General features: G+C 37.5%; 13 protein-coding genes across 31 annotated transcripts in view; 2 read left to right on the top strand and 11 right to left on the bottom strand.

Moving 5' to 3' along the window:
* LOC124219249 (carbohydrate sulfotransferase 5-like) overlaps positions 1-2416 on the bottom strand; it is a 4264-nt gene extending 1848 nt beyond the window's left edge. Inside the window, exons 1-3 of one of the 2 annotated variants that reach the window (XM_069136409.1) lie at positions 1592-2416; positions 339-475; positions 1-215 (exon numbers count right to left, since the gene is read on the bottom strand). The exon at positions 1-215 is cut by the window's left edge and continues 21 nt beyond it. In XM_069136409.1, coding sequence (XP_068992510.1) covers positions 1-215; positions 339-475; positions 1592-1762 — 523 coding nt within the window. In that variant the 5' untranslated portion in view covers positions 1763-2416. The remainder of the gene's footprint in view (positions 216-338; positions 476-1591) is intronic. The other variant, XM_046626561.2, reaches the window with a different exon arrangement.
* A 3153-nt stretch (positions 2417-5569) lies between these two features.
* LOC124219246 (carbohydrate sulfotransferase 5-like) lies at positions 5570-11303 on the bottom strand. Of its 2 annotated transcripts, XM_046626558.2 has the most exons (7): positions 10398-11303; positions 8989-9125; positions 8630-8865; positions 7187-7385; positions 6921-7100; positions 6335-6590; positions 5570-6247 (listed from the first exon to the last, which is right to left on the bottom strand). In XM_046626558.2, exons 1-7 carry the CDS (start codon positions 10539-10541, stop codon positions 5957-5959), a joined length of 1443 nt encoding a protein of 480 aa, XP_046482514.1. In that variant the 5' UTR covers positions 10542-11303; the 3' UTR covers positions 5570-5956. The 2 variants fall into 2 exon arrangements, with proteins under 2 accessions (XP_046482514.1, XP_046482515.1); XM_046626559.2 differs by having other exon boundaries at positions 6116-6590; positions 10398-11297.
* A 2447-nt stretch (positions 11304-13750) lies between these two features.
* Positions 13751-19880, bottom strand: LOC124219251 (carbohydrate sulfotransferase 5-like). 2 transcript variants are annotated; one of them, XM_069136461.1, is made up of 6 exons: positions 18651-19880; positions 17224-17360; positions 16865-17121; positions 15463-15661; positions 15197-15376; positions 13751-14862 (listed from the first exon to the last, which is right to left on the bottom strand). In XM_069136461.1, the coding sequence occupies exons 1-6, from the start codon at positions 18792-18794 to the stop codon at positions 14547-14549; spliced, it is 1233 nt and encodes a 410-aa protein (XP_068992562.1). In that variant the 5' UTR covers positions 18795-19880; the 3' UTR covers positions 13751-14546. The 2 variants fall into 2 exon arrangements, with proteins under 2 accessions (XP_068992562.1, XP_046482520.1); XM_046626564.2 differs by having other exon boundaries at positions 16865-17100.
* Positions 19881-20705: 825 nt separating this feature from the next.
* Positions 20706-25178, bottom strand: LOC124219250 (carbohydrate sulfotransferase 5-like). 3 transcript variants are annotated; one of them, XM_069136439.1, is made up of 7 exons: positions 25063-25178; positions 24284-24479; positions 23701-23861; positions 23335-23570; positions 22397-22595; positions 22132-22311; positions 20706-21798 (listed from the first exon to the last, which is right to left on the bottom strand). In XM_069136439.1, the coding sequence occupies exons 2-7, from the start codon at positions 24425-24427 to the stop codon at positions 21477-21479; spliced, it is 1242 nt and encodes a 413-aa protein (XP_068992540.1). In that variant the 5' UTR covers positions 24428-24479; positions 25063-25178; the 3' UTR covers positions 20706-21476. The 3 variants fall into 3 exon arrangements, with proteins under 3 accessions (XP_068992540.1, XP_068992541.1, XP_046482519.1); XM_069136440.1 differs by lacking the exon at positions 25063-25178 and adding an exon at positions 24787-25040; XM_046626563.2 differs by lacking the exon at positions 25063-25178 and having other exon boundaries at positions 24284-25040.
* An 865-nt stretch (positions 25179-26043) lies between these two features.
* On the bottom strand, positions 26044-33051 carry LOC124219248 (carbohydrate sulfotransferase 5-like). The gene is made up of 8 exons (XM_046626560.1): positions 31841-33051; positions 31123-31322; positions 30148-30195; positions 29840-29997; positions 29474-29709; positions 28008-28206; positions 27743-27922; positions 26044-27291 (listed from the first exon to the last, which is right to left on the bottom strand). The coding sequence occupies exons 2-8, from the start codon at positions 31261-31263 to the stop codon at positions 26973-26975; spliced, it is 1281 nt and encodes a 426-aa protein (XP_046482516.1). The 5' UTR covers positions 31264-31322; positions 31841-33051; the 3' UTR covers positions 26044-26972.
* A 615-nt stretch (positions 33052-33666) lies between these two features.
* LOC124218719 (cytochrome P450 4C1-like) lies at positions 33667-41988 on the bottom strand. The gene is made up of 12 exons (XM_046625450.2): positions 40227-41988; positions 39216-39322; positions 39052-39142; positions 38001-38186; positions 37851-37920; positions 37337-37463; positions 37154-37229; positions 36931-37043; positions 36040-36108; positions 35765-35942; positions 35438-35617; positions 33667-34629 (listed from the first exon to the last, which is right to left on the bottom strand). The coding sequence occupies exons 1-12, from the start codon at positions 40516-40518 to the stop codon at positions 34436-34438; spliced, it is 1683 nt and encodes a 560-aa protein (XP_046481406.1). The 5' UTR covers positions 40519-41988; the 3' UTR covers positions 33667-34435.
* Positions 41989-42791: 803 nt separating this feature from the next.
* On the bottom strand, positions 42792-54186 carry LOC124218720 (cytochrome P450 4C1-like). 4 transcript variants are annotated; one of them, XM_046625453.2, is made up of 12 exons: positions 53774-54186; positions 50417-50523; positions 50257-50347; positions 47355-47540; positions 47196-47265; positions 46712-46838; positions 46157-46226; positions 45950-46065; positions 43890-43958; positions 43610-43787; positions 43213-43465; positions 42792-43055 (listed from the first exon to the last, which is right to left on the bottom strand). In XM_046625453.2, exons 1-12 carry the CDS (start codon positions 53928-53930, stop codon positions 42902-42904), a joined length of 1578 nt encoding a protein of 525 aa, XP_046481409.1. In that variant the 5' UTR covers positions 53931-54186; the 3' UTR covers positions 42792-42901. The 4 variants fall into 4 exon arrangements, with proteins under 4 accessions (XP_046481409.1, XP_046481408.1, XP_046481410.1 ...); XM_046625452.2 differs by lacking the exon at positions 53774-54186 and adding an exon at positions 50793-51053; XM_046625454.2 differs by lacking the exon at positions 53774-54186 and adding an exon at positions 50793-51052 and having other exon boundaries at positions 43286-43465.
* A 7215-nt stretch (positions 54187-61401) lies between these two features.
* Positions 61402-78365, bottom strand: LOC124218717 (ATP-binding cassette sub-family C member 4-like). Its single transcript, XM_046625446.2, has 18 exons — positions 78036-78365; positions 77564-77691; positions 77041-77185; positions 74395-74505; positions 73629-74004; positions 72640-72771; positions 71100-71291; positions 70087-70395; positions 68425-68865; positions 66874-67179; positions 66466-66600; positions 65845-66361; positions 65475-65705; positions 64156-64392; positions 63808-64070; positions 62863-63308; positions 62369-62498; positions 61402-62266 (listed from the first exon to the last, which is right to left on the bottom strand). Exons 3-18 carry the CDS (start codon positions 77121-77123, stop codon positions 62093-62095), a joined length of 4083 nt encoding a protein of 1360 aa, XP_046481402.1. The 5' UTR covers positions 77124-77185; positions 77564-77691; positions 78036-78365; the 3' UTR covers positions 61402-62092.
* Positions 78366-80600: 2235 nt separating this feature from the next.
* LOC124218721 (uncharacterized) lies at positions 80601-82458 on the top strand. Its single transcript, XM_046625456.2, has 3 exons — positions 80601-80928; positions 81022-81159; positions 81303-82458. The coding sequence occupies exons 1-3, from the start codon at positions 80601-80603 to the stop codon at positions 81695-81697; spliced, it is 861 nt and encodes a 286-aa protein (XP_046481412.2). The 3' UTR covers positions 81698-82458.
* LOC124218716 (ATP-binding cassette sub-family C member 4-like) lies at positions 81990-103315 on the bottom strand. 9 transcript variants are annotated; one of them, XM_046625442.2, is made up of 18 exons: positions 103204-103315; positions 100381-100524; positions 99175-99285; positions 98425-98800; positions 97615-97746; positions 96624-96815; positions 95581-95889; positions 91336-91776; positions 89784-90089; positions 89376-89510; positions 88755-89271; positions 88385-88615; positions 85214-85450; positions 84866-85128; positions 83786-84231; positions 83247-83376; positions 82993-83149; positions 81991-82892 (listed from the first exon to the last, which is right to left on the bottom strand). In XM_046625442.2, exons 2-18 carry the CDS (start codon positions 100461-100463, stop codon positions 82864-82866), a joined length of 4095 nt encoding a protein of 1364 aa, XP_046481398.1. In that variant the 5' UTR covers positions 100464-100524; positions 103204-103315; the 3' UTR covers positions 81991-82863. The 9 variants fall into 9 exon arrangements, with proteins under 9 accessions (XP_068992124.1, XP_046481398.1, XP_046481392.1 ...); XM_046625436.2 differs by having other exon boundaries at positions 100381-100679; positions 103204-103293; XM_069136022.1 differs by lacking the exon at positions 103204-103315 and adding an exon at positions 101534-101736 and having other exon boundaries at positions 81991-82889; positions 100381-100679.
* A 5418-nt stretch (positions 103316-108733) lies between these two features.
* Positions 108734-114947, bottom strand: Oseg4 (intraflagellar transport protein Oseg4). The gene has a single exon (XM_046626663.2). The coding sequence runs from the start codon at positions 114679-114681 to the stop codon at positions 111139-111141; it is 3543 nt and encodes a 1180-aa protein (XP_046482619.1). The 5' UTR covers positions 114682-114947; the 3' UTR covers positions 108734-111138.
* Positions 114948-115643: 696 nt separating this feature from the next.
* RagC-D (Ras-related GTP binding C/D) lies at positions 115644-121422 on the top strand. Of its 2 annotated transcripts, none has more exons than XM_069136128.1 (8): positions 115644-115815; positions 116251-116399; positions 117391-117797; positions 118123-118259; positions 118503-118645; positions 118724-118872; positions 119133-119343; positions 121122-121422. In XM_069136128.1, the coding sequence occupies exons 2-8, from the start codon at positions 116386-116388 to the stop codon at positions 121150-121152; spliced, it is 1092 nt and encodes a 363-aa protein (XP_068992229.1). In that variant the 5' UTR covers positions 115644-115815; positions 116251-116385; the 3' UTR covers positions 121153-121422. The 2 variants fall into 2 exon arrangements, with proteins under 2 accessions (XP_068992229.1, XP_046482004.1); XM_046626048.2 differs by having other exon boundaries at positions 115644-116011; positions 121122-121421.
* A 337-nt stretch (positions 121423-121759) lies between these two features.
* Positions 121760-132221, bottom strand: Grip128 (gamma-tubulin complex component 5). Of its 2 annotated transcripts, XM_046626046.2 has the most exons (14): positions 131902-132221; positions 130396-130833; positions 129523-129785; positions 128907-129084; positions 128311-128527; positions 127359-127659; positions 126986-127182; positions 126448-126760; positions 125379-125598; positions 124903-125191; positions 124249-124449; positions 123531-123613; positions 122901-123060; positions 121760-122363 (listed from the first exon to the last, which is right to left on the bottom strand). In XM_046626046.2, exons 1-14 carry the CDS (start codon positions 131971-131973, stop codon positions 122317-122319), a joined length of 2979 nt encoding a protein of 992 aa, XP_046482002.1. In that variant the 5' UTR covers positions 131974-132221; the 3' UTR covers positions 121760-122316. The 2 variants fall into 2 exon arrangements, with proteins under 2 accessions (XP_046482002.1, XP_046482003.1); XM_046626047.2 differs by lacking the exon at positions 131902-132221 and having other exon boundaries at positions 130383-130481.
* Positions 132222-141901: the final 9680 nt, after the last annotated feature.

Genomic DNA, 141901 nt, shown 5'->3' with positions numbered 1-141901 from the left:
TGAGCAGATCCTTGGTCAATTTCAAAGCCTTTTCGGCTAACGGAGGACCGCGAATTTTAATTTCATCGAAAGCCAGCAGCGGCTCGAAGTGATAAAAGTCTGCCGGATGTGCGTTGAGAATATCGCCCAAAAATGTGCTTCCGCTTCGCCACGTTGTTACAATTATACTTCTGATCGGTGTTCCGTTATTTTCCATCACCAAATCCTCAAGTTTGCTGCAACGTAATATTACTTTTCTACAAATTAAAAATCTTGGGAAGGTTTGGAAGCTCTTGGATGACAGAGTGCAGCGTGTGAAAAATATGAAAACATTCAGTCGTTGAAAACAACTTCCTCACCTGGCACTGATATTATATTTTCCATTGGGATATTCGTAGCCCTGCATATCTTTTATAATCAATTCTCTCTGCATATTAAGGATTTTTTCGATATCCTTTGACTCAGAATCAGGTTGTTTCTTATCAGCTGTGGTATTCTGAAATAATAATGTGCGGCACTTGGAATAAATATAAGAATAAATGCTCACGGAAAGGCTGAAATCAAAACAATCAATTCGGAAGATACTATATTCTTGTACAGAGGTAATTTTTTTTTTCTAACAATAATACCCTACTTCTGCTTGTAATTAATTTCAACTTATTGAAATCAGTACATCAGTAACATCAGTATAATATTCAATATTAAATGAAAATGATCAATTTTTGAATGATCAAATTTACAACGATGATAATGATAATTGTTTTTGCTGTTTTCGCCGCCTAAAAGAAAGTAAATCAACAGAATCATTTTTTTAAAGTCAAAAGCACCCAACAACTATTTGAAATTGAAATGATTGAAAAATAATCACCATCTATTTTACGTCCACTTTTATTGAATCTGAAATATTTATCATTTTCACTTCAATGGAAGCTTTCATAACTCTGGCGAATGATTTATTTTAACGACACGATATTTAAACAGGTGATCGACGGGTACACGGAAATGAATAATTTATTTTGTCAAGTCCAACCGATCAGCAGTACTGCCGAAAACGTTAAAAAGGATTTAATCAATAATAAGTAAAATTTATACGATTTTGAGGAAAACCTTTTGGTTAACTAATTGATACGGTGCCAGGACATAGAATAACGTAATGATAAGATTTATCAATTCAAGATTATCAACTGTTTGAAAATAGTTGAAACAAGAAAAAACGCTACATTTATTTTCCACTGACATTTACTTTTTGGGGGAAAAACTAACATTCAGGAATTCAAGTACAGACAAGATCAGTGAAAAATTGTTTATAATTTCGTAGCATTAGATGGCTACTAATTTCTGTATTACTCTGGCTTATGTAATTGTTGTATATGTACATATGTATGTGTATAGACCTGTACATGTTAATTACAAAATATCTTATCGAGCGACCAATTGCTCTAAGATATAATCTGATTCGACAGTTTGATTCTCATATCAATTGGTAAACATATCAATACTTCCGGATAATCAAATTTTGTCGTTATACTTTATGTATCTGATCGACTGGTGTTTGATAACAAGAAAGCTTATACCTAATTAATTCGCAGTCAGGATTTCTGACCTAACTTACATTTTTCTTTGACTCGAGAAGGGCTGCCGACGGTTGCATTTCGTACATTGAAGGGTTGCCGTATTTCCCATCGAAGAATAAAAACACCGAGAAGAAACATCCCATTACCAACAAGCCGCAAAAGTTTGTTTTCTTCGACATTATCCAGTGGCTCAGTTCAACACCGGTCATACTTGTCGAAATTCTCAACACGTCGATTTTGAAAGTTGTTTTTTTTTATGATTATATTATTATACGGTGTAAAAAAGAAAATTGAATCGTTGGAAAAACGCGAGACACAGAAACTCGGAATTTCTGATCATTCGATCATTTAATATGTACCCTGATCATGTGTTTTTTTTCTTGTAACTATCCGTTCAATGAATTACATGAAGTATTGTGTACTCCGTTTAGAAATCTTTTATTTTCTTTTACAATGAGTTTCTTTCTCTTCGGAATCAAACACTTCGTGACATAATCAGGTTTATTTTTCATGAAATTGCACAGGGAGTCAAGTTTCACCGAACAAATTTTATACAATATGTAGCGCGAAAAAGTTTATATTAACTTCTTGAAAATACAGTGCACAATTTAATTTGACTGTAAATTGATCATGAATTAATAAAATTTGATGAAAACTAATATTTATAGTTTCCAACCACACCAAGTTGACAATATCAACTGATACTTTTGATCACGTCTAACTACTATTATTGTACGCTGAGGCAAAGAATTCAATCATAACGATGTTTCGAATCTTTACAGGTGGAGGGGACCATGTCAGTGTTCGTTCGACGCGGGGCTGCGACTCGCTGCTGCCGACCGTATCTGCACGCGCTTTTGAAACACTCATTTCCTCTGATTGCAGTGATCGGAAAAATATAAACATGCTGAAACGGAACCGTCGCGTCGGTACGAAACTTTACAAGAAAACCAGTTGCGTGTGACAAACGAAAATCAATCCGAATCACAATCGTCTTGTATTATTTTGAATCTGTATACGTCGATATTCAATTTTTTTTCTTGCTTCTTTTATTTCATAGTCACAAATGTAACTCGTTATAATTCTATGAAATTTGTACAACGTATGATTCGATTAGATTGTAAAAATTTAAATTCACGGCTGTGACAAAATTCAACACGTTTTGCACAATTCAATTTTTATCAATACATGTTTCTGATTAAAAACTAAAACGATTCGAATTGACGTGAATACGTGAATAGCGTTAGCATTTTTATCATTCAATATTAAAGATAATTGTTCCAAATCTGCTTTCGTTTCGACGGCTGAAATATAATTCTTTTGAATTAAATATTGACGACTTGATTATGAATACTTACAATATCTGTCAATCGATTGTTTCATTGTTACCATAAACGGTGAGTATTAGAATTTCGTCTCTTTCTTGATACACATCATGCGATACAGCAGAATTTGGAGTTCAAGAAAGTGAATTAACTCCAAGTCTGGGATATACTTGATAAGTATATGAATTAAACGGAAATCAATTATTGTTCCGTCATTTTAAAAGTTAACGCATTCAGTTTCTCATCCAAAACTGATTGCTCTGTCTTAAAGATTCTCGGCAGACATCTTGGAAAATTGTGAATAAAAATGACGAAAAATTGTAATTCTTCGCAGAACAATATAAGAAATGATAACTGAACAAATTATAGTCGGATGCTGATGAAATGCAATCGATCGAATCTACTAGATTTTTATCGATCCTGACGCGATCAAAATAAAACATCAAGATCCAAGCTCTTATTTATGGCTCCAAGAATTTCTATTTTTGTATTTGTAAATAGATTTTTTGCAGCATAGGAATACCATCAACAAAAAGCTTCGCATTTCTGGTAACCAATTATTTCAGTCAACTGCAAACCGATTCATATTCGAGCTCTTTGTCTGAACCAATTACTCACCTTCTGTTCTGACTGTTGGGGAACATGAACTGTTGGTTCTGTTTTACCCAGCGAATGGCCTTCATAATTCTCATTGAGAGTTGAATACAATGTAAAACGAAATACCAAATGCCTATCAAACCGTAGAAAATTGCACGGTTGTTCGTGTCAACGCACCGATGATAGGACAGACTGTAAACTGTACAAGAATTATCAGTGAGTCGTGTCGAGTTTTATTACTATTCGGAAGACTATTTATGCACGATGTTTCTAGCCGATAGTACGGGTTGCAAATAATCCTAACTACACGTCGTTTTTTTTTTTAGATGCGGGGATTGAAAAATCGTACAGTTCAGAAAATTTGAATGATCGAATAATTCTGATACGAAACACGAGGTGACATTTCCAAATTTTCAATTACTCGAAAATAAACCACCTTCCAAGATTTACTCTTCAGTACAACCGACAGCCAATATACATGGAAAAATATTCATCAGAGTATTTTATTGCATCTTATCTCGGACCTTATATTTTTTTTTCAAACGGACGTACTGTTCGTTCTCTGCCCTTGGCTGTTATCATTATACACGTAAACAGGTATTAAAGTTGCACTTTCCATTGCTCCATGACGTGTTATTGTCACATTCATATTACCAGTAATTAGTAATATTAGTTTTACAGACGTGAGTGAAATCCTTAGGAGGTGAACGTTGAGCTGAAGATGTCCGATGAAAGAGTGACAGCGATGGTAACATCGAAACTTCAACTGCGTCCGATTTTATGTCGGTGAGCAAGAAAGGAAAGGATAGATACCAGGGGGTTCATTGTGTAATTTCACTTTTCACATTTTCCAGCATCCAAGCATTCTGATTGGTTGACTAAACTTTGCAAACATTTGAGAATGCTTGAATGGTGGGAAATGTGAAAACTAAAATTACATAATTGACCCCCAGAAGTTGAACATTGAAGGGACGAAAGGAGTGAATCTTTTCTAAAAAAATTTAAAAAAAAAATATCAAGATCGAGAAAACCTACTCATGTACCCATGCTCTATTAATCTGATTGAAATCAGTTCAACAGTTTTGGAGATATGAAAAACCAAAGTTAGTGTAGAATGAAAAATCTTCTTCTTCTTTTACTCTTACTCACTCGAATTACGAATTACGAATTACTATTCGCCTCCACCCCTTGACAGAATGCAGTTTGGGATCTTGGTATCCGATAAACGGCAATACGCATCAAGTTTGAATTCAAAACAGGGGTTCATGCCATAAAAATCTCGCCTCCTACACCCAGAAAAATACTTAAGTCAAGGCAGCAAAATTGTTTCGTTGGCAATTTTTGGTCGTCGCAACGAAAAATATATTCCAGCATAACTCTTCATTTTGTTGACACAATGAATGGACACAGATTTGTTTTCTCAATCATACTATATCATTTTGTTATTTATATTTAGTGTTTTCAACAAAATGGCTTTTTCATCAAGTGCGAATGGAATTATTGTTGTACGGTCAGCCAAATGTTTTGACGGGTGACTACTATAACCTGCGCGCAAACATTGCGCACTCGTGAAAATTCAAATCCAACGTCCGCACCAAATTTTCTGTGTATCGGCAACCAAATGTTTTGGTTGTCAGTACTGTAACTTGCGCGTGAACGTTGCGCAGTGATACGAATTCATAAACCGTTACGGAGCACGCCGCATATTTAGTGTATTTGTCGCGTACGAGTTCAACGTCAAAGGTTCTCAAACACGCAGAACAAGAACGAGAAGTGCAAAAATGTTGACTATAACTTTGAATGAGGAAAATTCAGACGGACGATAAAACTAGTTTCATTTTACGAGAGTGGAGTGGAACCAATTCTTTGCGATTATAAAGGAATTCACACACAGGTTTTTTGTAATTCTGCGTAGTTCAGGGTCTACCAAATCTTGCGCAATATTGACAGAAATAACGGATAGCCAAAATTAGCAAGAGCAATATACCATCCACTCTATAATGCCGACCGAGAAAGTAAGGTGCAACAGTTCTTTATCAGATTCTGAGGGTTCAGGAACAACTTCTGAACACGTGGCATGAATGGATGTCATATGTTTTCCTGACTTATATCCTAATGCCAAAGATGGCCAACATGGGGATCGTGCGGTATACCCACGGAAATATGACTTCAAAAAATGCAGGCTAATGTCTAATCATCTCGAATTTAGGTTGAATCAGCAGTATCTTTTTTATTTGTTGCATCATTCAAACACATTGCAACTGTAAGGTAGCGTTTTCCAAAGTCTATTGGTTCGGATTTCCTACACCTGTGACAGGTCTTGTCGGATAAATAAATACCAGAAAGTGGTCGAGCAGTTTCCGAATTTGTCAGAGTGTAAAAAGAATGGTTTGCAATGCGTGTGATTATTGCAGGGATGATAAGTTTTTAATCTTCCGCGATATTCGAAAAGGGAAGTGCACGTATTCGTGAGTGTTTATTTTATCTACTTGGAAAAGCCCTCGAGAGTAAGATATTTGTGACGGCAATAAAAGTAAAATGAAAAATGTAGATGCGGAAGTTGAAGAACCTTCCGAATTTATATAAATACCATATCATGTAACCAATTGCAATAAGATAAGAGTTTACAAAACTGTTCAACACTTCGTTACGCAGTACTACAAGTTGTTGTAAGTAAAATGCGTTCATCACTATTTGAAATATATTTCCACTCGTGATCCCTGTGAATCCCATCTTATAGAAATTGGACGGCGTTGAAATTTTTGAAAATCTCTGCGGGTGAGTAAAAAAAATTCGTTACAATTTTAATACGTAGTTTGTAACAGGGTTGAATTCCTTTTGATGAGAAGCGTTCATTACCGGAACGTAACCCCAGTATTTCATTGCAGTGGTGCAGGATTCTTGTATTTCTTCTACTTCTTCAAATGTTAACTCCGTTCTCCAATGAAACGGAGCAGTTTTTGAATCTCGAAATGTACTCCATACTTCCTTATTGGTTTTTGTATGAGTATCGAGAAATTTTTTCGTTTCCGGATGAAAAAAGAGTCCGTAAAACTTGTAAAGTTCTTCGGCCTGTTTGTACGGATCCAGGGAAAGTTCTTCGTATCGTATCACCCTGTGAAATGTGATGTCATATCATGGTCAAACATATCCAGAGAACACAGCAAGAGCTTATTTATCACAGCTATGTTATCACTAAATATCAGGAGAACGATTTTAAGAATCGCGATTTTCCAAATCAAATACAAATTTTCGTGTCCGTTTAAGACATTCGATGTGCAACCATTAATGAGCAATGATTGATAGCTTATTCAGCTTCTTGTTTTGATACTCAAGGACGACAGTATTGCACCATATGCATCTACTGATACAGGCATGTTTTCGTACGGCTATCATTCTCTGTTTTTACAAAAAAAAAAGCATTGCGATAAAAATAACAGCATACTTGAATCGAGTTGGGTATTTCTTCAGCAGTTCAACAGCAACTTTGTAATCTGAGACAAGATCCGCGCACGTCAAAGCTGGATCGGAACAATCAGGACTTGGTGGACAAAAGGCACGATGTTTTCTCGACTGAAGAATCCCTCGAGGATCTCTCACCAACAGCACTATGCGTACGGCTAATCTGAAAAACGGCGACCACCACAAATTGAAGCGAAGGATGTCAGAGTTTGAATAAACTGCATAATATACCAGTGATAATCCACCAACTTTTCATCCGCGAGAAGCTCCTGTGCGATTCGTAACCTCATTCGTACAAGTTTCATCGATTGGAATGGAAAGAGCTTGCACATCGAGCTGAGAAATTTGTGGTCATAGCAGACCCCTTTGTGACGTTCACACTGCTTCCACAAATTCGTATTGTGATTAAAAACCCACGGATGTGGTTTTCCGTAGTCGATATATTCACCTGAAATATAATATCGAAGTCAACAATATGGATTGGATGCTGTCGGAGACTGGAGTAATCAGTGAGTAATTGTCAAGTGTTGTTACTGCAACCTTTTGCAGATAGTGTGTCAGATAAATTGAATAGCATCTCGTCAGGGTGCGTGTTCTGCAAACTCTACATGGTCTACCGGATAATCAATTCATTTGATGTCATACTACAACATTTTCAATAAGGATAGTTTATTTTCTAATGTCCTTGGATCGAATTGCGCGTCAAGACTTCGGAGAGCATTTTACATCCCTTGTCTTCATACTGGATCCAAGGACATAATTCTAGCATGAGTATTCTCTCCTTATCGATTGTCCAGGTCCATGTTATTTTATCAACCATAGAATCGCTGACTCCTAACAGGATTGATTAAATAACTTTCTCTCCAACGATCCTTTGTCCGAAGGACTCGGAACTCACTCTCTCAGCAATTACTATAACCATTTTCGTGAATTCGTAACGACCAAAATGTCTGTTTTCAAAAACAAACGCTTCGGATTGAACGTGCAAGTATTTTCACAGTCGGCATAACCTACGGATTGAGCATTCAGCTGTGTTAAGACTTTCCGTACGAAGTCTCTTGACACAGATGCAGTTGTTTGCTCAACAAGTTGAATACTACCGTGTCGACATTTCTTTACAGTTCGCGTAATTTCAAGGAGATCTCCAATTAAACAAAAATATTCTACGCAACATTGCCTTATTCATATATCATGTGAGGTATTGTAAATTTAGTGAAATTTTTAACTAGTTTAAATTCTTTTGTAACCGATTTGTAAAAAACCACATTTTTGACACTACGAAAAGATGAACATGGATCATGAATAATGATATACCGCTGATTTCATTTCGTTAATAAGTAACGAACATCCGATGTCAGGAATGAAGTGTAACATTTGCTCGCTAAACCGGTTGAATTTATTCCCTGGTCCATCTGTGAAAAGATATATTTCCCAGGAATTATCAATTACGATTTCTTTTTGCTTTCAAATTTCAGAAACACCACAATAAGCGATCGAGTTTTCCAGCAGATTATTACAGAACCGATTTCGCACGGACGCCGGTAGTCAAAATTGCTGTCCATTGATGCGATTCGCATGGTTCATCCCATAAGTAACTGCTCGTTGTGTAAAAGCAGTTGCGATACCAAAAATTGCTGTACAAATTATTGTAGGGTTCGGCGAATGTCGGTGTTTAACGTGAATTCAAATCACCTAGATCTTCGTATTCGCAGTTGAGCAAATCCTTGACCCACTTCAAAGCCTTCGAAGACAAGGGAGGACCTCGGACTCGAACGATGTCCAAAGGCAGCAGCGGTTCATAGTGATAATAATTTGCCGGATTTGCGTTAAGAATATCGCCGAAAAATGTGCTTCCGCTTCGCCACGTTGTTACAATTATACTTCTGATCGGTGTTCCTTTCTTTTCCATCACCAAATCCTCAAGTTTGCTGCAACGTAATATTACTTTTCTACAAATTAAAAATCTTGAGAAGATTTGGAAACTTTGGAATGACAGAATGCAGTGAGTGAAAAAAATGAAAAAATTCAGTCGTTAAAAACAACTTCCTTACCTGGCACTGATATTGTATTTTCCATTGGGATATTCATAGTTCTTCATGTCTTCGATGATTAATTCTCTCTGCATATTAAGGATTTTTTCGATATCCTTTGATGCAGAATCATGTTCTTTCTTATCAGCTGTTGTATTCTGAAATAATAATGTGCGGCGCTTGGAAAAAACATAAGAACAACTGTTCACGGTAAGTCTGAAAATAAAACAATCAGTTTGGAAGATACTGTATTCTTCTACAGCGGTATTGTCTTTCCAATAGCAATACGCTATTTCTGTTTATTGATTTTAACTTAACAAAATGACCTATTAAAAAAAAAAAAAAAAAAAACTTCACAACGATGCCGATAATAATGTTTGTTTTTGCCCTTTTTTTCTCATCTCCAAGGAAACAAGTCAACAGAACCATTTTATCAGATTCAAATGCATCCGAACAACGATAATTGTCAAACTGAGAGAATATCTTGAAAGTTAAAACTCGGTCACCGCCGACTCGGCATCACTCACGTTCTTCGTCTGTTTTTCGCAGGCTCGCCATAAAAAAAAAAAAAAAATAACAAATTCGCATTTCACGAACCGATGAACAAAAAGAAATCGAAAAATGTCCTGAAAGCTTATCACATTAGGTGTGATCACCCATAAAAATTTCGATGGAATCAAAAACTCAAATTATTATTCATGGACGATTTGAGTGATGCCGAGTCGGCGGTCACCGAGTGTTAACTTTCATGATATTCTCTCAGTATAATCACCATCTATTTTACGCCCATTTTTATTGAATCTAAATTATACATGATTTTCACTTCAACGGAAGGCTTCATAATTATGGCGAATGGTTTATTTTAGATATTTTCATTGCTGCTGAATACTTATTGGATATTTGAACAGGTGATCACTGAGCACGCGGGAACGAATAACTTATTCCGTGAACTTCAACTAGCAAGCAGTACTGCCGAAAACGTTGAAAATAATCTAATCAATAGAGAATAAAATTTATACGATTATGAGGAAAACCTTTCGTTTAACTAATTACTAGATACGTTGGTGATATAAAGAATAATGTAAAAATAAGATTCGTAAATTCAACACTATCAACTGTTTGGAAACAGTTGGAACAAGAAAAAATCCCACATTTATTTTCGTTCAACAGTTACTTTTTTGGGAGAAAAATTAACGCTCAGGAATTCAACAACAGACAATAATAATTCGTTAGCATTACATGGTTAATAATTACGAAATATTGCTTGCAAAATATCTTAAAGTTGATACTCGTAATAATTGATACATATACCCATACTTCCGGATTGTAAAATTCTGTGGGTGTATTTTATGTAACTGATAGAATGACGTTTGGTAACAAGAAAGCTGATACTTAATTAATTCGCGTTCAGGATTTCTGACCTAACTTACATTTTCCTTCGACTCGTGAAAAGCTGCCGACGGCTGCACTTCGTGCTTTGAGGGGCTGCCGTATTCCCCATTGAAGAACAAAAGCACCGAGAGTAAACATCCTGTTACCAACAAGCCGAAAAAGTTTCTTTTCTTTGACATCATCCTGTGGTTCAGTCCAACATCGGTCGTGCTTATCGAATTTCTCAACAAGTTGATTTCGGATGTTGTTTTTTTCTTTCTTGCGATTACGTTATACGGTGCGAAAAAGAAAATCGAACCGTTGGAAAAACACGTGACACGGAAGCTCCGAATTTCCGATCATTCGATCATTCAATATGTACCCTAATCACGTATTTTTTTTTTCTTGTAAATATCCCCGTATCGATTTATCTAAATCATTGTGTTTTGGATTTTGAATTTTTTTTCCCTCTTATGATGAGTTTTTTTTTCCTGTTCGGAATCAAACACTTCCAGACGCAATTGCGGTTTTTTTTTTTTTGGTCAGAAAATTGCACAGCGAGTCAAGTTTCGCGGGAACAAATTTTACACAACATGTAGCGCGAAAATCTTCACATCAACTCCGTGAGAATACAGTGCACAATTTAATTCGGTGGTGAATTGATTATCAGTGATAAATTTTGTTGGAAAATAATACTCGCGGTTCGCAACCGTGCTAAGTTGACAATATGACCTGATACTTTTGCTCACGCTTAACTACTATAATTGTACGCTGAGGCAAAGAAGTCACTCATAACGATAATTCGAATCTTTACAGGTGGAGGGGACCATGTCAGTGTTCGTTCGACGCGGGGCTGCGAGACGCTGCTTTAATCCGTATCTGCAAGCGCACTTGAAAGAATCATTTCCTCTAATTGCAGTAGCCAGAAAGAAATAAACGTACTGAAGCAGAACCGTCGGTACGAAACTTTTCAAGAAAACCAATTGCTTCAATTTTTTTTTCTAGCCTTTTCTTTTGCTTCCAAGTTACAAATGTAACCCGTTGTAATTCTATCAAATCTGTATAATGTATAATTTGATTAGATTGTACAAATTTAAATTCACGGCTGTGACAAAATTCAACACGTTTTGCACAATTCAATTTTCATCAATACATGTTTCTGTTTAAAAACTAAAACGATTCGAATTGACGTTAGTACGTGAATAGCGTTAGCATCTTTATCATTCAATATTGAAGGTAATTGTTCCAAATCTGGTTTCGTTTCGACGTTTGAAATGTAATTCTTTTGAATTAAATATTGACGACTTGATTATGAATACTTACAATATCTGTCAATCGATTGTTTCATTGTTACCATAAACGTTGAGTATTAGAATTTCGTCTCTTTCTTGATACACATCAAGCGATACAGCAGAATTTGGAGTTCAAGAAACTATATTAACTCCAAGTCTGGGATATACTTGATAAGTATATGAATTGAACGGAAATCAATTATTGTTCAGTCATTTTGGAAGTTGACGCATTCAGTCTCTCATCCAAAACTTATTGCTCTGTCTTAAAGATTCACGGCACGCATCTTGGAAAATTGTGAATAAAAATGTTACGAAAGTGCAAACAGTTTTCAAACTTGCCTAACGGTTATTGCGCGATGAATTGGGTTTGCAATATTCGGTCCACTATGTGCGATTATTGCAGGAACGACAAATTATGAATGTTTAGTACTTTGCATATTTTTTGCCAAGTGATGTTAAGCGTTTTGATCTTGCTTTGCAATTTCTCAACTCTTGGCGATGCGTCGAATTACATGAATTACAGGCACAGAGAGTCATTGTTTGATGTTTCGATGACACAAACAAACCATCGGCTGTATTCGAACATCGGAGTAACAAATTGACAAAACGTTCAGCCTACCGAACCGACCAATTCCCTCTGGATTTCATTGTTACGTAATGATGTTTGATATTTACGGTTCAGCTGCACAAAGTTTGGATCGATCGATGTTTCTGGTCGAGTACAATAACTATGACAGTTACGTGTCCATGCGAGGGCGAACATTGTTCATAATCGTGAGTCAGATTCGACAAGCAGAAGGGGGGGGATTGATTACAGCGAGATACTCTTGAAACAGGTGTCTGCGTCACGTTTTCATTGTCTATGTCAGATGGATAATGCAGATGGATTCGGGTTATATGTGATAGACGTCACCGTGATCAACGTTATCAGGGTTAGCATAACGAGAGCATGATGGGAGATTACGTTTGGGGTCTGATACGCAAAAGTTCATACGAAAGTAGAAGAAGTACGAAAAATATTAATTTGTAAACTTTGTCTATCAATTCTTTTACACTTGTGGTTTATTATTGCTTGTTGTTTTTGAATAAAAGTGATTTGAATGTGAAACTAAGTTTGTTTAATTTTTATTTACAATAAATGTTTGAGAAAATATTCAATTTTTCTTAAAATCCAAAGTATCGTTCTCGTTTCTACAAAAACAAAATTTTTCTATTAAAAATATTTTTTGATCTATCAGTTAGACAGAAGATATTCAAAATTGACATGCAGAACCCAGACTCAAAATTCGTGTTGACCGGTGTTATCATTCTTCACGTAAACAGGTATTAAATTTACACTTTTCATTTTTCGGTTGGATATCAGCGGAAACATAAATCAGAATAAGTTTCACCTTCGACGAAGTTACAACGACGTTTAAAGTACGTGTTCATGTTTTTAATGAACTTGGGGCGATCGGCGACGAATTTCACTGACAATGAGATATTATTTGATTCGAAAGTTCGATAGTGATAATTTTTATACATGTTTGTTTGTTGAAAAACCATTTATATACATACCCTTAGTTCCAGTTCACAAATTTTGTTGCTGTATTTGATATAACTGATCGAATTATGCTCAATAATGAGTTTTTTTTTTATAGCTACTGTGACGTGCATTTCCGGCGAGTCCGGAAAAAATGTTTCACGGCTTGGATTGGATCGGGAGATTCGAACTCGGGATCTTCCGCTTTGCGGACAACTGTTTGTACCACTGAGCTACTCTAACTCTGAGCTACTGCGACTAATTGTAAGTCAAAATGCCACGACACGGTACATAACTAATTAATTGATTGATTCGCGGTCAGATTTCTGACCGAACTTACGTTTTCCAAGGGCCGCTGAAGATTGCATTTCGTACATTGAAGGGCTCTTGTATTTCCCGTAGAGGGATAAAACACCGAGACAAACCTTCCTGGTTTCAACAAACCGAGCAAGCTTGTTTTCTTCAACCTTATCCAATGGCTCAGTCGAACATCGTTGTTTGTCTTTCTTATTATTGTTGTATTATACGGTGGAAGAAAGAAAATCGAATCGTTGGATTTCCGATCATTGGATCATTTGATATGTACCCAAATCACGTAATTTTATTATTTATTTCAACTATCTATACATACAATACGTTATATAAACGATTGTGTAGGTTGTGTAAGAAATTGTGCGGCGTTTGACATGAGATTTTTTTTTTTACGATGATTTTTTTCTTTTTGCAATTAAACATTTCGCGACGTAATGGTGGTTCGTTTTTCTTCTGTTTTTCTTTTAATGAAATTGCATAGTAAGTCAAGTTTCACGCGATCAAATTTCACGCAATATGAAAATGTTTAGATCAACTCCTCGAGAATGCAGTTCAAAATTTAACTCGATTGTAAATTGATTATCAATTGATGAGGTTCTTTTTTTAGAACAATATTCACAGTTCTTAACCGTGCCAAGTTTATAACATTGGTCTAAAACTCGGATTGCAATGCCAATAAATGGGTTTTCGGAACGAAACGAAGTAATCCAACTGTGGAAAATTAGAAGGGTAGAAGAAAAATATATACCGGGAGTCTTGGGTGAAAATGTAGACTCCGAGCCACGCGTAAACCGACATTTCATTTCTGTCGAATCTGTATACAGTATAATTTCCTATCTATTCACCCCTGTGAAGGTAATTTGATCAGGTTGTAAAAATTTAAATTCACAGCTGTGATGAAATTGAGTCTGTCTTGCTTGAGCCAATTTCCATTCATATTCGTTTTTGTTCAAATATCGAAACCATGCAAATCGATATAAATACGTGAATAGCTTTGGCGAATAGAAATGATATGCACTTGTACAATTCGTTGCGAATAATATACGTTCCTCAGCGTGCGGCGTATTCTTCCATTCTTACAATCATAACAAAAAGTCTGTCACAGGTTTGAATTCCGTCTGATGAGTGGCGTTCATTGCTGGAACGTAACCCCAGTATTTCATAGCAGTTACACAAGATTCTTGTATTTCTTCTACTTCCTCGAATTTCAATTCTGTTCTCCAATGAAACGGAGCTGCTGCTGAATCTCGAAAAGTACTCGACACTCCACCCTTGCTAGCTTTGGTATGAGTATCAAGAAATTTTTTCGTTTCCGGATGAAAAAAGAGTCCGTAAAACTTATAAAGTTCTTCGACATACTTGTACGGATCCAGGGAAAGATCTTCGTATCGTATCACTCTGCGAAACATAACGTTACTTTATCGCCAAACTCACCTATAGAACACAGCTAGAGACAAGTCATCGCAGTATAATTTCGCGAAATATCGAAAGAATGATAAAACGATTCGCAGTTTCGTCAATCATGTACAAATTTTGGCGTCCGTTTATGAGATTCGATGAGTATCAATTGGTGAGCGGTTATTGCAAGCTTGTTCAACGCCGTGTTTCGATACTCCAATACGATAGTATTACACTAGATGCATGTGTGGACTGAGACGTATTTTTGTACAGTTACCATTCTGCGTTTACAAAAAAAAAAAAAAAATCGTTGCAATACAAGGAAACAGCATACTTGAATCTAGTTGGGTATTTCTTCAGCAGTTCAACAGCAACTTTGTAATCTGAGACAAGATCCGCGCACGTCAAAGCTGGATCGGAACAATCAGGACTTGGTGGACAAAAGTCACGATGTTTTCTCGACTGAAGAATCCCTCGAGGATCTCTCACCAACAGCACCATCCGTACGGCTAATCTGAAAAACGGTGACCACCACAAATTGAAGCGAAGGATGTCAGAGTTTGAATGAACTGCATAATATACCAGTGATAATCCACCAACTTTTCATCCGCAAGAAGCTCCTGTGCGATTCGTAACCTCAGTCGTACAAGTTTCATCGATTGGAATGGAAAGAGCTTGCACATCGAGCTGAGAAATTTGTGGTCATAGCAGACCCCTTTGTGACGTCCACACTGCTTCCACAAATTCGTATTGTGATTAAAAACCCACGGATGTGGTTTTCCGTAGTCGATATATTCACCTGAAATATAATATCGAAGTCAACAATATGGATTGGATGCTGTCGGAGACTGGAGTAATCAGTGAGTAATTGTCAAGTGTTGTTACTGCAACCTTTTGCAGATAGTGTGTCAGATAAATTGAATAGCATCTCGTCAGGGTGATGCGTGTTCTGCAAACTCTACATGGTCTACCGGATAATCAATTCATTTGATATCATACTACAACATTTTCAATAAGGATAGTTTATTTTCTAATGTCCTTGGATTGAATTGCGCGTCAAGACTTCGGAGAGCATTTTACATCCCTTGTCTTCATACTGGATCCAAGGACATAATTCTAGCATGAGTATTCTCTCCTTATCGATTGTCCAGGTCCATGTTATTTTATCAACCATAGAATCGCTGACTCCTAACAGGATTGATTGAATAACTTTTCCTCCAACGATCCTTTGTTTCCGTGAATTCGTAACGACCAAAATGTTTGTTTTCAAAAACAAACGCTTCGTATTGAACGTGCAAGTATTTTCACAGTCGGCATAACCTACGGATTGAGCATTCAGCTGTGTTAAGACTTTCCGTACGAAGTCTCTTGACACAGATGCAGTTGTTTGCTCAACAAGTAAAATACTACCGTGTCGACATTTCTTTACAGTTCGCGTAATTTCAAGGAGATCTCCAATTAAACAAAAATATTCTACGCAACATTGCCTTATTCATATATCATGTGAGGTATTGTAAATTTAGTGAAATTTTTAACTAGTTTAAATTCTTTTGTAACCGATTTGTAAAAAACCACATTTTTGACACTACGAAAAGATGAACATGGATCATGAATGATGATATACCGCTGATTTCATTTCGCTATTAAGTAACGAACACCCGATGTCAAGAATAAAGTGTAACATTTGCTCGCTAAACCGGTTGAATTTATTCCCTGGTCCATCTGTGAAAAGATATATTTCCCAGGAATTATCAATCACGATTTCTTTTTGCTTTCAAATTTCAGAAACACTACAATAAGCGATCGAGTTTTCCAGCAGATTATTACAGAACCGATTTCGCACGGACGCCGGTAGTCAAAATTGCTGTCCATTGATGCGATTCGCATGGTTCACCCCATAAGTAACTGCTCGATGTGTAAAAGCAGTTGCGATACCAAAAATTGTCGTACAAATTATTGTAGGGTCCGGCGAATGTCGGTGCTTAACGTGAATTCAAATCACCTAGATCTTCGTATTCGCAGTTGAGCAAATCCTTGACCCACTTCAAAGCCTTCGAAGACAAGGGAGGACCTCGGACTTGAACGATGTCGAAAGCCAGCAGCGGTTCATAGTGGTAATAATTTGCCGGATTTGCGTTAAGAATATCGCCGAAAAATGTGCTTCCGCTTCGCCACGTTGTTACAATTATACTTCTGATCGGTGTTCCTTTCTTTTCCATCACCAAATCCTCAAGTTTGCTGCAACGTAATATTACTTTTCTACAAATTAAAAATCTTGAGAAGATTTGGAAACTTTGGAATGACAGAATGCAGTGAGTGAAAAAAATGAAAAAATTCAGTCGTTAAAAACAACTTCCTTACCTGGCACTGATATTGTATTTTCCATTGGGATATTCATAGTTCTTCATGTCTTTGATGATTAATTCTCTCTGCATATTAAGGATTTTTTCGATATCCTTTGATGCAGAATCATGTTCTTTCTTATCAGCTGTGGTATTCTGAAATAATAATGTGCGGCGCTTGGAAAAAACATAAGAACAACTGTTCACGGTAAGTCTGAAAATAAAACAATCAGTTTGGAAGATACTGTATTCTCCTACAGCGGCATTGTCTTTCCAATAGCAATACGCTATTTCTGTTTATTGATTCTAACTTAACAAAGTGACCTATTAAAAAAAAAAAAAAAAAAAACTTCACAACGATGCCAATAATAATGTTTGTTTTTGCCCTTTTTTTCTCATCTCCAAGGAAACAAGTCAACAGAACCATTTTATCAGATTCAAATGCATCCGAACAACGATAATTGACGTACTGAGAGAATATCTTGAAAGTTAAAACTCGGTCACCGCCGACTCGGCATCACTCACGTTCTTCGTCTGTTTTTCGCAGGCTGGCCATAAAAAAAAAAAAAAAAATAACAAATTCGCATTTCATGAACCGATGAACAAAAAGAAATCGAAAAATGTCCTGAAAGCTTATCACATTAGGTGTGATCACCCATAAAAATTTCGATGAAATCAAAAACTCAAATTATTATTCATGGACGATTTGAGTGATGCCGAGTCGGCGGTCACCGAGTGTTAACTTTCATGATATTCTCTTATTACAATCGCCATTTATTTTATGCCCATTTTTATTGAATCTAAATTATACGCGATTTTTACTTCAACGGAAGGCTTCATAATTATGGCGAATGGTTCATTTTAGATATTTTCATTGCTGCTGAATACCTATTGGATATTTGAACAGGTGATCACCGAGCACGCGGGAACGAATAACTTATTCCGTGAACTTCAACTAGCAAGCAGTACTGCCGAAAACGTTGAAAATAATCTAATCAATAGAGAATAAAATTTATACGATTATGAGGAAAACCTTTCGTTTAACTAATTACTAGATACGTCGGTGATATAAAGAATAATGTAAAAATAAGATTCATAAATTCAACACTATCAACTGTTTGGAAACAGTTGGAACAAGAAAAAATCCCACATTTATTTTCGTTCAACAGTTACTTTTTTGGGAGAAAAATTAACGCTCAGGAATTCAACAACAGACAAAATCAGTGAAAAATTGATCATAATTCGTTAGCATTACATGGTTAATAATTACGAAATATTGCTTGCAAAATATCTTAAAGTTGATACTCGTAATAATTGATACATATACCCATACTTCCGGATTGTAAAATTCTGTGGGTGTATTTTATGTAACTGATAGAATGACGTTTGGTAACAAGAAAGCTGATACTTAATTAATTCGCGTTTAGGATTTCTGACCTAACTTACATTTTCCTTCGACTCGTGAAAAGCTGCCGACGGCTGCACTTCGTGCTTTGAGGGGCTGCCGTATTCCCCATTGAAGAACAAAAGCACCGAGAGTAAACATCCTGTTACCAACAAGCCGAAAAAGTTTGTTTTCTTTGACATCATCCTGTGGTTCAGTCCAACATCGGTCGTGCTTATCGAATTTCTTAACAAGTTGATTTCGGATGTTGTTTTTTTCTTTCTTGCGATTACGTTATACGGTGTGAAAAAGAAAATCGAACCGTTGGAAAAACACGTGACACGGAAGCTCCGAATTTCCGATCATTCGATCATTTAATATCTACCCTAATCACGTATTTTTTTTTTCTTGTAAATATCCTCGTATCGATTTACCTAAACCATTGTGTTTTGGATTTTGAATTTTTTTTCCCTCTTATGATGAGTTTTTTTTTCCTGTTCGGAATCAAACACTTTCAGACGCAATTGCGGTTTTTTTTTTTGGTCAGAAAATTGCACAGCGAGTCAAGTTTCGCGGGAACAAATTTTACACAACATGTAGCGCGAAAATCTTCACATCAACTCCGTGAGAATACAGTGCACAATTTAATTCGGTGGTGAATTGATTATCAGTGATAAATTTTGTTGGAAAATAATACTCGCGGTTCGCAACCGTGCTAAGTCGACAATATGACCTGATACTTTTGCTTACGCCTAACTACTATAATTGTACGCTGAGGCAAAGAAGTCACTCATAACGATAATTCGAATCTTTACAGGTGGAGGGGACCATGTCAGTGTTCGTTCGACGCGGGGCTGCGAGACGCTGCTTTAATCCGTATCTGCAAGCGCACTTGAAAGAATCATTTCCTCTAATTGCAGTAGCCAGAAAGAAATAAACGTACTGAAGCGGAAGCGTCGGTACGAAACTTTTCAAGAAAACCAATTGCTTGAATTTTTTTTTCTAGCCTTTTCTTTTGCTTCCAAGTTACAAATGTAACCCGTTGTAATTCTATCAAATCTGTATAATGTATAATTTGATTAGATTGTACAAATTTAAATTCACGGCTGTGACAAAATTCAACACGTTTTGCACAATTCAATTTTTATCAATACATGTTTCTGTTTAAAAACTAAAACGATTCGAATTGACGTTTGTACGTGAATAGCGTTAGCATCTTTATCATTCAATATTGAAGGTAATTGTTCCAAATCTGTTTTCGTTTCGACGTTTCAAATGTAATTCTTTGAATTAAATATTGACGATTTTATTGTGAATACTTACAATATCTGTCAATCGATTGTTTCATTGTTACCATAAACGGTGAGTATTAGAATTTCGTCTCTTTCTTGATACACATCAAGCGATACAGCAGAATTTGGAGTTCAAGAAACTATATTAACTCCAAGTCTGGGATATACTTGATAAGTATACGAATTAAACGGAAATCAATTATTGTTCAGTCATTTTGGAAGTTGACGCATTCAGTTTCTCATCCAAAACTTATTGCTCTGTCTTAAAGATTCTCGGCAGACATCTTGGAAAATTGTGAATAAAAATGTCACGAAAGTGCAAACAGTTTTCAAACTTGCTTAACGGTTATTGCGCGATGAATTGGGTTTGCAATATTCGGTCCACTATGTGCGATTATAGCAGGAACGACAAATTATGAATGTTTAGTACTTTGCATATTTTTTGCCAAGTGATGTTAAGCGTTTTGATCTTGCTTTGCAATTTCTCAACTCTTGGCGATGCGTCGAATTACATGAATTACAGGCACAGAGAGTCATTGTTTGATGTTTCGATGACACAAACAAACCATCGGCTGTATTCGAACATCGGAGTAACAAATTGACAAAACGTTCAGCCTACCGAACCGACCAATTCCCTCTGGATTTCATTGTTACGTAATGATGTTTGATATTTACGGTTCAGCTGCACAAAGTTTGGATCGATCGATGTTTCTGGTCGAGTACAATAACTATGACAGTTACGTGTCCATGCGAGGGCGAACATTGTTCATAATCGTGAGTCAGATTTGACAAGCAGAGGGGGGGAAAATTGATTACAGCGAGATACTCTTGAAACAGGTGTCTGCGTCACGTTTTTATTGACTATGTCAGATGGATAATTCAGATGGATTCGGGATGAAAATATCGAACGACCGCACAATAGATCAACAATAAGCCTTGAAATATGGAGTTTCAAATGACCCAAAACATAATTCGAGGAATTTCACAATACGGAAAGCCGAAGTATAATTTTCAAATTTGGAAAATTCAATCTTTAGAAATTGACGAAAACATAGAACCGACATAATTTCGCTCTAATTCTTTCTACATGGGAAGTTCACGCGTTTTTTGCCCAAACGCGGTTTCATTATCTTAGAAAACACCACGAATAAATGAATACCTGAAAGCGTTCGAGCAGTTTCCAAACTTGCCAAAGAGTAAAGAAACAGGCTTGCAATGTATGTGATTATCGCGGAACGAGAAACTTTCAATTATCTATGAAATTCGAAAAGGTAAGTACATGTATCTGTGAGTATTGATTCTATTTGCTTGGAAAACCCCTCGAAAATAAGATATCTGTAACGTCGATGAATTTGGATGCGACAGACAGTTGTACAAGTTGAACGAATTTTTGAGTTCATATATTAATATCATGATGCCGTGTTACTTGAATTGCAATAAGATGAGAAATTACAAAACTGTTCATTGTATGATTGAATGCGTTTATCGCCGTTTGGAATATTTTTTCACTCGCGATCCCCGTCTTATAGAAATTTAACCGCGTCGACATTTTCAAAAGTCTTTTTTGCTAATCGCAATCATACAAAAAAAATTTAATTATAACTCTAGCACGTAGCTTGTGACAGGGTTGAATTCCTTCTGATGAGTAGCGTTCATTGCTGGAACGTAACCCCAGTATTTCATAGCAGTCGCGCAGGATTCTTGTATTTCTTCTACTTCTCCGAATTCCAATTCTGTTTTCCAATGAAACGGAGCTGCTGCTGAATCTCGAAAAGTACTCGACACTCCACCCATGCTGGCGTTGGTATGAGAATCGAGAAAGTCTCTCGTTTTCGGATGAAAAAAGAGTCCGTAAAACTTATAAAGTTCTTCGGCGTGCTTGTACGGATCCAGGGAAAGATCTTCGTATCGTATCACTCTGCGAAACATAACGTTACTTTATCGCCAAACTCACCTATAGAACACAGCTAGAGACAAATCATCGCAGTATATTTTCACGAAAGGTCAAAAGAATGATGAAACGATTCGCAGTTTCGTCAATCATGTACAAATTTTGGCGTCCGTTTATGAGATTCGATGAGTATCAATTGGTGAGCGGTTATTGCAAGCTTGTTCAACGCCGTGTTTCGATACTCCAATACGATAGTATTACACTAGATGCATGTGTGGACTGAGACGTATTTTTGTACAGTTACCATTCTGCGTTTACAAAAAAAAAAAAAAATCGTTGCAATACAAGGAAACAGCATACTTGAATCTAGTTGGGTATTTCTTCAGCAGTTCAACAGCAACTTTGTAATCTGAGACAAGATCCGCGCACGTCAAAGCTGGATCCGAACAATCAGGACTTGGTGGACAAAAGTCACGATGTTTTCTCGACTGAAGAATCCCGCGAGGATCTCTCACCAACAGCACCATCCGTACGGCTAATCTGAAAATGGTAATCACCGCAAATTGAAGCGAAGAATGTCAGACTGTGAATGAGCTACGTAATATACAAGTGATAATCGACCAACTTTTCATCCGCAAGAAGCTCCTGTGCGATTCGTAACCTTAGTCGTACAAGTTTCATCGATTGGAATGGGAATAGCCTGCACAATGAGCTGTGGAACTTGGGGTTATAACAGACGTCTCTGTGAGCTTCACACTGCTTCCATAAATACGGATTGTGAATGAAAGCCCACGGACGGTCTCTGCCATAGTTGACGTATTCATCTGAAATTTGGGATCGAAATTAACAATCACCACGGCGTTTTGCTAAAAATGTATACGTAATTTTGTCGGTTGCATACGGAATCGAGAGATTATAATACATTGTTGACTTATCATATCATATCCTAATCCGTAAGTGGGTTTTAATTCTCAGGGAGATTAATGTGTCAAATAAACACTGATCAGTGACATTAATGTTGTGGCTTCATTTATCGAAAGCTTATCAGTATTGATGATTGCTATCAAATAATTTCGAAGAAAAAGAACATTGTGTGAATGAAAATCGATCTAAACAGTTCCGAACAAAAAGAACCCTCATCTCATCGAACCATTACTTTTAAAAGTATAAATTTAATGCATGTGCCTCTCTGCCGTCTTTCCTTCTCCTACTGCTTTGGTAAAATAGTTTTTGTAAGAGTATTTCCACAAATTGAACTCATATTTTCCTTTATTTTGTAACCTGCCATCAACTTCCTCTAAACACTTTCGATTAATCGCGAATTCGTATAAAATCCTCAAATCTGTAGGACCGTTTAATTTTCATCAAATCCTCTCGAACGTCACAATGAATGATTGAGTCTTTCATCAAAATTTCATAGAACTGAAACCTTCGGTGTGATTCGCATGGTTTACGTCATAAAAAAACTACTAGACGTTCAAAAACGATCGTGAGACCCGAAAATGTCGTACAAATTATTGTAGATTTCTCCGGTTGTCGGTGTGTAACGTAATTCAGAATTACCCAAATCTTGATATTCGCAGTTGAGTAGATCCTTGACCCACTTCAAAGCCTTCGCAGCTAAGGGAGGACCTCGAACTTGAACGATATCGAAAGCCAGCAGCGGCTCATAATGATAATAATTTGCCGGATGCGCGTTGAGAATATCGCCCAAAAATGTGCTTCCGCTTCGCCACGTTGTCACGATCAAACTTCTGACCGGCCTTCCATTTTGTTCCATCACCAAATCCTCGAGCTTACTGCAAGGCGAGATGACTTCTTTATTACTTCGAGATCTCAGCTGCTGTAGCAGGATTTGGAAACTTGTAAATGACATAATTCACCAAGTGGAGAATGTAGAAAACGTTTGAATAAAAATAGGATTCTCACCTCGCACTTATGTTATATTTTCCATTGGGATATTGATAGTCCTCCATATCATTGCTGATCAATTCGGGCTGCTCACTCATGATTTGTTCTATCGTCTTCGATACCGGATCGATTCCTCTCTCCACTGTTGTGATCTGCGGTTTGTCCTCCCATCTTGGGGACTTGGAACATTTAAAACTAAAATACTAAAATGTCGGAACGGTTTTTAAATAAAATATCACCGTAAAATTCACGCGAGAAAATAAAAGAAGACTAACGTCTTACCACTTGCTGTTGATGCTAATGCGGGATGTTACAGTGGATTCGCGAATTGTTAAAAGTAGCATGTATGTCATTCATGTAGCATAATATAATTTTAATAGAACCAATCAGTGGTATTATAGGGTGATACTGATAGAGTGAAGTTAAAGAATCGACTAAATTTGTCACAACTTTGGAAAGATTGAAATAAGTAATCGAGATCCAAGCTTTGTATATAATTCCAGTATTTTCTATTTTCATATTTATAAAGAGATTTTTACAGCTTAGGAATAACAGAAATTCATATTTATATTCGAGCTTTTCGCCTGAACTAATTACTCACCTTCTGCTCTGACTGCTGAGGAATAGGAACTGTTGGTTCTGTTTTACGCACCGAATGGCCTTCGTAATTCACATTAAAAGTTGAATACAGTGTAAAAAAAATACCGACGCCTATCAGACCGTAGAAACTTGCACGTTTCGACATTTCGGTCTGCTGCTTTTCGTGCCGTTGCACGGAGAATGGGACAAACTGTAAACTGTACAAGAATTATCAGTGAGTCGTGTCGATTTTCATTACTTTTCAGAAGACTGATAAGGCACGATGTTTTTAACCGATAGAACAGGTTGCGCGAAAACTCATAACTGCTGGTTTATTTTTATAAACCGGTGATTAAAACATCGTACAGTTCAGAGAAATTGAATGATAGTCCGAATCGAAATATTTTGGCCCCGGTATAAGCCTCTAGAGTTCTACATTCGGGTAGGGAATAATTAAGATCTAGGGAGGACTATCATGCATTGAAAAGTGATTCTATGCTAGGCCTAAACTTGGCAGATATTTACATTTCTTCAACGCTTAGATTCAAAGATGGCGGTCCTCTGTATTTTCAACCGTAGAATGATGTAGTATAATAATTTGGACCGAAATTATCGCATACAGCACATATCGATGTAAATAATGCATCCGAGGTCAGTTGTATATAGTACTTTGATTACAACATGATAACGAATAACTTTACAACTACACGACGGGATATCAAATATTAGTCATAGTCAACAGTTTGAAATTATTTCACTGGGCACGAGAGTGACATTCCCCACATGATTTAAAATTCATACCTATTTCTGTAATTTGTGTTTAAAATCCACCGATTCCTTTGCTTAATACTCCGGAATTATTAGTAATGAGTATATCTCCGTATTCAAACCGAAACAACGTACGCGGCAGTCCGTATCGTTCTACTCATGGGTAGCTCGACCGGTCATCTTATACTAATCTGTGGGAGACTCAAACGCGGGAACAGATTGCGCCTCGGCGCCCCTAGCGGCAGACGCGCAAGTTACTCAGGATGAAGTCTGAATCCCGAAATCAAACTTGTTAATCTAACACTCCGCAATACATGAGGACCTCAATGCTGTAAGTAGGCTTTTACGTAAGACGATTAGGACACGTAGCACTAAAATACGTTATTGTAGGGTATCGAAGATCATGGGTATGTATAAATTTCAAGCAGGTAAGTCTCTCAAGGTTCTCAATAAGACTAATGGCTAAAAAAGATTTGATAAGACTTTACTTATTGTTGGTACGGTAGGCCAAAACTTTCGACTCGGAAGAACAGTTTGATTCGAAGCATTAGGTGAAATTTAAAAATTTTCAATTACTTTAAAAAAAATGACGTACTAAGTTTCATTGTTTAATACAAACGATTGTCAATATACATGAAATAACACTTATCAGAGTATTTTATTGCATTTTATCACGAATGATGTAATTTTTTACAACAGACAATATTCCAACTGACCAGGAATTGGCACGTGAACTGGAATTAAGAAAATCACAAGCATAATAATTGTGAATTGTTAACGGGATGCAAAAGTTACCGGCTTGCTAAATGTTCACTTTTCACTTTGTTGTTATTATTCAACTGAAAGAGTATATTCTTCTACGAGTCTAGCTACGACAGAAGATCACTCCTCGATTTAACGGTATGAAAAAAGTGGATTCTTGTCAAATCTCGGCGTTTTCACGTATACAAAAAACGCGATTCGAGTAAGGTGTTGAAAGAATTTTATAATTGTTTAATAATTAATTGTAGAGTCAACTGTGTAAAAATTTTATTTCGTGCTTTACCTTAATCGAAGACACCGACAACAACAAAAAACGATGCAGTTATTTTCCCCGAAAACGCTTCACGAACTTAATTCATTACAGACAGAATTATTGTTACACATGCACAAATTTCGATACCTAGTGTTAAATGTTTAGACGAAATCAAAAAAGTCGATGATCCATGCAGGCTTATTCAAATGTCACTGTGCTAAATGAGAATAAAATTATGAAACACTTGCATTCACAACTAGTAATTAATTTTTATCAACCTCCACGTGTCTTCGGACAAACTACTTTATAAAAATAGGTATTTTCGATTTACAGCTACACCGTGAAGTTTTCATCAAGCGAATATGAACTGATACTTCTGTATTATGGCCCGCAGAGCTTAGACTGAATAAAAATTTCAGTTTGCATAACGCGAGGTCTCCTCTTATCAATCATCATAAAAATAATAATAATGAAATTTCTACTGGTGGGGAGAATCAATGTCATTCTAAGACTGGACAAGTTAGGTATAAGCATGGTTTTTTCCATATTTTCAACCGTCCTTGAAAGCGCAAGTTTTCCATTAGACTTTTCAAACTGAATCATATACAATAATGTAAAATTATTTGGAATGTTCTGGGGAAAACCTTATTTAGCAAAAACGAGATCTGTAAAATCGAATATAGACCGATCATAGATCACAATAAATTTAGTTTCGAAACAAATTTTGTGGACATAAATAGACAACATTGAATAAATTATAAATTAAAATAAATTAATATTTGAGTTTGTTTTTATCTTACAATTAGATCCAATCGGTTTAAAACACTTTTTCATCGAAGATCCCTTCGAATGTCCGTTAGAAATTGGAGTCTGTCAATATTTTCGAAATCCCTTCTACTAAAAAAGGGGAAAAAAATAAAACGAGCTACTATTTCAACGCGTAGTTTGTAACAGGGTTGAATTCCTTCTGATGAGTAGCGTTCATTGCCGGAACATAACCCCAGTATTTCATTGCGGTGGTGCAGTATTCTTGTATTTCTTCTACTTCCGCGAATTCCAAATCCGTTCTCCAATGAAACGGAGCAATCGCTGAATTTCGGAATGTACTCGATACTCCACCCTTGCTGGCTTTGGTATGAGAATCGAGAAATTTTTTCGTTCTCGGGTGAAGGTTGAGTCCATAAAACTTGTAAAGTTCTTCAACGTGTTTGTACGGATCCAGGGAAAGATCTTCGTATCGTATCACCCTGCGAAATGTGATATCATTTATTGTCAGTAATGTCAATATTTAGTGTCAATTGAAACGATAAACTTTAGTTTGAATTTATTGACCAACTGACACCAGAAATCTTCCACAGAAATAGATGGATATCTCGCTTTCCAAAAACATTCTATGATCAAATCTACGCAGAGACAATTTATCACGGCTTGAAATTACAAATCATCAGGAGAACGATCTCGAAATTCATAATTTCAGAAATCAGGTACAAATTTTGGTGTCCGTTTAGAAAATTCGATCAGAAATTAGTAATGGCAAGCAATGATTCCAGCGAGCTTGTTTAGCTTCTTCTTTCGATACTCATGGATGGTAGTATTTTACTCGATGTATCTATTGAACGATACGTGTTTTTGTGCAGTTACTACTTCATATTTACAAAAAAAAGAACAAACGCGTTGCAATATAAGATAACAACATACTTGAATCTGGTTGGGTACTTTTTTAGTAGTTCAACAGCAACTTTGTAATCTGAGACAAGATCCGCGCACGTCAAAGCTGGATCGAAACAATCAGGACTCGAAGGACACCAGTCTCGATGTTTTCTCGACTGAAGAATCCCTCGAGGATCTCTGACCAACAGCACTATGCGTACGGCTAATCTGAAAATGGTAATCACCGGAAATTGAAGCGAAGGATGTCAGACTGTGAATGAACTACATAATATACAAGTGAAAATGCACCAACTTTTCATCCGCAAGAAGCTCCTGTGCGATTCGTAACCTTAGTCGTACAAGTTTCATCGATTGGAATGGAAAGAGCTTGCACATCGAGCTGAGAAATTTGTGGTCATAGCAGACCCCTTTGTGACGTTCACACTGCTTCCACAAATTCGTATTGTGATTAAAAACCCACGGATGTGGTTTTCCGTAGTCGATATATTCACCTGAAATATAATATCGAAGTCAACAATATGGATTGGATGCTGTCGGAGACTGGAGTAATCAGTGAGTAATTGTCAAGTGTTGTTACTGCAACCTTTTGCAGACAGTGTGTCAGATAAATTGCATAGCATCTCATCAGGGTAATGCGTGTTTTGCAAACTCTACATGGTCTACCGGATAATCAATTCATTTGATGTCATACTACAACATTTTCAATAAGGTCAGTTTATGTTCCAATGGCCTTGTATCGACTTGTACATCAAGACTTTGGAGAGCATTTTACATCCTTTGTCTTCGCAATTGATCCAAGGACGTAATTCTAGCATAAGTATTCTTTCCTTGACAATTGTCCAGGTCCATGTTATTCTACCAACCATAGAATCGCTGACGTCTAACAGGATTGATTATATAACTTTTCCTCCAACGGTCCTTTGTCCGAATGACTCGGAACTAACTCTCTTAGCACTTATGCTAACCTTTTCCACGAATTCGTGACGACCGAAATGTCTGTTTGCAAAATCAACACTTCGAATTGCTCGTGTAAGTATTTTCGCAGTTGGCATAACCTACGGATTGAGCATTCAGCTGTGTTAAGATTTTCCACGATGCTATCATTACGCAGAGCGTACGAAGTCTCTTGACACAGATGCAGTTGTTTGCTCAACAAGTAAAATACTAACGTGTCGACATTTCTGCACAGTTCTCGTAATTTCAACGAGATCTCCAATTAAACAAAAATATTCTACGCAACATTGCCTTATTTATGTATCATGTGAGGTATTGTAAATTTAGTGAAATTTTTAACTAGTTTGAATTCTTGTTACCGATTTGTAAAAAACCACATTTTTGACACTACGAAAAGATGAACATGGATCATGAATGATGATATACCGCTGATTTCATTTCGCTATTAAGTAACGAACACCCGATGTCAGGAATAAAGTGTAACATTTGCTCGCTAAACCGGTTGAATTTATTCCCTGGTCCATCTGTGAAAAGATATATTTCCCAGGGATTATCAATCGCGATTTCTTTGTGCTTTCAAATTTCAGAAACACTACAATAAGCGATCGAATTTTCCAGCAGATTATTACAGAACCGATTTCGCACGGACGCCGGTAGTCAAAATTGCTGTCCATCGATGCGATTCGCATGGTTCACCCCATAAATAACTGCTCGATGTGTAAAAGCAGTTGCGATACCAAAAATTGTCGTACAAATTATTGTAGGGTCCGGCGAATGTCGGTGCTTAACGTGAATTCAAATCACCTAGATCTTCGTATTCGCAGTTGAGCAAATCCTTGACCCACTTCAAAGCCTTCGAAGACAAGGGAGGACCTCGGACTTGAACGATGTCGAAAGCCAACAGCGGTTCATAGTGGTAATAATTTGCCGGATTTGCGTTAAGAATGTCGCCAAAAAATGTGCTTCCGCTTCGCCACGTTGTCACGATCAAACTTCTGACCGGTCTTCCATGTTTTTCCATCACTAAATCCTCGAGCTTACTGCAAGACGAGACGACTTCGTTATTGATTCAAGATCTCAGCTACTGTGGCTGAATTCGGAAACTCATGAATGTCCGAATTCAACAAGCAAAAATTGTAAGAAAAGTTCACATAAACACACTTTTCTTACCTGGCACTTATGTTATATTTTCCATCGGGATATTCGTAGCCCTTCATGTCTTTGCTGATCAATTTTCGTTGCGTACTAATGATTTGCTCCAGAATTTTTTCTGACGATGCCGGTTTAAGTTTTTTCTTAACACCTGCAGTATCTGGCAATAACAGTACCTGAATGAAATCATATTGTAAGGTTTCACACAATAATCTTAACTCACAGATCATTCGAGTCATCATCAAAAATCGAAGTCGAGAATAAATATTTGCATTACAGGAAAAGAGTTACTATTATCGTTAACTACGTTATAACTAATCTCTTACCTCGACTGGTTTCTGAATCTTCGCAAGCTTCGCTTTTGGTGCGATTTTCTAAAATACGTAAAGTATCATCATTTAATAAGTTTATCACCCATGCAATTGTTGTCACGAAACTTTGAGAGTGTAAACAAATGGCTGACTGCACAGTTGGAAGACCACGTAATGCCTGATGGTACTTTGATGACTTAATTAAAATCATTAAATATAGATGATTTGCGTTGTAACTGTCATGAATTTTGTGCCAAGTTCTATGTAAACAATGAACCACATTCATGTTAAAAAATTTTTGCAATGATCCAGTGATATATAACAGTACCAAATTGGTATGTTAGAATTTTGGCAAGTGTCCAAAACACTTCTTTTTTTTTTGTTTCTTGTTGAAAAACAAGAAATGCCAAAATTCATACACTGCAATCGGTAATTTGATATGATCGTAAGATACGACGTATATTTTGATAGCTATTAAGTTTCTTTATCAACTTCGATTACACAAGCCCTGATTAAATGGTAGAAACAATATTTCTAATCATGTGACTAACAGTTCAGAGATATGATTTTATTCTTTTAATTGATATCGGCTGATATCAATACTTCCGGACTGTTTAGTGTCTCGCTAGTCGCTATATTTCATAATTTTCATATAAGGCGATGACAGCGTTTGTTGGTCAACTGAGTTTAGGAGAAGAACAAAAACTGTTAAAAAAATATCCAGCAGTCTGATCATTCGCACCAATGACGGCGAACATTTATGAAACATCGTCCCTGGTGTGCATTAGAAATGATCCGGTCTTAATTCGAATCATCCAAACTGCGATATGAATGATTTGTGAAATGATTTTATCGTTACAGACCGTTCAAAATGGTGAAACTCTGCTGTTTTTAATTAATACGATTTTTATTCAATTACCCTTTTTTCTTGACCTGTGCGTCTCAATAATTATTAATTCACATTTGAGATTTCCGACTGATTGAACTCACCTTTTGCTTTGTATGTGGAACAGCAGCAGTTGGCTGTACTTGATACACTAAAGGGCTGCCGAATCTCTCGTCAAGCATCAAAAACAGCAGGAAAAAAGATCCGAGGCCGATCAGAACGTAGAAACTTCCTCGTTTCAACATTTCGCTCCGACGTCAAATTTCGCAGCGGATAATATCGAGAAATCTGTAATTGAGTAACACTGCCGGCGATGTCCGGAGAATCGTAAAATTGTTGAAATTTACACAGTTGAAATAAATCAAGGAATGACTGATTATCACGTGTGTAAAACGAAACAGCAATCGAAATAGCGCAAAAAACAAAAACTCACGGAAATTTCAGCTCGAAATTCTAGTTGTTGTTGCTATATAACTCTAAACTATTTTCATTATTTACCAATTGTTCCTGTAACCAGAAAGTCTGATATATGCTAATGTTTTTAATGATTATGGTCACTTGTAATATATTAGCTTCCAACTATTACGATAATTTGATGTTGGTGCTACAATAAATTACGGTAAAGGCATTATTTAACATCCAAAAAAAAAAAATGCAGTTAATTGGACAAACAGAATCAATGTCGAAATATTCAGAAAGTCAAATGTCGACATCTGTAATCAAACTGAATAGTTACTTGTACCACACGTTTTTTGTAATTCCAACAATATTTGACCCATCACCGAAAAGATATGCAATAATTTTCAATAATTTTGTAGTAACCATAAGATGTGAAATCTTTCTTCGTACAGGTGCAATTAATGGGGTTCACAAAATCCAAATTTCAGTGTACAATTTCACGGGAAACAGGATGTTTTTTTTTAAAGTATACATGTTGGAATGCAGCAAGCCGTAACAATAAGTGGCGTTTTAGCACTGCACAGAAATTATAACGACACGTAGGTTCGAATTTAGGGTTCAATTAACGCGAAAGAAAAATACTCAACACGCCTTTTCAACGTACTAAATACGCCTTCAGCAGGACTTGCGAAGCTTGCTAACTCTACGAAAATGTGCGTAAAGCTCCGCTTTGTCCGTAATAGTGAGTGAAATTCCAGCAGGTGGGGATTTAGTGGCCCTCTAAATTCCTGAGTGCTTTGATTTTATCGCCAGTCTTCGCATCTGGGACTCTTGAAACGTGCCGATAAGTAGATAGCCGCGTTACGTCCATGTTTACAATCATGTCAGGGGGAAATCGACTCGGGGAAAAAAAGCTCGTGGTTACGAACTGAATTTTCACGGTGTTTCCGAATCGCTGAAATACCAGAGAATTATCATGTACAAAATTATACCTATCTGCACTTGGAGTCACTCGGCATCGAGGTGGTCAAGAACCTTCCTGGCGTCGGGGAAAACCTTCGTAACCATGATTTTGAGAACTATTGGGCTGCTGCCACGGAGTATCTCGCTTTTCACACAGGGTGTCAAGCAAGCACCGGAATATCTCAGGTGGTGAGCATGTTTCCTTCGAACTTATTGACTTCCAAATCACTGGGCATCCATCTCTTTGGGACTGGGTACCTTGCGAAATGCGCGCCCGGTGAGATTGACGACATTGATAATTCGGGAAACGCATCGAGAGCATGGCGACTCGGCAGCGTAACATTTCGAGCAGAGTTTTGTCCTTGCGGATAACATTTGACCCTAATGGTTAAGTTCATCTGTTTTTGAGGCCTACCCTTATCATTTCTCTGGCTTTAATGGTCATACTTAACCGTTTTCCGAGACGAACTTTCAACTTTAAAGACAACCCTCGAGATTATTGGTTACATTCAAATGTTCTTTAAGATTAAGCCCTCAAGATTTCGTGTTTGACCCTCAACATTGGAGGTAAATTCGTATCTCTAACTTTGTTATTCTATTCCGTAAGGACGTATGTTGTAATCTTGTGTTCCAAGAAGATTTAGTCTGGCCTCAAACGATCCTTTTGACAGTCCTATCATATGGGGTAATTACTTAAGTGACCACAATGATGTTCATGGAGTCGTCACGGCCATCAAATATGCCATCAAGCTCCCCGAAGTTGAGGCCATGAAAGTCGACGACCTGACCTTGACGAATACACCCCTTGAGGCATGCTCGTTTGCCTAGCAGTTGATTCTAGGCACTTCGATTTCAAGTTTCGGTATGGCATCTTGCAATTCAGAAAGATAGATACAATATGGCGGACAAGAATGAAAAACTTGAGAATTTATGTTAGACATTGAGTCAAGAATCCAGGATCTAGAAAATATCCAGTAGCAAGTTATTGACGAGTTTATGCAATTCATCTAATTACTCTCCTTGACAACTTCCAAAATTTATACATTGACATATCTGGTCGTTTGTCGAGACGATCACGAATCTTTCCACCTAGTCAGTTATCTGCAAGTAGCACTGCAGCACCATTTATGATGATCGGAGAGCGAGCTGCCCACTTCATTAAGAAGTCCTGTTATCAAGAGTGGTCTGCAGTTGAGGAAAACAGGTTTAAATGGATAGGTATGGATGCTATGAAGCAACACTTAGGTAAATTATGGTTACGTACAGAGAAATCCCTATCTTTTGTTTATTTCAGCTATAGTTCCGCCATGCTTCCTTCTGTTAGTTTTATCTTACAATTAGGATTTTATCAAGTATTCTGGACTCTTCAGCAGCTTCTTTTTGAAGTAAGTGAACACACCTTAAAGTGTCGCGTTATATTTTAGTACCGTTGAAATCATTCATATGATATGACTTTTGTACATTGATAGATTACCGGGATTATCAACAGAGCAGCAATGTGAATTATGTCTTGACATTCATGTGATTATCAAAACACCTTTTTTGGTTTGAATGCTTCCATAAAGCTTATGATCGAATGTTGGAATCCAATTTTTAGCTATGCGACGGATATGTATGGTTTCTGTTACGAGTAAAACTCAGTATTCGTCATCGGTATGATATTTCGATTACTTAATTCTGACATTTGTTAACATCGTTTTGGTTTCGGAAATCGAAAAACTTTTCGTCCCAATATTAATTTTTTAGAGCTTGTTTTCCAGCTGTCGAGACTCCGGAGGAACTGAGAGAACACCTGAAAAACAAAATCAAATCCGCCGATTCGAAAACTCGACAACAAGATCGGGACGTGAGATTTAGTCACTTATCAGCTACGTCATGGTTTTATTTTTTATTTTTTATTGATGATCGAATATCAATCTCGACTGCTTTCACTGCTATTTCATAACAATAGAAAAAATGTATCATAGCTGGAAATAAACTGTCACGAAAGAAATATTTAATAGTTATGATTTTGAGTTATCTCATCAGTCGTAACGGAATACAGAATTCGAATTTTCAAAGGTCGACAAAACTTGGTGAGACTTGCGTCCGTTTCTCAATTCTTATTGTTATTGGTTCGGCAGGTCTCAGCAACATTTCCATTTTCAGTCGTATATTTTCAGCAGGTAAAATTCGATCCTTCTTCAATACATACTGTCGTAGAATCATCGCGAGAGATGTTTTCATCAACATCATGGCATATCTCGAACCTGGAATTGGAACAAACTTATTGGACCGCGTTAGTATTTGAGCGCTATTTATGAGTCATGGCACAAAACCATCATGCGCGCATACATTAGTATTCACGATGGATGGTCTGCGCGAGTTTTTCACTCAAAAAGTGCAAACATACGCTTACTTTTTATTACGTCTAATGCATATTATTCGATATATTGATTACCGTGCCTCAGTTTGTGTAGGAAAGGCTTGTTCATTGGTTTATAGTTTGTAAATTAGTTCTAAGATAATTTAGAGTTATTTGTAAATGTTTGATTGATAGAAAATAAGTTCAAGCTTGTTTAACAACGCTCTTTACACGGGATTGTTGCGAAAAGGGAAGAGAAGGCATTCGGTAAAAGATATTGGAGAAATTGAGACGTTTTGTGAATAATAAATAAAGTTATTTACGAATTTCATATCTCTGGTATCATCAAGTGCACTGGAAAAGTTTATTTGAATTCATTATTCAATTTAAGTCGTTCCACCTCTGTTGCAAAAGTTCATGGATCCGGTCCAGGATTTAACCAGCTAAAGATTTCTCAAATTCACAAAACTCAAAAGGAAACATCTTAAGATAAGATCAATTGTTAAGGTTTCTCGTAACGAATGAAATAAATAAATAACCGTAATAAAATAAAGTGGAAGATAGAAATTCGGGAGACAACACCTTCTCATCACAATTTAAGTTACTCATCACCCTTCGTAATTATTAACATCACATGAAACGATTAGCTTGAATCCGTAAGGACGATCAATGCATCGGTCGAAGACTATTCTCAATATTCCTATTTGGCTTACCTAAACAATTCCTCGGGCCTGTACCGAATGGTATATATGAGTACGGGTGCTGCTTCGCAAAATTTTCCGGGAGAAATCTGTCCGGATCAAACTTCAGAGGGTCAGACCAGTATTTTTCACTTCTATGTAGCCCTAGAATGTTGGGAGCGACGGAACTTCCTTTTGGTAAAACGCGATCACCTTTAACATTAGTAATTAATCGCTCAGTGAGTGACTTCGCATGCATGTTGGGTACTGTGATCCGATATGCTACAGAATTGAGACCAACTGTCTCCTGAACAGAAGTTCGAGGAAGTCTCACCAAGTGAATTTACAATGTCTACAAACCTATATCCAAGTCGTCAGTCACTTCTCGAAAGAGAAATGGCGAGCCTGGAAACATCCGCAGACTTTCTTTGATCACTCGTTCCAGGTAAGTCATCCTCGTCAGGTGTTTCGGAGTGACGAGTTGATCTCCGTTATCATTGTCTCCGTAAATTCCCCAAAGTTCCTCGTAAACTTTATCCTGCAACGATGTTGAAAGCGAGTTATTCACCAATGACAATGATTGTTCTCAGGAAATCTGAGCCACAGCCTGAGGTCAATTAGGATCATTTACGGACCTGCACAATTGGATGAGATGCCAGCATCAACATTGCGAAAGAAAGAGCATTGGCCGGCGCATCACTTCCCTGAATAAGAAAAGACTTGAAAGAACACAGAAGGAAAGTGGCCGCAACGTCCTTCGACGTTTTTCTTCACTCTAAGACATGTGATAATGCATTAAAAATACATGAAACAAGCAATTTTTAGTGCGTGTCGATTCCCCGAATGAGCGGTGAAAACCACCGCTAAAGTTGACTCCCAAAAACCGGTTTTTCAGGATGCTGTTAAACGAGAATAGAGGCGCGTGTGGAAAATGACAGAGAAATTAAATACGGGGTGTACAAGCATCCGATTTAATGTAACCTTTAGCGCGAACGATAACCGACTCGACATGACAGCAAATTTCCCTCTGCACTGTAAGCGCCAGACACATATCTACATCCGAGTGTACCATACGAGGAATTTAAACACATACAACACAGGATTTATCGATAATGATGAGGATGTTTTTGATAAAACCAATTGTAGGTACATGGTTCGTTATCAATATCCAATGGTAAACACACTTTCTCACTCTCAATAATGTAATCCCTTATTTTATTCGGGGGTAACCTTCAGGGGTGGTTCTTCCTCGTTTAACCGCCGAATCGGTGCATGTGAAAAAGAACGTTTTCAATATTTATCGATGTAGGTACTACAAAATATCACAGAATGAAAGTTATCCGTTCCCTCGCACATATCGTGTTTGGACTGCAGTGGTCATGAAGATCCATGACTGATATGGGATCTCAAATTGTTCGATAACCTGTACAAATAGTAAAAGTCGACCAATATCCAGGTTTTCGTTCCAAAAACTTCGTTCCTTGTGATTTACGGTGCTATACGCAATAATTTAAACGAATACGTACAGTCATCACTATACCATGGACTTCGCCACGAAGCTCTTCATCTGTAAGTTCTTCGTTGTCACTTGAAAGGTTCAACATACGATTTAAAAACGCGTTTTCTTCCGCTTGATTGGCTGTACACAAGCGGATAGATTTTTATCAGTGACCAGTAATGAAGAATAGTCAATTTACGTTCCACAGAATTTTGGGAACAATCTGTGCTAACGTTATATAAGGTACTCACATTTATCCTGTTCATGATCGGCTGATCCTACCCGACTGCGAAGTTCTTGGATCTGTTTTTTCTTGATCCGTATCACCTTAAGCAGAGTAAAGACCGTGATCAAAGTCAGCAGCTTCGTTTGTGTTTATTCTTGCGAACCATCATGTCGGTCATTGCATTTTGATGCTTCATATGCATACTCACGTTTTCAACAAACTCGTGCAAAAGTTGGATTTGCTTTCGCTGATCTCTGCCAAGTTTCGTACGGTAGAAAATAAAGTCTGGATGCAACCAGGGTCTCAGAACTCTTTTGCAAATACTATCCACCACCCTGCAAAATGTCAATTTAATCGCATGGGTTATGAGTCATTCGTTTAAGGAAAGATATACCATCACTGACCTTGAGCCCGGAACAACCGAAATAATAATAATATTACAGGTGAAAAGTGATGCATCTTGGACGCGATAAAACGATTCGTAGTCTAGGATGCTATAATAAAATATAATCGAAACATTTTTTCGATAACAATAAATGTTGTGCAAGAGATATTTCGACGGAAAGCTTGATGAGAAATTTCCAAAAGATTCGTTACAGACCAGTTTCAGTGGCGAAGACGTATTTTTTTCTAACAAAGCACATCTAATAACGGACTATTTTATATTAGAAACTATAACTTCATAAAAAAAAGTAAGCTTACCAAAATTTAGATCAACTCACTTTTCTACTGTCTTTGCGTAGTGGCAATTATCGCTTGTCTGTATTTCCAATTTCACACCCATAGTAGTTCCTATGGTGAAAATAAATGAAATAATAGTTTTGGAAAAAGAATTGAGTACGTCAAATACCGATTGTCCCTTGATAACAGACCACATAAGATGTCCAGCATACACGGTGCCAAATATTTCTGTACTCTGAATTCCGCTCCGTTCAAGTGGCGCTCCATTCGCTCGACCATAATTCCTGATTGTGAGGCAAATGAATCAACGAAGGAGTTTAGAACGATGGAATTAAAGGCCGGCTCGATCAGCTTCCGACGCGCGTGCCATTTCGATCCTGAAACGAAAATATGATTTTGCGATGCTCGTATGATAATTTTTCGTCGTCGAAGTCAGAGTCACGGAATTAATTAAGAGGGTGTTTGCTATGATTTCATTTCACGTTAGTGATAGGCTTTATTGTACATACATACTAGAAATACGAAGAAATAGTGGACATTTCGAGCAATCGTGAAGAACCTGCTGCTAACTAAATCTAGACTGACTTCACGATGTCAGATTCATAACAGTTGTAACTTTTTTTTGAATTGCCGGCTGTTTTGAAGTCTTAGAGTCCGGTAGCCAGTGAACTTTTTTGCAACTTATTTTCGCACGCCCTATCGTCGGTAGTTTCGGGTTAATTATTGACGTTTTGCAATTAAATATTGGAACTAAAATTTTGGAAAAAAAATTCTGATGCCTTTCATTTAGACAAAAGAAAAAAATCAGACAATTAGGATATCGTTACAAAGGGTGAAATCAAGGGTGCCTCCCGGACTCTTAAAGTTGTATGTAGAAAAAAACAAGATATGCAATTTTAAGGACCATACCGGAATCAAAAAACTTATTAGTAGTATATGTATATTACTGAATAGTCAATTTATTATCAACTAGTCTAACTTTATATTATATATGGATAGTATAGACGTAAAGTAATTGCTGAAATTTTTGCGTAAGTAAGCAGATAAATCGCGAGTCTCGATGTCGTCTTCCAGTATCGTGAAATCCTGAAGATTTTACTGGACGATAACGTTTTATTCCACGTTATTAGAAATCGAAATTAAGCCATTTCCAATTATTCTCACCCACCGTTGTATATGAATTGTGAGATAAAATCCTTGTGATACAACTGTATGAATTAAAGGCTAGCATCGATGTCTTACCAGTAGCTAAAAGTGTTCCTGAACCCAACCACGGCTGTGCGAAGTCAAGCAGACTGGCTCTATCAATGGTTTTGCGACTTAGAAATATTACCTGAAACGAAAAATCTCGAGATAATCAAAATGTTAAACGGGTTCGATTCGTATCATCGGAGGTTAACACTCACCTTCAATTGTTTAGGATCTCTTGTTACGAAAACTGGACGGTTCCCAATTGATAACTGATAACAATCAGGATACGTTTTATCCAATCGGAGGAACCTGTTCATAATAGCTGGAATCACGTGACATACGGAATTTATCATAAAATTGGCTGTTGGGAATTTACGTGCTTTGTGTCACCACCTCCACTCAGTCTTACAAATTATATACATTCCCATAGATATCCTCTTAGAAAATTCTACTCACACCATTAAAATTCCAGGTAAACCGTAATTTGGGACAAAGAAAAAAAAAACTCCCATAAAAATTGGCAAAATCCGTTGAAAGTTCACGAAAATCCTTTAGATTTTCACTCATTATCAATTGCTTCTATTCCCTAACTCTTCCACATTATTTATAGTAACCTTAAAGTCCCTTTTTGTCCTCTTAGTCTATCCAGCTCACATCACTCGCTATCGCCATTAGCCAGCTATGTTTGGTTCCCACTATTCGGAATTCCCGCAAGTTCCCTGCGTTCACATTCTTTGCGTCTAACTCGCCATTTCCATTTTTCATCGAGAAGACATGTATTTTTATTTGAATCGAGAATACTTTCAATCCATTACCAACAAGTTAACGTTCGTTCCATCCTTCAAACAACAGAGATCAACTTCACGTCCAACATTCAAACCATGAATTTCCATTCCGACTTAAAATTCCAAATCTCAACAAACCAACTCCTAAATCATTCTCTAATTATAAATTCCAGCACTAATATGAACCAACAATAAGATCTACATCCTCTAGACATTTACACTCGTTACCATTCCAACAAATCATTATACATTCCAATACATCTTCCTCGCGGCAATTCTTCATTCCATTCCCTGACTCGAGAGCAGCGACCGGATCGGACTCAAAGGTCACCTCAGCAAAATCTCAGCTGGATATAGAAACGTATTGACAGCCGCTCGCGAATACCTTCCCTCTATGCCGTAACAACTTGATAAGAATTGTGGGAACCCCGTAAAAATTACCTTCGGCACTCCCGATAAAGAGATACGCATTGCCGATAATGGGCAGCCGTGGCGGTCCCTCAAACCTTGAACAACGATTGCCAAACGATCGCCTTTTCGCAAGGTTTACTATAATTTTCGACACAGCGTAGAAAATGAGGCAGGCAATAACTACACTTTGGGTGACTAGTGTCAAACGCTCCATCGCGAATGCTGTTGTATCGTATATTTTTGATAACCAACCGTTAGAAGTCAGTCTCCACTTGGGACTGTGACGATATTCCGCAAACTCTGTTTTATACTCGTTGTGCATGATATTATACAATATACAACTTTTACTATGATGTAACTCGTAACATTGAATACGTTAATTTCGTAGATATTTTTTTTTTGGATTCTTTAATCAAGAGACTATTTACTTTGATAGTTTTATTAAACAAGTTTTTTCTATTGCGAAACCATGAAGGATCTTGATGATGACTTGTAATTATGACTTCAAAATGAAGACTTGCTAGGTAGTAATCCGAATTTTATATAACTGTATACCTGAACTAGACATCTTGTCAGTGTGAATAAAATATTAGAGTTCGGAATTTATACATAAGAATTACGTAATTTGTGGAACAAATAATCGGTAGGTGCGTTGTTTCCTTCGAAACATACATCAACATAATTTACGGATTAGCTCTTTCAAATTACGAATAGTAAAACTACTGTTCACGATGTGCCAAGTAAACCGGATCAATTTACAATGTGAATACAATTCGAACTTGTCAACCGATACTTGAGAACGTTTTTTTTCTTCTTATAATTAGAAGGTTGAAGCTTTCATTTCGCGTTCGAAAATCTGCAAAATCTTCATTCCTTGCTGAGATGAATTCTGATTATAATTGTTGGCCGAAGTGATCAGATCATCCGCCTGACGCTTATCAATTTTAGTTGAGTCCACGACATCATTTGCAACCGACTTTTTTGATAGTGAACTTTCTTGATTATGGCGTGAAAACAGAAATTTTTACCACGAATAAATGCTCCATATCACGTGAAAAGACTCTAGAATTGCTAAAATGTCAGAATCAAACTTCGAATCACAATTTAACACGGATATGAAACTTGTTAAGTATTAATTCTTTTCATCCTCCGAGCGACTTTTTCAAAACCCATTTTTCAAAAGAGCGAACCTCAGCAAGGTAAGAAGATTTTACGGATTTTCCATCGTGAAGGGAAAGACTTATTCATTTCGTTTCACGTAGAAAATTTTTTTTGAAAATCTGTTAAAGCGTTCGGATTTTATTCTCGTTTTAAATCGATCCGTTTTTCGGCCCGGCCTGTATACGATACTTTGTTGTTAATATAAGCTAATAACCAAACGTATTAGTAACATTAAACTTGATTAGGTTCACTTGCGTTCTACAAATCTTCAAGATCATAAAATTACCGATTAAACAGCATTTTTAATTATCAATACATAATCGAATTACGAACATCAAAGTGTCTAAAAGGATTTGATGCGCAAGGACGATGGGAACGGGCTGCTCAACACGAGCAGTATTCGTATAAAAACGGTGATAATTTGACAGTTTGGAGGTATTATACAAAAAACGAAAACCATATGATGAATATTTAATTGAGCAAAAGCAGCATCTCGTCGGACCGAAATCAGCCGTGTAACCGGTTGATCAAGTCAGTATATAACCATAAGAAATATCAAGTATTGTGTCGAATGACGCAATCACGTGTGTACAAAATCTATCGAAGGCCCGTGCAATACCAATTACTAATTCAATTTTTTTCCGGTCCAATAAGTAGCAGATGCCAATCCTTTGCTTGCGATCATGCAGTGGCGGCAAGGTTCGGTAGCACATTTATGGGAGTAAAAAATCACAGACATTATACATTGCTTATATTTCGCTTAGAAAGTTATATCAAGTTTCAATTATACTTTTATTGTAAATTAACAGACATGTACTTGGCAATGGTACGCGATTAAAATCTTTTTCGATAAAGGATACGGATATTTATTTGTGCACAGTCTTCTCATAAAATAAGTGTTTTTGTATAAAGTGATTGAATGCATACGTTTTTAATGAAAGAAGGTATTTTTGTGCGAAATAACCACAATTAATGTACTTCGCGAAAGGTTTTTGCGACAGAAGTGTTTTTTGGAGGGATAACATCGGGTGGGGTACAAGAATGCGAAAGACCAAAAAGCGACGGGACGAAATCCCAAAAGTCAAACTACCGACACGCGAAAATGTAGAAAGACCGTTGATACGAAGAGATGATTTGTAGAAAAATAAAAATAGAGAACGCAAAACTGTATAGATAAAGTTAAACCGACATCTTTCTTTTTCTGAAAATGGCCGAGATTACACAGGGCTAAATATTGAATTGCGAAAATATCTAAAAGACGAAGAGTCGACTTTCTAAATCTAAGACGCGTGTATTTGTTGAAAATCTACGAATCGAAATTTATCAATAGCGATTGACCAAAGACTCGAATGATCGAAATCCCGAAACCCGCTGAAGACGGAATGGCTAAAATGGCGAAAGGTTGGATGACGTCAGAAACACATGTAGAGAAAATTACGCTTAAGAGTAGTTATATTTTTTATCATTGAACGTAGTAGGTATGAAATTTCAATTTTCTACCGTAGAAAAGTTATAAAAACTTATTTACGACTCGTGTTCTTTTCTTAATTCTCAATGTGATCGGTTCCGCTGGTCTCAGCACCATTTCCATTTTCAGTCGGATATGTTCGGCAGGTACAACTTGATCTTTCGTCAAAACATATCGTCGAAGAATCGTCGCCACGGACGTTTTCATCATCATCATGGCATACCTCGATCCTGGAATTGGAACATCCAAATCTAACGACTTGTAGTATTTATTTATATCAACATACTTTGTCACTACCGACCAACTTGTGATAGCAGAACTGGCTTATAAATATGTGCGAGTGAAATTAGCTCTCCTCTTAACTCGTCATGTTTTGCAATTTGTTACCGATCAACTTCGATACGAAGAGATAATCCATACAGCAATTCAAGATCGTCCTCAACGTCGCTATTTGGCTTACCCAAACAACTCCTCGGGCCTGCGCCGAATGGTAGATACGAGTGAGGATATTGCTCGGTAATGTTTTCCGGTAGAAATCTGTCCGGATCAAACTTGAAAGGGTCAGACCAGTATTCTTCACTTCTGTGCAGCCTTAGAATGTTGGGAGCGACGGAACTTCCTTTTGGTAAAACGCGGTCACCTTGAACGTCAGTAATCGGTTCGATCAATGATTTTGCAAGCATAACGTGCTGCGACGCAATGTGCCAAGTAATGAAATCAGCTGGATCCTGATCGACTCAGCTCGAGAAAGACCGAATGGGTTAAGTTACGACAGCTTACAAACCTATATCCAAGTCGTCAGTCACTTCTCGAATGAGAAAGGGTGAGCCTGGGAACAGCCTCATGGTTTCTTTGATCACCTGCTCCAGGTAATTCATCCTCGACAAGTCGTCCGGAGTGACGAGTTGATCTTCGTTATCATCGTCGCCGTAAATTTCTCTAAGTTCCTCGTAAACTTTGTCCTACCAACATGTTGAAAACGAGTCATTCGCCATGTGACGATGATTGTATTCGTGAAAGCAGTAGAGTATAACCCATAGGAAATCGGAATATTATTCACACACCTGCAGATCCGGGTGAGATGCCAGCATCAACATCACGAAAGAAACGGTAATTGCTGGTGCGTCGCTTGCCTGAAATAGAATAGCAAATCAGAATGAGTTTGTCACCGCGTAACATCGCTTTTAACATTTCTTCCTCTGTTATTTTCCCATATTCTGTTGTGAAAGCTACTATTATCACGCCATATCAACGTTTATAGATCTACAACATCACCTCGGACCGGTTTTGGATGTGCATCTATTTTAACGTGTTCGGGTTGTTCTCGAAGCGATAGCTTGTGAGAACCCCACGTTAGTGTGGATGTCTTTCCCTAATTGTAAAGAATTAATTAACAAACAGGACTTCCCCGAAGAGGTTAAAATTAGGACCACTCTTGTCGAACTGAAAACAACCTGGCCTATTTCTAAGTTTCGCAAACTCGGGAATATCCTGAGCTGCCTTTGTCGAAGACAAAGATTTTCGATCGTTGCTACCTTTGAACAGAGCCGCCTTCCTGCTCAGACTTGGGTTAAAAAATCGAAGCTGATAACACCTGATTTGATTAATTACAACAGCTAAACTACGGACCAGGACGACTGTCGTGGCTGCCTGTCAGGCTATGGATCGCCAAATGTCGTTTTTGGACTCGGATTTCTCAGTGCCGTACAACTACTTGGGTTTTCCAGTTGCCTTCGGTTAATATATCTGATTGACTGCGAATTGAAAACAGATGCGTTGAATGTTGAACAAGTTTTCAATGAATCAAATCAAACATCAATTATAACGGTGTTGGAAGTTTTACAAAACTAAATTATAAAGTGAAGCAAAATAAAATAAAATAAAATAAACTTAAGGTAGTTGGATAGTAACAGTAACATGATCCGACGGATAATCGTGAGCACTGTATTCCTCGAATAATCAGAAAACAAATTTGGCAACGTCACGTGATTTTATTGTATTGTAGTCTGCTTGAGTCTTCGGTGTTTACTTCGCTATAACCTTTATTTTTTTGACTCAAATGTCAGATTAGGTACGACTCAAGGAAAAAAGCGAACAAAAAATATAACAAACATAATTGTTTTTGCAATACCATATGTAGACAACAGAAAATAAATAAATTGAATATCGCGCGTAATGTGCATACCTATTTGCGACGCAATGAGATTACCTGTTTGTTGGACTGGACTATAAATTAAAATTAATAAACCATAAACATGGACGTTAAAGTATAAGAACAAAATAAAATTTGATCAAGTGTTACATTCATTAATGTGAAGGTGATCTTGACCTCGTAGTTTGAATGCTGTGGAATAGGTCTTGTATTAACAACAAATATTTGATGTCAACGTTATGACACTCGGATTGGAGTCATCCTGAGGACAAATTTTCAATACATGTATCAAAAAACAAATTTGCACAAGTATCTTGCTGATGATGGCAAGAATGTATGATAGAAAAACTCACCTTAGCAAATTGAAATTTAGTCTCATCCATAATACGAACGGTGGCTTTACAACAGAACTTTAAAACAACAGAAACAGAGAAATCATCCATAATGACAGTGAACGATCCGTTAACGATGTGAATTAAATATTTCAGAAATTACTGTCCAACTGCCTCAAAGTGTACGGAATTTATCGATTCTGCTACCAAATCGTTATTCTAATTAAATACATTCTGCTTCACGACTCTAATGGTTGCAACAATTCTTCATCTTACAATTAGAAATCCCGTGTTATGGTTGATTCTACAAATCTTTGGAACTCTATCATTTGAATTTAAGGCGAATGAACGCCGCCACGTGAAAGGTGAGATTGTCGATCTCACGAAGCCGTGTTCGCGTGACCTTCGATTGCATGCGTCACTTTCCGCGTTGACTGAATTTGGCTCAAAATCAAGCTCTGGGAAAATGGGATCCGAAAGGTGATTCGGTTCTCTTTATAGTCCTTCACTCTATTGTCTACCGATTGTCCCATACGGAGAATAAATTGTTGAAATCGGACAGGTAGGTACAGATTCAAGGTATCCAGAGACTGGATCCATGGAATTCTCCATTTCACATCGACGTGTGAATAATACTCACCGGCAACACTATACTGTGCACCTCGTCCCGAATCTCATCGTCTGTGAGTGTTTTCTTGTCACGGGGTAGGTTCAAGAGATGATCCAAGAACACTTCGCCCCCGATCTTCGGCTCGTCTGTACGAATTGATACCGTTGACAGTGAGTGAATATAATAGTCAGTCAAGTTTCATATGATCCCTCAAATAAAACAGGTATTCGTACTAACCATATTCATTTGTGTTTAATTCCGGCTGGCAAGGACGATTTTGGAGCAGTTCTTTCTTCGTTCGTATCACCTGCAAAGTTAAAAGAGAAGACGTCAACAGCTGGCTTTCGATTATTCTTCGCGAAGTTGTAGGTGACGGTCAATTTCATAACTGATATGCAACCGGGACGATCTCTTGAAACTTGAAAATCAGCTATTCAATCTCATTGGTCGGCGAAATCTTCCCGCAGCGATATTCTTGTCTGCGATGCAGGCCGGCCAACGTACGCAAAATGTGTACGTTTGAATTTTCAAAGAGCATATAGACACTAAACTCCGACCGTTCTTTGAAGAATCAACTTTCCAACCCAATAACAAATGCTTCCCAATCCTTTCCGAGTCACTGCCTCAATTATTTGATATTCTAACCTCGAAAATACGTATCAATTACATCGCGGCCAGAAACAGTTTGACAGCTGAAACTCGAGTTGGTCAGCCTGCACGAACAGCCGATTAAACTCGCGCATGCGCAATCAATTTTCAAGATTGAAGAGATTGTCCCGGTACATTACTTACGTTTTCAACGAAGTCATGCATTATCTGGATTTCCTTTTGCTGCTCTTTGCCAAGTTGCGTTCGGTAGAAAATGAAACTTGGATGCAACCAGGGTCTCAAGGCCCTCGTACAAATGCTGGACGTCGTTCTGCGAAAAGGTTATTTCACTTGTGAAAACCGTTTGAGAAGAATTCTCTCCAAAGTTGAGTTCGAAATGACCGGAAACTCGATTTCATTAATAAAATAGAATGACTTTCATTAATCCGTAAGAACTTGTAATCAACGATACGAGAAATAAGAATACATACAATACTTTCATGCAATTTACTCATGTGCAAGATTTGGTGTCTCAACAAAGGTTTGTGGGCTAGAAAATTTTCGAAATGAATTCCTTGTGCACGAGTTGTCTTTTTTGTTTTTCAGCAAGCGACTGCAGAGAAATAATTTCAATGATGATTTTCTGGCGACTCGATGACAAAGTTCAACAAAATCACGATCGACTAACTTTTCTACCGCCTCTGCGTACTGACAATTTTCGTCCGTCTGTGCTTCCAATTTCACGCCCATCGTAGTTCCTGCGATAAAAACAAACATCGAAACTACTGGTAAAGAAAAGTATCGTGGCTCAATAAAAGCAGATATCAAATCCTCGTAGTTAACGGACCACATATCATGTTCAACGTGTACGGTGATAAGTACTTTTGTACTTCGAATTCGTCTCCGTTCACGTGGCGCTCCATTTGCCGGACCATCATCGCTGACTGTCTGGAAAATACTTCGATGAAAGACTTCAGGATCATGGGACTGAAGGTCGGCTGTATCAGCTTCCGATGTACTTGCCATTTCGCTGCTGTAACGTAAAGATCAACCGATTTTAAAATCGGAGTCACACTGTCGAGAAATTTTATCCCGCTCTATTTTTTTTCCTTCACTGATAAGTTATGCTGTTTCTTACACGCGAGCCAACTTGAGCGAGAAAATTTTGCAAACAACTTGTAATAAAAGAATATCGTTCTTTTTTTGTTTTTTTTTTTGTCTTTGCCAATTATCTCGCTTCCCGCCAGTCATACGTAAAAAAGTTTGCAACGAAAAATGTCCGTTGGAAAATTTTCTATTCGAAGGCTTTAATTAAGAGTGCTCTGCTTCCAACAATCCATTGGTCTTTTCAGACGGCACTACAAGATTTTGACGTCACCAGCAATACGTTGCAAATTGTATTTCTCAATTTTTTGTTTACCTTGCAGACCTTTGCCGTAGTTGGAGAATAATATGGAAAACCCGTCAAAAAAATCCAGAGCCTTGCTCTATAAATTACTCATTGTTAAACTAATGCGATTCGAAATTATGAGGAACTTCGAAATTCGCTTCGAAAAACCAAGTCTCTGGAAGATTGAAAATCGAAGGGTACGATCTTAGGATCGAATGAAACTATCGGACGAAGCTGAATATTTAATAAAATAAATAAAAATGAACACATTAGTTAGTTCATCGGAATTTTAGTAAAAAGCACCGCACATGCAAAATAATTGTTTCTTTCGGAAGATATGTTGATATTGAATAAAGGAAGAGCGTTCGAGTGAAAGAATGGCGAAACTCAATCCACAAATATAATTTGAAGCAGAAAAAAAAAAAATAAATAATAATTCGTGCGTGTATTTTGCTAACTAGAAAAGCAATAAGAAAATCAGTCAGCAAATCGAAGATGCGGTACGTATTGTAATAGATTTTTAACAGATACGAAAATAGAAAAGACGGTTAAAAAAGTAGAGAAAATGATTGAAAGAAATTGGAGAAAAAGAAGTCCCACTCTGAATCTTGCGTAAAAATGTTCATTTTGGAAATCGAGTGTTTTTTTTTTTTCTTGTTTCATGAAGAAAAATTGGGGTGTTTTTGAGATGGGCTTAAAAAATCATAGGGTGAAGACGAGTGATTAAAGAATTTTGAAAATATTTGAGGAAGCTTTTGAGAGGTCTTACTGAGGTAGGAAAAATCCACGGTAAAATTAAAATATATCAATATCAACAGTTCCGGAGATCATTCGAGTATTAGCTAACGTATTTTTTGCAAATTTTTTCATCCCACCTCTAATGATGAAGATTGCTAACGTTTCCTTGTTTTGTCCACTAATGTTTTTTAACGTCAGCTAACGTTTTTTGAAAAGTTTATTGGAAAATCGACTCATTACCTGGGAATGACGGAAATGCCACTTATCGTCACACCCTGATCAGTGTACTTCATTAAATGTTAATCCTTATTAATTAACAACAAGCGTTAACATGTTTAGTAAAAATTAATTCATTATTCATTGAGCATTGCGTTGTCTTTCTTCGGAAATGCATGCAATAAACATCATATTTGCCAAGATATTATTGTTGAGCAATTCATGCATTATTAACACCTCCGTTCAAGGATTTTTTTTTATTATTCTCAAGCAGGCCGCGTGTTGGCTTTGAATACGAACATCGAATTACCCATTTTAGCTAACGCTTGCCTGGAATGCCTTATACCGTAGAGTAACATTTGATAACGTTTCTCTGAATGGACTGACCTTCGCTTAGCGTTAGCTAATACATGAATGGCCCCTTACCGAGTTGGCATGGAATGCCCCAAACATATTTCAAAACTATTTCGAGTAGAATATAACATCACAGGAACTTTCGAAACGATTCAGAAATATATCAATCGTAACATAACATTCGAATATGTCGGCAATATTTCGGAAATATGTTATTCTGAGCGAAACAATTTAATTGTTTCAAAAATATTTCAAACATTTGTACGAATCAATGTTTGTATGTTTTTCGATACGTCTGAAATATTTCGGACATATTTGTTGAGATGCCACTAAAAATTTTTATCACTTTGGAAAACTTCGCTTAAAACCATATCTTTATGACAGATTATCCATTTAATATACTGTGATGATATTATTGAATTTTTTCGAATAACCAGTTATTTTATTATTGCCAAATTTCATTGCTGCTTCGGCAGATTTGACATCGGGAAAACTTGGATGATTTTACAAGCAGTAATGTAGCGGACATGCGACTGTAATGCGAAGATCTCCGTTCAAATTGCGACTGGAATATACCAATGCAAAGTACCACAGTGGACTTTGAATAAGCACTTTAGTCGAAGTTCGGGACCAAGTCAAGTTTACGGTAACCTCTAAAAATGCCACTGGTAAGTCATAAACGCGTATTTAAACCGCATATTAAACATACCACACGACACGAAATATGTCAGAAATGTTTCAGAAATGTTTCTGCAATGTGTCAAAAATTTGTCATGTCTGTGTTTAAATTTGAAATTCACGAAATATTTTCGACATGCAGACACGGACGTATTTCTGACATATTTTTGAAATGTTGCAATGAAATATAACATGTTTCAGATCAAACACTTTTGGAACATAAATAAAATATTTCGTGTCTTGCGGGTTAAACATGATTCGTTATGCACTAGCCCTTCTTTTCGCAACACTATTGCGGTGTAGTTGACGTGAAGTAATGTCAAATATTTACAATTCATGAGCGAAGGATTCTCGAGTAACGTCGACAACTTACCTTTAGCCAAAAGTATTCCCGAACCCAACCACGGCCGTGCAAAATCTAGCAGTCCTCCTCTATCAATGGTTTTCGCGCTGTTGAATATCACCTGAAACGGCAAGTAACTTTGAATGACAAAAATTTTAAATGGCTTCGATTTCTATCATCAGAGACAAACCTTCAATTGCTCAGGAACACTTGTTACGAAGATCGAACGAGTGCCAAGTGATAACTGATAATATCTCGGATACAATTTATCCAATTCGAGGAACTTATTCATGATAGCTGTAAACACATGAAACGCAAATTGATACGCATCCAGCCTTTCCGTATTCTTAGATTCGATATTCTCATTAAAGAAGAACCGTCAAGAATATTCTGTGTAATTATATATTATCGAATTAGATACTCCGAAAACGATAAGAATTCCAAAAAAATCCTGTACATTTTTCATAAGAATCCTTGTCAAAATTCCATATGTTTAATCGAAATCCTGCAACACCCCACGATATTTTCAAAACTATTGAAGATTCTGGAAACCCCGTAAAAATTACCTTCGGCACTCCCGATAAAGAGATACGCATTGCCGATAATGGGCAGCCGTGGCGGTCCCTCAAACTTTGAACAATGATTGCCAAACGGTCGCCTTTTCACAAGGTTTACTATAATTTTCGACACAGCGTAGAAAATGAGGCAGGCAATAACTACACTTTGGGTGACTAGTGTCAAACGCTCCATCGCGAATGCTGTTGTATCGTATATTTTTGATAACCAACCGTTCGAAGTCAGTCTCCACTTGGGACTGTGACGATATTCCGCAAACTCTGTTTTATACCTACTCGTTGTTGTATATGATATTTTTTTTTCTTTTTGTGTATTCTACCGTTTATTTATTACTTCTACGTGTTTCTTTTTCTTCGAAATTGAAAGTTCCACGTCGTCGTAAGGTAATTCTCTTTTAATTATATCAGCACAATTAGCCTTGCTTATCGTATAAGCCTCTTACATGTGACGATATTTTAAATTCAAAGTGCCCGCGAGGTTTTGCTTGACACAGCCATCTCGATCCAGGCGTCAGGCGGGAGAAACGGCTAAACATTTTGAACATTCTACGGGAAGACGCCAAGCCGACCAATCTTAAATTCCCCGCAGAAATCTTATACTCATTTTTAATACCAGTTTTTAATCCATTTCAACACATCGTCATTACCAGTCAGTCTCCGTAATTACAAGAACGTGTAATTCATCATTAAACAATAAAACCAAGACACGAAATCGAAGAAATGTTCAATTTCAAAACTTTCGCGCATTGCTGAGTCAGCACGAAGGAGGCTTCCAAAAAACCGTAGTCTGCAACTCCATCGGAAAATACTATCATCGAGACGATTATACGACGAAGCTGCGGTCAAATAACAAACAACGGGATGAGTGATTTTTAATTTGTTTATGAAATTTAAACTTTTTTATTATCATCCCAGACAATTTTAGAACCTGAAGTGTGTTAATTTCGGCGTATTTTATTTTAATTTGTCTGTGAATGTTTGAATGAGTGTGTAATTTTAATTCTTTTGACTATGGACCGGTTTTAAAGAGGTATTACATGTTATTTATATATTTAGTTATATTTAATCTCAATTTTATTTATATCTTATTTATATTCCCTTTATATTTTATTGATCTTTTATTTATTTTTCACTCACGTTTTATTTACATGTTCTTTATATTTCATTTATATTTTATTTACATTTAATTTATTCAATTGAGAGTCAATGTCATATTTGTTATCGTTCTCGTCATATTTTTTTGTAAGCCTGTCCATCGATTTCAAGTTTTTTCTTTTATTTTGACAAAAGGCTCAAATTCTTCATCGTCCCCTTATTTATATTATTTATATCCTATTTATACATGTTTTTGATCTCCCGTATCAATCATATCAGGCAAAAACAAAAATAAAACAAAAACAAGTATTTACATACATATTAATTTTTAATAACTAACTTGTATTACATAATTTTCTGGTCGTTACAGATGTTCCTTAAATATAATCGTTCTGAGGAGGGCCCCCGGACTGAAACGTTAACAAAAAAAACTGTTTTGTACCGACCTTCATATCCAAGAATAATATTTACTCGAAAACTACCGAGGTCAAAAAACCATTATTCATCTTTAGTATCTTCTACCTGCTGATTAGTCGTTTCTGATTGTATTCTGATTTACTGTTGGCCAAAGTAATCGGACCATTCACCTGACGCTTATCAGTTTCAGTTGATTCCGCAACATCATTTGCATCTGACTTTTTCGGTAGTGAACTTTCTTGATAATGGCACGAAAACGAAAATTTTCACCACAAATAAACATTCCATATCGTGTGAAGAGACGTTAAGAGAATTGCTACAATGTCAGAATCAAACTTGAAATCAAAATTTAACATGGAAACCAAGTCGAGCATTGTTAAATATTTTTTTTTCTCTCATCCTCCTAGCGACTTTTTCAAAACCCATTTTTCAAAAGATTGAACCTCAGCAAGGAATGAAGATTTTACGGATTTTCCAACGCGGAGCAAAAGACTTATTTATTTCATTTCACGAAAAAAAAAAAGTTTCTAAAACTCGACTAAGGCGTTCGGATTTTATTCTCGTTTTAAATCGATCCGTTTCTTGGCCCGACGTGTACGTGATACTTTGTTTTGGATATAAACTAATGATCAAACGTATCAGTAACATTGAAGTTGATTAGCTTCAGTTGCGTTCTACAAATCTTCAGGATCATAAAACTACCGATCGAATAGCATTTTCAATTAACAATACGTAATCGAATTACGATCATCAAAGTGTCTAAAAGTATTTGATGCGCAAGGATGATGGGAACGGGCTGCTCAGTACGAGCAGTATTTGTATAAACACGGTGATAATTTGACAGTTTGGAGGTATTACACAAAAACCGAAAACCATGATAAATATTTAATTGAGCAAAAGCAGCATCTCGTCGGACCGAAATCAGCCGTGTAACCGGTTGATCAAGTCAGTATATAACCATAAGAAATAACAAGTATTGTGTCGAATCACGCAATCACGTCTGTACAAAATCTAAAAAAGGCCCGCCCAGTACCAATTACTAATTCAATTATTTTCGGATTTTCGATTCCATTATGTAGAGGGTGTCAATCCTTCGCTTGCGATCATGCAGTGACGGCAAAGTTCGGTAGCACACTTATGGGCGTAAAAGTTCGAGGAACTTGTTCACAATAGCTATGAACATACGAAACGCAAGTTGGTACACCTCCAGCCTCTTCTTATTCTTATTGTTAGATTCGATATTCTCTTAAGAAAAAAAAAAAAAAAAAAAACCGTCAAGAATATCCCGTGTAATTATGTTATCGAATTTGGTGCCGAAAAATCTTGATAATAATTCCGAAAAGCCTTACAAATTTCTCATAAGAATCCCTGTCGGAATTCCAATTATTTAATTGAAATTCTGCAAAACCCCACGATGTTCTCAAAACTATTTAAGATTCCGGAAACCCTTTAAAAATTACCTTCGGTACTGCCGATGAAGAGATGTGCATTTCCAATGATGGGAAATCTTGGCGGTCCCTCAAATTTAGAACAACGCCTAGTTACGATTCTCGTAATCTCGTAGAATAAGAGATACATAATAACTCCGATTGCAATGAATCCTGCCAAATGATCCATCGTGTTCAAATTCCGAATCGCATTAATTGCGCCAGAATTAAGACGGTTGATAACTGCCGAAATAAAAATTCCCTTCTGATATTTTCTCAGTATTTACTTTATCGACGTCACTGTTACTTTTTCCCCTACCGCAAACTATAAAATAATGCAATGATCGTCGCGACTTTATCACCAACAACGAACACCCGACTTTCACCACAAATAATTTTGTTTAATCGTACCGATGCGTCGACCGCATAATCCGGTTGTACTCTTGGTCAGATTTTCTGGAGCGAATAAATAAACGTATCCCCGCTAGCATACTCCCAAATTACCCCACCGTGTGAAACGGACCAATGAGATCGATTGAGCTTGCTATAAGATAGTCGTAACTTGAGTGTTCATAAAATCAACACAGTTATAGGCTACGAATGTTTACCACCTAACAAAGTAACACGAAATATTAGTCTAAAAAATGAGCGCTCAGATCTTGACTTTACTTTTCAAATCGCCTAAAAATTTCTAAAAATCTAGTAGATTTGTTTGATTACTTTTTTCGATGGTTATATCAGGTTATTCAGAAGATAGAATATTTCCACTCATTTTTTCTATCGTTTTAGTATTGTCATGTATTTGATTCCACAACATTGTACTGGACGAAGAGAAATCTGGTTCAGTTACTTTGGTGCAAATAGCCTCCTTAATAAAATCAGTCGTCGTAGATCGAAATTTCAATGATTTTGCTAGGTTTTTAACCATGTTGAAACGATTTGAAATGAACTGAAGTGGTATCCCTGACCACAAGTCGTTGAACCCAATCATCTTGGTGTTTATTTCGTCCAGAATTATTTTCCCGTCCAGTCCGTCTTCGATCAAACGAAACAGCGCGGAAATCAGCGAAGATTTTCCAGCTCTAGTTCTTCCCACAACTTCAACCTTCCAGCCGGGTCGAATGTTCAAGTTCAGATCCTGCGGTTGGACGAAGGAAAAAACGCCGTTATGAAAACTGCCAACTCTGTGTAAAAACTATTGGTATTGGTGTGATTAGACGTTTTTAGAATCTAGTTTGTAAGAAAAAAACTATTATAAGATTAAACTTCGTTCAAATCGAGGAGTTAATTAATCACTCTGAAGTCTGGTATTCATGGATGTTTGAAACCCCAGAAAATATGTCCAATTTCAGTAAAGAAATTTTATTTGATCCTATCAAATTTTACATAAACTCTGTATACCTTACAAAGTTCTCTAAAAATCTCATGAAATTACGTTTCCTTTCTTTAGACTCTGAAAACAAGAATTGAAAAATGCCTTTCACTAAAGCAAACTTTTCCACGTATCATCGCACATCAACTAGGGTGAGAATATAGAGTCGTGATCGATGAGTCGACGCTTCAATATTCGGTCGAGGGAGAAATGAATTCTATAACTTTAAAGATCCCGCCAAGATGACTTGAAAGCAATTTTCGACGTTGAGTTTAAACTTCAATCACAGCGATAACTTGCTTAATTTTTCATCAACCGAACATTCAATTCCAACTGTTTTGGCTGAGGATCGTTACGGGTACTTCGGTCAGAATCAAAGCTGGACGTACCTATGAAGAAATGAAAGATATTAACGAATCATAAATTCACCTTGACCACTCATGTTTCACCGTCAGCGTACTTCATGGTAACATTGTCGAAGGCTAGAGAGCCCTTCGAAGGCTGGGAAGGCGAAAGCGGATCATCAGACCCAAATGGTCCCTGCTTGGGTAGATTTGTGTACCGCAGTAACGGTTCGACCGAGGTCATTTCCGCTATCGGAACGGTATATTGAGGCACTTGAACTGAACCAACTCGGTCAAAATCAACGATTGGGACATGGCGAGTCCCACCGAGCCGTCGTTGATGTTTCCTGTAAGTCACGGCAATCCGGTTCCGCTATGATCTGGTATTTACAATCGAACGACCGGTCCGCGTTGGCGGTCACTCACCATCGTACGTTAGTGTAATCCAGAAGCAAATGTAACCGATGAAGGAACACGAGAAAAAGTCAAGGACTTATGTTTAACTCTGCTTCTTGAATGGACATGCGAGAAGACGAGACTTTTCGTTGAAATGATCGGTTAAGTTCATGCAAATTGCTATCGTCGAGTGCACTGCTAGTCGCTTACTCACACCTTCGAGTCGCTTCAGATTCTGCGCATTTCCGAGGTAGTAAATATTGACGAAATACAACGTTCGAGGACCAACTACGAGGACCGTCGGAGGTATCATCCAGTTGTCGACAATACTGTGACGATGTGTATATTTTGATAGACGAAAGTAAAAACCGAAGTTCGGACGGATCAGCGGATCAGCGGATCAGCAGATCGGCAAATTAGTAAGCCTACGACTTTAGAAGGAGAGAGTTGTGTATGCAGGTGTCAGGAAATCATAAAGTGTCTGAAATTAACTCAAATCCTGATCAGGTAACAAATTCAATAAATAACGACGAAGTGAAACAATAAAGAAAGTCACACCATTCTAAAATTATAAATACGACACATCAAACACTTTCCCTTCAAATTCTTCGAATAATTGTTCCGCTCGATTTTATCTATGTACACTTTTACCGTCCGCTTTTATGTTATTGTTACTATTTTGTTTTATTCTTACTCGACTATTGTCTCTTATATCTTTTAACTTATGCACCTGTGCCGTCCCCTTATACTTTTTAAACTACCAAACCAAGTTTGTTGGGTTGCGACGTGCAGGGACTATAAATTGGGTATTCTGTACTATTAAATTATAATTGACTTTTTAAACCAAAATGAACCAAATAAATGCATAATTTTCTCTTTGATCGTCAACAACTATTTCTCGTAATTGTCTATTTATTTCCCTTTCTTTTACATTTGACTTATAATCAATAAGTTAAAATTCATCGCAATACCTATCATTATTTACTTTAGCCAACAGTTGATCAGAATTCAATCAGAAACGACCAACCACCAGGTAGATAAGACTAACATTTTCCAGAATTTTCGAGACGGCGTTGCGACCAACTTTTTTAATATTGGTGAATTAGAACCGTTTTTCTTCGTTTTCAAGAGCGCGTATCTCAGCAAGGAATAAAGATTTTGGGGATTTTCAAACCCTGAACGAAGGTTTTAACGTTATAATTTCAAGGGGGGGGGAAGAGAGTCTCGAATATCGGTCAACGAGGAATCGTATTCATATTATAAATTAATCCAATTTTCTTGACACATCGTGAACGGTGGTGTTACATTTGAAAAAAAAGAACGTTTCGAACTATGTGTAATTTGAAAGAGCTAATCTGAAAATTATATTGATGTATGTTTGAGAAAGAGAATGCAACTACCGATTATTTATTCCAAAAAGTATATAATTCCTATGTGTAATTTCCGAACTCTACTGGTTTTTCGCATTAATAAGATATCTGGTTTACGCAGTTATATAGAATAAGGTTTACTGCCTAGCAAGCCTTCATTCTAAAGGCGTAATTCTGAGTGATCATTAACATTATTCATGTACTCGGAGTAAAAAAAGTTTGTTCTACATAACTATGAATAATTAATAATCTCTTGATTAGCGAATCCAAAAAAAAAAAAAAACATCTCGTAGGAAATTTACATATTCAACGTTAGAAGTCACGTTATAGGGAGAGTTGTAAATTATCGACAGGTTTTTTAGTATGAACATCGTGACCTGGGGCACGTCCATGATCGCTTTCCGGAGTATCTCATTCAGTGAAATAACTCTACCTGCGTCGATGTGTAAAAAGCATGAATTCGTCCAAAATCATACTGGTCAGAAGATCGTAGCATTGTTTGCAAAGAAGCATTTGAACTGATCAATGCGACAAAGTGCTCGTGACATTTGAACTAAAACGGCGTTGGTATAAATTATAAAAAACCTACGAAAACGAGACCGAATTCATTACTAAAACACGAGTCTCAATTTCACTGTCCAATTCAAGTGTCAAAAATCGAGACTCGCCAAATTGATTCGTATTGCAGAGCCTTGTTGTGCGTATATCTCAGCAGTGAATGAAGATTTTTCAGATTTTCAAACGCGATATCAAAGATTCATTCTTCTAGTTTCAAGTCAGATAAAGTTTTTGGAAATCGATCAACGTGTCCGGATTTTATTCACGTTTCAATCGATCTCGTTTTTTCTTTCGCCCACCCTGTATATGAATACTTGAGAATCTTTTTGTCAGGTCTATAATTGAATGTCTTCAACTTCGCGTTCCGTTATTCTATTCGCTCTATGGAATACGATTAACCGTATTTTTTGAATGTGTTATACATTTCGGGAAATGCGTGTGTTTTAGTTTCGGTCTTATAAATAATTCAAGTCGTCGTTTTTTTCGACATCCGCATTTTTGTCCTTCGGCCCTTCGAACAATTTTTCAAGGATTGGCGTCCCTGTAACTCGCTTTTCCTAAATTCAATGTCTTGGAACGTTACTTTTTATTAAATTTCACATGTTTATTTCCTCTCTGTATATTTTGTCCTACATCTCTTAAACTTTTGTTTTAGTCGATAAAGAATTTTTTTTTTTTTCATTTCATTGCATCGTTAATTAGATGAAAACTGGCTGTTCTTACCGTGAGAAAAAAAAACGTTACTATTACAAATCGGTTACATACAATAAAAAAAAAAAGGCAGCCCGTGATTTCACTAATGTGTGAGCAATCAACTCCAGCATTTAGTTATCCGCAATTTCAGAGGATAAAAAACGATACTCTCATTCCGATACTAAACTCTCGGCGAGCGGACTTTAATCGCCGTTAAACTGCCAACGGACATTTAAATTTTTTATTTGATTTATGACGCAGATGAACATAATTATAATACGCGTATGAGCAAAAAGCTTCTCTTGTATTATTGTGGTTGTGTGTATTTGGTAATAGTTGTGTGTATCAAATCTTCCAAACGTATACGATATTTAGTGAAATATATAATATATAATAGGTCGTATAAAATATACGATACTCAGAGTTTCATTTGGGAAATCCTTACAAGAAAAGATATAAAAAATGCTTTGGTTTCATAGGTGAATAAACTGAGCGATGGAAAGTACCGTATAAATAAGAATTGGATGTAATTTTATATTTTTATTACACGTAATTCTTGCCAAAGCTCGATACTAATTTTAGTCATTCAAGTCCATTACAGATTTTAATACGAAGACTTACGTATACTGTAATTCTTTTAATGTAAGATTCCAATGCTTTTACGAGTCATTCTAAAAAGATTAGATATCATCTCGTCAGTCTCATAGTCACTATACAAATTTTTGAAACAGTACCTCGATTAAAAATTCCCTGAATTTTTATATTTTATGTCAATTTTGCATACGCAATAAAATAAAAATATTTATACCAAAGGTCTTTCCGTGTTGGCGTGGAATTATATGAATTATCATGACCCCTATTGCCACTGTAGTGACTAGACTAATCGATTGCCACATTACGTATCCTACCAACGACGTCTGTGATTATAACACAAACACATTTTTGAAGCACATTTCGGTCAAGGATTCATCAAAAGTTGGAAAAAGAGGAAAACCCCGGTCAAAAAATTTCTGGGAATGTTACTTGCGTTAACAACAGTAAAAATTAATAACATACCTATTGCGTGGTGGAAACGATTCTGAGCGAATTTGAAATTTTTGTTTCGTTAATGGAATTTGTTCAAATGTATTCCTATTATGTAGTACGGATAGTGATTCATTAGCGTTATTCACTATTATTAGCGCTAGTAATATAACTGGTCATTTTTAAGCGCTCTTTCCTCGATTTTTAAACTTTCGATTCAAATGATCCGGCCGATTTATCCTTGAGAAGATTTAGCCCACAGATCGGAACATTATTGTTATCAGTATTGTTGTACGATTTTCAAGTCGACATTTTTCAAATTTTTTGCCCTGTGGGAAGCAGGGAGAAATTCGGGTAATGAACTTCTGGAAAATTCATCCCTGAACAAAGAGCCTAATATATTCAGGTTTCGATTTGCAAAATTTTTCTCGTTAAACACATACTTTTACATTGCCGCTGGATGCATTCACAGATTTATCATATCGTCAAATTCACGGGTACTAAAACGGTGTATATTTACCTGCACAGGTATTTGTTGTTATTGAAAATATAAACTGGTTAAAAGTAGCCGAAAAAAATTAACTCTAAGGTCTTGAAAAATGTTCAAACAGAAAAGGGAATTTTTACTTACCTATCAACTTTCGCATTATGGCAAAGATTGAAATGGTACCATTGTATTTTATCCTTGCCTTAGAAATTAATTTTTTGATAAAACGAGTGAATTTTTGTGAAATACACTTTTGGGCTTAATTGCCTAAACTTCTCAAAATGTGTCGGATGATAATTACAGGTGTCATTAATTTCAGTCAAATGGATGAAGCTACCAAGCCCGCGGGAATAATCTTCCACTTTATTCCCTTGTGACGTAATGTACCTATTTTATTGCAAGCATTCCAAGCCTTCCGATTGGTCGGTTAAACTTTGCAAGCCAATCAGAATATTTGAATGCTGGGAAATCTGAAAAGTGAAATTACATAATCTCGAACTTATCATGATCTAAGGAAATAAGGTGTGTCAAAACTGAAAATGGATTTTCACTCGCAATCAGTCTGCGCACATCCGTGATGACGTTATAGAATTCACGTAAATAGGTTGCTTGTTTATTTATGTATATTCTGTTTGCTGAAAATGCCAGTTTGTCCAGTCAAAAGTAGCAAAAACAATAATATAAACACTGAAGGATAAAATATCAAGCCTCTGTGACGTCACCTTGAATATGTTTTCTGTTTGTTTACATTATGGTTATGCTAACCTTATTCTTGAACAACACGACTCATTGCCATGCACGACTGTAATGTTATTATGAAAATTTTGTTTGTTACCGAGGTTAGATGTTGTACGTCATTGACGACTACTGTAGGACTCACTAAATTTTTCTGGTTTTCTTTCGTTTCGATTTTGAACTACATCTCTCTGTATTATAATTGATTATCATGTAAAATGTTGATGTTCCTAATATAGAATAAATTTCGGATAATTATTTTTATTGTAGGTAATTGTAAGATTTGTTTAAACCTAATTTTTTTTCAAAAGTACATTTTTTTAGGCAGAGAAGCTTTGCCACTATTTGTATGCGTTGCTTGGATTTTCTTTTCTGTTTTTTCTTAAGTCAATAATGTGCCAGAGTTGAGTCGAAAATAAAGTCCTATATGCAACACAGGAATAAAAGTCGGTTATTCCCTTGTTGAATATTTTTTAAAGCGTAAGCTTTTCACCTGAAAATTACGAACTCTCATTATATTTATGTGTATTAAAAACATTGACATAGTTGCTGATATGCTCGATTAATCCTTCAAAACATGATTGAATCGTTATTGAAGTAAGACATTACAGGATGTGAAAAATCTTATATTCGGAAATCATACGGGACTCGCTTCACGAGTCTAGTTACATTTTTATTATTATTTATTTCATATTTCTGTTACAAAAATGTTGTTTCATCGTAAACAAATCCGCTGATGAGATGATGCGATTTCATAAATTTTACGCACATGACTCGTTTCGCATAAATTTGTATATAAATTCTATGTACATGTGAAAAAATTTTGGCATAGAGACCGCGGAGGAGTATAACTGGTAAATTCTGAAGTATGTATCACCTTCGATGTAACGAATAAATACTATTTTACAAAGAACCTTTGCATACGAATATTCACTTTTCAAAGATGCATTAAAATCGTCTAACCAATTTCAGATTGTTATGCTTAGCAGACGTAATTGCACCCGATCATTAAATTTTCGAGGAAAAATTGTTCAATTCAATCTAGATCTTAAAATCTAATTACCTATGTCCAGGGTTATAACTGCAAGTAGATATATGATTATGAATGATTACATCTTACTGTTGATTATTCATAATTTAATCTTATTGGATGTCAATAGTTTTTATATTATTTTTTTTTAATGTTTAATATAGAAATCTAAGATTCTTATATGTATCGATGTGCCATTCGACATTACGAAAAATTGTTGAGAGTTATCGGATTGAAATTGCGCATAAGTACAGCAATAGTGGAATTTGTTATTGTGAAACTTCAAACAACCAACTTGATCGTACAATAAATGAAGGACGCAAAATTATTGAAAAGGGATCTTCTCATTCTATTTTTTCACCATCATTTGTTACATCGCTCGCGATGTCCGAAGTTTCAGGAAATGCGCTTTCAGAAATCTTCGCCAGTTCTTCCGCCATCGTTTTTCCGGTTTGTTGAACCATTTGCAAAAAGTAACCATCGCGATTCTTCAACAGCAAATGCGGATGGTCGAACTCCTGTTTATAACATCGTAAAGAATGAGTACCTACCGTTTTATCATCGATGCTCTACTTGTACAATCGATTCTTGCAACAACTAACTAAAAATTATATACTCACCACGATGCGGCCGCCATCCATGACCAGAACTCGATCACTGTCCATTATCGTGTTCAACCGATGAGCCACTGTCAACACGGTGCAATCAACGAACCTTCGTCTGATGGTTCTTTGTATCAAGGCATCGGTGCTGTGGAATTAAAACAAATCGAATTGACTAATTGAAAGCAAATTTCTCTATTCAGTTTCATAAAACACCTGATTTGTCTGGTCTGCTGCATTCGAAAAAATATCGCTGCATTGAATTTAGACGCACACTTGTATACACGATAATCTCAACAACTCCATAACCGATTTTCATACAATTTTTTAATAAGTTTCCGCATCGTGTCTGCAGTGTCATTAGAGGTATAAACCAAAGTCAGCTCACCCAGAAGCCGAGAAAAAAGAAATGGAAGTAATTTTCATCGACACGAATACGATGAATGGAGGGCGTTTTTTTCAGTCAATTCATAAACGGACAGTACAATCGATGTTATGATGAATTTACTGACTTGGGATCAACATTGGCAGTAGCTTCGTCGAGCACGAGCAGCCGATTATTCCTGAGGATGGCTCTGGCCAAGCAGATCAGCTGGCGTTGTCCAACGCTGAAATTGGCTCCGCCTCCGGCGAGGGAAAAGTCGAGGGAAGATATGACGCCGCCAAGTTCCACTTCCCGAATACTGTTCCACAGCTCTGCGTCCGAATACTGTTCGAACGGGTCCAAATTGTACCGCAGACTCGCGGAAAACAGAATTGGCTCCTGGGGAATGATCGAGATCCGTGACCGCAAGTCGTTCAACCCAATGGTCTTGGTGCTTATTCCGTCCAGAAAAATTTCCCCATCTAGTCCGTCTCCAACCAAACGAAACAGCGCGGAAATCAGCGAGGATTTTCCAGCTCCGGTTCTTCCCACAACTCCCACTTTCCAGCCGGGTCGAATGTTCAAGTTCAGACCCTGCGGTTGATCGAAAGAGAAATGCGGCCATGAAAACTGTCAACTCTGTAAAAACTCATGGTGCATCTGCGGTTGTATTGTTTTAAAGTCTAACCTGAGAGAAAAAAGTATCACGAGACAAACATGAGAAACGTAGAGAAGAACAGGTCGTTCAAATCGAGGCATTGATTACACTTGAACTTCGGTGTACACCTGAGTTCAAAATTTCATGAAATCCTAGTTATGGGCTACCATGGAGTCCTTTGACTTTTGTGAACCAATTTTACGGAACCATATGAAATCTCATAAATTCCTGTAAATCTCATAGGATTCCGCACAATCATAAGATCAAGGTGATGACACGTTTTGAATTTCTTGAAATTTCGTAACGGATATGAAAATCCTCGCAAGAACTTAGGTCAAATGTACACACTTATAATTTGTTGAAGTCTTTGATCCCTGGGTATATTAATGGGGACTATAAATTCAGAGCACCAGTAAATAAATATGTTGCACTCACCTTCAATGCCGGAGGCTTGTCGATTGAATACGTCATAGAAACATTCTTGAAGACAAGAGAGCCCATCGAAGGCCAATTCGATGGAGGAGAGTTGTCGAAATCGAATGGTCCCTCCTTGGGTAGATTGGTGTACTGTAGCAGTCGTTCAACCGAAGTCATCTGTGAAATTACGATAGTAATGTTCCTCATGCCCTCTTGAACCATAGCATTCAAGATAAGTGATTGTGAGATAGCAAGTCCAGCAAGCCCTCCGGAAGTGTTTTCTGTAAATCGTAGCAATGAGGTTCCAGATTTTATCGCTGTACTTATCTGCAGTATAAAATAATTAAAATGGAACATTATACTGACCATCATCCATCAAAACCAACGAGAAGCAAACGCAAGCGATAAACAGCCACGAAATTAAATCAAGGGCAAAACCGAAGGCAGTTGATGTGGCAATAGTCAGATACCAAGCGGTAGTGTGCGTGTCTTGATGACGGTCGAACTCTTTTCGCAGCAAGTTTTCGACCAAGGGTCCGCTGCTTCGTATTGTTACCAGTCCATCAAGGGTTGAACTGACGAGCGAAAAAACGGGGCTCTTCGCTGAAATGGTCAACCGCACAACATTTCACAGTACTCTTAAAATTTCAAAGCATGAAGGCTTTTAAATCTGATTCATTAGTGATTGGTCGAAAGAAGTGCGCCGAAGGAAGCAGCATGTTGCGAAAACTGATCACCATGAAATGAAAATATTTTTTTTTTCTGTATTACCATAAGTTTGGAAGATTTTGAAAAATCCATGATAGTGGTTTACTTTTTGAACGTCAGGAACCTCGTTTTATAGGGCCGATCATAAAACACGTAACACTGTTAGGGGGGTGGGGAGGCCTGTGCAATCATCACGCGTTGTCACATGGGGGAGAGGAAGAGTCGAGAAAAAGTCACGAGACACAAGCGTGATTCTCTAAATCAACATCACTAACCCTTAGCTGGCTTCGTCGAGTACGAAACGTGACACCCTTGCTCACGCTCTTTTTAAACTAATGAGATTGGAGAAAGAAATGTTTGAAAAAATATAAAGAAAAAACAACTTGTTTTTCCGATGTATTTGGAGTTTCAATATTTTTCCAGACTTAGTGTTGATTTCTTCAAAATAACCTGTATTATGTTTTGAAAAACAGTTGTAAGATACGCTGATAATTTTTGAAAATTGAAACAACCAGTAATTGACTCGCGATATGCATTTTAGTGGTTGTGGTATGAGACGTCCCAGTATGCCATTTATGTTATGCTGGGGAAGTGTGCCAGCTGAGGGTTAACAGAATTCGACGATTTCGTCCTTATACGTATGTAATGCTATTTTGATGACAAAATCATTCATCGGTGTGGTATTTTCACGAGAAAATTGCCCTAGAAAACAGGCGAACGTTATAATATAAGTGATTAGCGTACCTCTGTTCTTGGGATGACCGAGTGGTTTTACTTCGGAATGAGCATACGCTGACCTACGTATGTGGTGCCCACTAATTAGTTATGTGAAATGTGGTTGCTGATGTTCAAATAGTAAACACCAACTATCAATTTTGTGACACCTTCAAAATTTAGGGCACTCAAGGAAAACAATGATATCTGCATCACATGAAAGTCAGTTTTTGCCGCATAATGGTTCCTCAAATATCACTTACTGATGCCCTCTAATCTCTTTAGACCCTGCGCAGTTTTAATGTAGTAAATCATCATGGGATAGAAAACACCCCCTACAACGATTGCCGGAATGATCATCCAGTTGATGACAATGAATACCATTACTAGCGATCCAATCACTGTAGTGAAAATCATAATCATCTCCATTATTGCCTTTGGTAGTATCTCATCCATCGCACCTACGTCCTTTGAAAATCGGTTCAGGATTCTACCTGAATAAAAATTTCTTAAATGTATTAACGCAAGACCCTATACCAAAAACTATCATTAAGAGTCAGAGTAGTTGCTCTACCTGAAACTGGTGGAAGGAATTTATTTCCACAAACATGCTATCTGATATTGAAAACCTACCAGATGGATTAGTGTTGAAGAACCTCATTGTTGCTTCCAAAATGTTCGAGAACATGGCATTGTGTATATTGCGACTTGCGTTCATGCTGATCCTGACGAACAGTATGTTGCTCAGTACGACGATGATAGTGCATCCGGCGATGCAAGCGGTATAGACCCAAATTCCCACATTTTGTCGCAGCAATCCGCGTTCATCGACCCACTGCGATACGGAATTATTGTAATCCATGTCACCAACGACGGATTTGTTAGATTGCAACGTGGATTTGAGAGTTTCCTGGTTAGTCCAATACGTCATCCAATAGTCACATGCACTGGCCGCCACTTGTCCGGCTACGAAGGCCAGAACGACGATCGCCAGTGAGCACAGATTTCCACCAGCAAAAAAATAGCCCCGGTATACTTCGCTTGATATTGATCCCGTTGCCATTTCCTCATTGTCTATGTTTTCCAATTCCTGCATACTCTCGGTGTGTTTTAGTTGCTGTTCATCGTTACCTGGAACTACGTCCTTTGTCTGAAAACACAATTGATTTTTCAATTAATTCCAGATGTTCTCTAAAATTTTCATGTCAATACCAATATTTGCGAAGTTGAAATTCGTCATGCGTACAAAAGTACCTCAAATTCTGTCGCGTCTGCGTCCACTTTTTCCGTGGACTCGGCATCGTCGGATTTTTCACAATTCTCGAAAATCAAATTCCGGAAGTTTGAGGCACTCAACTCCTGGAACGTTCCTTGGCATTCAACGGTACCCTGAAATAGGCAGCAAGTGTAATTCAGATGCCGCATGTAGGTAATAATTAATACGGACAGGGTTATGTATTCTGTTACGAAATGTAAGTTCGACCCGGAGACTCTAAGAATTCATGGTCACTTCACGACGAACTTGGAAAAGAACATATGATTTTGTAGTTGGGAATCCAGAAAACGTCTAGTGTCTGTGACAATTCGACGACTTGATTTCAAGTGACTCGATGATGAATTCCTTGATCATATTGCAGATTATAAAGCATTTCTCGAGCTTACGCGATTAACGAAAATAACAGTGTCGACTTGTTCGAGATATTGAAGCTGATGAGTAACTATGATCCGTGTTTTCGACTTTAGGAAACCATTGATGCACTTCTCGAAAAGGTGACGACCAACTCGAGAATCCACAGCGCTGAGAGGATCGTCGAGTAAGTAAAGATCGGCGTCCCTGTAAACGGCTCTTGCCAAGTTCACTCGAGCCCTCTGACCTCCTGACAAAGAAGCTCCCCTCTCGCCGACAAGACTCAGATCCCCTTGTGACAGTTGGTCAAAATCTTTGAGCAGGGCGCAGGCTTCGGTCACCTGTATATGGAAGTTGTTTATCCTGATTAACAGAATCATTCAAACGGATTGGAAATTTCAAGTTTCGGCTTAATTCAGTTGCACAAAGGTCTTCGAGTAGAATTTTCAAAGATGAGGAAATTTTTAGGTTTTCGATAGGATGGTATATGATTCTGATTTCATGGACAGTTGGAAGTAAATGAAGAAAAAAATCTAAGATTTTGAAATTTACATTTACAGCGGTGTGGTTAAGTGACTTTTTGGTTTGAAAAACTGACTAGAAGTAAACAAAAGTACCTTTTCTGTCTCAAAAGGCGAATGAAATCTAGATTCATCTACAAACACTGGTAATTGATGGACGTTCTCAGTCTTGAAAGTGGGTGAAAGCTAGTTTTTCAGTTAAAAATTTAAATCAAATCAATATTTTCCAAAAGAAAATCAGTCGAAATGATGCTTGCCGTTACAGGGTAAGAAGCAAGAAGTGCTTTTAATTTGCGCAAAATCGAAATAGTAAAATCTTCGGGCAAAGAAGTAAACAATTGCAAGTTCTTTCACTGATAAATCCTGAAAATTACCGAAAAGCGCCTTTACTTCTTTGTTCGTCTTTCACGTCAAAAATTAAATGGAAAACTTCGTTAAAATTCTAGAAAAAAATAAATCCAAATTATGATATCTCGAGTACGAATCAACGAATTTTAATGATCTCGGTTTCGATCAACGCGGCTTTTTTCGCTAAAAACTATTTTGATTTTCTGTATTTTCCTGTTTCCTGAATTTTTCGAAAACCAAATTGAAAATACAATTTTCCAACACTTTGCGAACGTATCAATGAATTTTGATAATTCTGGTTTCAATCAAGTCGTCACTTCTAAACAGTGAAACGATCAGATTCTAAGGCTGATAAGCCCGGTGGTTTTCAATGTTTTTGCTAAACAAAATGAAAAATATATTCCTATCATGTGTCTCGAGAACGGATCAACGGATTTTCACGATTTTGGTCTCAATAAACGCGGGCCTTCTAAGCTGAGAGCGGATGAGATTTTGGATTCGATCGCTTCAGTAAACTCCAAGTCATTGAATGTTAAGCTTACAGAAAAAAAACTGTCACATAATGTATTCTGATCTCAAAACGTGCATTCAAGCGTCAAGTTCGCTAGCTGTCCAATTAGTGTCAGCCAGATAAGCAGCTTGTTATTCGGTTACATTCCGCAGAATTCCGTATTTCTAAAATTCCTTCGAATTGCATAATAATAACAGAAAACGCACCTCTTGGTACCGCTTCTTCTCGTACGGCAGACCGAACAGAATGTTGTCGCGTATTGAAGCGGAGAAAAGCCAGGACTCTTGACTGGCGTAAGAGACGCGAATATCCCGACTGGTTATTTCGGCTTCACTTTCTTTCCCAGTGAAAAACGACAGCTTCCCAGCGCCAACCGCCAGCTCTCCCAGAATCAGATGCAGCAGTGACGACTTGCCCGATCCAACCGGTCCGACAAGCGCGCACGAACATCGGTTTTTCACTTCCAGAGAAACCTCGGACAGCGTTGGAGGAAGGTTGCCGAAAATCCAATTCGCCGCGACCGTGTCCATCCGTATTCCAACTCCGTTTTCAAGTATTTCTAATCTATCCACATTGCCAGGCTCGTTTCCGGTGCAGGCGATTCGAGCTTTTTCCACGCATTTAACTTCGTCCAGAAGTAAGAACTCCTGTTCAATCAAGATCATCGGTTTTGCAGTTGTAAATTAGTCAAGTCTACGCAAAATAAGATTGGTTTTTGAATTTGAAAAACTAAATCGTGTTTATTTTCACAATCAGGCTGTCACATGAACGACTATAAGATTCATGTAGTACGATTTTAGTTCCACGATAAAAATAAGAACGAACAAATATTTTCGAAAATTCGGGGAAGCTGTTCGGAATCTTAATTCAGCTGTATGAAAATTATTGCCTAAACGCAGTTTTACGGTTTTTGGTTAAATTTTGAGATGATATATTCACAACGGGTTGCGATTAGTATATCTACAGTATTATTCAACCGCGAGTACTGGTTAAAAAACAAGTCCTGATTCTCAAGGTTGTTCTCAATCATTCATGTCTGAGATGTTACAGTTTTCACCCATATTATCGGGAACTTTGTCGATCATTTTCATACGAAAAATGCATTTCAGGAGTAATTTTTTGTGACGGCTTAGTAGAGAGCCGTGGTAAGAGTCAGTTGGTCACCCGCCGGTCCAGGAATAAGACGTATAAGCTTGGGAACGCAACATTGTCTGATTTAATGTATATCGTCGTGTATCCCTTCGAACGAGCATATTTTACGTTTACGATAAAAGCGACGAACCCTGTGAGGGAAGCATCAAGTATAAAGGAACCCGGGGCCGACTCAACAATGTAAAACGACAAATAAAGAAAGAAACATAAGTTCCTGAGTATTTATTTTATAGTAACAAATGGATCTGTTATATTTTGATTTTTTTTCATTTCTGAAATCCAACTATCGCTGTACTGATATCTCAATCTTTGAATATGGCTGGAAAATGTTGTTGTATTTTCGTAGAATTTTGCAAACTGTTTTGGATTTAAAAACATGGGCGGTCCTAAAATGACAATATCTCATTATCACACACGGATGTTTGAAGATATATGGAAAAAATAAAAGCATTGTCATTCGACCAGTACTTCTGCAAGAAATAATTTGGACTAAATGAAAAATTTCCGATCTTGATCAATACTTTATGGAATGCCCGATTTGTATATCGTGGTGAAACCAGATTTCATAAAATTTGTCTGGTGAGCTTATGAAGCCGATATCTTTGTCCTCGGAATCAAGGTTTAATGGATTCGCTTGTCTCGCAAAATGCGAATAGATATACGAAAGCCTAAACAGATCTCCCTGGTCGATGTAATACGATTATAGAATTACTGACTGTTAATCTGTCCAAGGACACAGCGGCTTCACCGGCAAGGATGAGCGCCAGGGGAAAGTAAACTCCGCATGATATTCTCAGCGCGTTTATCAGACCAACGCTAACGAAAGCCGTTTCCGCTGTAATCGTATTTCCGTTGAAAACAAAACTTATCAGCGTCAAGTAGAGGGTGATTCTTCCCGACAGCATTATTATGCTCCAATTAAATCCTCTCAAATACGAAGCGTAGCTTATAAATTTCAGCTCCAAATCTCTGACTTTTGATACCATTTTGATGAACGGTTTTTCCCAGGAATACATTTTTACCACCTGCAACGTAATTAAAAAAATTCCAACTTAGTTGGTTATACCTTCAGGATGAAAAATAATTTTACTTATTATTGCACTAGACTTGTATTTTGCTTGAAATGAAATACATGCACCGAACGCTGAAATACAACTTAAATTACACGCAGGTTTCAGGAATATTACCAGACATTTCATGTGAATAATTGTGATAACCGACATCAGATGGATTTCAAAAATTCCGGTGAGTTTTAGAATTTTACCGGCTTTATACTTACACAAATATGAAATTAATTCGGGAGATTTAGTCTGCTTTCGATTCGTGAGTCTAGGATCCCAACCGATTTCAATAAATTTCAGTGACTTTACATACATTCCAATATTTTTACTGGATTCAAAAATATTCCACAGGATTTCGATACCTATCGATAAGCCGTCAAATTTCGGAAAAAAAATGTGACCATAAATAAGGAACAAAAATATTACAGCTTGCCGGACCGCAGGAAATCGTTATATTAATTTTGAATTTCGAGTGAAGTACACGAGCCCCGTTTGTTTTTTCTTTATTTCTTAGGCAAGACAGTTACTTATTTAAAAAAGCAAATTGAAAATTTCGACAAATGAAACTTGTTGTGCATTGTATTCCACTTCGAGTATGATATGAAAGTTGAATCTTTTGGTCAAAGAATCAAAAATTGCCAATAATACGGGTCTGCCTGTAAGATCACCTGTATTCCAGAAATCAATTCGGTCATCTGTTGCACCCTCTCGTCTGTTTTCCTAGCAATTTTAGCCCTCAACTTTCCACCGACGTGACTGAAATACCCTTGCAGAAGCAGCGTCTGGGTCACCATGGCTCCGATTCCTATCAACGCGGCGACGCCAATTGATAGCCACATCACGTATCCAGTTATCGCCAGCTAAAGTTCACAAAAACAATAAAACGTCGAAAGCGTTTTACACAAAGTTTCAAAATGAATATACGTTTCAATTTTATTGCCAAGCATTTGCGAATCACCGAGAAGAAACGGTGAAACTCAGCAAACTGATCGTTCAACTGCGCATGCGTGAGCCTTATCATATTTTATTGCAGGCTGATCAATTCAAACATGAGCTGTCAAACTCGGCTTGCAGAGGTTATGCAGAAGATGCGAATTTTTTTCAAGTCAAGCAGATCTGAACAAACAGTTTGTGTAGCAATTCAGAGAGGCTTTGCAAACCTTTGTCGTTCACTGAATGACGACTAAGGACCGATGAAAGTCATCGTAACAATGTAATTTCAACTCGTTTGAGGTCTCATAATCTGTTTCAAGTAAGTTGGCTCCCCTACCTTGCAGACACAAAAATTCCCGCAGCACCCTTTCACCGAATAATACATCTTTCTGTACAAACAAGATATACTTAGTTTACTTAGTTTTATTATTTTACGCATACGCAGCCTGATGAGTTGAACAATTTTCTCTCAGTATACAAAAACCTTGAACATATGTCGAGGTTTCGACGCAGGACTTACCAGTATATTCTGAAATCATTTTTCTTCATCTATTTGTGAGGCGTTGTCCACCAACTCAGCCACTTTTGATTTTTTATCCTCTCGGATCTGTTCCATAATTGGTTGAATAGTAGAAATACTCAGAGGTATTCCCTGTGAATTTTTCTCCGTTTTTGTTACGTACTCAAAGAATAAGTTATGTTTATTTAAGTTATGTGTATTTAAGTAAAATTAAAAAATCTGGAAAAATTCACCGTCATTACCTTTAAGTAGTATTAATATACCTACAACCAATTATGAAGCAGATCCGAGAGGATAAAAAAAAATGCGGGTCAGTCGATGGAGAAACGATTCTTACATGAGGTTATCATCTTTTCAACCATAATTTTAAGGAAGTGATATATTTAATCACTTGTGTCTTGAGTGAACATATACTTATATTTTACCTGAAAAATTGTAACACTTCAAACACGATTGTACGTATCTTCGGCTCGGACTTTATTGAGCTGTTGCAATTTCTTTATGAGCGTGTATTATAATGTGTACTATATATAATAGTATACTATAATCTACTCAAAAATTATAACCATTCTCATTTGTTACCGTTTTTCTGATTTTATCGTCAGATCTTTGACCGGCGTTATTTAATAACTGCTAAACACAACGGGATTATTCATTTCGTGGGATGAAGAAAATTTGGAACTTGGGAATTGTAAAGATTCCGGAAAAAATCACAACCTACCCGAATAAAATAGCGTATCATTTTGCAGTATTACCTGTATTGGCATGATCCAAAAATGATGAAGGAATGTAAAAATGCTGTCAAATCGAGCCACGTCGTTGCTTATTAAATTTGCAACTTTGCCAGCTGCAGTGTTGTGGACCGCATTTTGATCAAGACTTAAAACCTGAAAATGCAAGGATTCAAATGCGGTTGATACTTATAACACCTTACTTCTCGCCTGCGTGCAGTCTTGTCTATCCAGTACTCCTTAAATTTTGCAAAACAATCTGAGATATTTCACTCTTTATAAACGTGTGAAAAAGAACAAAATTTCATTGAATTGTGTATCTATTGGCAGATTGACATTTCATCTGATTCGAACACAAATTTTATATTTCGAAAGCGTCTTTTCTGTAAACAACTCAGATTTGATTCTCATGATTCAATGGGTCGTAATCAGAGTTGATTGTAGCTGCGGTGCATTTTTTCCAAATTTTTCAAATGCACCAGCGCCGAAAATTTGTGCGTTTTTCTGGATTTTCAAGAAACAGCTTAAACCATCACATTTCTAGCTTCTTTTAAGGAGGAATGCCGATAGAATTTCGATAATATCGAGTTTTTCGATTTTCAAATGATTGAAAAAGATGTGATCAAAAATCCCTTACAACAGAATTGAGATTATGCCAGTGTGCGACCTAAAAAAAGACCTCAATCTTCCGCGATGAAAGCGAGGATGAAAGTGTATACCCAAGGAACTTTTTACGCGCTGAAAACTTGCTGCAAAAAGTTGCTTGCGCGTACAATTCCATAGCAGAAGATAAAAATTTTCTTTAGGACGCGTACTACCATAATTTCAATTTTGTTATCAAACCCTCACCGGAGTCCCCCGTTAACATTTTTCGGTACCCTGGGATTCGTCTTGTTTTGTCATATCGCCAGGCAATACAAGCTCGATATTTTCCCAAGTAATGTCCAAGACTCTTTGTAATCGTGTATCAGGATTTTCGTCATATTTTCCAATCGATTCACGCAACTGATTACCTTTCTGTAAATCAGAGAACAGCAGGCAACCCTGACGCGCATCCCGATTTGCTGTGTGCGGAGATCAGTGTGGTGCATGATGAGTATGCCGACGAATATCACGAGGACCAAAAGTCCGGCGTAAATGAGAGCCATGCTTCGTGTGATGCCACTTTCGACCCGATCGAAGTACTCGATGATCCACCCCTGGAGAACCGGTTCAACAACGTACAGAACCACGCAGAGGAAGAAAACGAACAGCCCTTGAACCATGTAAGGCAGCCAGAACATCCGCGTTAGCGCCCATCCAAGGCTCGGTTGCCTCGTTCGCTTCTTTTCGCCATCTTTATTCAGGATCCTCGTCGCTTCAGATTTAGCCAATTCCTTGATCCACTCTCTGATTCCATAAATAAACAGACTTACATTCATTTCCAGGAAAGCAGACAGCTGTAAACTCGATGAATTTGAGCCCGATTATCATCACCCTAAATAACTAAATAACACCCTAGATTTGGTAAAATATCGTGGAACCACAAATGTTCCGAATTATGTGCGATATCACTGATAATAATAATCGTATTAATAGCTGTTCGGAATATTCAAAATTAGAAAACTATTTGAGGCAATAGAAGTTTCAGGCGAATATTGTCAGCGAGATTTTTTTTTATTTTAAACGTACTCAAAGTATTTATTACTACACACTCTGCTGTAAGAGAGTGGTCCTATGATATAGAAACAGCTATCTTGCGTTGAACTTTTCAGTATAATTTTTCGGATACAGAATTACCTTTCCAGATGATCGCCGAGTTGTTCAGATTCATCGGATTTCAAGGGATCGTACAAATCTGTTATCTGTAAATCATGCTTTGCCCCCTTCCAGAAAATTGGCAGTGTCCATCTGTATGCAAATATGTTCAACATGTGACGATGATTGTACTTTAGCCGGCAAAATTCGTGATTTACGTTCTTGTTGTGAATCATGTAACGAATGTTTCGACTCAAATTGCGACACAAGAAAGCAATATCCTACAATAAGGTAACAAAATGTCTACGTGTCAATTATATCGTCACATTGAATTATCTATAAACACCCGGGGTGGTCCCCGTCAACTCGAACAGATCCTGACACCGATTTATTGTGGTATTTCACTCATTGTAAGAAATTTTCGTGTGTTGTGAAAGTTTCTTTGTTCGTTTTCGTTTTGGAGATACAGAATATTCACTTTTCGGTATTCAAATTTCTCAATGGATCGTATTTCAAAATTGAAGGATTGCACGCGTTACGTCCTTCAGAACTCGGATTCTTTACCCAGACTCTTACAGTTACTTTGCACCCTGCATCCTCGTCATATCGCCACCTCACTGTCTCGGTTTCCATACCGCATCAGCAGAATCCTCCCTTTACACCCAAACTGCAACTAGCCAGTGCCCTTCATCCTTCCCCTCATATATTCACACTCTCAAGTCATCTTCCGTTCCCCCAACACGTGAATTCACCTCTCCTCCCTTCTTCGTTCTCCGCATCACCACTTGTTTTGCAATAAATGAATTATATACTCGAACATTAGACTCTTCAATGTAAGATCCTCTAATTTCCTCTTCGCTCTTGTACGTTTGCCTAGTCGACGGATTACGAACCCGAAATAGACCGTAATAACTCCACGGCTAGGTGTGAATGCGATCATCGATAGCCGCTCGTCGTGATCACAATTATGGTGTAAGTATATGTCGGGTGGGGTCTTATCACGTCACTTTGCTACCGCGCGTCTCCGTTTAGAGTACATCTCATGTACTTACACCATGATCACAATCAGGCACCCCGCAACATACGGCAGAAATACATACTACAAAAATGATCGCTGTTTATTCCATCTCTGTAATTCAATTTTCACAATTTTTTGGACTTACGGAATATATTGCTATGTATAAAATACTGTTTCACAATAGACCCCCCCCCCCCCCCCCGCCCCTTTTGAATTTTTCACAGTTTTACATGAAATCCTATGAATCAAGCCGAAATTCTTAATACTTTGACCGAAATGGCTTGTGCCTTTATTACTGAGAACTTGGAGAAATATTGCCGTGCATGGTACACAGGAGTAGCAGAATGTCCATATAATATCACTTGTGCTGTAAAAAGCTGTAACAACAATAGAGAAAAGAAGAACAAAATTGAAACTCGGGAACAAGCTAGTATGGCGGAACCTTTTATTTATTGGTTTTCAATATATGGTGGACTTGGTGTTCAACGGATGCAAAATACTTTTTTACGCATGCTTCACCGTCTATCATCCGTATGAAGCAGTGTAGTTTTTGCGTCTAAGAAGCAAACCACCGTATCACATTCAGAGAATTGTTGGCACGAACGCGGTTCGATGAGATCATCTTTGATAATTGTAAACTTTTTACTTTTGGTTGGAATGATTGAAAATGAGTGTTAGGATCCGTAGAGTTTTCGATACAGTTACTAAAATTCATAAAAGAATGCATTTATAAAAAAATAGAAAATCCTTATCCGTTCTTAAAACTCTGTAACTTCTAAACAAAGGCTCAAACTATCTTGAACAAAGTATTAAAAGTTTCCGCTTCAGTCGTAAAAACTCATGTAAAAAAACGAAAACTCAAATAGGGGGGTTTTTGATATAACGAGATTTTCTATTTATTTGATTATGACTATCTATTCCGTAACCCCCAAAAAAAAATGTTTCACTTATTCGCATAGGAAAGATAAAAAGCAGTCCTTTCTGTGGTGTATATTTTTGCCACAGAATCCTTCAATTTCGAAATACAATCGTTTGAAAAGTTTGAATACGAAGACGTCGAAATTCGTTACCTCGAAAACGAGAGCTGAAAGAATATCAATGATAATTGACAAATATTTCATACAGTGAGTAAGCAAGCACAATAAATCTTTGGTTAAATCTGTGAAGTAAGGGCCCAATCGAGATAACGTGGATTACTCCTCACGGCCGCCTTTATGTGCCGATAAATATTTCTAAAATGTCGATAAAAACAGCGTCCACGACTTAATCTGTGAGTATTCGAACATTGAGAAACCGTTGAGTTTCAAATCGTAGCTGATCGCGTACTCGAAATATTTCGAAATTAAATATTTTACCATTTTGAACCGTATATAATATATATAATATGGTACATGATATTTCTCCAATTTGGTCCGCAAAGAATTCGACATTATGCGTCATGTTTACTTTGAGTGTTAATCATCTCCTCGAAAAAAAAAAAACATTTTCCATTATTTTTATACCTAATTTTGCAAGATAAGCGAAATTTTTGCTGTAGTTATAATGCGAAGAATTTTTTCGATTCCAAATGAAGATCATTTTTTGGAGCTGGAGCAACTAATGTCATTTTTTGTAATTTTTTGGGGATGATTTATGACATTGATGACAATGGAATAATCATCATACTTTACCCGAAAAACAGTGCGCTCAAAAAATTGGACGATTCTTCAACATTTTTCCGGCGCCTGCATTCTTTTCGATCCCCGACGTCCATAATAACTTTTTTTCTTTTATGTATAACAATAGTTTCCTGTTGTATTTACTATTCCTTTCAACCTGATAAGTGAAAAAAAATTAAAGTCAATATTGTTTTGGCAACAATTTTTTTTTTCCTCACCGCCTTTTCTAATTCGTAAATTACTAATTTTGAGTACTTCTTGTTTTGCCTATCCGGAATTTGTAGCGATTCGTTACTCTCTAAAAAAAGAATGTAATTCAAAAATGTAAAAAGAAATTCAAGAAAACTGAACTGTAATGCAAAATTCTTGAATATAATTGGTAAGGAAATGTTGAGAAAAGTGGTAGAATATGTGATCTGAAATTGTTTAAAATATGTTAACAGCATCCGTAAAAAATTCTAGATAAAAAATAAACCATTCAAAGTTCCAATCCCTCATCCAAATTCGCTAACCGATCACCAAAAAATATACGTACTTGCGAAAATTCATCACTTTCAATACACACGTGGTAATTTACTGTTTTTAGCACTATTGATTTCACATATTTCCTTTCATATTATATCCAATTCAACCCACTCGCACGTAACGACGACGTAACGTCTTCTGTAATTAGAACGATCAATTGGCCGCAGACTGTGAGATCAGGTGTTCCGAGTTTGAAAAGAATATCAAATATATTGAGGTCAACTTTAGCAAATGCCGTGAAAGTCATCATGCTCAACGTCTAATGGGCATACTAATATTAAACTATTATCAGTCTTGTAGATGCGTACATCTATTGCAATATATAATTTGTGCGAGACAATGCAAGTATTGGCGAGTTAGCGCTTGATGCGTGAAAAAAATATCGACGATACGGAATAAAGGAAATGAAAAATTACCCGTAAAATGCGGAAATTCTATGAAATTGAATTTATTCATCATATGCGTCTGCAGAATTCACTTACTTTTTTTTCAACATTTTCAAACATTTTTTTTTAATCACTACACGCCTAATATAGATTTTTTTTAATCACAGTGTCCGCCACAATTCTTTAACTGGATGTGGTAAAATATTGCAATCGAATACTCGATTTTTTAGTATCCAAAATTTCTTTCAAATTGTTCGAGCTACTCTTCCTGATATGTTGAGCACGCTCGTCAATTTATTATCTGCAGAAAGGCAGATATGGATTCGAAAAGTCTACGCGCCGAGAAATAATTTATTTTTCCACACACACTGGGAAATTATGCATGTATTGCAGAGAATCTTGGAATAATGCTTAACGATGGTTTCAAAAAATTAGCGTCACTAAATTACTATTATATATACTATAAAAAGCGTTTCATCGCTGCTGAAGTTGCGGTGGTCCGAGTTTAGATGAGGCTGCCAAGTATAAAAAGTCCAATCGTGATTGTTTGTAAGTGATGATTATGTTGACTGACATCTTTTTGTTCATCCATATGTGCTATTTAATTATTACCAAGGAGGAACGATACGCAGTGAAATTAGCCTTTGCACTACAAAGTACACTTTAGTCAATGAAACAGATGAATTTTCAACCAAAGATATGTCATTCCTATAGCGTCTCAGGCGTTGGTAATTGCGAAACATGTGGCAGAATAAGGAAGAAGAACGAGTGTACCAGTCGGAGAAATTAGTTAAAATGACTCGACGTATTGTTTGGTAACGAGACCGTAACTACATATAGATACCACTGTTTGTGACTAGAACACCAAGTAAACTGATGTAATTGTCACGTTGTAATTTTGAGGGAAATCGTATTCATTGTAGCATTGTAGCCGAAGTTGTGGAAGATTTCCGATAATTCAACAACAATGTTCTTGTGAAAGATCAACGTTAAAAATCTGATGGAGTTGTCTGATTCTCATTCTGAGGTACATACTGTACTGTATTTGAGGATTTAAATTATTAAAGAAGTAATAATTTATCCATATTGTCTTTGTGGAGCATCAACATGAAGAATACTGATGGAATCAAGAAGTTCCAACTTCATGAGGACATGGGAGTTTAGAAAATCGATCAATACTTCCGAATAATCGTATAAAAATACAGGGTGTCCCAAAAGTTCCGAGATGGCTGAATCACTTGAAACCTTTGAGTCGTAAAAAAATGATGGATACTAAGGTCGTAGGGGTTCAAGTGCTAAGATATTGATCCCACCAGCATAATCCTCTGAATATATCATTTTTCAGCAGTTAAGGCATCTTTGAGGCAAAAAAAACCTATGTTTTGAAATTTCTACTGTGTGCCCTGCTCGATTTCGATGTTGACGTATATATCTCCAAAAATCGACCAGGGCGCCACCTATACTCGTAATGTCAGAAGTCCCGCCAAGCAGAAAGACCCAAGTATGATCCGCGAAAGCCCATGTCAATAAGAAGAATACTATGATTTAACTTCCAACGTTATGAGCAAATTCGAAAGATTTTGACAGTCAGAAGAATCGAAGTACAATCGGCGATGTGCCACCTCAATATTTACGAGCAGCTCTGATCGGCTGATTCATACAACTAACTAGGCCCTATTTATTGATGATGATATGATAATTTGTTTGCGGGACGATAGCGACGGAGTCGGTACCACGCGGCAAGTCAAGTGAAGCTCGGCGTTTCCAGCCGTGCTCCGGCAGTATTTTACCGAGCGCACTCATTTCTTTGCCGATCGGCGGAATGAATTTACGATATTGTATGAATCGGGTACATGGAATCGGGCGGGAAAAATTCTAGACGAATTCTGACACGTTACAATCTTATAGCTATAGTGGGGATAGACTGATGACGTAGCGTTAGGCCGTCGTAGATCCTTCTACATAGCGGTAGGTATGTTTCTTGACGGTTTTACATAATTTTCATCGTGATAACTCCATTATAACTAGAATATTCAGTGGATTGCGTTGAAATAATATTCTAGTATAATGTAAACTTTTGTTAGTGCCATATTATTCGAGTAAATGCCTCGTGACAACAGTGATTCCAGGTTAACCATACACATTTTTGAATATAATTAAAACGATTGGTTTTATGACAAAAATATCAATAAGATAATTTTCTACAAACTTGTTACGTCCCAGCCAAAAATTATGGCTGCACCCTCTCTGTATCGTAACCTACCGACGTGCAATTATCATAAGAGAGCACACATGCTCATACCATTACAACCCGCAGTTGATGAAACAACGAACGAAAATAACGAGGCTAATGTTCTGAGAGAAAAAATTCAAAATCTTGAGACTGAGAATGAAAAATTGCAACGGCAAATAACATTCGAGAAACGTCATGCAAGATCCACAATAAAACGTTTACAAAATCTCAACCGATATTTGAAATCGAAGAAGCATTTCGAAAAGGAATTAACCTCAAAAATAAAACAGGTTTTGTCCTCCGTGTTCACATGTAATCAGCTTAACGTTATGCTCGGTAAAAAAAAATAAAAACCAATCAATTGCACTACAGAAGAAATCTCAACTGACTTTACCCTGAGATATTTTAGTAAGCGATGCTACATTTATATGAGATCAATCTTGAATTATCCACTGCCTGGATTATCAACTTTACACATTGCCTGTAACGGCAGTCGGCGACAGGATGTATCCCTTGCGTCTCAACTTCTTTCTCACTCTACTGCTACTGCTTTGAAACATCATCATCCTGCAGTCGATAAGGCACTCGCAATGAATACTGGAGATTTTATTGAGTTAGTTAATTCATGGTTTGGCGTCATTAATTCATACAGACCTGTAGTACCAGTTTTTTCATCAAAAAGTGGATTTGGAATGAACCTGGAGGCGCAAACTGAAATACTCGACAGAATGCTTCAAGCCATTCACTTCATGCGCTGTATTGAAAACAAACCACTTCAAACGTTTCAAAAGGTTTAATGATGTCGATCAACTCATTAAAGGCTCTTCGAAAAGATTTAAAAGTGCGTAGTGTATTTATATATACTGACGCGCAAACTGAATCGAGATTACTTGGAAAATTTTTTCTCTCAGCTCAGAACTCGCGGTGCATTAGATGACCATCCTGCCCCAATGAATGCATTATTAAGAATACGCATGATAGTCCTGGGTGAGTGTTCTCTGATACCTGAAGTAAACAAAAAATGATCAGATAGATACCTTGCAACTCCTAGGATAAATAAATAAATATATAGACGAATAAAGAAATAAAAATTGAACTCATGTTTGTATGTCCGACATATTTTGTTACAGGAAAGAATCCAGGTATTGTACAGAGAAATACAAACACTGTCGATATTGCACATGACGAATACGTTGTGGCAAAAGTTCTTCAACGAGCTTCGATCAGCGTGCCTGAACCTAAATTGGAAATCGAAGTTTTCTTGGAAGTGATTTTGAGATCCTTGATGGTGTCGGTACATCATCACTTGCTTCTAGTAGCAGCAGCGACAATCACCACGGCTTTCGTAATAGAAATTACCTTGAAGGAGAAACAGCAGACGACGCAATCAATTACTTGGCTGGGTGGGTGGCAAGAAAATACCGCGATACCTATCCCAATCTTGGTGATTATTTTTACGTACGGATGGCAGACCACAATTATGCACTTCCAAACTGGACTCAGCGTCTCTCATATGGTGATCTGACAGTACCATCCGCTGAATGGGCTACAAATGCTCTAAGTTTTGAAAAATACTTCAAAAAACATCACGGTGAATCGGGAGATGCGGCATGTCTGCAAAAGGGAAAAGGAGTAGTGGCAAAACTAGTTAAAAGAGTCATGCGTCTGACAACCTTACCAGAACCTGTCGTGAAGCCTTTCATCGGACAGAGAACTTTTATCCGAATGAATTACCTAAGCTACAAGATCAAAGAAAAAAAACGTTAAAACGTAAATTCGTCGTTGCAAACCGTGAGAGTGAAATAAGAATGCGTATTCGTAATAAACAGCACAAGATTATTGAATAGATTGTGGAGTAAATGTTTTACTTGTTTTACATATTGCGGGATTGAAATCATAATGAATCCCAATATTTGTCGATCCTTTTACTCAATCCTTTCTTCCTAACTTTTATACAAATTGTCTTATACATGACTACATACACTAATGCATAATATCATGATAGATGCTGAAATAAATATTACATGATAAACTTTTTGCAGACTAAAATTTTATAAATTAATAAAGATATTCTCCGTTTTTATTGCAATAAAGAAAAGACCACAATATAATAAATAAGGATTGTATGTTAGGGTTTACGTAGTTTTAAGCTAGCTATAAGGATCGAGATCGCGAACAAGCTCTGTAAGGGCTTATGCGACCCGCGAAGATGCTAGGAGATGTGGTAATCTAAGATTGAAAATTAGATATAATACTGGTTTATAAATGTGATAAACTGATTGTAAACCTCTAGTACAAAAGCATCCACTAATAAATACATCAATAAACGTAATTTTCAAATGCTCAAATTTCAAAAATCTCGGTAATATATACATATATGGCTTCTTATCGTGTTTAATTTAACCTAAAATCATTCAAAGATATTGCTTCCGAAAATAATAGCCTCCAACAATATTTAATACGATTAAAACGGTATAAAAACGCAAAAATGAATGGCATTATACCCGTTATTTTGTTTGTACCACCGATTTAGGGTCTAGCGCTACGTCACAGACGGACCAACCAATCAGCGTGAACGGTCGTATCGATACATCCATATACAGTTTGGTATCCTTGTTATCAGGTGGCACAAAGTCACTGTTAGGGAAGATTCTGTATTGACTCTGTAGAAAGACTTCCCGCCGAGTCGTCTCAAATTTTTTCATCTGAAGGTAAGGCTACTAGGGAGTGAAATATGATATTACGGCACTTGAAACAAGCACCTTGATCGTAGAATAGATCAAAAACGCAAAATTATTTATAATTATTATATTTTTTTACCGTCGTTCGTTACATCGCTCGCGATTTCCGAAGTTGCAGGAAATGCACTTTCAGAAATCTTCGCCAGTTCTTCCGCCATCGTTTTTCCAGTTTGTTGAACCATTTGCGAAAAGTAACCATCGCGATCCTTCAACAGCAAATGCGGATGGTCGAACTCCTGTTATAACATCGTAAAGAATGAATACCGTTTTATCATCGATGCTCTACTTGTGCAATCGATTCTTGCAACAACTAACTGAAAATTATACACTCACCACGATGCGGCCGCCATCCATGACCAGAACTCGATCACTGTCCATTATCGTGTTCAACCGATGAGCCACTGTCAACACAGTGCTATCAACGAACCTTCGTCTGATGGTTCTTTGTATCAAGGCATCGGTGCTGTGGAATTAAAACAAATCGAATTGACTAATTGAAAGCAAATTTCTCTATTCAGTTTCATAAAACACCTGATTTGTCTGGTTCTTCTTGGAACAAAAGTATCAAGTTACTGATCTCTCCTGCTGCATTCGAAAAAATATCGCTGCATTAAATTTAGACGCACACTTGTATACACGATAATCTCAACAACTCCATAACCGATTTTCATACAATTTTTTAATAAGTTTCCGCATCGTGTCTGCAGTGTCATTAGAGGTATAAACCAAAGTCAGCTCACCCAGAAGCCGAGAAAAAAGAAATGGAAGTAATTTTCATCGACACGAATACGATGAATGGAGGGTATTTTTTTCAATTAATTCGTAAACGGACAATACAATTTCACAATCGATGTTATGATGAATTTACTGACTTGGGATCAACATTGGCAGTAGCTTCGTCGAGCACGAGCAGCCGATTATTCCTGAGGATGGCTCTGGCCAAGCAGATCAGCTGGCGTTGTCCAACGCTGAAATTGGCTCCGCCTCCGGCGACGGAAAAGTCGAGGGAAGATATGACGCCGCCAAGTTCCACTTCCCGAATACTGTTCCACAGCTCTGCGTCCGAATACTGTTCGAACGGGTCCAAATTGTACCGCAGACTCGCGGAAAACAGAATTGGCTCCTGGGGAATGATCGAGATCCGTGACCGCAAGTCGTTCAACCCAATGCTCTTGGTGCTTATTCCGTCCAGAAAAATTTCCCCATCTAGTCCGTCTCCAACCAAACGAAACAGCGCGGAAATCAGCGAGGATTTTCCAGCTCCGGTTCTTCCCACAACTCCCACTTTCCAGCCGGGTCGAATGTTCAAGTTCAGACCCTACGGTTGGACGAAAGAAAAACGCGGCTATGAAAACTGCCAACTCTGTGTAAAAATTCAGAGAATTTCAGCGGTCGTATTATTTTAGAGTCTGACCTGAGAGAAAAAAACTATCACAAGACAAACATGGGAAACGTAGAGAAAAACAGGTTGTTTAAATTGAAGCGTTCATCACACTTGAACTTTGGTGTGGACCTAAGTTTCAAATCTCATGAAATCCTAGTTATAGGCTACCATGAAGTCTTTTGAATTTTGTAAACCAATTTTACGAAGCCATATAAAGTCTCGTAAATTCCCATAAGGCCCCATGAGGTCCTGTAAATCTCATAAAATTCCGCAAAATCATAGGATCAAAGTGATGACACGTTTTGAATTTCTTGAAATTTCATAACGGATATCAAAATCCTCGGAAGTACTTAGGTCAAATGTACACTTGAGGATGTGCGCTCGGCCGACTATGGCGCTGTAAATGTCTCCGTGTTGCTAACAGAACTGTCTAATGTAAAAAATTAGCCGTCTCAGATTCATTATTTCCAAATGGACATACTGATAATTTCTCGAAGGCTTTGATCCCTCAGTATATCAATGGAGACTATAAATTGAGAGCACTAGCAAATAAATACGTTGCACACACCTTCAATGCCGGAGGCTTGTCGATTGAATATGTCATAGAGACATCCTTGAAGTCAAGAGAGCCCATCGATGGCCAATCCGATGGAGGAGAGTTGTCGAAAGCGAATGGTCCCTCCTTGGGTAGATTGGTGTACTGTAGCAGTCGTTCAACCGAAGTCATCTGAGAAATTACGATAGTTATGTACCTTAATCCCTCTTGAACAATACCAATCAAGATCATTGATTGTGAGATAGCAAGTCCAGCAAACCCTCCAGAGGTGTTTTCTGTAAATGGTGGCAATGAGGTTCCAAATTATATCGGTGTACTTATCTGCAGTGTAAAATAATTGCAATTTAACATTACACTGACCATCATCTATTAAAATCAACGAGAAGCAAACACAAGCGATAAAAAGCCATGACATCAAATCAAGCACAAAACCAAAGGCAGTCGCTGTGGCAATAGTCATGTACCAAGCGGTAGTGTGCGTGTCTTGATGACGGTCGAACTCTTTTCGCAACAATTCTTCGACCGAGGATCCACTGCTTCGTATTGTTACCAGTCCATCAAGGGTTGAACCAACGTGCGAGAAAACGGGGCTCTTCGCTAAAATGGTCAACCGCACAAGATTTCACAGTATACTCATAAAATTTCAAAGTATGAAGGCTTTCAAATCTGATTCATTAGTGTTTGGTCGAAAGAAGTACACTGAAGGAACCAACATATTGCGAAAACCGATTACTATGAAGTGTAAATATTTTTTTTCTGGAATACCACAAGTTCTAAAGATTCAAACAAATCCATGACTGTAGTTTACTTCTTGAACGTAAGGAACCTCGTTTTATGAGGCTGTTCATAAAACACGTAGTGCTGTTAGGAGGTCTGTCCAATCATCACGCGTTACGTCGTGGGCGGGGGAGAAGTGACTAGAGAAAAAGTCACGAGACGCAAGCGTAGTTTTCTCTAAATAAACCTCATTAACCTTTACCTGGCCTTGTGGGGCCCAAACGCGAGACCCTTGCTCATACTCATTTCAAACCAATAATAACAGACAAAGAAATGTTTGAAGAAATACAAAGAAAAAATAACTTGTTTCTCCAATTTCTTCAGTTCCAATATTTTTCCACGCTTAGTGTTGTTTTCTTCAAAATAACCTGTATTATGTTTTGAAAAAATTTGTAAGATACATTGATAATTTTTGCAAATCAAAACGACCAGTAGTTGACTTGCGATATTAATTTTAGTGGTTGTGGTATGAGACGTTCCAGTATGTCATTTATGTTATGCTGGAGAAGTGTGCCAGTGTGTGTTCGTCCTTATACGTATATAATGTCATTTTGATGGACATGTAATTGCTCATTATTCATATGTATAGTCACATTCAAAATTTTCATAGCACGTTCGCTCATCGGCAAAATTCAAATAGTCCAGATAAGAAGGGTCCTCATCCGTGTCACGTGATTTTCTAACACATCACAACCAACATATGGAACATCAAACATCCAGTGTCACAAAAACCATTACTTTTGTTTTAGATAGATTTAGAACCCCAAGAAAACAACAAAGAAATTTATCACATGAAACTACTCACGCACATCATCGTAGTGATCAAAGCACGCCGAGTCAAGAGGGGAATCCCACAATGCACAAATTGCCGAAAGAATGGACACACTAAAAATTACTGCAACAAGAGACCAAAATGCTTCGAGTGTGTGGCAAACCACCAGACCACAGAATGCACTAGAAAAAGAAACGACAGCAAAGTGAAATGCGTGAACTGCAACGGTAACCACTGTGCTAACTGCAGAGGGTGCATAGTGCACAAGCAGTTGAAGCAAAAAATTTATGTACCACCAAGAAAAATGAGCACGGCCACAAACAATACCGCACCGCCGTCAGAGATAGTTCAACCCTGAATCTTATATGCTGAATAGGTGAAGCAAGGAGAACTGCGTGAAAAATCTCGAAGCAATCTAGACCAACCGAATCACTCATCTGCTCCACAGCAGACAAACGACATGATCGAGTTGAAAAACATGACAAAGTCACTTATGGAGCAGGTGAGCACCTTGCTGAATCTGCTAACAACAGTCATCGCCAAGATAGCGTAATGGCTGTTGTCGTCAAACTCTCCACTTGGAATGCCAACGGTCTGTTCCAACATGCACAAGAATTGTAACTATCTCTACGGATCCATAAAATTGAGGTAATACTCATTTCGGAGACGCGCTTCACGAAAAAAAATACATGAAAATGCCTTGCTACTGCATCTATAGTACTAAACACCCGGACGGAACAGCACACAGAGAAACAGCTATTATTATCAGGTAAAGCATTAAAGATTTTGAACGAGATAGATACCAACAAAATCACCTACAAGCCACAACCGTAACTATCAAAGGCTATTTAGGGGGCATGACAATCTCTGCAGTATATTGTTCACCCAATTTCAATAACAAAAAACAACACTTCGAGCATTTATTCACCACGCTAGGAAACAGATTCATCGTAAGTGGTGACTACAATGACAAGCACCTTCAGTGGAGTTCAAGGATCGCAACAATAGAAGGGAAAGACTTATGACAGTAATGGCAAATAATCACCTGCAATGCTTGTAAGCCAGGCAACCTACGTACTGGCCGACCGACCCCAAGAAGATCCCTGACTTCATCGACTCTTCCATCATCAAAGGCATTAACACCAAACAGTGTGTAATCAGCACAACAGCGGACCTGTTGTCGTATCACTCACCAGTCCTCCTAACAGTATGCACAAAAATTGGTCACAAACAAAAACAACCGACATTCTGCAGCAAGTAAACTGACTGGGATGCGTTCGGAAAAAAATTGAACGAAACAATCCACATGAGAATTCCCCTCAAAACAGAAAAGGCTGTGAAAAATGCAGTAGAACAGTTCACGAATGCCCTCCAAACAGCGGGCTGGTATACAACCCCAGATCGAAACACGCTGCACATCCAAGAAAAATGCCTAATCATAATCAAACGAAAAATAGCAGATAAACGAAAAGTACGCAAGCAATAGCAGCAAACAAGACTAGCATCGCACAAAAATATATTACCAACGCAGCAAAGGATCTGAAACAACTGATTACCAATCAGAGAAATGATGCGATCCAGGAATTCCTTGGGAATCTGACTGCCACCAAAGCTAACGACTACTCGCTATGGAGAACCACCGAGAAATTGAAAAACCCGCAACGTATGGTCCCACCCGCGAATAATGGAAGAGGTAAATGTGTGAAGTGAAAAGGAAAAGGTTACGAGGTTCGCAACGCATCTCGAAGACTTATTCAAACCATTCGAATCAACGGTTACGCATAAAGAGAAATATACATAAAAAAATTGATAAGACTCAAATCATTTAGCCAGAGAGCAGCAACGGATTAAAATCCTGGGTCTGCAATGCAGCGAAGGAGTAACTTCCGCGTCTGCAAGCAAGTTTATTCAGGGAATAGTAACGGAGCTAACACCCGAGTCTGCAGTTTTCGCGATATACTGGTTCCTCAATTATCACTTACTGATGCCCTCTAGTCTCTTAAGACTCTGCGCAGTTTTGATGTAGAGAATTGTGATGAAATAGAATACACCCCCTGCAACGACTGTCGGAATGATCATCCAGTTGTTGACAATGAATACCATTACCAGCGATCCAGTCGCGACGTTAAAATTTTGAAACATCTCCATTAACGCGCTTGGTAGCATCTCATCCATAGCACCTACGTCCTTTGAAAATCGGTTCAGGATTCTACCTGAATAAAAATTTCTTGAATGTATTAACGCAAGACCCTATACCAAAAACTATCATTAAGAGTCAGAGTAGTTGCCCTACCTGAAACTGGTGAAAGGAATTTATTTCCACAAACATGCTATCTGATATTGAAAACCTACCAGATGGATTAGTGTTGAAGAACCTCATTGTTGCTTCCAAAATGTTCGAGAACATGGCATTGTGTATATTGCGACTTGCGTTCATGCTGATCCTGACGAACAGTATGTTGCTCAGTACGACGATGATGGTGCATCCGGCGATGCAAGCGGTATAGACCCAAATTCCCACATTTTGTCGCAGCAATCCGCGTTCATCGACCCACTGCGATACGGAATTATTGTAATCCATCTCACCAACGACGGATTTGTTAGATTGCAACGTCGATTTGAGAGTTTCCTGGTTGGTCCAATACGTCATCCAATAGTCACATCCACTGGCCGCCACTTGTCCGGCTACGAAGGCCAGAACGACGATCGCCAGTGTGCACAGATTTCCACCGGCAAAAAAATAGCCCCGGTATACTTCGCTTGATATTGATCCCGTCGCCATTTCCTCATCGTCTATGTTTTCCAATTCCTGCATACTCTCGGTGTGTTTTAGTTGCTGTTCATCGTTACCTGGAACTACGTCCTTTGTCTGAAAACACAATTGATTTTTCAATTAATTCCAGATGTTCTCGAAAATTTTCATGTCAATACCAATATTTGCGAAGTTGAAATTCGTCATGCGTACAAAAGTACCTCAAATTCTGTCGCGTCTGCGTCCACTTTTTCCGTGGACTCGGCATCGTCGGATTTTTCACAATTCTCGAAAATCATATTCCGGAAGTTTGAGGCACTCAACTCCTGCAACGTTCCTTGGCATTCAACGGTACCCTGAAATAGGCAGCAAGTGTAATTCAGATGCCACATGTGGGTAATAATTAATACGGACAGGGTTATGTATTCTGTTACGAAATGTAAGTTCGACCCGAAGACTCTAAGAATTCGTGGTCACTTCACGACGAACTTGGAAAAGAACATATGATTTTGTAGTTGGGAATCCAGAAAACGTCTAGTGTCTGTGACAATTCGACGACTTGATTTCAAGTGACTCGATGATGAATTCCTTGATCATATTGCAGATTATAAAGCATTTCTCGAGCTTACGCGATTAACGAAAATAACAGTGTCGACTTGTTCGAGATATTGAAGCTGATGAGTAACTATGATCCGTGTTTTCGACTTTAGGAAACCATTGATGCACTTCTCGAAAAGGTGACGACCAACTCGAGAATCCACAGCGCTGAGAGGATCGTCGAGTAAGTAAAGATCGGCGTCCCTGTAAACGGCTCTTGCCAAGTTTACTCGAGCCCTCTGACCTCCTGACAAAGAAGCTCCCCTCTCGCCGACAAGACTCAGATCCCCTTGTGACAGTTGGTCAAAATCTTTGAGCAGGGCGCAGGCTTCGGTCACCTGTATATGGAAGTTGTTTATCCTGATTAACAGAATCATTCAAACGGATTGGAAATTTCAAGTTTCAGCTTAATTCAGTTGCACAAAGGTCTTCGAGTAGAATTTTCAAAGATGAGGAAATTTTTAGGTTTTCGATAGGATGGTATATGATTCTGATTTCATGGACAGTTGGAAGTAAATGAAGAAAAAAATCTAAGATTTTGAAATTTACATTTACAGCGGTGTGGTTAAGTGACTTTTTGGTTTGAAAAACTGACTAGAAGTAAACAAAAGTACCTTTGCTGTCTCAAAAGGCGAATGAAATCTAGATTCATCTACAAACACTGGTAATTGATGGACGTTCTCAGTCTTGAAAGTGGGTGAAAGCTAGTTTTTCAGTTAAAAATTTAAATCAAATCAATATTTTCCAAAAGAAAATCAGTCGAAATGCTGCTTGCCGTTACAGGGTAAGAAGCAAGAAGTGCTTTTAATTTGCGCAAAATCGAGATGGTAAAATCTTCGGGCAAAGAAGTAAACAATTGCAAGTTCTTTCACTGATAAATCCTGAAAATTACCGAAAAGCGCCTTTACTTCTTTGTTCGTCTTTCACTTCAAAAATTAAATGGAAAACTTCGTTAAAATTCTAGAAAAAAATAAATCCAAATTATGATATCTCGAGTACGAATCAACGAATTTTAATGATCTCGGTTTCGATCAACGCGGCTTTTTTCGCTAAAAACTATTTTGATTTTCTGTATTTTCCTGTTTCCTGAATTTTTCGAAAACCAAATTGAAAATACAATTTTCCAACACTTTGCGAACGTATCAATGAATTTTGATAATTCTGGTTTCAATCAACTCGTCACTTCTGAACTGTGAAACGATCAGATTCTAAGGCTGATAAGCCCGGTGGTTTTCAATGTTTTTGCTAAACAAAATAAAAAAAATATTTCTATCATGATGTCTCGAGAACGGATCAACGGATTTTCATGATTTTGGTCTCAATAAACGCGGGCCTTCTAAGCTGAGAGCGGATGAGATTTTGGATTCGATCGCTTCAGTAAACTCCAAGTCATTGAATGTTAAGCTTACAGAAAAAAAACTGTCACATAATATATTCTGATCTCAAAACGTGCATTCAAGCGTCAAGTTCGCTAGCTGTCCAATTAGTGTCAGCCAGATAAGCAGCTTGTTATGCGGTTACATTCTGCAGAATTCCGTATTTCTAAAATTCCTTCGAATTGCATAATAATAACAGAAAACGCACCTCTTGGTACCGCTTCTTCTCGTACGGCAGACCGAACAGAATGTTGTCGCGTATTGAAGCGGAGAAAAGCCAGGACTCTTGACTGGCGTAAGAGACGCGAATATCCCGACTGGTTATTTCGGCTTCACTTTCTTTCCCAGTGAAAAACGACAGCTTCCCAGCGCCAACCGCCAGCTCTCCCAGAATCAGATGCAGCAGTGACGACTTGCCCGATCCAACCGGTCCGACAAGCGCGCACGAACATCGGTTTTTCACTTCCAGAGAAACCTCGGACAGCGTTGGAGGAAGGTTGCCGAAAATCCAATTCGCCGCGACCGTGTCCATCCGTATTCCAACTCCGTTTTCAAGTATTTCCAATCTATCCACATCACCGGGCCCGTTTTCGGTGCAGGCAAGTTGAGCTTTTTCCACGCATTTAACTTCGTCCAGAAGTAAGAACTCCTGTTCAATCAAGATCATCGGTTTTGCAGTTGTAAATTAGTCAAGTCTACGCAAAATAATATTGGTTTTTGAACTTCAAAAACTAAAGCACGTTTATTCTCACAATTAGACTGTTACGTGAACGACTACGAGATTTCTGAAGTTTGGTTCTACCTCCACGATTCAATGTATAACGAATGGATGTTTTAAAACAAAATTTAAAGAAACTTGTTGTAATCTCAGTTCAGCTGTATTGAAATAATTAGCTAAACGTAGTTTGATGGCTATTGGTTAAATTTAGAGATGACATTTCCACAATGGATTTCGATTATTATATCTGGTGTATTATTCCACAAAGTATCGATCAGGTTCGGAAATCGTTGTTTTCGATTAAATCTCAATTATTTTGCCCGCAAGTACTGGTCAAAAAACAAAGCCCCGATTGGCAAATATTTTTCCCGTCTCAGACATTTGCTATTGCGAGACCGCCCAATTTCTGTGATCTGAAAAAAATAAAAAAAATTCTAGAAAAATATCACTGCATTTTTGAGCCCTATTCAAAGACGGAGATTATCGCGGCAGTTTGATTGCAGAAATAACGAAAATTTAAAAACTTACTTTCTGATCGCATTTTTCATATGGAAATAATCAAGGAAGTTCCTAATAACATGGTTCGAAAAAATATATATTCACAGAGTTTAACTAGAAAAAAAAATGACTACCGAGGTCTTCGTTAGTTAGCGCACCGAACGTTATTGCTAAAGACAGCTTTTTAACGCGGCGGCTAACTATCTAACGAGGACCTCGGTAGTTACACTTTTTTCGAGTCAAGCTCCATGAACATATTTTTTCCAACCCATGTTACATGGAACTTTCTTGTTAATTTACATATGACAAATGCATTCCAGGAGTAATTTTTGAAATATTCGTTATTTTCGAAATCCAACTTTTGCTGTAATGACATATCTATTCTTGAATATGGCTCAAAAATGTTATCATATTTTTCTAGAATTATCTGAATTTTTTCGGCCTTCAAAAAATGGGGGGTCTCAAAATGACAATACTCATCCTCACACACGAGATTGAAAAAATTTGAAAAAATGAAAGCATTGTTTTATGATCAGTACTGTCGGCAACAGACAATCTGGCAATTTGATTTGTACTCCAAAATAAAATTGATTGTTTATTTTCTACGCAACCCACTTCCTGTTATTGAACATTAAGCTATCTAACTCAGTATAACCCTCCCTTTCATTGTATCATAGACCAAAGAATTGGGTTCGTAAGAGTCGTCGGTTTATGGTAAGGAATTTGTCCACCCGATGAACCCCGGTTATGTTACTCGAGCTTTGGCGAGTAAGTCGCACGCGTGAGAAAATTGAGAAAAATGGATGACAGAATACTGTTAGTTACAGTCCTCACAGCCGGGTACTACAAGTACCCAAATTTCCTCGAGTACTAGCTATAGGTTTCAACATTCACCCTTCTCGATAGACTCAAAACAATAATAGTGGGTTCGGGGTCGGTGTAAGGATCAATAACATGGCCACCAGATATGAAACTGTACCTCACGGTTTATTGGACAGGCTTTACATTCATTCAATCAGTAATTATTCAACGCTTGTGTCAACTTGGGAGACTTTCTAACAGTTATCCGTTCACCACGGGTCTCGTCGCGAGCAGAACCGGAGTAGGCCTCAGGACGACGTGTACAGGTACCATCTCACCCGAAATCATCGGTCAGTACCTGTACTGTTTTAACCGGGGGCTGCAAGCCATTGCCAGCTACCTGACACGGAAACCACCCCAGGGTAGCTTAGCTACCCCGACAAGGCCAGCCCACGCGGCTACACCAGTTTTGTGTGAACTTGTTACTTATTTTTAAGTGTTCGTGATCCGCGGACTGTAACAACCATGTTGGTTTCCCAACGTGTCAACCACCCCGGGTCAAAACCTCACCCATGAGGCCCCGGGAAGGCCAGCGCGAGAGTCCCCAACCGGCTCTACCCAGTTCTGCTCTCGCATCTAATTACTCGATCACAAGTATAATCGAAACACAATCCCAATGCCATTTAATAATCAAATCGATCATTATGAGCCTCGATTCGTCGAGTTGATAGCCCCATGTTCACACAGTTCACTGTATCACTCTCGCACACATAACGAGCTACTTTCAACGAGACTCACGTGTTATTCCTTCCGAGTTTCGACTAATACTGATCTGGTTTTGGATTCTTCTCCATATTCTCTTCTCGCTTGCTCTCGCGGGGATTTTGTGAACTTTAGACCGTATTGTCATGTTGACCGCTCGTTGTAGTGTGCGTGAGATCTGCGTACTTCGATTCAATACATTCTGTCCCTTTACAAATCTCTAGCTGATCTATAGCGGTCGTTTACCCCCTCGCCTTTCCATATCTCTCTGTTATTACGTATGGTTTGAAGTAATGCTCATCCAAACTGTAGTGTCATTGTGTACACTTCCTAATTTTTTACACAGTCTTTGGTTGAGATCGCGTTAAACATCGGATTATAACTTAATAATCACATGTGGCAATAGTGGTCTGTGTCAACGGCCAATTACGAAATTATAGGTCAAAAAGGATTAGTTTCAGCTGATTTCTATCTATGCATTGGCATACGTCGCCAACAGAATATGACGTTTTCTTCAACACCCACCAACCCGTGAGCTCAGTGCTGGCGTTAGAGGGACTGACACCCTGGGCAAGAATATTTTGGCGCCCACTTAAGGAAATCAAAATCGAGAGTTAATTTTTTTCTGAACCAATGTGAACGTGCCTCGCGTCCCACTCTCGAACATTTAGCTATCCCCACCATCCACCACGCGTTCCAGTTTCGTGGGGGGTGGGGGAAGTATCCCACCTCCACCAATCGCCCCCCAAAATCTGGCGCCCTGGGCCGTCACCCCATCGCGCCCCCCCCCCCCCTCCCCCCCCTAACGCCGGCACTGCGTGAGCTCGTTGGTACGGACGAGCGGCTTGGAAATACCAAGTGGATCAATAGTCCGCAGGAGACTACGAAGGATAAGTCTGCGAGGTGGTAAAGTGGCCTCGGCATCTTCGTGCGGAAAAGCCGGCCAGAGAGCCGTACACGTACACTTGGCGATAATGAATCTGAGACGGCTAGTTATGTTGGCAACACAGAGAAACCCACAGCGCCACAGTCGGCCGAGTGTGAATCAAACTCAATCTCAATAAACATAACATAAGCCATGAACGTCGAATCTAACCTTAGAATACGTGTCAATCCAACAAGTCATTATCCCCGCGGTCCCCAAGTGTACAACAAAAGGACGAGCCAGGCGTGGGGTCATGCGGTTGGGCGCCTTTGCAAGCGAAGCGCTACTGTACCGTACTCGTGCCTGGGGGTAGCAGGTCGCGACTATCCGTGCTGCGCATGCGCGGCGGCGAGTACGCGCGTCGAGCGAGGCTGCTCGGGCGGCGCTGAGCTAAACGTTCAGTCTGAACGCGAACCCCGAGTGAGGCAGCGAGTTAACCGAATTTCATCGCTACGAGATAGAAGTAACATCATCCATGCGTACGTCACAAAAACTTGTACAAAAAAAAAAATCGGATTAAATGGGAGATGTCAATGTCCCATCTTGATCACTACTTCGTGGAATACCCCATCTGTATATCGTGGTAAAACCAGATTTCATCAAATTTGCCGGGTGAGCTTATAAAGCTGATATCTTTGTCCTCGGAATCAAGGTTTAATGGATTCGCTTGTCTCGCAAAATGCGAATAGATATACGAAAGCCTAAACAGATCTCCCTGGTCGATGTAATACGATTATAGAATTACTGACTGTTAATCTGTCCAAGGACACAGCGGCTTCACCGGCAAGGATGAGCGCCAGGGGAAAGTAAACTGCGCATGATATTCTCAGCGCGTTTATCAGACCAACGCTAACGAAAGCCGTTTCCGCTGTGATCGTATTTCCGATGAGGACAAAACTTGTCAACGCGAAGTAGAGGGTGATTTTTCCCGACAGCAATATCATGCTAAAATTGAATCCTTTCAAATACGAAGCGTAGCTTATAACTTTCAGCTCCAAATCTCTGACTTTGGATACTATTTTGTTGAATGGTTTTTCCCAGGAATACATTTTTACCACCTGCAACGTAATTAAAAAAATTCCAACTTAGTTGGTTATACCTTTAGGATGAAAAATAATTTTACTTATTATTGCACTAGACTTGTATTTTGCTTGAAATGAAATACATGCACCGAACGCTGAAATACAACTTAAATTACACGCAGGTTTCAGGAATATTACGAGCCATTTCATGTGTATAATTACGATGACCGATATCAGACGATTTTCAAATATTCCGGTGAGTTTTAGAATTTTACGGGGTTTATACTTACAGAAATATCAAATTAATTCGGGAGATTTGGCCTGCTTTCGATTCGTGAGTCTAGGATCCCAACCGATTTCACTAAATTTCAGTGACTTTAGAGATCTCAAGAAGCGTTTCGAAAAATATATATACATTCCAATATTTTCACTGGATTCAAATATATTCCACAGGATTCCGATACCTATCGATAAGCCGTCAAATTTCGGAAAAAAAATGTGAACATAAAGAAGGAACAAAAATATTACAGCTTGCCGGACCGCAGGAAATCGTCATATTAATTTTGAATTTCGAGTAAAGTACACGAGCCCCGTTTGTTTTTTCTTCATTTCTTACACAAGACAGTTGCTTATTTAAAAAAGCAAATTGAAAATTTCGACAAATGAAACTTGCTGTGCATTGTATCCCACTTCAAGTATGATATGGAAGTTGAATCTTTTGGTCAGAGAATCAAAAATTGCCAATAATACGGATCTGCCTGTAAGATCACCTGTATTCCAGAAATCAATTCGGTCATCAGTTGCACCCTCTCGTCTGTTTTCCTGGCGATTTTAGCCCTCAACTTCCCACCGACATGGCTGAAATACCCTTGCAGAAGCAACGTCTGGGCCATCGTGGCTCCGATTGCTATAAACGTGGCGACGCCAATTGATAGCCACATCACGTATCCAGATATCGCCAGCTAAAGTTCACGAAAACATTGTAAACACTCTCTGTAAATTTTTTCTGCAAATTTACTTATTCGCTTTGGAAATGATTTTTCTTTCTAAATCCGTATGTCATGGAAGATTGCAGTGGGGCAAAAAAATTTTCAACGTAAATAAGTTATTTTTCCCCATGAACTATTTAATGCAATATATGTTATACTTTTTATGTAAAGAAATAATTTATTCATGTTGGATTTTGTTTGTTCGAATTTAATCTCACATGTCATACGGGCTTAAGAAAAAGATCATTTCCGAAACGCTAAGTTAAAAAATCTGAAAAAATCAAAGAGAGTACCCTTAAGTAGTACTACTATATAACCAATTAGGAAATAGATCCGAGAAGATAAAAAAAAATGTGGCTGAGTCGGTGGAGACGATCCTTATGTCAGGTCATCATTGATTGAACTCTAATTTCATTGAAGTGATATATTTCATCACTTGTGTTTTGAGTGAAGATACTGATATTTTACCTGAAAAATTGCAACCCTTCAAACACGATTGTACGTATTTTCGGCTCGGACTTTATTGGCTGTTGCAATTTGTTTATGAGCGTGTATTTACTATAATCCACTCAAAAATCTTAACCATTCTCATTTATTACCGTTGCTGTGGTTTTATCGACAGATCTTTCACTGGCAGTATTTGATAATTACTAAACACAACAGGATTATTCAATTCGTGGGATCAAGAAAATTTCAACTTTGGGAATTGTAGAGATTATGTCAAAAATCACAACCTACCCGAATGAAATAGTCTATTACTTAGTAATATTACCTGTATTGGCATGATCCAAAAATGATGAAGGAATATAAAAATGCTGTCAAATCGAGCCACGTCGTTGCTTATTAAATTTGCAACTTTGCCAGCTGCTGTGTTGTGGGCCGCATTTTGATCAAGACGTAAAACCTGAAAACGCAAGGATTTAAATGTACTTGGTACTTATAACGCCTTACTTCTCACTTGCATGTAGAATTGTTCATTTTGTAGTCAGTAAATTTGGTAAAACAATCTGAAATATTCAATTCTTCATAAACGTGCGCAAAAGGTCAAAAAACCAAAATTTCACTGAATTGTGTATTTATTGGCAGACTGATGTTTCGTTTGTTCCGAATACAAATTTTGTATTTCAAAAGAATTTTTTCTGCAAACCAATAAGATACGATTTGGTTCATTCAATGGATCGTAATCAGAGTTGATTACAGCAGCTGTATATTTTTTTGCAAATTTTGAAAATGCGTCAGATTCGAAAATTGGCGAATTTTTCTGGATTCTTTTGTAATTAGTTTACAATTTTCATCATGCTTTACATAATTCCAAATGGGAGATAAAATATTTTTGTACCGATTATCTAACAATACTATTAATTTTGCATCGCTGAGTGATGTTTTGGAAAAAAATCGCGATCCGGTAATTTCTCGCCCACGCTTAATGGAATGAAAAGAAGAAAATTATTTCTGTCAAATTTGCGTATTTTCAACAGAATTTTCGTTACAAATATGCGAAGACATTATACGTCTCAAGAATCTTTTTAATCATGTGTCAGAATTTTTTTATATTTTCCAATCGATTCACGCAACTGATTACCTTTCTGTAAATCAGAGAACAGCAGGCAACCCTGACGCGCATCCCGATTTGCTGTGTGCGGAGATCAGTGTGATGCATGATGAGGATGTCGAGGAATATCACGAGAACTAAAAGTCCGGCGTAAATGAGACCTTTGGTTCGTGAGATGCCGCATGCGACCTCATCGAAGTACTCGATGATCCACCCCTGGAGAATCGGTCCCGCGACGTGTAGAAACGCGAAGCGGAAGAAAATAAACAGCCCTAGAATCATGTAAGGCAGCCAGAAAACTCGCGTTAGCGCCCGTCCAAGGCTCGGCTGCCTCGCTCGCTTTTTTTCGCCATTTTTATTCAGGGTCCTCTTCGCCTCAGATTTAGCCAATTCCTTGATCCACTCTCTGATTTCATAAATAGACAGACATATTTTTTTTCAGGAAAGTAGACATCTTTCAGCTTCATGAATTTTAGCCCAATTATGATCGTCCTCAATGACTTTTGATAAAATATCAAGGAACCACAAATGTTCCAAATTATTTGCGATTTCGCTGATAGCAATACTCGTATCAATAACTGTTGGAAACATTTTAAATTTGGAAGCTATTTGAGGTAGTTGAAGAAATTTCAGGCGAATATTGTCGACGAGATTTTTTCAATTTTAAACGTACTCCATAATTTATTATTACACAATTGCTGAAAGATATAAGTCCGATGATATAAATCCAGCTGTTCTTGCGTTAAATTTTTTAGTGTAATATTTCGAACACGGAATTACCTTTCGAGATGATTGCCAAGTTGTTCAGATTCATCGGATTTCAAGGGATCGTACAAATCTGTGGTCTGTAAATCATGCTTTGCTCCCTTCCAGAAAATCTGTCGTGTCCATCTGTATGCAAATATGTTGAACAAGCAAAAATAAGCACAACTCGCAATACTTTCAGTCCATTTACATTTCAGCCGGTGAAACTCGTGATTTTCGTGTTTGTTGTAAATCATACAATAAATACTTCGACTCAAATTGCGACACAAGAAAACAAAATCCTACATTAAGGTCAAAAATTTTCTTCATGTTCATTATATCTTATCTATAATTAGGTCGTTGAATGAAAAATTTCGATAAATTCCATTAGGTCCGTTAGATAGAATGACGAAAAACAATTGACACGTATTTTTACTCTTTTCAATTAAATTTTTATCAATAAAGACATAGCTAGTCAAATTTGCGTGATGTCATAATGTTCTCTGTTATACGCACTCGTGTCGAAATACAGTGCTTTAATGCAGGGTGAATTTTTAGATTGAGAAGTCCATTGCTGCAGCTCTTCTGGCGTTATCATTGTTTTCTCAGTTTTGTGGAATTGAAGATTTTCGTGACCCAATAATCAAACAACTATCACATTCAGAGAGTTGTTGGTTTCAACGCATTTTGATAAGCGCATCATTAATATATTGTAACCTTTTTGCTTTGGATTAAAATGATTGAAAACGTATGTTAGAAACCGTAGATTTTTTAATACAGTTACTAAACTTCACCAGTCTGAAGAATTCATTCGTAAAAAATGGAAAATGTTTACCCGTTCTTAAAACTCTGTAACTTCTAAACAAAGGCTCAAACTATCTTTAACAAAGTATTAAAAGTTTCGGCTTCAGTCGCAAAATTTCATATAAAAAACGAAAATTTCAATAACGGGGTTTTTGGTATAACGAGATATTCTAGTTATTTTGTTTATGATTATCTATTCCATAATTCCGCCATTTTTTATTTTTCCATTGTTTTTATAATCAATTTCGGCGGACAAATGAAATTCTTACTGCAGTTATATTGCGAAAATATTTTTCGATTCTAAATCGAAATAATTTTTCGGAACTAGAGCAACTCGTGTCGTTTCTTGTCATTTTTTGGGGATTATTCATGACTGATGGAACGTCATTAGTGATGAAAATGGAATAATCATCGTAAATTATACGTGTAGTACTTTACCCAAAAAACAGTGCACTCAAAAAATTGGACGATTCTTCAATATTTTTCCGTCGCCTGCGTTCTTTTCGCTCCCTGACGTCCATAATATTTTTTTTCTCCTTACGTATAACACTAGCTTCCGATTGTACCAACTATTCCTTCCAGCTTGATACGTGAAAAAATTTCAAAATCAATATTATTTTGGCAACGATTTTTTTTCCATCCTCACTGGCATTTCTGATTCGTAAATCACTAATTTCGAGTACTTCTTGTTTTGCCCGTCCAGAATTTGTAGCGATTCGTTACTCTCTAAAACTGAACTGTAATGCAAATTTTTTAAATATAATTGGTACTGAAATGTTGAGAAAAGTGGTAGAATATGTAATCTGAAATTGTTCAAAATATGTTAATAGTATCCGTAAAAATTTCTAAGCAAATAATTAACCATTCAAAATTCAAATCACTCATCCAATTTCGCGAACCGATCAACAAAAAAAATATACGTAATCTCGAAAATTCATCACTTATGATATACACACCGTAACTTACTCTTCTCAGCACTATTGATTTCACATATTTCGTCCCATGTTACATGAAATTCAACCGACTTGCATGTAACGGCGACGTGACGTCTTTTATAATTGGAACGAACAATTGTCCGCAGACTGTGAGATCAAGTATTTCGAGTTTTACAAGAATATCCCATAAGTCAAGGACAACTTTGGCGAATACTGTGAAAGTCATCATGGTTGCCGTATAGTGGGAATAATAATAGTAAACTGTTTTGTAGATACGTGCAGAAAAAAAGAAGAAAACCATGTATGAAAAAGTCTGTTAATCAGCATAGGACCGACTTTATGATCAAGAAAACCTGGGGTGCGTTCGGAGCCCAGTCATGCGTTTGAGGGTAGAAAAATAGCGTCGTGAGTTCTAGGGTCAACATTTTCAAATATTTTATTTAGTCACAACATGCGTATTATAAATTTTTTTCAAACACGAAGTGACCGCCATAATTGTTTAACCGAATGTGGCTAAATATTGCAATCGACTACTCGATTTTTTATTATCTAAAATTTCGTTCGAATCCTTCGAACTGTTCTTCCTGAAATGTTGAGCACACTCGACAGTTTCTAATATGCAGAAAGGCAGATAAGGATTCGAAAAGTCTACTCACCGAGAAATAGTTTATTTTTTCACACACACTGGGAAATTATGCATGTATTGCAGAGAATCTTGAAATAATGCTTAACGATGGTTTCAAAAAATTAGCGTCACTGAATTACTATTATATATACTATAAAAAGCGTTTCATCGCTACTGAAGTTGCGGTGCTCCGAGTTTAGATGAGGCTGCCAAACAGAAAAATTCCAGTCGTGGTCGTTTGTAAGTGATGATTATGTTGACTGACATCTTTTTGTTCATCCATATGTGCTATTTAATTATTATCAAGGAGGAACGATACGCAGTGAAATTACACTTTGCACTACAAAGTACACTTTAGTCAATGAAACAGATGAATTTTCAACAAAAGATATGTCATTCCTATAGCGTCTCAGGCGTTGGTAATTGCGAAACATGTGGCAGAATAAGGAAGAAGAACGAGTGTACCAGTCGGAGAAATTAGTTAAAATGACTCGACGTATTGGTTGGTAACGAGACCGTAACTACATATAGATACCACTGTTTGTGACTAGAACACCAAGTAAACTGATGTAATTGTCACGTTGTAATTTTGAGGGAAATCGTATTCATTGTAGCATTGTAGCCGAAGTTGTGGAAGATTTCCGATAATTCAACAACAATGTTCTTGTGAAAGATCAACGTTAAAAATCTGATGGAGTTGTCTGATTCTCATTCTGAGGCACATACTGTACTGTATTTGAGGATTTAAATTATTAAAGAAGTAATAATTTATCCATATTGTCTTTGTGGAGCATCGAGAAGCCAACGAGAGGAGTCGGGCTCTTCTGGAGTCTTTGTCGACCAAAACAATAATCTTCCTCAATCCATAAAACGAAACTATCTTCCAATTAGTCAAGAGCAACGAGGTGTTTGACTGAACACTGTGCTTCCAGAACTTGGAAGGAAACATTAGGGGGTCAAGGATCTTGTGAAAACCCTCACTTTCCAATCATGCACAAATATACTTTTCGTAAGTTGAAATAGTCGAAGAATGAATGAGCAGAATGGTTCCGTTTAAGTGGTTTAAGGTGTTTTCCGTATAAGATTTTCAACTTGATATGACCGTGACTGGAACTCATAATTTTTGACCTTCGTCAAGGCCATCTTCACCGCTTACTGCTTCTCACTGATCTCTACAACTTTTATGAGTATCATCGTGCTCTGGTGAACGCATTTTCGAAAAATTCATTTCCTTAGTCTAAGCCTAGCGTTCAACTTTGATACGACCTTAAGATGTTAGAATTTTTCGTGCCCAATGTAATTTCCGAGCATAGAATTTTCCACGCTTTTCGTTTCTGGGGTCAAAAACAGGATGTTCCTTTTGATGAAATCTACTTGACCATGAAATGATCTTGAAAGTCATAATTAAAGTCAAACCTAAAGTCACGACTACCCTTCGTAGGAGCCTACGTAGGGCTGAAAGTAGGCGCTAAATTTCGACATCGGATGTCTATAGTTACGATGGACATGAATTGGTGCAACTCCGAATAGTACAAGCTCAGATCAACAGGTTGCGAGAATGCTTTCTTATTAGAAAATTCAAAATAATTGAACTTCGAGATTTATGAGCTCATTTTCAGTTTCAGATGATTATACTACTAATATCCATGTATTCACTTTGTGAGAATTACTATAAATCCCAGTTATATCAAATATACATACACGAAAAATAAACCGTGCTGATGTTCTTTTTTCAACGAAATAACTTTTGTCGTTTTCCCCGCTGAAGCACAAATCACACATCCGGGAATAGACGAGCATCAACTGATGCCAGGTGAACGAGTTCTGCTGTATGACATTCGACATGTCGCAATTGGCCCTGGGCTATAGGCAAAATAATACATCGCAAAGCTCCCCACCGAGGAACAAAGTTTCTGTAATGTTCATTAGTTATGGAGCGTGGCGTGAAGAATGAATGTAAGTGCAAGCGTGTATGACTATGAAAGTGAGAATATGAATGTGGAATGTACCAAGTGTTTAATAGGCTAAAAGCCTTGGAGGCAACGGTCATAACTGTAACGCCGGGGTGATACGGGGTTACATTCGGTCGAAACCTTTCACAAATCGATTTTCTTCTTCATATTATCATGGCTATATCTCTCAAGAATATTTTGACCAAAAGCTCATTTCGAATTTCCAAAAATTGAAAAATTTATCAGTACTCCAGTGAAACAACGCACTGGTGTGCGCTTCAATTGAATCGAGTTGAAGGCTAGAAAGATCAACCTGTTGGGAAGCTGCGGATGCAGCAAAAGGCCTTCTATACGCCTAAGGAATCGCTGGTTGAGAGTAAAAGAAATTTTCATTTCATCTGACATCGGATCAGCGTCAAAACCGAGGTTAAAACTTTAAAAGCGTAAATTATACACACGTTTATCTATATACTGTACTTTCCCATGTAGTGGACCTCCTGATTCAACACGGATGGATGGAGTAACTTCAAAATTTGCACACACGTTCGTTCCTCTTATGATTACGCACGATATGTCGATCGGATTTTTTGATTAAACTCGCCATTTTTTGATCACACCTAAATACGGAGAGATTTTTGCTGTGAAAAGCGACGATTTTTAACAAATCATCATATCTTTCGCATTTTTTTGGCATTTTCAAAAGCCCGAACAACAAACCATAACCATTTTCATCTACGTTAATATATACATTCTGATTTCTTGATTTCAGACACGGCGCTTCGCCGCTACAACGCCCACCTTTTGGTCCTGCGTAAGGTGTGGAGGTTCGGCAAAATGGTTGTAAATTTTGAACGCCTTTTTTTCAACCAAAGATTTAACTGTAGATACATGATAATAGTATATAATCATTGACCAAATAACAATTAAACCTACTCCTCACTTTACTTATAGCAAAATCTGAAGGATTCAGGAAATGAATACTATAACAATACATTCAACATTCTTGTTTGTAAGATGTTCCAATGTTTTTGAGCCAGTCAAAATATTTCACAAAAAGTTACGTTTGAGTTGAATGAAGATAATTTTGTATAAATATGGTACAACAGATGTTCCATAATAATTACATTTGCGCGTCATGTCTAACCTTTAATGTATTAAAATGTAATTTCTTCAACGTTTCTTAGACAATTCTCGAAAATCCCAATTTTCAATGTTTCAATTTTTTCATCCTAGTAAATCTCTTACACAGTTTAGAGTTGAAACTCTTTTATCTCAGTGAATAAAAAGTGGAAAACATCAAATTTCCTTCTAACATATTTCTTCTTCTAATCTAGTAAATTACACAATGATCACATAACCGTCCGATTTTTCCACTCACCAAAATGTTTGCCCAAGGCGGATTAGAAATTAGAAAAAAACACTATATTTTGAAAATATGTTAATTGCTGATAACTGCCAGTTACGTGATTACGGATAAAACAAAGTATATTGATCGAGAGAAGGAAATTTACTATCTTACGAAATTTATTCAGGACAATGCCTTATCCAGGACGAATTTCTTTTCACGACCAAATATTGGGTTGCCGCACAGCGACAAACTTATGTGACCACCAACCAATTACGACTGCCATAAAGTGAAAATGAGCTCTGCCCGATTTCTTAATTAATCCGAAAACACAACGGGCTAGTTCAGGAGCGTAGCTAAGACTCCAGCTGTGGTATAAAAATAACGAATCACCCCTGCCTGTTGGTGTATGGTTAAATATGGTTAAAGAAACGTCTTAAATGTAAAAAGAAGCCGACAAGTACCACGGTAACCTTATAATGAAAAACTTATCGTCGATTTTTGCCGTAAAGTCAGGAACAACGCCAAGCACGACTTCCTTGCCCGTACACATCGTGAAGTCGGACCTAACTTTTCGTTTAGTGATATCAAAACATCATCCCAAGAGTCTCGAATCCACTTAGCGGACACATTAAATTTCTGCATATCGCCGTCAATATATACGTTTCTTGCCCGGTTCAATAATTAAAGAAAGAGAAGTATGCATACGTGCCTACACTACTTTTATTCATTTAGAATCTCGAGGTTCGAATACCGACATTGTACGCATGAAATAAATGCTGACATCTTTTCTAGAAGGACATTTGTTTCGGTACTTGGCAGGATATAATTTTTCAAGTATTAGGTACGTAGGCTCAAATAAGGATTGCGATATTAATCATCGACACTGATGATACATTATTAAATCATGTCAAACTCTGACCACGTGCACTTCAATTCCACCTTAATGATGACCGCTAATTGCTTTCTGTAATGATAATGAAAGAACGACTCTGGCGGATTCCGTCCCAGTGAAATGGTACTGATGTGACACTGAGATTACACTTCGATTACAATTATGTTTCACCGTGCAGTTGAGAATTTTTCACACTGTATTGTCACTGTAATTACATAAAAAGCATACCAATGTTCCAGCGGAAAATCACTGAAATAAAAATTTACTACACAACATAGAAAGTATACTTTTATTTTTAATTACTCTTTATTGATAATTGAGAATAAAATTTTCTTAAAAAGCTGTGTCTTGAACCCGGGTCGCCAGTATGATAATTGCCAACCTTACCTGCCGCACCACGCTCTCTTGTTGGCCAGGTTACAAGTGTCAAACTCAAAGGTATATGTATGTTGTGCGGAAAGGGATCTTTCAAAAATTTTCGCCGAAGCAAAGGCTTTTTCAACAAAATGCGGTTAGCCAAGTACTTGGCAAAGGTTTCTTTCAATATACCTGACAATGAGATCCGTCAAACTCCTTTTTTAGTCAAATTCGTAAGTCTGGAACTCATAATTTGAAGATCGCCAATAGATGAAATGAGTGATTTATTGGTGATACCACAGTGGATTTTCCGAGTGTAATTTAGGTAAAATCGCTGTGGAAAAATTTTATAACTTCACCGAAGGCTTAAGTGAAATTTAAGTGTATTCCTGGAATGTCAATCTGGGATCACTGACTTTGGGATTCACTGAAAAACACTTCAATAACACGTAGGAACCGAATCTGCCAGGGGAGACAGGAAATATGGAAGTGGAGGGGGATAGAATCCTTCTCAGGGCGTTTGGAATAAATCATGGGCTGTCCAGTGACCTTAGGCTAACGATAAGTAAATGAACATAGACAATAAATCGGCGAGACACGGCAGACAATTGTATGTCACGGAAAACTAATATTTGTTTATTCATGCAGTTAACGGGATAGGAACGTATACATTTATTACTGCGAGTAATGGTGTTGGGTGTTTAGGAGTTGGCACAATTTTGAGTGTATCTTGAAAGAAATTTTGTAGAATAATGTCACTTCCGCTATCCGAAAGTCGTACACAAAGATAATCTGTAATCCCCCGCTGTCGTATAGGTATACGAGGATTCATAGAATCAAATTAGTTACCCAGGGAGCAGCAACGGATCAAAATCCTGAATCTGCAACGCAGCGAAAGGAGTAAAATCGCGAGTCTGCAGTTTTCGCGACATACTGGTTCCTCAACTATCACTTACCGATGCCGTCTGGTCTCCTTAGACTCTACCCAGTTTTGATGTAGTAAATTGTAATGAAATAGAAAATACCCCCTGCAACCATCACCGGAATGATCATCCAGTTGTTTACAATAAATACCATAGCGATCAAATCATGATGGTAAAAATCTGAAGCATCTTTATTAACGCCCTTGGTAGTATCTTATCCATCGCACTAACGTCATTCGAAAATAGCTTCAAGATTCTACCTGGATAAAAATTTCTTGAATGTATTAAGGGGGTGCCCTGGGCGATATCGACGTTGACGTAAATATCTTCAAATATCGAAGTACACGTATCTCAAACGCAAAAAAGAGATCAACAGGCTCATTCTATGCACAATTCTGAACAAAGTCACTCCGACACATTTTCTTTGGACGTAGAAATAAAGAAATGGCGTGATTCTACGAATTCACTGTTGGGGTTTCGTACAATACGTCATGAATTGCTGTGTTGAAAAAATCGCATTTTCAATCAGCGGCAATCATTTCATTCATACAGTTTATATCCCATACATCCACTTGTATCAATAAGTTATTTGACTATTCCTTCGACCTCTCTTCGTAAAATTGTTCGACGTTCGAAATTAATTAGTGCAGCTAATTCAAGCTTGCGAAACATCTCCAAATGTATCATCAAAGACATTTTATATAACGCGAGCATGTTTTACGCATGTTTTTGAACTAGTTTTGGGAACCCAAAATAGCCGTTTCTGCGACGGTAAAGTGCATCTGTGAATGCGCATGCGCGGAGTACAGAAAAAATTCACTTTCAGCTTCTAGAAATTCAAAGTGGTAATTTCTGTACTGCACGTACGTGCTGTCGCAAAGAAATCTGACATTGCGCGACCCTAACCTCAATTTCATGCTTCGTCAAAAAACGCGTGACATAGTCTTGTGATATAAAGAATCATGTGCAACAAGGAGGCGATGATCTTTTGCCTTGCGTATTTGAAATATTTCCCTTCGGCTCGTATGCGCGCTCATCTACGACTCATATTGAAAACTTACTCGAGAAGACCGAGTTTGCCTTCTTGTTACACAATATACTATTTCATTCGCAGATTGCGAAATTGCAACTAATCCGTTATTTCAATCTTATCTGTTCGTAGTTCGAAGCTGCGATTTGATATGACCCGTGTCCCATTTCAATTTCAGTCGTCATTTTCAATTTTGTATACTTATGCCTATAATTCTCAGAAAGTGAAAACTTTTGAGCCAAAGCATGAATTACCGATATCGCAAAATACCTTGAAACATTTTTGATTCTAAATTCACGCAAAGTTTTAGTAACAAGTTACGGAATTATTTTTCTTGGAAAACTAACGAAAAATTTTGCTCATTGCAGGGGATGGTACAGTTTTGTAGCTAGTTTTGTTTTCCATTTTACAGATACATGTTCTCATCACAATTGTTTTCTTATTGAGAACGTGTTTCTTAAACTTGTTTGCCTTGAAACAATAACAGTTTTGTGAATGAGCTCGCGACTCTTAACGGAAATCGCAGAGATAAATATGTACAAAAAAATTTTCGAAAGATCAACGTGATATCTTATTCTGGAGTAAAGTGCGATGTTGCAGAATTTTTTAACACGGGAATTGGAACTGAAGTCCAGCTAAAAATATTAGAATGATTATTATATACAATATATAACACATGATACAGGCAGCCAACATTTCCATTAGATAATCATGAAAAATGCATAATCGTTCATTTATTTTTAATCGTGTATACATGTAAAATGCATATACAATATATACACATATATGTATATATATACCTATATGTGTGAACATTAAATGTATAATAAACAATTTGTTAGTTAGTACTGATTGGACGGAACGAATTCTCTTTGTACTAAAACACTTTTTTTCCCTATACAATATGTTGTACATAATTTACTAACTACTTATATAGTACCTATTCAAAAAAAATGATAATAATTATAATCACTAACCATATTACAACACGATTCATTAACAGTTATTATAATACTAAAGTTTCAGGTTTTTTAAAGTCCAGATAACTGAAAAGAATTGTTCTATTGAAAAAAATTTCGAAGTCTCTACAATGAACGTATGAAAAGAAATTGAAACGAAAAGATTCATAGCTCCGAAATGAATTTTCGAAAACCGAAAATATTGAAGTATGTTTCAGTGATTTCAGATCACTGTGAAAAATACTTCGTTTTGTACAAAATTCAGATCTGTTCGTATTGCTCCTAACTACGTCAAAAAAAATTAATTGTCCGTCTCGATATATAATATAACTTATAAGAAGCCGAGACCCAAGAATCGGTTTTGCTACAAATGTACTGAGGAACAAATTTCAGATAATTTGTCACGTTAAGATAGCTTTTTTTGTTTTGTTACAAATTCACTTCATAATTCCAACATATAAGATTTGTAGTTAAGTTTTTAATCAGTCTTCTACTTGAAATGATTTCTTAACGAATAGCTGTTTCAAAAAAATGAATCCAACTCATTTGATTTACCCATTTCTAAGGCTTTTAGTACACATATGATTAAGTTAAGAGCATATTGAAAACCGTTGATATGCACAAGTCCCAATTTATCATTGCTTTGTAAATGAGCTAATAACTATGTCCGAGTGAATTGTAGGCCTCATTATTTTGATTAGATTCCGGAACTAATAAATTTCTGTTTCTCAAGTTATTCCAACTTAAAAGTTATAACGCTTTACTTTTAGCTAACTGTATATTCGGATATATCACAGAAAAATCAGATGTACAAGAATTGAATTCTAATGCAACGATGAGTTTTTCAGAAGAATTGATATCTGGCAACATAATTATCTGAAACGCATTTTACAACTAATATTTCTCAATGATCCGTTATCGTAACGTTATCAACTTCAACTTTGTATCGTCGAAGGGTATAAATCATCGGTACAACAGAATCAATTGAATCTCTCAAGAAAGCTATAATCAAAAAGTTGTTCTTCAATAATAACTCTTTCGGCCGATGTCAATGTGCACATTTTTATAAAGAAAGAAAATCTGTTTGAGTAATTTTGCGGAACAAAGTCCCCTGAATAAAGTGAGCTGTTTAACATAGAAGTAAAATCGAATGAATCTACATATTAGATTGTTTACAACTTTAAAGCGACTCGAAACGTACCAATGATATCCGAGCTTGGTTCACCTAAGCCCATTATTTTCTATCTTCATAGTTTTAAGCGAAGCCTCCAATGCAATTGCTAAGTCCTATCCTATCAAATCCTAAGTCGGGTATTTTTCAATAGAGCTAAATGCCCATTGGGCTACTTGTTTTGGACCTCAAAAACCACGAACAACCATCTCGAAACCGAAAAAATGTTTTTGGTGATACGTGTTCTGGTCTTTGATGGGTTCCATACTTTTCGCTCTAATTTTTATTTTTTTATTTTTCTGATCAAGATGTTGAACTGTCATATTGATTTTTTTAGGATGCCTAGCACCCATAAAAGAATTCACAAAATCGCTTCTACTTTTTCATGTCCCCAAATCTGAAAAAACAAATTAAAACTCATGTTCTGGAAATAGGATTCGGAAAAAATTTACCAATATTAGGTATTCTAGTTATGAATACTTGGTTTCATGGAAATAAAAAAGAAATTGAAGAGAAAGTGTAAAGTGTGGGTATTAATTTTGTCTTTCAGATTTGGGGCCATAATAAAATAAAAACGATCCTAGGCATTCTTCGTATGGATGCTAAGAATCCTAAAACAAGTCTATGTGACAGCCCGACATCTCTTACTCAAAATAAATAAGAGTAAGTAGTCTAGAACCTAACAAAGACCAAAACATGCGTTACCAGAAACATTTTTGCGGTTATTAAATGATTGTTCGTGGTTTTTAAGGGCCTAAATCAAATAGACTCATGCGCATGTAATTCTATTGAAGATTGCCGAACTTGGTAATTTCATCGGAAGCTCTCCTTAAAGATCTTTGCAGCATACGAATGAAATAACCCGACCAATACTCAATGTGCGACTATCTCGTTACAAATTTGGTGAAAATCATCAATTTTTGGCCAACAAACCTCCTCAATGGCAAGATTGAATATAAACCTAAGAGTACGCAATAAGTCGCGATCAAATAACGTACTACGCTCTACATATAAGTAATAACACTGTGACAAAGCGGGCAAGCGTTGACATTGATGATGTCGCGTTCAGTGGCGGCATGATGCCGGCACACGCTGCAGACCCAGGCATTGGCGAGATCCATCAGAGGTTTTCCAGATATAACGCAACCTGGAAATCTCGTCGCGCAGTTTGGACAAGCGACGCACCAGTCAGGAACGAGAGTCTCGCAATTGACGCACTCCGACTTGGCGTTCCGCGAGTCTTTTGGACTGTACTTAGTGAAAATGGCCAACGCGAGTTCCTCGTAATCCTCCCGCTTCGTGTGGCCGATCTTTTCCATAGCCTCGAGCCTTATGAAGGCCTTCGAACACGCGGCGAAGGCGCGATTAATGCAGCTCGAGAGCGCCAGGAGGCAGTAAATGTCTTCGGCGTCAATGACGTCCTCGTACTCTCTGAGCCGCAACGAGGTCTTCATTGCGGCGTCTGGCTGTCCGTCGTAAAGCTGCCTGTGGGCCAGGAGCAGAAAGTGGAAGGCTTCGGCGCCTCGCCAGGCCCTCTCAATGACCTTGGTGTCCTCGTTGCTCTCTGTGAGTCCCATGACAACGTTACTTCGGCCCGCCTTCGCCGCCGGTGCGCCTTTCAAGTGGTCTTCGACGAGGAGAGCGGCCAACACGTAGATCTTCTTCGTCCTCACTGGATTCGTTCTGAGCTTCGCCTGCTCTTCAGCAAGCGCGAATAGCAGCTTCGCCGCCTCCAGATGGTGGTTCGCCTTCCGGTACAGTTCCACAGCCTGTAGCATTTTTCCATTGCCCAGAAGATGGCTCGCATACTTGTTCAGCAGCTCACCTATCTGCGCCATCTTGTACGTCTTGGCCAACTCCACCGCCTGGTCCCAGTGGTTCAAACGCACACAGGTGTCCACGGCCAGCTTAACATCTCCGTACTTTACGTACGCCAGGACAGCCTGAGGGCACATTCCGACTGACGCGAGCATCTTGCCGACGGTTTTGAGCAGCGGACTTTTGTCCGGTAGCTGCTCTATCGTTCCAGCGAGTTGGTGGTACTCTTCGAGCTTGTAGTAGCACTGGATGAGCCTCTCCGTGTTGCTGCCCTTCTCGTAATACTCCCTTGCGCTGTCCCAGTTCTGTCTCTCGGCAAAGAAGTCGCCGATCTTGTTGAATGCGTGCTCCATCTGCTTGTCCGACCCACCGATTCCCATCTTCATTAACTGGATCACGCGGAAATAATCACCCAACTTCTGACGCAAAGTTATCGCTAAATCCCTGCGGTCCAAGTCCAGGTAAAGCTTCTCCGCGTTGTCATAGTCCCCCAGGAACGCGGCGACTTCCGCCTTCTTCAGCTGGTCATTGTGCACATTTCGTAGTCTTTTTATGAATTGAATTCCAAGGTAATCGGCGCAGCGTACCATCGCGTTCTCAGCCGTCTCGAGGTCCAAATACTTTAGCGCTGATTCGGCGAGAAGGCGCCAGAGTCTGGGGTGCGGATTGTCCTGAATGAAGCTGTTCGCCTCCTTGAGACCGACCTTGGAAAGTAGTTCCCTGGTGTCACGCAGCGACTTGACTTCCAAATCAACGATTAATTCGCGTCGCGTTTCTTCAGGCTTCTGCATTAGCTCGTCCAAGAGAACGCAGCGTATCTCCAGATCCTGGAAGCTGCATATGTACCCCGAGCAGGATATTGGCTCCTCGGGATCAAGTCCCCTTAAAACGTACATTCTGGTCTTCTCCATGATAGCAAGCAGCGAGGGGTTGTCCTGAGCCCAGCACATCGCCCAGACATCCTTGCGCTCGAACTTTCTAACGTCTTCCTCGTCACCGCTACCATTTTTAGCTGGCTCTAGATCCAGCATCGTTAGGATCCCGACTGTATCAATGATCGAAGCTCTCGTGGAGTTGGAATTCACGGCGAGCTTGCAGGGCTTCGAGGCAGTCGCGTATCGGTTTGTCAGCGTTACCTGGGGCAGCGAGTACCGCTGAATCATCCCCGATTCTCTTCCTAGAAGCAAAACTTTCTCCGTCGCAACCATACAGCAGATTGGGTCCAGAGTCGGCTTTGTGTTCAGCGGAGCTTCGAAGGCTCTGTCTCTGTCCAGATCTTGAATGACCTCCGTAACCCCCGTCGGAGTGTCGTCGATGTGATAAGTTCGATCTCTTCTGGTCCGCCCAGAATTCAACGCCGAGTTTCTGGGCATCCTGAAACTCCAGAGCGTAAAATTGTCCCGTGAAGCAACTATCACTACGTTTCCGGTCATTGCCACCCACAACGGCTCCGTATGCAGGTGCTTGACGTCGATCGGAGTAGCGATCGTATTGCAGACCAGAAGCGCGTAGGGCTCGCTCACCTGCCCGGAGTCGTTCTTCACGGCAAGTACGCAGTGCTCACCGAACGACGCGACCGATATCAAAGCCCTGACGTGTTTAGTGTACGTCAAATTTCCTTCGGCGTTCCAGAAGGTGACGCATATCCCGTCCCGGGTCAGCTTCTCGCTGGAAAATACCACCGTCCCCCCAAAGTAGGTCCACTTGTAGTCCGGTCTGATGTTCGCGAAGTAGATGTGCGAGTCGACCGAGAGCGCGAGTCTCAGCGAGCCGCCCTCCCAAGCGCAGGAGGTTACTTCTCTTCCTGGTACCTTCAGCATCCTGACTAGCTCCCCAAATGGCGTGTAAAATTGGACGAAATTCGACTCCCTGGTCTCCCCACCGACTAGCGTCGGCATCATTCCGGCGACGGCGAAGAGCGAGCCACAGTGGTTCCAACAGCACCAAGCGACGGTCATTCCAGTGTCAAGGAGTGCCGGTCGGTCGTCGTTCTCGCCTCGCATTAGCTGAATCTTCCCACTTTGGTAGCAGACGATCAGAGAGGGCGCGTCAGTCGCGACGAGGCCGTTTTTTCCGTCGTACCAGTCCAGCGCCACGACACTTTGCGGCTTGGTGACACTCAGCGGAACCATGTTAAGCTTCATCAGGAATATACCCTGGTTGTCGTAGAGGTGGACTTCACCGCTCTTCACGCTAAAGAGCAGCAGCTTTCCGTCAGGAGACCATTGGACTCCCGTCAAAAGCGTGTTTTTCAATTCCTTGCCCCAGATTCGATTGCCGTCGACGGATCCGACGATCACGGCTCCATCCTCGTAAACGATGCAGATCTTCTGACCGTCCGAGCTCCACGCCATTCCCTTCACCACCGACTTGTTGCGGTTATTTATCATCTCCTCGTACCACGAACCCTTGTACAGCATCCAGACTATTATTACGCCGTGCTGGTCACTCGACGTCAGCTTCTGGTGCTCCTCGTTCCATATCACGACCTGGACATGACCATTGTGGCCTTCAAGCGTCTGGTTCATGCTCAGATTGCTCGCTGCCGCCAAGCCCAAGTTCTTCGAGGTGGACGATGTCGGGCCTCCGGTGCTTGAATCTACCCTCAGGACCTTCAGGAGGCCATCTTCGCCACCCACGGCGATAAAGCCTTGTTGCTGGTTCCAGGCCATGCAGTTCAATCGGAAGTTGTTCGGTATGGCTATTTTCTTACTCAGGTATACGAACATTGTTGGTTGTGTTTGTTACGCGTTTCTTTTTTGTTTGATTTTTTTTTTTTAGTTATGAGCGTACAAGGGTTCGTTTACCTTTGGAGGTTAATTACTTCTCGGTACGATTAGTTTCTGAGTGACATCGTTAAGACACGGTCGTAATTACCCCGACTTTCACTTGAGACGGTTGAAAAAGTCCGTTTCTTCTAAACGTTTAACGTCCTCGGGCATAATATTGACTGCTGACGAAAACAAACTGACGTCGGCCGAGCTTGTTGACACTTTACCCAACTTCACGGCGCGTTTACAATGAACGATGAAATTATAACTCGGTCATAGATGAACAAATTGCTAGACGGGGGATTCAGTGAGTGGAGATATCAAGCTTACCGTCTTACCGACAAATCCTCCAAGTCATATTTTGCATTCTTTTCTTCACCGGAGTTATAAATTCTCTTCCAAATTTGAGAAATGATTTAAAATTCCGAATGATATCTAAATTTGAGTATGATGTTTAAATTTGAAAATGATTCAGCGAATCCCATTTTGTATTTTTGTTTCATCCCTTGTCCAAACTTTAGAGCACCGACCATAAATATTTATCAGGTTATTTAATGGAAATATTACATCCGGGTAATTTAAAAATAATCTAATCAGTCTATCTATCTGTATTTAAGTAATTCAAGTTTCATCCCTGTTTTGGCAACTGAGAATATGTAACACGCACATATTTTATCCGATTATCATTTGTCCATTAATAATATGATAAGTTGGCCAATTGTGATCAAAAATACAAATGAGGATCGGTAAACATGTACGTTGGATCGTATAAATGCAAGCGAATATTAAAATTAAAAAGGTATTTTGTCTCATGTGCTGCCACCGTGTTGACAATTCGAAGTTCGGTTACGTGATAATACATATCGCACTGACGACACAACCATGTATACATATATATATGTATTTTATGTATTATTTATCCACATTTCACACACAATATATCAGTGACTACGGTCACAGTATATCAGCGATTCGTGCGATTTGTAGAGTCCGTTGATTTAGTGCTTGTCACAAAAACTTGATATAAACTGACAACCTACAGCACCGAGGAGCGAGGACAGCAACCAGTGGGCAGTAACAAGTAGAGCGGTGGTAAAAGCGTTTACAGCCACTGCATGTATCTATTGTTGGATTCATAGTTGAGAAATCATATAAAATAAAGAGGGTGAAGAAGAAAAAACAAAAATTAAAACAGATAAGAACCCAAGCGATACTCGGGCACAATACAGTATAACTGGTCAAGATTAACTGCACACTCCTATTTCTCATTCTGGAATAACGAGATATGGTAAGTGTAGATACACGAATCTATGAAACGTACAAAATAACAAATGATAGTCTACTAAATAATTGTATTCACTTGATAAGTCGTCACAACTTTTGCCCAGAGGCCGAAATATGTAGCGTGGCTATATTTGTCGCTAAACGAATCAACATTCTTTGCTATCCCTCCCTATTCAACATGATAAAACAACTGGCTTAACGGCCCGAGTTCTGATTTTGATCCTCTTAATCTTCCATTCGTAGGACGATGACGATCAATATCAAACCGGCTATGACGTCGGATCCTTTCCGAAAGACTTTGGCTACACACCGTTCGACGGTGAAGGTGACGGACCGGTCGGTCCCTTGGCCGGTGATCAGAAGCCTAGAATATTGCTCATGGGATTAAGAAGGTGAGTTCCAGGTCCGAATAAGCTTTGCTGCACTTGTCGGACATATGCAGGCAGGGAAAATTCTGTCGCAAGATGACAGTGGTCAAGCATTATCGTCAGTCGAGTTTCAACGGAATTTAAAAGCTGGAATCAGAAATATCGAGTGAAATTGAAGTTCGGGCCATTCTTGTAACAATGTATTTTTGAAAAAACTCGGTGTTTCACAATTTTTGGATTACCCGAATTCGATAAATAATGATAAAGTGAGACATATACACATTTTAGAATAGTCAAGTACCTTAAAGTCATTCCAAGTTTACAAAGCAGTACTTGTTTCAATTTTTCATTATCTTAATAATACCAACTGAAGATTCGTTCTATCAAGTCCTAATTTGTGGGATGAAATACTCTGAGAGTCATACATCGTATCCAATAAAAATACAAATAACCAATTATCATTGCTGTATGCGCTGCTTTGTACTGTTTCTGAGACATCAGTCAAGGTTCTAACAAAGAAAGTTCAAAGTCAATATGCCATCAGTTGAAAGTTCTCACGTTGTCATGATTTCAAAGATAAGGAGAGTCAGTAACTTTGATTATTCTACTGATTTACCAAATTCTGTTATCAGGTTAAAGTTTGCAACGATACTGTAACGATGCATTTTTGTGAAAACACTATTTCGCAACTTTTGGATTGTCTAAAATCCAGTGGCAAATTCAACTCCTTCGAAGTTATGCTACAGTTGCAAAGCAGTTACTGTTCTATCAACATACCGTTACTTTGACGTTATCAACTGCAATTACATATGGTTTTATGAAATTACACTTTTTATGAATCATAGTCAGATTGAAGATTCAGAATGTTGATTTTTAGAGCTATTTTAAATTCAGTAGAGAAGAAAAAACAGATTTCTGATCAACTTATATTTCACGCAGTGCTTCATGATTTCGTGGCTGATTGCACTATTGAAAAATTCATTATCTCGTGAAAAATTAGTCTGCTTTCTTTCAGGAGCGGTAAATCGTCGATACAGAAGGTCGTTTTTCACAAAATGTCACCAAACGAGACGCTGTTTCTAGAAAGTACAAATAAGATAATCAAAGATGACATAAGCAACTCGAGTTTTGTCCAGTTCCAAATATGGGACTTTCCAGGGCAAATAGATTTCTTCGATCCAACTTTCGACAGCGACATGATATTCGGCGGTTGTGGAGCATTGGTATTTGTCATAGATGCTCAAGATGATTACATGGAGGCATTGAACAAATTGCACCTGACCGTAACGAAGGCTTACAAAGTTAATCAGGCCATAAAATTCGAAGTCTTTATACACAAGGTAGATGGCCTTTCAGATGATCACAAAATGGAAACGCAACGAGATATTCATACACGAGCTAATGATGACCTCGCCGATTCTGGTGAGTGGTTAAGATTGTTACATTTCAGAGTTTCCAGTTTACCTAAAAAACTGGAGAATCAGAGCTATCAGGGAAAATCAGCAACAATTAAGTTGAATAATTTGTTGTTAAGATATGGAGTCCCCCAAGATTCCGCCAATAAGTATACGATGAATGAAATATAATTTGTGATGATGGATTGAATTTTTTCGTTCAATACATTAAGTTTAGCAAACTGTAAAACTATAATTTTGAATGTGAAAAACCTGCAGACGTCAGGGTATTTTGAGATTAGTCGTTTGGATTATTAGTCAATTAGAATTTAATCCCATTTCTTTGCTTTCAGGATTCGACCAAATTCACCTGAGCTTTCATCTCACATCAATATATGACCACAGCATATTCGAAGCGTTCAGCAAAGTGGTTCAGAAACTGATACCGCAATTACCAACGCTTGAGAATCTCCTAAATATACTTATATCGGTAAATTTATCGATTTATCTACCGTATCTAAATCCAGAATACATCTCAGAAATTCCATAAAAATTGAATCGCCCTCAAAGCTGTTCGGAATATGAAAAACTTTTACTAAATATAACTTGGTATTAAAGTTTTACAGTGATTCAAAATTTTTTAGTCGCTTTCCGATCAATTACGCGAGTTTGGAAAAATTTGAGATTCTTTAGGAGCAATATTAATAATGAGGTTCGTTTCGATTATTTTTAGAACTCTGCAATTGAGAAGGCTTTTTTATTCGACGTTGTTTCCAAGATATACATAGCAACGGACAGTTCACCAGTCGATATGCAAAGTTACGAGCTTTGCTGTGATATGATAGACGTTGTGATCGACGTATCGTGTATCTACGGGTTGGTAGCAATCAATAAATTTCTTCTCACACTCAAAATTCTCTTGTGAAAACTATCCGAAAATTACGACAATTGCAGTTTAAGGGAAGATCACGAAGCTGCCGCTTTTGACAATCAAAGCTCAAGTTTAATCAAACTCAATAACGGTACAATTTTGTACCTGCGAGAAGTAAACAAATTCTTGGCACTGGTCTGCATTTTGCGCGAAAACAATTTTGACAGGCAAGGTAAGTAGAATTGATTAATAGACACGAATCTTTTTCACATTTTGCTTGTTTCAATATCTTTTGTAAACTTTTCCAACAGATTAGATCTTACCATTTTCAAAAAACTAAATTATTCACATACTTTTTATGAATATTTTTTACTTTATAAAAGATTTGAAACTCACTGAAAAGTGAAAAAAAAAATTGTGCAACATATTTTGGCCAGTTCTTTTCGAATTTGTACCCTCACCACATAATCACTGCCTGTATTTGCTTTTCAGGTGTGATCGACTACAACTTTTTATGTTTCCGAAAAGCTATACAGCAAGTTTTTGAACTTCGCAACAAAGCGCTCGCAGCAGCCAGCATGAACAATCATTCCACGTCCCCAGTAAGTGCCAATGAATCTGCCACCGATGTTCCTGTACCGCAAACAAACGCGATCGGACAAAATGGCACCATTGCCTTAACCCAGAGCGAACCGATTCCTCGGTAAGCAAGATTCAGCTAATAAGAAATCGAATTTGAGTGAAGCAAAAAACTGGAGAGACACGTTTTTGTCTTACCTCAATAAAGAAAAAGACCTTTGTCGTTTCCCTTACAAATATATACACGCTTATATGTATATATGTGCTGTGTAATATATAGAGTAGGTGATATTTTTAAATTGACCAAAAAAGTAATAAAATGAAAAGAAAACTAGATCGTTTTATCGCATAAGTAAGGTAAAAAATATATTCTCTTATTTATCCGTCGACGGGGATAAATGAACGATACTCATACCGATAGCTAAACATTCGCGATTTCTGATACGGGAACAACAAATTTAAGATTCAACTCTCATCTATTGCTGTAATGAAGAGAGAGAGAGAGAGAGAGAGAGAGATTTATCAGCAATGCATATTTATTCATAACGTGTAATGGAGTCAACGTAAAGGAACAAAAATCATGGTTTGAAATTGCAAGACAACAACTGTTTTTCGTTTCCTTCCGATGGATCAATTTTAATACCGACGCATGGTCACTTTTAATAAACAAGGCAGCAAAAAGTGAAAGAAACAGAACACTACAGGAACATGTTTTGTACCGAAAGCTGACAATGACCATATCAAAAAAATAGGATATCGCAAACACAGGAAATATATTGACTCATTTTCCCAAAGATATTCATAGCGCACGTAGCTTTGATAAAAGAAATTTCATTGGCTATGTTATTTAACATTGACGACGAATATATCTTTACACTTCAATCTCTATGTAAACGGTTGATTCATTCCTGTCTAGTGGCTGAAAACGTGCGAGCGTTTGACAAATACAGCTGGAGGTGAACTGATTATAACTATGTGCTTATCTATCTGCCTGTTAAAAAAAAAATCGCAAATGCACATTTCATGATCGATTTTTCATAGAGTAACATCATACGTTTTTTTATTGTATTTCAAAGATTTGTTAGAAAAGATAATTAATTTTTCTATACCAGTATTTTTCGATTCTTTAATTCGCCATCTCTTTACAAGTAAAAAAAAAATCTAGCGAGCCCCCAGGTTCATAATAAAACTATGTCAGTGGTTTCAAAGGATTTTTAAAATCAAAAGATTTCGCGCAAAACTTCGTTCCTGGTTATTACTTTTACCTGGCTTGCGATCATGACCCCCCGAGTAAGAGTTGACGACTCCCCTGGGGATCGGGACCCATACATTGAAAAACACTGTTCTAGGCGTTAAAGATTACCAAATTAGCCATTGTGTTTTATACTTCGAAAATTAAACAACACAGAGATTACAATTTGCATAATTTTATCCGTCTGGTAAACGAATATTTCAGTCTTTCGCCTTACAGGATCGAAAATATCCACACAGGGTGTTCCTTGTCTTTGTTCAGAATACTTTTTTTTTATAATATGTTAGAGTATTTAAGATTGTTGGTTAGACAAAAATGAATACTTTTTAATAATTTTATGAAACAATAAAGTCCATAAAAAGTAGCATTTTGTCGTCAACCAACCTCAATAATTGAGGCGGAGACACCCTGCAGTCTTATTCATCTTGCCTGAACTTCGCGGCGGCAACTAAATGAAAAGAAAAAATAAGAAGAAATATTACATGGCGTTCGGCAGTTTTGTCGGCAAACGGTCATATTTCTTCGGTGTGTAAAATAATTGTATAGAAATGTATATTGTTAAAATATATTTAAAAAGGAAGAAAAAAAAACAAATAAATTATAAACCAAACAATTTTTTTCAACGATTTGTCTTCTCTTCTCACATTCAGGCATATAGACACCTCACTCGCTCCGACCTAGAATTCTAAAACTCGTCCCTTCGCACCAATCTGACTCTTCCTCTCTTCCGATGCCTTTGATATACTCGTCCAGTTCATCGCAGAGCGAATCTGCGCTAGAGTTCAAGGCGTACAACTTGAGACGTTCCTCGTACCGATACCAGCGCAAGTAGGAAAACGTTTGTTCGTACTCCGTTGCTGCCTTGACTTGTTCGCTCAGTTGAACCGCTAGACTGGGTCAATTCGAAAAACAATTGTATACAGGTTTCGATAATAAAAAAAAAACTTTTCGAACATAGTTGAGAAGGGAAAATGTCTACCCCTGATTTTTCAATATTCGATTTTTCTCCCTGATAGCCATGAGTTTGGGCATTGGAACGGAAATTCCTGACGGAGGCAAACTTTGGTATGCGACTTCGGTCAGAAGATTTCTGCTCAACTCCGTCATTCGATCGTCTTGAAAGATTTCGCTACTGTTTTCGGAATCTTGGGAATCTTCGTCTTCCGCGCAGCTCGCAAATTGCGGCGTCAGTTTGTCTGGAATAGGATGGTTCGATGGGAATAAAAGGGGATTGGAAAGTAGGAAAAAAACATTTTTCAGGATCTGAAGTGCGGGTGTAATAAATAATAAAAGTTTTCGACATTTAAAACGTATTTTGTAATCACAGACGCAACTAATTCATCGTATTGTTACAATATAAACAATTTTTCGCTCGGTTTACATCTAGTGTACAAATTTTTCTATCTGACCATGGATATTCTCATATTTTCATATGAATACTTGCAGTCCGATTTTTAGGCATTATTCTTAAGCTTCAAATTTTATCAGTTAATAAGCTCTGTGAAAAGTTTACAGAAATTTCAAACTGATTCTCGAACATTTTTTCTCATATTTTTCTTGAACTCATAAATTTCATCCAGTAATTAAATTCACTCATTGAAAGAGAATATTGCAAAAAGTTGTTTTTCGTTATCACCCGAAATAATATTTTTACAAATTATATAAATTAATAATTAAGAACACAATGGAGACAAAAACGCTCCGTCGTTTTCAACAAAATTTGATCGCAATTGAGTGATTGCTTAAACTTGACGATTACGCTTATCGAGAATCTGATCAGTCGATTCATGGATTGCAAAATCTATGGACATTTGTAATTTGGTGCAGCTAGTTAGTAGGCTGGAGTTAGGCGCAGGGTATGCTGTAGTTAAAAGCGGAGCTGAGGCCGGTCACTGCAATCAATGCAACACAGAAAAAGAAACAAAAAATATTAGCACATGTTAAAGCAAAATCGTTAGTAAAAGCAGCATATCATTTGCATACCATGCGGTACTTATTTTCTCCGACAAGTCATTCAATTTTCGTAGTCAATATTCATACCTATCATATATATAACATTAACGTTCAAGTATTACCAATAAAATAGCACAGATTTTAAAATTAGATAAAAAAACAATTCAAATATTCTTATACTGCGAATAGATTTCAGTGCACGGATTATCCTCGTAAATTAGAAACAAACTTATCCTTATGTACCGAACAGTTTTGTTACTGCGAATAATTGAAAAAAAAGATATTGACAAAATTAAATTTTTTCATGGCTATAAGAGTTAGAAAAATTATAATGTTCTTCGGATTATAATAAATGTTCATGATGCAGATTTTAAATATGGATAAACATCACGTATTGACATCATAATGATTGGAAAATGTTGGTATATTTGACTGAAACATTTCTTGTAACGCTTGTAGTAAAATCAGACACTTACAATAGTCAGCATCCTTGTGCTGGACCGCATTGTGCAGCGCCAGCGCCAAGTAAGTGTGATATTTAATATAGCTGCTTTCCATCATGTCCAATTCTGCTGGAATAATGTTTTCGGCTCCGCGTTTCCACCGGTCCCGAACATAAATACACATTTCCAGCAGCTGCAAGTTTTGCAAAAGTAGAATAAATTTTTCATTGTCGGGACACAGTAATGAATTAACTAATCAATCGTCCATGATTAATGAACGTTTGAAGAAGAAAAAAGGTGAGCAAGCGGTAAAGGAATTAATTTTTCACTCGAATTAGGGCTGTGCGATTAATCGATTAATTGTTTTTCCAATCGATCAATCAATTGGTGGTTTCGATCAATCAGTTTTCTGATATTATCCATTAATTGATGATTCCGATTAATCGTTTAATCACAGAGCCCTCGTTCAAACTGTCGGATTTACAATTAAAATGATGCGCCCAAAAAAAGAAACACTGTTGATCTAAAAGTGACTAGATAAAAATGTTGATTTTAAAACTTTTTGTGCCATTATCAAATAATGAACACGAAGAATTGATTATTTCACTACTCGCTCTACTTGAGATTAGTGTCCACAAGGGCTAATAATATACGGTTACTCACGCTGTTTATAGTCGCAGTTAGATCTTCGAATTCTGCTGTTTGGAGACAGTGCTCGTGCACTTTCATCAGATACTCGGTGTGCACTAAAAAAAACATTATGTGAACAAAAAAAAATAAAAATTTACCAAGTACGGCATACAATTTTGTGTATCTTTGGTAACGAAAAACCTGCTGAGTGAAATTATGATGCATAATTTTAATCGGTTAATTTTTCTGGAAATTCGACCAGAAAGAGAAATAGAAATGGAAAAAGACTGAAAGCCAGACGAAAGTTATGAAAATAAGTTGCATACAACGCATTGTAATGGGAAATCGGATTTTTCAACATTTTGAGGATTTAATAGAATCATTCTGAGCTCATAACGGATTGAAATATGTACGTAGAAATTTTTTTAAAGTATCTACTCCAGAAGTTCTTAAGCATTAGAATATTTGAAGTATCAGGACTTTTTAATTAATTGCAATTAGTCAGGGTATCAATTTAGGTTTTTCAATAAATATTAAATATTTCTAAATATCTGCAATCACGCTAAATTATTGTTAGTAAATTTTAAGTTAAATATTGCAATGTCGAAAATATTTGAGTTCAGTTTCTATTTACGAATGAACGATTTCCTCAATTTTAATCATGATCTTCGATGTTTTCCTTGCGTTCTCAAATGATTTCAAATAAATTAGAATTTACAAAGAAAAAAAACAATGAAGGCGAATTACCAACCTCTGATAATAGTGTCCAAGTTATCGGCCTCGGAAAGAGCTTTTTCCAACATTGAACCGAGGCTCTGTAAAACCTGGCCAGACAAATAAGCGTGAATCGATCCTATAGCGTGAATTAACCAGAATCTTAGCGACTCTAATCGTCGTGCCTGGAAGTGTTGAACCCTGTCGTTCATCCCCGCTGATTTGGAGCCCTCGAGGTCTGAGGAAATGAAATTTAGTGAAAATGAAAATAATTTGCTAGAAAAAAAAAATAAAATTAAAACACTTCAAGCATATTTTATGGAATGTCCAGTCAAATGTTATTGAAACATTTCATAATAATAAATCCAAGTTTTCGATCAGAAGCTGCTATTATTAGATGAGAATCTTTAAGTGCAAATATAAAATCTAAAGAGCAAAAAATCGCAGAGGTTCTAAACCATACTTTACTAGTTTTCATAAATTGCTTGAAATATTTGACATACAATTTGGCTGAAATACTGAAAAACTTCTGAGTTTAAACTCAATTCTTTGTGCTACTATCAGGTTTTTTCCATAATACAATCATATTCTGTAGCATAATAAAAATTCTGGAATTTTTATAAATGTTTGAGAATGTTAGAAATGATATGAACCAACCAAAGTCCTTGAAAAAATTTAGATCATTCCTCACCACTAAATCTCAGGTGATCGAGAGTCCAAAGGGCCCATTTTAACTTAAGTTGGAACCTGAAAATGTCGTTGTACTTGACTAAGGCTTCTTTTGTCAAAACCATGCACATTGGCCAGCTTATGGCGTAGTGAAGCATTATTTTGTTCGCCGCTACAAGAACCTGATGAGTTCTAATCTCGCTGACGACTATCGACCAGCGAGAACTCGTCTCTGGCCATTCTTGAGACAGTATTTCTTCCAGTAGGTTTGTTAACGCATTTGGATTGTTCCACGTGGCGTTTGTTTCGATCTGAAAAGTTTCCAAAAGCTAATTATCTGTGAAATCACCTTGCAGTATGAGAAAATTTCTTTCAGATGCCATTGAAATGCGTCGAGAGATGTTCAGTTTCTGGAAAATAACAAATATTTAAAAAATTCTTGGAAATGTGGGATTGGAATAAAATTTGTTTTAAATCGATCATAAGAGAACATGATACCTCAGTGAACAATTGCTGATAAAACCTGTTCATGACATGACCAGTTTCCATCATGTAAATGCATCGCATTAGTTTCAAGTGTTTTTCTAAATTATATTCGGCAACCATAATATCTTTGACCAATTTGCTAGCACCTTTGTATCGAGTGTTTAATATTTTTGATAAAACACTCTTCAGAACTCTCCTCGAAGGCAAGATAGACTGGGATGTGTTTTCAAGCCTGGAATTGTAATGAGAGATAGAATCAAGTATTGAGATCGAAGATATATTTAGTTTCGTGGGTATAGTATACAAGTAGACGGTTAAAAAAGTAAGTGAACTTTGACAATTTATACCTCGACAACCAATGGTTCGATTGGATTATGGTTTGTTTTATTCAATAGTATGTAGATTGAGCTGGATTTGCATATTTTGTTAATTCAAATCGATCGACAGGAAGCATTGGTATTGACAATAATGTCAAACATTTTGCTCCATGATATGTTTTGTGGTTTCCACAATATCTCAAAAACTTCAGAACGGAGTTACTTCAAGTTTGGTGACAGTATTCTTGGATAAATGATCCTCTGTCATGATCTGCAAATATTTTTTCTTTCCTTTCTAACAAAATGGTTACCGTTGGATGTTGAAATTCGTTTTTTTGTTCAACATTTACGATTGAAGTACTTGACTAACCGAAAAATATGACGGTTAAGAAAAATGGTATCTTGGTAAAGAGGGTAAACTATTCAAGAATACTGTCTCCAAATTTGCTGCAAATCGGTTGAGCTGGTTTCGGGATATCATGGCCAACCACAAAACATGTCACTGAGTGAAATTTTTAACATTATTATAAATAACAATGCTTTTTGTGAATCGATCTCAATAAAAAAAAGTTACAAATAAAGCTTGATCTACATACTTTTGAATAAAAGAAACCCCAATTCAATTGAAGAATCGGTTGTCGGGATATAAATTCCCAAAATTCTCCCCATTTTTTTAGCTGTCTATTCGCATATGTAAACCCCTCAATATAGTTGTCATTAATCCACTTGATAAAACTTCAATTATCGTTGAATAGTATACTCGCCATTCAAAGATGTTAAAATCACAATTGGTGATAGAATTTTCGCTAGAAATCTTCCCATCGACTGCATCATTGTTTCTCAATAGATCAAACGGTACATAATTTTCGAAAGCTTTCAACAAGAATGGATCATTACTATTTGACATTTGTTGGAGTGCGTTTTGTTTGATCAGAGAACTAATTGGTTCCAATGCAGGGACTTCCGTCATCTGAATCGCGGATACGTCGACCGTATCCGTCAAGTCAGTCGGATTGTATTTACCGAATTCGGAGATCACTTCGGTGAGAAATTCTTGGTTCAGAGATATCCTCGAAACTGAAAAAATTGTTCTTGCTCATCTTAATTGATCGGTAAAGAGAATCCTGCAAATTGGCAGTGCAATATTCATTCAAAGTTGAACCCTTTTGTTCTAGAAGACAAATACCGGCACAAAAAATATAATTCAAGTTGAGAGAAAAATCTGTTTTCAGATGCTGAGATGATTTTCAAGCTTAGCAGAAGAGAAAAAGCGGAGAACAACTGAATCCGTTAATCACTGACCACTGCTGTCGTTTACCATCCTCCACATATCTGGTATTCGATCCAATCTTACAAGAAGTTCGATGCTTCTACCCATGTCACGTACTTTGTGCACTAATAATTCCATTATCGGGTCGTTCAGGCAAATTTGATCTAATGGACGCACTACGAACGTATCATGCTGCTCTTCGTCCTCAAGTGTAACATCTTCTGGTATTCTGTCGAGTGATCAAGTTGTGAATTACTGATTGAAAAGCATGTTAGAGAGTTCTTTGACACGTTTGAGGTAAAAATTTTTTTACTGAATTTTTTTTTGCATTGATAAGATTAATAAATTTGAATCAGAATAACCGAAAAAAGAGAATAAAAATAGACGAGGAAATGCAATACCAACTTGGCAATTACAAACTCCTCTCTCCAATCTTCGAATCGTCCTTCGCTGAGCCATGTATCGATGATGTTCAAGTAGACGCTGAGACTTTGCAAATATAAGCTGGTGCACATGTTCGCCTTTTCACGGCTGCTGGAGTTCTGCATCTCAAAAAATAGGCCAGACAAAAGCTTTGACGCACATTTCCAGTTCAAGTGATACTCCCACTCGCTTGTGACTGACTGATGAACCTCGTAAAGCATTTTAATTCCATCCAAATATGGTCTCAAATCATTCATCATTGACAAAAGTGTGTCGCAGTCATCTGAACAAAAAAATCTCGGAAAATTGAGAGATTTTAACACTAAATTTTGCTTTTTTTTCTACGAAATTTGCTCATTTGTAGGCCACAATTCTACTTCAAACTGAGAGGAGTGAGAAAATGTAGAAAATGTGATATGAATCGCACATTTTAGCAGTCGAAAAAAACAGTCACTTTGAATCAAAATAAAGCTGAGCAGAGAGGTGAAAATTCGGTCAGGACAATAGTTTCGTAAATAAACTTGTTTTTAATGATTCCAAGGAATATATTTCATCAGAATTTCTGTGAAATAATCAATCTCCTTCGAACTGGAATGTATAAGGTCTGGAAATGTTTGACGCCTAAAAGTGTAGTGACTGAGAATGACTTTAAACTGAAAATTATTTTTCAATTGTTTCCAGGTACACATTCAAAAATGTACAACACTGAATTGCATTACTCAAAACCAGTGACGAAGAAAACAATATTCCAATGTCAGAAAATGTTTATCGGTGAAGAAAAATAAATTCAACTGCATGTTTCATATGCTAAAATTGTATGAGCACTAAATGTTGCTAAAAAAAGTTGATGTAATTTTGGATCGAATTATTTTTAGTTCGAAAAGACGTTTATTCTGAATCAATTATTTTTGTAACTTTATTTTAAACGACTTACCTTGCTTCACGAACTTTTTTTCGATCCTAATCATTCCTTCACGCATTTTATTCAAATGCTGCATCACTGCTCTGTGATATGCCTGATAAGTTAAAGGTGGGAATTGATAAACTTCAGGGGACGTGTGTTTCGGGTACAAATTCTCGCCAAACTGTTCCAACTCGCGAAGCATTACAAAATAGTTGCATAATGGATCTAAAATACTGATGAACGCATCCTAAAAGAGACGTAATAAAATCCTAGTAACATAATTTCATATTCTTCTCTTAGGTTCATTGAAAAAATTTTTACACCAGGAGTTTCCAAGATCTCTAGTTTGTACGGTTTCACTGATATTCAAAAAAGTATTAAACACATATTTTAGGTATTGGAATGTTAACATTACGACGGGTTTCAAGGCAAAATCATTATTCCGCAACTTCGGCATTGTCAGAAATTTTGTAAACAGTGATAAAATAAAGCATTCATTAAATATTTTTAAAACTGATACTTTCATAACCATTGTAAAGTTGCAGACTTGTGATTTTTCTCTCTCGATATCTTCTTATTTCAACTAACTACTAACTACTAACTTCGACCTAATTCAATAGACTTACTTGGGATAAACTGGGTATGGAAATGTCTTGTTTGGTAGAAAATAACTCCGAGTCTGAGTTGTTCTTCAGAAACAAAACCATCTGCACCGGGCAATGAAGCATCCACAAAACTTCTCTGCATGCTTGATATTCACTCAGAGTTCCAGTTTGTTGTAAACCTCTTGATGTGATTTCATTCCTGTTGAAAAATAATGTTCTACACAATTTTTTCATCAAACTGTTGCAAGAAATCTATTGGGGATTTTTCTCTTCGTAAAATGCCTGAAATCGATTATCACAGACCTAATTTTGAATTCAAGAACTGTAACGATTAATAGAACGAGGCCGCTAATTTGTTGTTTGAAACGTATTTCTAATATATTCATCCACAATTTGGATCTGAGAAGAATTATGATACAGTTTTATTCCAAGACAAAGATAAACTACATTTTTATATTTCTTCAAAGAAATTTTGAAGACTGATGTGAAAAAATATTTTAAATTCGATTTATTAGACATACATCAATGTTCATAAGATTGAACAAATTTCACATTAAGAATTGTATCCAGCGTGAAGCAAAGCAGATTGAAACTATCAAACTACGGCATCTTTCCATCTATTTTACTAATTCATTACCATAGTTCGCAGAATCCGGCATCAGGAAATTTGCTATCGACAGGATATTTGTTATATTCAATCCAGGTCCACCATTTGTTCTGAACATTATTCTTCAGCCAGTTTCTGGACTCAACTCCATCTGCCAAACTCTCCGATAATTTGTCCAGTGTGCTTTCCGTTCGTTTCACTGGTATCACGCTGACCAAATCTCTGACCAAATTATCAGGTGAAGACTGTTCAGCCATGCCTGAAGGCTCCGGGTCATCATTGTTGGACCACTCCTTCAAGCAATAGAAATAAATTTATATAGAACACACATATGTGACTCCTCCAGGCATTCAATCTCTTGTATAACCAGCCAGGCAGATTTTAGTTCTAGCTCAGAAAACGCTACAGTGTGAATTTTTTTCCCAGAGTTACAAAGGTGTACTTTTTCTAGTTCTTTCGTTGTGATTTGCCGCAAATTCGTTTGAATATACAAGGATTTTAGTTTTCTGTTCACTTTGTAATTAAATTCTAGTTGTTAGTTCATTCAGTTCAACAAACAGGATGAATTTGCGCCAAAGCTCAAATCATAAGTTACGTGGAAAGGAAAATCCGTTTAAAAGATCTTCAGCATTTTGAACGTTCTGATAATAAAACTCTCTCTCTTCCAAATAGTTTATATCTTAGCTTGTGTGATTCGAATTTGCGCAGATTTTTTTCTGATAAATATTATGTGAATTGGTTTCATTCGTGTACACAATCATTGTCGCAAATAACATGTCTGGAGATTTTTTGAACTGTTTTGCCTCTTCTTAACTTCTGATTCATCATCGAGAATAAAGAATGGCTTCTTTCACCATATTAATAGATGAACACCATTATATAAGTTTAACTATATAAAATTACGCTGTCCGACTCGCTCTGATAATCGCAGAAAAAATCTTCCTGTCCTTCCCTAAGATATTGTCCCCAGTCGATTTCTTCAGTGGGTTCATTTTCGTTAGCGACAGTGACGTTGAAGCTGTACTCTCCTCTTGACGATCTAACGGTCTCGAGGCAATGCAGCTCGGACTTGTTAGTTTCGCAGGATAAGTCGAGAAGAAGAGAGAGCAAGGCCCACTGCAGGTCGTACTGAGGATGATGGTCGAAATCGAAGCTTGACAAAAATGTATCGACAAGCTCTCGGAACTTGTTAGCTACTTCGTATTTTCCGTGTATTGAAAACTTGCTAACCACATCGTCGATCGATCTCTTTGTTGCTTGACTGTTCACCGAAAGATATCGATGGTGTTTTACGTTTGATAAGGCAAACGCCTCACAGATACGAAAACCTTCTTCTCCCGCCTGCAATGAATAGATGAAAGCGTTGATGATTTGTATTCACGAATTTTTTCTGTTGTAAAATAACTAAGTAATCAAGTTCCTAGAAAATTGATTTCTGATAAACAATTTCGCATAGAGTTAGAATCCAAATATCATTTACATTAGCTTATATATCACAATAGTAAAAACATTCGATTTCATCAACTTGATTGAAAATATTTCTATTGATTGGAGAATTTCATCAAATTTCGGTAATTCCTCAAGATTTGAGAAAAATTCTTACGGCATTTTAGGCAAGATTCAGAGAAAATTACTGCTTTTGGGGAATTAGTACAATTTTTTGAAAATCTTGACAGGAAATCAAAATTCTTAATCACAGAATGATATGTTCTTCCACTCAATTCGTATTCTCAAAATTTAATTTTACTTCTATTGGCAAGTTATCATCAAAATTACAAAATCCAGAGCTGTCCTTTAAAGATGCAGAACAATGAATTTTGTCCTTTGTAACAAGTAATGAAACTTAACTAGTAAAAGACCATCCATGATATTATCTTTGATCGTTAAATTTTTACTCTTTGCCGAAAAAACCTAACTTGACGTCCTAGTAAAATTCTTATTGTAAAAATCCTTATTCCTACTGAAATTTTTCTATCAGCATTATTTATTCCATTAATTTTTCTCTAATCAAGTGAGAGAAATTTCAAATCACAGATTTTTTCAATGTTCTATGGAATTTTTCTATTAATATCGAGAAAAAATTACCACCAGAATTTGGATAATCGTTGCTTTTTGCATAAGTAAGGGAAGTGCAAGTGCAAGTAGAACATGCAAGTATCATTTCTAAGCATTTCAGGCTTTCATTCCGTAGTTTTCTGAGGAATTTAACATTATTCTTTTTGTAAACTTCTGGCCTGAAGTTCTGATTGGCTACTCAGACATTTGCCAGTAGAATGAATCAACATTGGAAATTGGAACATGCGATTATTCAAATTGTGTTCCGTTCCAATTTCGGTTAATTTAATCTCATGTAGATTTCATATTGTTTTGTTGAATATGACAACACGACTTAACCTAAAATATCTCTACCTCGAATCCCGTTATCGCCGTTATCAATAGTCTTATGTCATTGTGAATGTCGATTAATATCTTCGTTGCCATTATTCCCAATTGGTTTCCAATCGACGAAAACCTTTAGGAACGTTATCAATGCGGAAACAAATCCCAGCACGTATTTCTATCGCGAACGACCTTACATTCGACATTTGAGTTTGTTTACACGCATTCACCGCATCGTGTTCGCTACATTGTTGACAATTAAATGGATAACGAATCGATTAACAAACATGTACCAACATATGGTAAAAATGCTGTTACCAATACACGGCCAATCACCAATCAATCACTTATCAATAGTCACTTTAACTATCGAGCAGTAAAGACATTTGATTTATCTAGCGAAACGTCGGTTGGTTGTATATGGGGTATTCCACGCCAATCCGACCTCGGTTTTATCCTTCAACTCTCAGATATGGCGCGCAATTTTTTCTGTGATTGTTCTTACTTTGAAAGGTACTGTTTTTTTTAACGCAATTTGAATTTTTTACAATTTTTAGAAACAATTTTATCACATGTAATTCAACGGGAAGATGATTGATGATTTTATTCAATAGACCTTTACCGCGCTTCATGCGTGTGCATATCGCCATGGTCAAACACCAACTGATCACATTTCTATAAAAGGAATTAATTTGTATGTAAACATCTTAGTCTTCATTATCATGTTAATCGAGCATCATGAAATTTGAAGATCAAACAAATAAATTACCTGTCGCGAATTTCGATAAAATGGTTCAACGTGCAACGAAGACAACGAAACGCCACCGAAAATTACTACCAAATACAGTAAGAGCAGTTTTTTATGGTCCATCGGATTTTGGTAAGACTAACGCCTTCCTTTCGCTTATCACCCATGGCAATGGATTGAGATTCGAAAATGTCTACGTCTATTCAAAATCACTGATACAGCCAAAGTATGAATTTTTGCAAAAGTTATTACAACCGGTGCAGGGTGTAGGTTTCCATCCATTCGCCTAAAACGAGGAGGTCGTAAAACCTGAAGATGCACATCCAAATTCCATTATGATTTTCGATGATGTCGCATGCGAGAAGCAAGATAATATCAAAGCATACTTCAGCATGGGAAGGCATCGGGATGTCGATAGCTCTTATCTCAGCCAGACGTATGCGCGTATTCCAAAACACGTATTGTCTATAGACAACACATATGGCGTTCGAAAGTTTGCAAAACGCATGATGATTGGCGATTCGCAAATCCATTTCGTTGAGGATCAGATATATGTGGGGGATAAAACCTATGAGAGAACACCGGGATTACTCGAATTATTGTTTAAAAAATTACCTGAGCCCGCCCTTGTGAACGATACAGACAAAAATAATTATATAAAAATTGTAACCATGACAAATGCACATCGAAAACATTACAAGGCCGATAAAAGCAATCGTGTTGATGCGAAAAGTGCAAAGTATAAAAGTTTAATTGTGCAATTTGTCGGCTCACCACGAAAATCTGGCAAAGGTTTACCCAAATATAAGATTAGACGAAAGGATGGGCAAGATGTCGATTACGTCTACTGGGATAATCCAAATGAAATTGTGGATCGTCTCCGACTGCTTATGGCATCATAGGCGGCTGGCAATACCAATCACGCTAGCGAAATAGTTGCAATCATTGAAGAGTTGCGAGAAGCCGGAATCGTTTATTAGCGATAGATCAGCAAGAAAATTATCATTCATAGATTAGTCGTTCAGCGATGAGCATCGATATATTCGGACGAGAATTGGCGCGTGGTCTGAGTAAAAAATTTGTGCGTGGCCCTCCAGGCATCGAATTTAAAATCACTCAGGACAATCGATATGATATACATAGACAATAGACGATTGTGTAACGTTGCCGATCCGCAGTATGCAAACGATGCCGTTCCATTGAAAGGTCTGCACAGTGTTTTACAGATACCATTGAAGATCTTACGCGAACTTTTCAACCGAATTTTTCTGCGCTCTCGAATGATATCAATCAACTGCGTAAGAATGTCAAGGCGAATAGCAAGCTTATAAATGTTAAGTTGGAGCGCGCTCGGAATCTTAACGATCGACTGATAGCGCAGGAAAACAACCAATCACAACCTAGTCGCACGGCTTGATGAACGAAAATTGAGCCGGCCTAAAAAAGTTCGAAGAGAATCAGAACTGCCGGTTTGTTCACAAATCAGAAAGCAAGTGCAGGTATTGAAGCATGAAGGAGACGATAACCAATGAACTTCACAAACCCGCTCGATGCAATTATCCGCGGCGTTTTGTGGATGTACGCGAACTGAACGAGACTTGGCAAGCTGATCTAGTTGATATGATTGCATACAGCTCACATAATAAGGGATACAAATACCTGCTCACAATCATCGATATATTCTCCAAGTACGCTTGGACGGTGCCGATAGAGTCCGAGAGTGGAAAAGATGTAACTACCGCCATGAAATCCATACTGATACAAGAGCGCGTAACTAGACATCTACATGTTGATGGGGGTAAAGAATTGTATAATAGCGAATTCAAAGCTCTCATGAAACAGTACAATATCAACATGTATTCTACATTCAGTAATTTAAAGGCCTCGATATGCGAGCGCTTTAATCGAACTTTGAAAAATAAAATGTGGAAACAATTTATTCTTCGAGGTTCTCACAAATGGATTGACATTTTGCATGATTTGATCAAATCCTACAACAACTCCAAACATCGCACGATTCAGATGAAGCCGCTGAATGTTACCACCACCAACGAAAAACATTTGTATGAAAGCGTTTGCAAGCCGCGACAAGTCAAATGCGTAAATCGAAAACGAAAATTCAAAGCTGGTGATCGCGCTCGAATCAGCAAATATAAAAATGTATTCGAAAAAGGCTATACACCGAATTGGACAACGGAAATATTCACGATGAACGAGGTGAATAATACCAAACCTCCAACTTACAAACTTATCGATTATCAAGATAAATCCATCGAAGGAGGCTTCTACGAGGAGGAACTAAGTGAAGTGAAATACCCCGATGGTTATCTGGTGGAGAAAATATTACGCCAACGGGGAAATCAACTGTATCTGAAGTGGCTGGGATTTAATATTTCGCACAATAGTTGGATAGATAAGGTTGATTTGTAAAACAATTGTATTTATTAACAATAAAATATAATACGCATAAATCATACAAAATGCATTTTATTCTTCATTAATATTTACAGCATTTGTATCAAATGAAATTTACAATATTCACAAAGAAAAACTATTCTTACAATATTTACCTTTCATTGTCCTCGATATCCCCAAGGCAGTGTATCAATTTTATTTCGCAAACTTATCCGTTTGTCGTCGTTACTCCTCAATGCCCACTTTTCTTGTTTGATTGTGCTCACCTCGTGCTTTTTGCTACGGATCAGACATTGCAGCATTTGCAGATCCGTCTGATCAAAAAGACACCGCTTATAATCGTCAAATTTGATCTTTCGAAGTGTCGAGCCTTTTATACCTTTCGCTTTCTTCATAACGCCTTTGGATTCATTCTCATCACCATTATCACCACCTGTAGTCTGGATTCGAAAGGCGTAGAGTTTGGCACGCAATCCCACAAACTCGGTCATGATCTTGCCATTCTTTTCGTCCTTCATAAGACCCAACACTTTTTTGTTTGCCAATGGGATACCGTAGCAGTTGTTTGCGTGGTAATCAGAGGTGTCGAACTTCGAAATATCTCGTTTGACGATATCACAAATATTTGGCACAGCGAAATGCTAGATGAGACTGTCCGTGTCCGTTTACATTGGTTGGGTTAGGTTAGCTTAAGTCGGTAACAAACCGACTACAGGCGGGGCGCGTCCTGCAGCACCCGATGAGGCCAGTAAGTCAGTTTGAGCCAGAACCCCCCCTATATAACTACTTACCCCGCTTTGTCGCTGCCATGGTCGTGTATACACGTCTGGGCAGTCCGTGCAAAAACCTGTGCCTCTAACCGAAGCCGATATTTCCAAATTTCGCCACGTCACTAGTGACGGAGAGGCATACGCGCAGTTATTGCGTAGTTGCATTACCCGAGTGTAATCCACGGTCAGCCCCGCTAATGCATGCGCGCGTATATCGCTCTGTCTCTGTCACACACTTGCCCCCCCGAGATTGCAGCGCTCCGCGCTTTTGCGGCCAATGTGGGAAACATGTGCCTCAGATAGAGGCACACTGTGGGGTATCCGAAATATATGGGAGTGCCCAGACCTGTATATGTATACGACCGTGGTCGCTGCCGTTGGTGTTTTGTGGAAGTGGATTTTACTTTCTTAGTCAAATCAAAATATTTAACTTGTTATTACGTAGCTTCAGCGTCAATAGTCACATATATTATTTAAAGCCATGTACTTTAGATACCGAAGCAATTTTCTCCGTGAACTCGGACGCTTTATAAAAAGTGTACGCTACTTTATTTTTTTAAGTGAATAGGTGGCTTAATATAAAATGTATGCTATTATATATTTTACGCGGAAAATGGCTCAAAGAAATATTTTAGCCGGGCTGGGAACACCGAGCGGTGCGTTTTTGCCTTTGCGCTACTGCGGTCGAATGAGTTATACAATTCCTTCCTCAATTTATAATTACTAATGATATAATATTTTTTAAATGAAAGAGCTTGAAAATATTCCAAAACTCCTTACAAACACTTCTTTTGTTACATTTTTATTAACTTTTTTCATATTTCCGTGTTCCATATTTTTCCAATTTTTATGTCCCTGAATTATATGTCAACAGGAAATTGGAATGGTAATTTTTTCCTATTAGTCTGAAGTACCCTCGTCAAAATCGAATTAGAAGATTGAAAATCGATTCATTAGAAAAAGAGATACGAGATTTTCTTCTAAATATAACGTTCTTGCCGTTTTTAATCACTTTTTAGTAGTTAATTGTATTTCTCACTGATTAAACTTCAACAAAATTGGGACGATTGTTCAGAAGTGCTTAGAGCCTCAGTTATGATAATATTATGGATCGACTTTTCGAATTTTGAAGCCGCTGACGTTATATCACATTATAATAACAATTTCGTAAAACGTTATATAATTATCTCATACAGTATACTTTTTACACTAATACTTGCGCCATTGATATGTACACAATTGAATACTCATATTCTTTTAATTGACGAATAGACAGGAGAAGAACTAAACGTGTTGCTTATTATAAGTCTTTTACCTGAGTGTTTAAACAACTTTTGGGATAATACAATTTTTAGAGTTTATCAACAACTGAATTGCCACGCTGCGTTAGGAAAATTCGTTACTTTGAATGCTGTCCTTTTTTAACGGTGTTGAAAAATGCGTATGATGTGATCGTTCAGGCGACAGTGTGTGAAATGAGCCACAATTTAGAGAATATGAGGATAGTTTTTCAGTCGCTTTGAGAGACCTATTCGATTTGGGTCATCATTTTAGTAAATTTTGACAGTTGAATTCTGTTGAAACACAGTTATGATTTTTTCATTTGTATAACTCGAGATCTATAAATAAAAGACAGACTTTTCAAGAAGAAAGTCCTTAAGATGATAAAAATGTTCGTTACATGGCTACGCAAAGGAATGAAAAATCATCAAGCAATTCTCATTTAAAAAACTCAGTATAATATGTCAAGGCATGAGAATTTTACGAAGAGATTACGACTGGTCATACCGGTCGCTAGGAGTAAATATTCGAGCCCTTGGGAACATGTTCTAACGTTAACACGTTATATCTTCAACGACCGAATAAATATTCAACCATGATTTAATATCAATTCTGTTTGATCATGGCCAAGTCACGAGAAAGTTACAATAATTGATGAGAAGGTCATTATTAGATATACTAGGTGTCATTACACTCTGCAAAAACCATGGCCGAAGTATGATAAATTGTTTCTTCCGTCAGAACATGAGCGAAGAATGGTATCGAGAATTACAGATGGAAGCTGAAATCACGAACGTTCAATAATTGTTATGAATTCCAATCGATTGCATTCGAACTTTGAGCAATGTTGATAATTTCCACATTTTTAACGGCAGCAAATTCAGGAGTCCTTTCACTGTATATCAGCTTTCGTAAAACGCCTTTCAATATTTTCTCTTCTTTTGAATATACCTATCCATCTCAAGTTTGCGCGACGTGCAAAATTAACATTTGAAATGTTGTATTGGAGTTGAAATCTGACTACGTATACACTGATTTATTTGGATGAATAAGTGATTCGATAGTCATCGGTGACAAGAATCCTGAGAATCCAGAGAGTAAAAATGTGATTGGTGTCACAGTGACGATAAATAAATTTTCATTGGGAAATAAACTCAAATTATAATACGAATTTTTTTCTTGAGCTTCATCTGTGCGATTGTCAGTGAATGTTACAAACTGCCGAAACAACGTCTTTTCAACATTTTTCCAGTGATATAGGAAACAATAAGACGCGTCCATAAGGAAGCTCCTTATGTTCCATAATGTTTCTTACGATAGCTACAGACCTGAACCACTTTAAATGGATTTCGAAACTACCGAGTCTATAACCGACGATAAATCACAAGAAATCGAATATGCCTGAGCTGAAAACCACTTATAGGTATATTTGTGTGCGGTAAAATTACGAGCAGCTCTATTATACACACGCATAATTCAAGTGAGAGTTGTAGGTCTACTCTTTATTATGCATGTATCTCATAAATAAGATATGAGTTTTGTTCCGGAAGTACATTTATAGGTATACGTCTTGTGTTTTTCTTCCGCTTGCCTATACAGCGATTAGCGAGAACATCAACAATTACGATCGTGGGCACGGTTTGTTAATCATAACATATTTTTCAATTTTTATACGTTCATTTCTTCGAATCTGATGATAAATTTCTGTAAAATAGATTTATGATTGTGGCGCTGCATAACCTGGTTTAATTAATATTGATCTTCGGATGTCAAAGATTCAAGCTAAACGTCGTCACGTGATCCAAATATAACTATAAAATTGATTGTTATTTGATTTTCGATTCTTCGTCCGTTCGTTGCGAGAAAATAAAAGCCCGCAAAGTGTTCGCACGGTATTTTCTGCACCTTATTTTCCTGTACAATCGGCTCAAAACGATCAGCTGTTCTTGTCCTTCGGCGCCATCTTGCAGTTACGCCCGGATTTCGAATGCATTAAAATTACTACGAAATTTGATCATATTCTTTCCCCTTCAGAACAGACCCGTACTCTTCCAATTCCAGTTACGCAATATTATTTTACCTGTTAATAAACCTGCCCACGGATTTCCGAGTCTAGTCTCTCTGGCTACATTTCTTCTCCCGGCAATGAGCAGTAAACTATCTAGCTTCTAGCTCTATCGGCGCGGAGAATCGTGGGCGTAAAACAACTACAGACTGTGATATTCCCACGTAACACACGCACGTATAAGTATAACCTATACGACTATTCTATGCGAGTGGATGTCGTACACCCGGATGATAGTTTTTTATTCACTTTTATTTTTATTATTTTCCCTCCCCTCCAAGGAAGTTCCGATCACCATTCTCTCTTTCTCGAGGCGCATTGCAACCTTGGCATCTGGAAATTTTTCTGTATCGTGATTACGCTCATAATTTATACATTATCCTGCGTACCATACATGTATGTTCAACGAACGTGGGTAAATGTTTAATAATGATTATAGGTTGGGTTTTATTTACAACGAAACATGATCCTGTACGTGCGAAAGAATAATGCGTATTTATGAACCGTCGAAAAATGGTAAGACCTTTTGAAATTTACTTCACGATACTGTCATACTGACCTCGTTGATTATTTTTGAAATACGTAAGTCAGTTCAAGATGATATTATTTAAAATGAGTGGGTTGTTTGCTGTTATAAAATCACTGATTTATCGTTAATCCTATAAAGACGACGAATGACTTATTCAAATTATACTACCCATCAATGTTTATACATGATACAATGAGAAAAATTTGTATTGTGAGTTTAACTATCGAACACACATAGTATATAAACTAAACGCATAAAAAAATATCAGTGTATAGTCAAGATTACTATATTTGTTATAAAACTGAGACAATAATAATTTGGCAGATTCAATTATAATTTCAGTTTATTGTAAAGTTGAATAATTATATTGTCAGTTTATCAATCATATCATATACTAATTATAATTGAAAATGCAGTGAGTGCAAGTGCACAAAACACGTTTGAAAGGCACCTTGAAAATGTTTCCCGGAATTCTTTCGGACGCTTGTCGGAAGGTGACGAATATACAAGAAGCCATATTAGTTAAATCGAAAATATTACCCGTTAGTAAAAACGATGTCATCGAGTTTTTTCAATTTCTTTGTCACCGTTATAGTATATTTTGTGTTCCAGAGAATCGGGTACATAAAATATATCGAATGAATAATATGTCATTAAATAGCAAGTATAGCGGTTGAATTTGAACCTGTTTTTTTTTTTTTTTTTACCAACTCTTTTATTTTATGGAGTTTAACAGAGTGAGTTTGAAAAATATAATTGAAATGATTGGCGGCTGGCTGGTTTACAATTAGAAGTTTAATATGCGAAAACTTTGGCTGTAATCTGGTTTTCATAACAGCTGAGAATTGAATCGAAATCGACATGAATGATGGATAAGATTCCAAGAGAAATTCTCCGATTTTTATTTCATAAAATCTGATAGTGATTAGTTGTTAAATGTTAATACCACGATTGCAAAACAAATATCGGGTGTGGCTAAGCAATATGGCGCCATGAACTGGGCAATCAACTTTACGTTTCAGATCAATTATACGAATACTAAAGTACAGATAAATTAATGCAAGCTGTGAGACCTGATTTTTTTTTTACACGGAATTAGTATAATCCAAAAAACACGACAAAGAAGGTCTTTCAAAATTAAATACGACCCGGTTATAGTGATGCACTTTTTTACCACCAGGTGTCAGCGCCACATTTCCATTTCCCATCGTTGCGGAAGCTGTGTTATATGTATTATTATTTTGTACCAAAAACCTAGTCTTTAAATAAATTACTATCGGATAGACGATAGTCTTACGTCTTTAAAACCGTAACAATGGATGATTATTCAATAAATTAGCCTCGTCGTCACGATTGATCTTACGTATCCGTGACGTAGCAGATATCGTTTGACTGATCTAGGATTGTTTCTGAATGATTATCGTTAAAATGAAATTTCATGAAATTGAAACCTAACCAGCTTAATCGATTCTCGTAAACCCTTCAATTATGCTAATGGACACAATGAGAAGTCAGATTTTTGTATGTGGAAAATTTTCCAGAAACTTATACAATAGTGGTTGAAATTTATCTTTTTCTCAGATTCAATTATACGAGCTAACAATTGAGTACAGGATAATCATGAAAGTGTGGAAAAATAACTAGACTAAATAATTGACTGGATAAGAGATTTTTGTCTTACTAAAAAAAATTTTAACTATATTTCACCATTTGAAATATTTTTTGGTATAAAATATGAGATGTTACTGTTAGATTATCTGAAAAATTGTGAAAGAGATTTGAAACATTTTTTTATTACTTCTTTGTGAATTTTTAACACTTTATACAATATTTCTTTGATTCCACAATTAGAAATTAAATGATACTGCGTAATATTACAAGAATTTAATCTGTCGAAATTCTACGAAATGCCTGCAATTTCATAATGATCTTGACCCCATTTTCACAACGTATTAATTTACCGATGAACTGACAAAAACTCATAATTTTCGTGCATCCAAACTGGCTATTAGAAATTCAAAGTCATTAGGTGAGATTAGAAAAAAACTCTAAAAATATCCCGAATCCTGAATAATATGAATCCATTGAATTTATTCCAATATTAATAATTTCGGGACGAATGGAACAGTCTTGACAAAAAAAAAAATCACACATTTCACTAACTTATTTTCGCGCATACCAATATGTTGGCTTAACAGTCGCAGTGCGTAATCGTTTTTTTA

The sequence above is a fragment of the Neodiprion pinetum genome, chromosome 5 (assembly GCF_021155775.2).
Source record: "Neodiprion pinetum isolate iyNeoPine1 chromosome 5, iyNeoPine1.2, whole genome shotgun sequence".
Lineage (NCBI taxonomy): Eukaryota > Metazoa > Arthropoda > Insecta > Hymenoptera > Diprionidae > Neodiprion > Neodiprion pinetum.
Note: the sequence above shows the minus strand (reverse complement) of the source record. Positions and strands in the feature narration are given on the sequence as shown.

Bases quoted from the DNA above. Each gene is read 5' to 3' on its own strand.
- LOC124219246 (XM_046626558.2), bottom strand. From the start codon at position 10,541: ATGATGTCAAAGAAAAGAAACTTTTTCGGCTTGTTGGTAACAGGATGT. The intron at 9,126-10,397 runs GTAAGTTAGGTC...TTATTATTTCAG, and splicing joins TTCACGAGTCGAAGGAAAAT to AATACAACAGCTGATAAGAA. The intron at 7,386-8,629 runs GTGATTTGAATT...ATTATATTTCAG, and splicing joins CTGCGAATACGAAGATCTAG to GTGAATATATCGACTACGGA.
- LOC124219251 (XM_069136461.1), bottom strand. From the start codon at position 18,794: ATGATGTCAAAGAAAACAAACTTTTTCGGCTTGTTGGTAACAGGATGT. The intron at 17,361-18,650 runs GTAAGTTAGGTC...TTATTATTTCAG, and splicing joins TTCACGAGTCGAAGGAAAAT to AATACCACAGCTGATAAGAA. The intron at 14,863-15,196 runs GTATGCTGTTTC...TATGTTTCGCAG, and splicing joins AAATACCCAACTAGATTCAA to AGTGATACGATACGAAGATC.
- LOC124219250 (XM_069136439.1), bottom strand. From the start codon at position 24,427: ATGTCGAAACGTGCAAGTTTCTACGGTCTGATAGGCGTCGGTATTTTT. The intron at 22,312-22,396 runs GTTGGTCGATTA...TACCATTTTCAG, and splicing joins GAGCTTCTTGCGGATGAAAA to ATTAGCCGTACGGATGGTGC. The intron at 21,799-22,131 runs GTATGCTGTTTC...TATGTTTCGCAG, and splicing joins AAATACCCAACTAGATTCAA to AGTGATACGATACGAAGATC.
- LOC124219248 (XM_046626560.1), bottom strand. From the start codon at position 31,263: ATGTTGAAACGAGGAAGTTTCTACGTTCTGATCGGCCTCGGATCTTTT. The intron at 29,998-30,147 runs GTAAGAGATTAG...GATTTCATTCAG, and splicing joins AGATTCAGAAACCAGTCGAG to GTACTGTTATTGCCAGATAC. The intron at 27,923-28,007 runs GTTGGTGCATTT...TACCATTTTCAG, and splicing joins GAGCTTCTTGCGGATGAAAA to ATTAGCCGTACGCATAGTGC.
- LOC124218719 (XM_046625450.2), bottom strand. From the start codon at position 40,518: ATGCACAACGAGTATAAAACAGAGTTTGCGGAATATCGTCACAGTCCC. The intron at 39,323-40,226 runs GTAATTTTTACG...ACGTGATTCCAG, and splicing joins CTTTATCGGGAGTGCCGAAG to CTATTATGAACAGGTTCCTC. The intron at 37,464-37,850 runs GTGAGTTGATCT...GACATTTTGCAG, and splicing joins TACGCAAAGACAGTAGAAAA to GGTGGTGGATAGTATTTGCA.
- LOC124218720 (XM_046625452.2), bottom strand. From the start codon at position 50,976: ATGGAGCGTTTGACACTAGTCACCCAAAGTGTAGTTATTGCCTGCCTC. The intron at 50,348-50,416 runs GTTTGTCTCTGA...TTGCCGTTTCAG, and splicing joins GTGTTCCTGAGCAATTGAAG to GTGATATTCAACAGCGCGAA. The intron at 43,056-43,212 runs GTAACAAATTGC...TTCCAATTCCAG, and splicing joins CTTCGTATCGAAGTTGATCG to GATCGAGGTATGCCATGATG.
- LOC124218717 (XM_046625446.2), bottom strand. From the start codon at position 77,123: ATGGACGTCGGGGATCGAAAAGAATGCAGGCGCCGGAAAAATGTTGAA. The intron at 67,180-68,424 runs GTGCGTTTTCTG...TTCCATATACAG, and splicing joins AGAAGAAGCGGTACCAAGAG to GTGACCGAAGCCTGCGCCCT. The intron at 62,267-62,368 runs GTGAGTATATAA...TGTTATAAACAG, and splicing joins TGGATGGCGGCCGCATCGTG to GAGTTCGACCATCCGCATTT.
- LOC124218721 (XM_046625456.2), top strand. From the start codon at position 80,601: ATGAGATCAATCTTGAATTATCCACTGCCTGGATTATCAACTTTACAC. The intron at 80,929-81,021 runs GTATTGAAAACA...AAAAGTGCGTAG, and splicing joins AGCCATTCACTTCATGCGCT to TGTATTTATATATACTGACG. The intron at 81,160-81,302 runs GTGAGTGTTCTC...ATTTTGTTACAG, and splicing joins AATACGCATGATAGTCCTGG to GAAAGAATCCAGGTATTGTA.
- LOC124218716 (XM_046625442.2), bottom strand. From the start codon at position 100,463: ATGGACGTCAGGGAGCGAAAAGAACGCAGGCGACGGAAAAATATTGAA. The intron at 98,801-99,174 runs GTAATTCCGTGT...TTATGAAATCAG, and splicing joins CTTGGCAATCATCTCGAAAG to AGAGTGGATCAAGGAATTGG. The intron at 95,890-96,623 runs GTGATCTTACAG...ATTACGTTGCAG, and splicing joins AATTGATTTCTGGAATACAG to GTGGTAAAAATGTATTCCTG.
- Oseg4 (XM_046626663.2), bottom strand. From the start codon at position 114,681: ATGTTCGTATACCTGAGTAAGAAAATAGCCATACCGAACAACTTCCGA.
- RagC-D (XM_046626048.2), top strand. The intron at 118,260-118,502 runs GTAAATTTATCG...GATTATTTTTAG, and splicing joins TCCTAAATATACTTATATCG to AACTCTGCAATTGAGAAGGC. The intron at 118,646-118,723 runs GTTGGTAGCAAT...CGACAATTGCAG, and splicing joins GACGTATCGTGTATCTACGG to TTTAAGGGAAGATCACGAAG.
- Grip128 (XM_046626046.2), bottom strand. From the start codon at position 131,973: ATGGCAACGAAGATATTAATCGACATTCACAATGACATAAGACTATTG. The intron at 123,614-124,248 runs GTTGGTAATTCG...TGTTTTTTTTAG, and splicing joins CTTGGACACTATTATCAGAG to TGCACACCGAGTATCTGATG. The intron at 122,364-122,900 runs GTAAGTGTCTGA...CATTGATTGCAG, and splicing joins GCACAAGGATGCTGACTATT to TGACCGGCCTCAGCTCCGCT.